Here is a 144179-nt window from a genome sequence, read left to right as displayed (position 1 = left end):
ATATTTCTCAGACAAACTTGAGGGGTAGCACAGGCTACCACTGGCTACTAGTTAGTTCCGCCACTGTCAAGTTCGTTGTAAGGATACACCAGATTCTTTTGGAGGAGAGAGATGCATGTTTGGAATCATCCATAAGTAACGGAACTTCATTGTGGATTGTATTCTCTTAGAGTTTTGAGTTATTGTTTTTCTATTGCCGGTTTTTTATTTATTTATTTATTTATTTATTTATGTGTGTGTGTTTGGATCCCGAGATCTTATTACTTTGAAGAAAATTAACATGAAGGTCGTTCGGCTTTTCAAGAATTATAATACCACGGGGTATTTTTTAAACAATTAATATAACAAGATATTTTCAAGAGTTTAATATCTTAATATATTTTCAAGAATTTAATACCGCAATGGATTTTTAAGACTTTAGTATTGTAAGGCATTTTCAAAAAATTAATTTTGTAACAATTAGTCAACATGGTCAGAATTGATTTCGCTGCTATCTCACAACTTTTTCATCCGATGACAATGGAACCATAAACCACAGCCAGGACAACTCCTTTAGGTGAGTAAGGAGGGATGAGCAGTCGCAGCCTCAATGGAACATGTATACAATGAAGAACATCTGTAGTAGGGAGAAAGCAACTGGATGGGCTCGGGTGGATCTCTTCTTTAAGTGCACACTCTGATCTCACATTTGCCGGTTTCTCTCATGTGTAACTAGGTTTAATCGCTCGAGCACCGTTGTAGGAATCAGTTCACTTAGTGTTGACCCAAACCTCCCGTAGTATCCGACTCGACAGTCTCTCTAACATCACCAATTTGCGAGAAAGAAAAAATAACAACTCGATCTATATACAATAAAACAGACCTATACAAATGAATATCAAACGCCGGGTGACCAAGATGTTGGGAAATTTGTTCAATAATTGAACCGGCCACCTATCTAAGATAGTTGCAACTGAAAATTTGCGTGCTTCTTCTTTTTTTTTTTTGTTTTTTTTAAACACATGAAAGTAATGTATTAACTATCGAAATTTTTTTTTAACAAGAAAACCCTTTGACTCAAAATTTGGTTCCCAAAGGTGTGTAAGTGGAACCGAAAGGGTAATGATATAATCCGAATGGCCTAAGTGTGAAAATGACCATGTGTGGAGCATAAAGATGTAATGTAAGCTCCTTTTCAAACTTGTGGTTTTTCGAAGATAATGAAAATGTCCAAATGTGGACTAAGAGACTCTCTAAAATTCTAGGAAAATCGCAAAAAAATATGGTGATGTAAAGAGATCGGATATGGATTCTACTCGGGGACAAGCACCAATGCTTCATCCTAACAGTTCAAACATGATCAAGTGTGATCCTCTCCGCGGTAGTGACCGCAATGCTAAGAACACCCATTGCTATAGTATATCCTACAGTTGTTAGTATTGTATGCATAATTCTTCATGAAACTACCTGGCCATGATCACTTACCCCTTTAAGCTACCAACATCTGTTCCCAAGTATGAAATCCCAAACTGCAGCTAGTGGTCCCGATTCGATGGGTGAGATAGCAACAAGATCCCGGACCAATAATGATACAATAACTGTGAACCTGTTCCATGGCAACCAAGAGAGGTGAGAATAAACAGACAACAAAAATGCATGAATGCTAATGCCTTAAGCTAAATGTTATGCAAAAATAAAAAGTGGAAAAGAAGAAAATAAAATCTTTTTGAAATTTTAAAAAAATAAAAAATGAATGTAAATTAACTTAAACTAATATGTTATGCAACCTAACTAAAAATGCATGAAAAAAGTAAAAAAAAAAAAAAAAAACAAGGGAAATGCCCCACCCCAAGCTTAAGAACAAGCATTATCCTCAATGCTTAAGGAAAGGGCGGAAAGGACCTAAATCGGAGGGTCGGGTAGAGCATAGGGGTTTGTAGAGGAGGAAAAATGGTGAAGAATGGCGGTGGTCTCGCGGGATTCCGACCGGTAGATCTCTGGGAAATCGAGTTTTTGTATGTAGCGCGGGCGGGGCGCGGGCCGCGTGTTGGCCGCGTCTAGTTTTCTCAAAATCCCACTGATTCTTCTGACCTTTCACGTGGGCCGCGGGTTGGCCGCATGGAGGCCGCGGGACCTGAAGCTTGAAAATGGCAAAAATCGGAAATTTACGCGGGCCGCGTGTAACCCGCATGATGGCCGCACAAAGTCTTACGCGGGCTACGTGGATTTTCCCGCGGGCCGCGTGACTTCCTGCACCTTAAAATTTTAAATTTCTCAAAAAACTTGATTTTTGGCCTAAATGATTCCCACGAAGTCCCGGTTTCAAAAACACAATAAAAGGTTTGGACCAAATGTGAGAATAAAGCTTAAAATTTTTCAAAAATGAACATTTTCAAAACAAAAAAAAAATTCAAAATCATTTTATTCTGTTTATAAAAGACGAAAGCACAATGCTTCCCAAAAATACTCTTCTTTAACGTCTTTGGCGAGACGCCTCCAAATTTCACTTTAACACTTTAGGGCGTCCAAATGGACGACATCTTGGACATTTGAATCAAAACCTTCAAAGAATGGCTTCAACCGATGTCCATTAACCTTTAAAACTTGCCCCGTGTCAACATTTTTTAATTTTCACATCTCTATTAGGACTCTTTTCTTGTATTTGACTTTCTTTTTACGGGAAAACCATACCGCACTTAGACCTTTGATAATAGCAAGCATCCAACCATATTCTTTATTGTACTTGTTTAGTAAGGTGACCAACTCTTCCATCTTTGACATGGTGGTCAAGTTGGTGACCGGTTGGGCGTCTTCATTCTTGACATATGTATCCTTTAAAGTGTCCGACATATTTATCATTCCCGACTCTTGTGGTTGGTCTACCACTGGAATTAGTTTCTTAATGGTAGTGGTGGGATCAAACTCTCTTTCGTTAACTCCCAACATGTCCTCTATAGTTTCATTGACATCTTTCTCAATTTCTTCTTCCACTTTGATAGCCTCTTCCACTTCTACTCCGTCTTCCTCTTCTCCACATAACACTCTTGGGCCATCAAAACTTTTCTCATCATTCAAAGGAATGGCACATGTGCTATGCCATGGCCTCTCTTCAGATTGTAATTTGTCTTGATATTCCATTATACTTACTGACTGAGCAATTTGTGTTATTTGTTGCTCTAAGATTTTGAGGCTAGCTTGTGTTGTTTCCTGGAAATTTTGGGTAGATGTGGCAATGCTCTTCACAATGTCCTCTAAGGACATGCTTGGCATTTCAGGTTGTTGAGGAGGTGAATGATATGGATGTTGGAACTGTGGAGGTTGTTGGTATTGGTCGTTACTCCAAGCTTGGTATGAGCTTTGGTATTGGTTGTATCCCCAAGCTTGGTTTTTGTCCCACCATTGATCATGTTGAGGTTGATCATAACTCCATTGGTTTGACCAGTAGTAGCTTCCCTTCTCTTGCACTTCTTCCCACTCTCCTTGTAAATATGGACACATGTCGGAATGATGTCCATTTTGGGCACAAAAATCACAAGGAAGAGGCGAGGATTGCACACTTTGGTCATTTTCAATCATCATAACTAACTGAGCTAGCTCAGAAAGTTTATCTTCAATGCTAGGAGTGTTCATTCACGAACCACACCTTTTTTCTTCAATTTTTGAGTTTTAAACTAGAGTACCTGCACAATGAGATCTAGGCGTAGAGAAACAAACTGATTAAATCAAAACCAATCCCCGGCAACGGCGCCAAAAATTTGGTGGTTTTCGAGGCCAACACAAATAATAACCCTAAGTATTACACACTAAAATAGTGTATAGTGGTAAAGGGATCGAATCCACGGAGATTGGTTCAATTTATAACTCTATGAAAAATCTCTTTGTAAAAATACTTGTAAAATGACAATAAAAATAAAATGGGGGGGGGGGGGGGGGGGGGTTTGGTGTTTTGAAATACTTGAAACAAACTAGAATTAACTGTGATTTAAATAGACAATTGCAACAAAAATAAGAATTTGATGTAAAATCAATAAGGGAAAGATGGTTGACTTAAAGTTTTCTCACTTTGACTTTTGATGAACATATCATTAGAATCCAATAGTAAAATACTTTGATTTAAATCCTTAATTTGTTTATAGTAATCCAAGGAGCTTGAGATTACCTAGACTTTTCTTAATTGTTGAAATGGCTAGAGAAGCTCATAACAATTTCCTTAGTCAAAGTCACTAATTCCAAATAGCATGTAATTAGTGAAAGTCAACTAGCATTAAGAACCAAAAAATCACCAAATCCAAGAGGAGTCAATTGCTTTCACCACCATGTTGGAGGAAATGTTTTTATGATTGTGTGAAGCAAAAACAACACAAAAATCACTTGTTGCTTGCTAATTTGAGGATCATTTACTTAATCAAGAAATTAGCCAACTAATCACCACAAACATATTTAAACTCATGAATAAAAACATACTAGTAGTGATAATATGATGAAACACAAAACATTTCCATAAAGATTCAAGAACAAGTTCATAGATTCTTCAACATCCAACAAAAGTTCAAAGGATTCAACAAAAAGTCAATCAAGATTTGTTTAGCCAAGCATGGCTAAACTCAAATGAACAAAGTTAGATAAGATTGTACCAAACATTTGACAAGATTCAAGAGGTGAAAAGAAGATGTTCTTCAAGTGTTCTTGGCCTCCAAAAGTGCTCCAAACTCCAGAGAGAAAAGCTCAAAATCGGACCTCCAAGATTATGCTAAAGAGGCACACCAACCTTCCCAATATAGAGCTCTAAGCAAAATCCCGAAATTGCCCTTGTCAGGAATCCACGCGGGCCGCGGGGAATCTTATGCGGGCCGCGGGTACTGACGGGAATTTTGGGCTTCTTCAAGTCTTGGGCCCCCACAGCTACTCCATTGGCCCAGTTCGAGTCCAATCAGCTTCTAGCCCATTTTTCTTCAATGTTTCTTCAATTTGAGCCCAATTTGTCATTCCACATCACTCAAAACTTCCGCACACTCCCAAATATTGATCTTGCATACTCAAGAATTCTCACGCATCTTTCAAATTTAAAGCTCAATTCTTCCAAGCCTTCAAGCAATTGACAAGTCCACCCCATGAATCACCTTCATAGCCATCAAGCACGAAATCTCCAATTCCCTTCAAGCCCAATCGCCTCCCAAGAGTGCCGCCCCGCTAGTTTCCAAGAAAAATCTGCAATAATGCTCAAGAAACTAGAAAGTACCCCGAAATGGTCATAAAAATAACAAAAAGGAAAATATGCATGGAAATTAACTAAAATGTGAATGAAATGTGCTAAAAAACTATAAAAAGAAGTAAATAAAATGAAGCTATCAAAATGAAACAAAACAAGTTTATGCATCTTTCATAAGTTAACCTTTTGGGTTCCATCAGTCAATGAGACAAATTAGCAACACATTATTAGCCGTGATAAAAAAGACTCAATTTGTTTCAATCTAGTGCTTTAAGGCATAATAAAATAAACCTTAGCACTTACCAATTTCCAGCAATAAGGATTACCCGAGTGAATTAAAACTTATTAACACTTGCAGATGAGATCGATTGTGAAAAAAAAAAAAAAACAATACGGAAACCCATTTGGATTCTTAGTCAAAAACGAATTGAGGAAAATCATAATTTTGAGGATAAATTGGATTAAGAACACATACTCGTGTGATCCTTTATCTAATCATCTTCGTCAGCAATGTCTTAGGAGTAACACCTTAGTAATCTAGTAATAGCACCAGGCCAACATAAAAAAATTTATATTTCTCAGACAAACTTGAGGGGTAGCACAGGCTACCACTGGCTACTAGTTAGTTCCGCCACCGTCAAGTTCGTTGTAAGGATACACCAGATTCTTTTGGAGGAGAGAGATGCATGTTTGGAATCATCCATAAGTAACGGAACTTCATTGTGGATTGTATTCTCTTAGAGTTTTGAGTTATTGTTTTTCTATTGCCGGTTTTTTATTTATTTATTTATTTGTGTGTGTGTGTTTGGATCCCGAGATCTTATTACTCTGAAGAAAATTAACATGAAGGTCGTTCGGATTTTCAAGAATTATAATACCACGGGGTATTTTTTAAACAATTAATACAACAAGATATTTTCAAGAGTTTAATATTGTAATATATTTTCAAGAATTTAATACCGCAATGGATTTTTAAGACTTTAGTATTGTAAGGCATTTTCAAAAAATTAATTTTGTAACAATTAATATTGTAAGACTTTAATACTATAAAGCATTTTCAAGACTTTAATACCAAAGAGTATTTTCAGGTATTTCAATATCATGAGGCATTTTGACCGTTAGTCAATAATTGGTCATAAGACAGTTATGCCGCACAAAATTCGATTTGAATTTTTTATTTTTCAATATCTCATCTCTAATTTGGATAAAGCTTTATCTCAGCAAGATACCAATTTTAATTTGCAAGTGTATGCTCGGGTATGTTATTGCTATGACATGAAGACCATTTTTGCACAAGCGGTTTGACATCATTACAATTGTATTTGATGTGTTGTGTTTAGAACAACTTAAAGGTGTTTTTGAGGTATTTACGTTGAGTTTAAAGGTTTGTATATGTTGGCATTTTGTTGATTTACTCTTTTACCATTTTTTTGGCTAAACCATTTGAGAGAATGCCATTTGAGAGAGTTTAGTCTTTAGAGGCTTTAGCAATGCTTATTTTCCGAATTATGTCTTTTAAAGTTTGAAGGTTATTTTTGCCGAAGATCAGATTCGTCTGAAAAGTAGTTTGTTGATAATGATCCTAAACCATATTTACCAGGATATTAAGTTAGCTATCTAATAAGAATGTTTCCTATTTGTTAGGTTTTAGAGTTTATTTAGGAATCTTTGTAAGACCATTATATAAAGTCATACAAACGTCTTATATTATTCATTCTAACATCTTATTTTCTTCCATCTCTCCTTAGAGATTTATTAGCCATGTAACCATTTAATCAGAGTGTCATTTTCATAGTGGTTTTTCCCGATTTAAGTTTTCCACTTTATATCATAGTGTTCGTTTGGTTGGTTTATTACGCTTTTCCGCATTAATATTTGATCATTTTATAACAAGTTGTATCAAAGCTCATTTATTTTATAAAACCAATAGTGATCGATCAAGTTCACATCTCGTATACCCATCTCATTAGTTATATAAAGCTGTCAAGCTTTAAATACCATTAACTTGGTGCTTGCAATAATCCTTACAAGCTTTTCTTTAGCTTAGACACTATATTCTCATTTCCGGATATCTAGAATTATTTAGTTTGTTCTATGTAGACATCTTCAATGTCTCTTTGTAAGAATGTTATCTTTATATCTAACTATTCCATATGCAAGTCCTATACAACCAAAATGCTCAACTAATCTCATTGTAGTCATAGTTACTACCGGAGAGAAGATTTGAAACATATCGTTTTGTTTTATTGGAATATCTTTAACCAACCAATATACCCTTGTATATTTTATTGTCGTCATGTTTATCCCTACCCTAAATTAATATTGCCCACTTGATTTGTAGTGCTTTATTCTTTGCTAGTAACTTTACCAAAGACCACATTTAATTGGTTCTTTCAAGTGAACTCGTCTCACGTCTCATCCTCTATAGCTTTCTTCCACTACAAGGAGTCTTTAATTCTCAATGACTTTGGACAAGGCTCTGCTCATGATTCTTGAACTATAGAAAATAGTCAGGTGATGGAAAGCGTCTAACTTGATTCTTGTTTCTCTAGTGGATCTTGTGACATTTGGAGTTTAAGAACTTGTTGTATTATTGTTCTCTGAAATACCACTAACCTTAGATTTCCTTTAGATTTCCTAGCTCCCATATGAGCTCCTTATTCACTTTTGATCTCTCTCCTATATCTGAAATAGGTATATGAAATGCAATGCATGTTTTATAACACATTAATTCAAACACAACACGGTAGATCCATGATTATCAAATCCATAATATAAAAACAATATATAAAGATGTTAACAAAGACTCGACCCACATAATATGCATCATAAATCTAATGAAAACATAAATATATTTTCCCCTCATCTCATACTATAGTCTTCAAATAGACACCAATACTATCAAGATAACCTCCAGCAAGGCCATATAATCCTGCAAAAGAACCATCATCAAATGATACCGTGAAATGCTCCCCTCTTGTATTACCATAAGGTCCATAGGTTTTTTTGTTTGTCCCAAATGATATCGACTTTATTACTCTGAATCCGTTTTTTGATGACCCAATTGTTCCGCTGATGGAATTTATTTCTTCATTATAATCAAATATTACCTGATTGGACAATGGAAAAAGTAACAAACAAGCGTATAACTTAGAAAATTATAGCAAAATGGAGAAATTTAGAAAATGAATAATAGATTACGTAGGATCAATACATAGAATGATGTAGTACGTTATTCATGATAAAACTAAGATTATACGTGTCATAAGACATAATGATATATCTGATATTTACAGATGCATATCTGACATTTGGCACAATGTTATGGTTGATAAAATACCATAACAGTCTTTCTAGACATGTATTTGTGATTTATATCTTGTTAATGTTTTTAGTTTTTACCAAAAGTTTATCACAATATGTAGTTTTTTAACCAGTTTCGTTTATTACCTTACAAACAGTGTAGTAAATGCTTATGAAGATAATCGTTTATTACCTTACAAACAGTGTAGTAAATGCTTATGAAGATCATATAACAGTCATGTTTTCTATATATGCATTTCCAAAAATCCAAATAATTTTTTTTAACGATTTCATATGTTAAGTTGTCTGTGTTATGAGATGTTTACCTCCGAAACTGTTTCATAAAGATTCCACTGAGGTACTTCAGTCGTTTTGGTGTGTGTTAAGCATCTATATTTTGTGGTGAATATGAGAAAGTTGATGCTATCGCCATGATTAATGGTTATTTTCTGTAAATGTTGATTGTTCTCCAGTTGTAGATCCCAGATGTTATGCGGCTCTCCAGGGAGAATTCTTCCCCATGTTCCAACCTTAACGACTTCCTCATTAGGTTTAACATATATACCAATATTGCTATCAATGTAATAACCAGAAAGGCCATAAAACCCAACTAACGAGCCTTTATCCCATGGTATAGAGAAAACGGTTTCTGTTGCTCGACCAAAAGGTCCATGCGTCCTTTTGTTGGTCTGAAAGGATAGTGATGAAATTATTGTAAAACCATCTCGAGAACCAATGGTCCCATTAACGCAATTTATATCCTCATCACTTTCCAGTATTACCTGATTAATATTAAGCCACCAAGCACAAAGATTATGTTACAAAAAGACATACATATTGATTTGTAGAATTAAGATCAACTTACCTCGGAAACTGTTTCTCCACCGGCCAAACCACCATACTTGTCGGAATCGTGCAAAACACCTTCAGATTCACTAGTGAACATAAGAGAGTTTATTCCATCACCATGGTCAATAGTTATCTTCACCAGGTTATGGCCTTTCTCAAGTTCAAAAGACCACTTATTTTGAGGATCTTCACTTCTTCGTATTCCCCAAGTTCCTACTCGGATAAATCCTTTGCTAAAATCCTAGCATCAAAGGAAATATATAATTATTCAAGGTCAAAGGTGGAAATAGAGAGTTAAAATAACATTAATTTGAGAGTCTTTCTTACGAAACTTACTTGAAGCTCCAATGCCTTCTCAAGGTTTTCAACAATCCAACCCATCGTTGGGCGTTCACTTCGATTTTCTCTCAAGCATTGATATGCAACCATTGAGAACAACTTTAATGAACCAACTTTCATTTGATTCATGAGATTGGGATCAATGATCTCGTCTAATCTGTTGTCTTCACAATACACTCGGGCCAGAGAAGAAAGAAACCTACGTTCATCTTGATATTTTTCAATAAGTGCCAACCTTCCACATAATATTTCAAATAGCACTACGCCAAACGAATACACGTCAGACTCCTTTGTTAGAATACCGGTTCTTACATATTGTGGATCAACATATCCGAAGGTGCCAACAGCATTAGTGACGAGAAAAGTGAACTCAACATTTGAAGGGCCTATTTTTGACAATCCAAAATCTGAGATTTTCGCTTCCCAATTCTCATTTAGGAGAATGTTTGAACTCTTTATATCGCGGTGAAGAACCCTATGTTGGGGTCCCACATCATCATGAAGGTAATTTAAACCGCGGGCTGCACCAAGGCTTATTTGGAGACGTTGTATCCAGGAGAGGTTGGAGTCACTTAGATATTTGTCAAGGCTTCCATGTTTTGCATACTCATAAACCAGGATATTTTCTCCACCCTCATCACAAAACCCAATAAGAGAGATGAGGTTTTTGTGTTTATAGCAGGAAAGCATCTGAATTTCCATCAAGAACTCTCGGTTCCCTTGTCCCATAGCACGGTCCAACCTCTTTACAGCAACAGTGATGAGCTGTCCAGAAAGGGTGATTTGGCCTTTGTAGACCTTCCCAAATCCACCTCGTCCAATAAAATTATTATTGTCAAAGTTATTGGTGGCCAACTTTATGTCGTCAAGTGAAATTTTTAAGTGTTGTACTCCTTCCATGAGAGTCATTATAGATGTACAACTAAAATGCAACTAAACTCTCTTGCACATGTCTGTCAATTGAATAATAAATGAGATCTTAAACACATGTTAAGCAAAATTGTTTGCAACCACTAATTATGTTTAAAATAGAGGCGGATAAAGTAACCACCAAATTTTATTAATTTCATAGCAGGCAGGTATATATATATATATATATATATATATATATATATATATATATATATATATATATATATATATATATATATATATATATATATATATAAACACACACACACCAATGTTCTAAATAACGTAAGACGTAACTTTGACGGCAATATCAAGCCTCAAGTTTTTACGAACCTTGGCGAGCCACATCGTTTGTAAGACATGACTTAAGGTGACAATTTTGTATATAATTAATATTTTTATATGTATTTTCGACTACTATTCATTTTATAAACATAAATGACTTAAGACGACATTTTGTTAAATGACTTGAAGCCATGGCATGCAATGGGAAAACCATGTCGAGCTTTTTAGAACCATATATGTATTTTCTATTGAACACTCACCTATATATATATATATATATATATATATATATATATATATATATATATATATATATATATATATATATATATATATATATATATATATGTGTGTGTGTGTGTGTGTGTGTGTGTGTGTGTTCAATATAAAATACATGATTATGACAACAAATGTTATTGAAATTAATGAAAACATGATATCACATCAATACAATTATTTTTAGAGTAATTATACGAACGGTTCGTGTTGTTTAGAATATTTACCCCTAATCCTTTATTAACCCTATATACTTTATTAAACCCAACCCCCACCACACATTTAAGACTCTACTTCTCTCTCTCTCTCTCTATAATTCTTCGTTAGAAACCACCACAATCCTTAGTAACCACCGCCGTCGTCAAAAACCACCATGGGCATCGTTAGAAACCACCGCCATCGCCACCACCATTTATGTTGGAAACCAACGATTGTGGTGGTTTCTGACGAAGAACGAGAGAGAGAGAGAGAATTAGGTTCAAATAAAAACTCTAAATAATATGAGAACAAAAGAACCAATATAAACCTTTAGATCATGAAAATTAGTGGCTGTGATTAAGAAAGCTAATTTTGGTTTTTCTTAAAAACTAAATAATTTTTATTTAATTAAATGGTAGGTGGAGGGCAATTCAGTAAAATTCCATGAGTTTTTTTTTTTTTTTTTTTTTTTTTTTTTTTTTTTTTTTTTTTTTTTGTGAAAATTTGTAGGCCTTATAAGAAATTAGGTAGTGAAAATTTGATAAAGATAACAATTGAAACTTTCTCCCTTTGTTCCCTTAACCTTCGGCGATTTTGATGAAACTGAAACATGCTTCATCTTGATACAAAGGGATCGTTCTTATTTTCCCTAGTGTGATTTCAATAGTTGAATCAATTCCACCTCTAGCACCCTAAAACCCACCTCTAAGCAATGTCTCTTCCTACCGTCCACTCCTTTCAAACAGTAGCCCTCATCTTTGGTGAATCATTCGGCAACCCCATGACAGAGAAGGAAAGTAATTGAAGGTTCAGATTCGTAAGTCACCCACCCCGCCGTCTTCCCCTATTTTACGCTTGATAAATATTCCGAGTCTCATGTTTTGTGTACACTACAAAGCCTCTATTCAAGTTAACTGGACCCAAAAGAAAGAATATGGGTGAGCGGGGAATTGATTGTATCTTTATCGAATATGTTGACCATTCCAAGGCTTATAGGTTCATAAAATGAAGCCTAATTATTCGGTGTCTGTTCACATCGTGATTGAATCGTGTGATGCGGTTTTTGATGAAATGTGGTTTTCATCAATTGTTCGGCCTAAGGATCTGATTCCTAGCACAAGTAAAGTGCCAAATCCAGGAAAACTGGATGATGTTGTTGAACCGGAAAAACAAGAGATCTAGAAAAGCAAAAGACGCCAAATAGCCAAAGGTCTTGGTTTTGACTTTCATGTATATTTAGTGGAAGGATCGAGAGATGAAATTGGCTCTTAGTATGCTTATTACCATAGCATATAAGATAATCCTAAGAAATTTTAATACGCTATGGAGTCTCAAGATGTCGTTTTTTTAAGGATGCAATTTATGATGAAATATCTTCAATTCTCGAGAATAACACTTGGGATGTTATCAGATTTGCCTCCAGATTCTAAACCACTTGGATGCAAATGGATATTGAGAAATTAAAAAAAAAAAAAAAAAGTTGACGGAACCATTGATAAGTTTAAATCTCGGTTAGTCATTCAAGGGTTTAGGTAAAAACATGGTATTGACTATTTTGGCACTTATGCTCTATTGACATAAACTTCTATCATTAGAGTGTTGATTGCCTTACCGGATATACAAAATCTGATCATTCATCATATGGATGTGAAAGAAACCTTCTTGAATGGTGAACTTAATGAAAAAGTTTACATGAAACAACCGGAAGGTTTTGTTATGCCCGGGAACGAGCATAAGGTCTGTAAACTTGTGAAATCTTTGTATGGGCGGAAACAAGCGCCTAAATAATGGCACAAAAGTTTGATGATGTGGTTTTATCAAGTGGGTGTGTATTAAACCAATATGATAAATCTATTTATAGTAAGTTCGATGCGACTAATCCGGGTGTCATTATTTGTTTGTATGTAGATGACATGTTGATCTTTCATACGAACCAAGATCAAATACATGACACAAAGAAATTGTTGGAATTTAAGTTTTCCATGAAGGGCATGGAGGAGGTTAATGTAATCCTTGGGATAAGGATCAAACAGACGAACAAAGGGATTGTTATGACACAATAACATTATATTGAGAAAATTCTCAATAAGTTTAACTTTGGTGATTGTTCTCCAATGAGTACTCATATGGATCCTAGTGTGAAATTGATGCTAATACCAGCAAGCCTATTTCATAATTGGAATACTTAAAGGCTATTGGGAGCTTGATGTATGCAATAACAAGCACCAGACCTGATATTGCATATGCAGTGAGAAGATTGAGTAGATAAACTAGTAATTCTAGTACTCAACATTGGCATGTGATTCCAAGAGTGTTTAAGTATCTCAAAGGAATTGATGATTATGGTTTATGTTACTTGGGATATTCTTCGGTCCTAGAAGGGTATTCAAATGAAATTTGGATTTCATACTTAGAGGATCATTCAAAAACAAGTGTTTGTGTATTCTTACTTGGGGGAGGAGCCATCTCTTGGATTTCCAATAAGCAAACTTGAATTATGATCTCTATAATGGAATCTGAATTTGTTGTGTTAGGTGTTGCTGGTAAAGAAGAAGAGTGTTGAGAATTTTTTATTCATGAAATTCCATTATGGCTAAAACCGATTGCAAATATTTCTATCCATTGTGATAGTGCTGCTACCTTGGATAATCCATATAACCAAGTGTATAATGGCAAGTCTAGACACTTGGATGTTAGACATAATATGATTAGAGAATTAATCATGAATGATGTAGTTTCGGTTTTATTTGTGAGAGTGCAATAGAACTTAATAGATCATTTGACTAAAAGTCTAGCAAGAGACTTATTGCACAAGTTTGTTATTGGGAGGAGTTTAAGGTCCATTTAATTCTATAATGATGAGACATTCAATTCCCTTCTAATACAATGTGGAAAGCTCACACTTATAGATTGGAACTCATAATGAATCATCTCAGATATGTGTTCGGTACTACAGTAAGTAAGGCAAAAGTTTAACTTCTTAATAATTCCTTTGAAAATGTGTTTTATAAGTACATGATATAAAGGAATTACCTATTTGATTGTGAAGTGTAGCTACGCTTCAAAACATTGTGGACATGGCCTTTATACATTCATGAGAGGATTAGGACACACAACTTAATAATAGTATCAGGTTATTTAAACTAGCTAAGAATTGTAAGCTTGTATGTATTTTATAAAGTATTCAAATGGGTTGGCGGGTTTAATCCTTAGGACACCTCGATTCTTGAATATTTGAAACGTGCAAACTAATAATATGAAAATTCAATCGATTCGACATTTTCATTTATATGCAAGTTTTGGTTTGTTAAATTGTTTTTGTGTAAGTCCATGGTTATACTAAAATGGGATGGGGGGGGGGGGGGGGATCAGAGTAAATTATGCAAGTAAAAATTTCGTTATATACTCCCTAACAGACAATGAAATCACACCGGAAGCATTAAAAGCAATTGAAACTTTCGAACAACCATTCGAAAAATTTTCTCATCATCTAGCTGAATTACCCGCTGATCTAAAGAAACAACTTTGTAAACACATCATGCATGCACCACGTCATAAATGCAGTCACTGTAAAGAAAATATAGAAGAAACACCATTCATGGAAGACTAACACAAGAATAAAAAAATATCTGCTTTTTCGGAGGCGGGAGGAATGACGTAAGCAATGACATAAAAAGCCATTATTGAAGACATTTGAATTATTTGTTATTTGTCGCTATATAATTATTGTGTGTATTTATAAGAAGAATATGGAATAATGTAGTGTCGGTAGGATGTAACATAAAGTATATAACCCTCCATAGTCTAGGGGGCTATATTGTAAATTATGTGTGTCGTTTTGCAATCAAACGATTGCAACCTAATTATGTAATCGGCTCTCTTGAGCCTATAAATAGGGTCTTCGCCCATATGAAATAAACAAGTTAAGTTTGAGTGTTAAAGACTTGAGTTGATCTCAAAGTTCTTCCTCTGTTGAAATAGTTTGTCTATTTCTGAATAGCAGAGTTCTATCCAAACATATCCAAGATAATTACCCAACATAAATCATACAATCCATCGTTAATCCATCTCAACGCATCATTCAGGTATAATCTTATCATAATATTCATCTTTCCGTAATGCTGTTAAATTTGGTATTAGAGCTAAGTAACGTTCATATTATTACTTTGCATATTAAATCTTTTGTTCATATGAATATATGCATAAGAAATATCATAAACATAATAATGAATATTCATCTTTTAAAAATATGATTCATATGCAAAATTCATCACCATTATTTAATCCACTTGAAACAATTGTCATAAGAAAGTCTAGTGCAATATACCAAAAAGTCAAATTCATAATGCATCTTTCACAAAAAGGTTTTCAACTCTCCATATTACAAATTTCATATAATCACCCCACTATATTAAAAACTTTATACATAACTTTGAAGAGCATTATCATTTTTTTTTTAAGATTTAATTATGAGTTTTGAAAGTTTACATAATAATAAACAAGAATTAAATTTTTTTCATAAAACACTAAAACAATCTAAAAAAATTCTTTTACATTTAAAAATAGACTCTAACATATCAATAATTAATTGTATATCTAATATTGAAGCAATACATATAATAGATAGTAGTATAAACTGGAAACAAAAACAAATAAAAAATCTTGAAGAAAAAATAACGAGATTAATATGTTAAATATGTCCCAAGAAATAGAAAATACACCAATCATTATTAATAACGAAGAAAATGAATCTGGATACACTTTTGATGCTCTAATTAATAAAAATAATATTAATAAAGATGGTATAAGAAAATCAAATTTTACACTATCTGAAAAACATAATTTTATATGTAACTCATTAAAAAATTTCTTTTCTAGAAAAAATATTATATATTATGGAAAATTTATAGTAGAAGAACCAATACCTATGGAATCAACTCAAGAAAATATTATTATACATATATTAAATAAACAATAAATTAGAAACAGACTATCTAATATTAAAGAAATAGATAGAACAAAAATCATTTATATTCATATATCAACTATTCAAATAATTCTAAAAAGTACTTATAGAGATTTAGACACACCAATAGAATTAGAAATTAGAGATGATCGTATAATTAATAATCAATAAAATATTATTGCAAAAGGAAAAGGAAATTTAATTGAAGGAAAAATAAAATTTGATATTAATATACAATTAGGATTAAGTCTAAAAGATAAAAATTTAAGTAATAGTATTACCGTACGATATAAATTATTAAGACAAAATTTTATGTTAAAAGGGAATCATCAATTTACTATTACATATCAAATAAATTATGTATTAACAAATTTTCATCATAGTATTACGTTTAAAACAGAAGATAGAATTTATATAGATAAATTATTTACCCATTTATTATCACTTGAATCACCAAATATGACTAATAATAGAATTTTTAATGAAACTAATTTTCAACCGATAATAACTACTCCGCTAATAAAAAGAAACTAAAAATTTATTTTCTAAAAACTAGTACTAATAAAAATTATTAATATGGAAACTTTACAAGAAAAAGTAGATACATTAACTAAATTATTCGCAGCACTAGAAATTCCATCCGAAATTCAAGAAAATAGCACAGAAATAGAAAATAATAACGATGCAGAAGTAATATATGATTTTTAATCCGATGGTGAAAATCCTTATTCAAATCCATATAAAGAATCGCAAAATAATTTTGGATTAAAACGAAAACAATCATATGTTGAAGATGATTATCAAAGTCAATATATTTATGGACCACCTTCGTTAGAAGAAAACTTTTTATATAGACAAGGAATGGTCCAAAATAAACAAAACAAATGGGAAAAAATACCTCCACAATACATACCTAAACTATTTACTTTTCCAACAAATTCAGATATTCTTTTTATTGATTGTGAGCAAAATCTCGAAGCAAAATTCAAGAATGGAGTAATAAAATAGGAATTCAAATTCAACTAACTGAAGAATTAAGAAATCTACATCCAAAAAAAATTTCTTAATTATATTATACATAAAACACAGGGCAATGCATATCGTTTTCTTTCATCTCTCGATGAAACAAAGACGATGATGATAGCAACCAATGACGTTATGGAAATATTTAAAAATGTATTAAATCGGCTTATTCAAGAATTCATAGGAAAACAAATAGAAGATAAAACATCTCAAGAAGCTTTTCAATTAGAATCATTATGACATCTAACTAACTTACGAATTTGTAACATGTGTTATTTAGACCCATTTATATGCGAATATTCTGAACATTATTAAAATCTAGATTTTATTAGAAAAAAGATAGCATTAGACATGTTTTACCAAAAATTACCATCATTAGTAAGTCAAAGTGTAATAAAAGATTTCCAAGAAGCATTACAACAAAATATAATTGCAGATACCTTAGGAGCAAGGATAAATATATTAAAAGCATGGATGCAGAAAAAATGTTTAGAACAAAAAACAATACAAGATGCAAGAATTGATTTATGCTGTGATACATTATCTAATAAAGTTAATCAATATGGTTGTAAAAATAATAAAAAACAAAAATATAAAAAGAAAATTTGGAAAAAACAAACTTATAAACCTAAATATAAACAACATTATAAACAAGGTGAAAGAAAATATTTTCGAGACAGAAAACAATATAAGAAAAAATGTCAATCTAACACAAATTACTGTCCATCTAATAAAAAAGATTGTAAATGTTGGATATGTCAAGAAGACGGACACAAAACCTATGAATGTCCAAAAAAGACTAAAAAAGAAAAAGAAACAAATTTATTAAAAATTGCATATGATCTCGGGTATGAACCTATAGAAGATTCAGGAATAGATTCAGATATAGATATTTATGCATATACAACTGGTACTGATTCTGATTCAGTCCTATGAAGAAAGCATTATTGGGTTTAGAACATGAGGGAAACCTCATATTTAACCTATCCAAAGTATACATTTCTAAAGCATATATTGGTATGAAAATACCATCCAAAGTAAACAATGATAAAGTATACAGTGATATGAAAATATCACCAAAGCATACATTGATATGAAAATTCTCATATCATCATTTAAAATATTATTAGCAAATAAATATCAGCAATCATTCAGGTATCCAAAAGGCGCAAATATTCATTCAGCAGAAATATTGAAATGGAAGCAATCATGAAGCAAGTCAAACACCAATTTAGACAAAAAGATGAGCAAGAAGCATCGTTAATCAGACAGCTTGAAGTAGTCAAACGTGAAAAAGAACAACTACAACAAACAATACAAATTCTATCATCTTATTCAGCACCTAAAGAAGAAGCAGCCATCAGCTTAACAATGAAGCAACCAAAAGAAGAAATTCAAGAAATATCATCCGATGAAAGTCAACCACAAATAGAACTCGAAATAGAAAAACAAACCATGACGCCAAACCAGGAGGAGTATCCACCACTACAAGCAGATCATAAAAATATAAAGAAATGGTATGTGATATTCAACGGAGAAAAAAAAGGAGTCTACGAAGATTGGGGAATCGCCAATTCGTATATTCTTGGAAAAAATTTCATTCATAAAAGCTACAAAACAAAAAACGAAGCAGAAGCCGCATACAATGAAGCATACAAAGCCGTAATAAGAGATAATGTCGAATGTTCGAAAACAGTCCTTCTTACACCACAAAAACATGTATCCATCCCAAAATCTCTTAATCAACTCCATGCTAAAATCGCCCTCGAAGCCATTCCGTCAACCAAAGAAAACGAAGCTATGAAAAAACCAACTACCCAAAATTTTGCTAAACTATGGGGAAGCCTCGTTTCATACAACGATGTCCATTCTTTAATGGGTTTCTACCCAGTAGCCAAGCGCCCAGGCCCCAAATCAGTTTTCAAGTTGTCTGATTCACGATGCTTCTTGCTCCTCTTTTTGTTTGAATTGGTGTTTGACTTGCTTCATGAGTGCTTCCATTTCAATATTTCTACTGAATGAATATTTGCACCTTTTGGGTACCTGAATGATTGCTGATTTTTGTTTGCTTTTAATATTTTAAATGATGATATGATAATTTTCATATCAATGTATGCTTTGGTGATATTTTCATATCAATATATATTTTATCATTGTTTACTTTGGATGGTATTTTCATACCAATATATGATTTAGAAATGTATACTTTGGATAGGTTAGATATGAGGTTTCCCTCATGTTCTAAACCCAATAATGCTTTCTTTATAGGACTGAATTAGAATCAGTATCAGTTGTATATGCATAAATATCTATATCTGAATCTATTCCTGAATCTTCTATAGGTTCATACCCGAGATCATATGCAATTTTTAATAAATTTGTTTCTTTTTCTTTTTTAGTCCTTTTTGGACATTCGTAGGCTTTGTATCCGTCTTCTTGACATATCCAACATTTACAATCTTTTTTATTAGATGGACAGTAATTTGTGTTAGATTGATATTTTTTCTTATATTGTTTTCTGTCTCGAAAATATTTTCTTTCACCTTGTTTATAATATTGTTTATATTTAGGTTTATAAGTTTGTTTTTTCCAAATTTTCTTTCTATATTTTTGTTTTTTATTATTTTTACAACCATATTGATTAACTTTATTAGATAATGTATCACAACATAAATCAATTCTTGCATCTTGTGTTGTTTTTTGTTCTAAACATTTTTTCTGCATCCATGCTTTTAATATATTTATCCTTACTCCTAAGGTATCTGCAATTTTATTTTGTTGTAATGCTTTTTGGAAATCTTTTATTACACTTTGAGTTACTAATGATGGTAATTTTTGGTAAAACATGTCTAATGCTATCTTTTTTTCTAGTAAAATCTAGATTATAATAATGTTCAGAATATTCGCATATAAATAGGTCTAAATAACACATGTTACAAATTCGTAAGTTAGTTAGATGTCATAATGATTCTAATTGAAAAGCTTCTTCTATTTGTTTTCCTATGAATTCTTGAATAAGTCGATTTAATACATTTTTAAATATTTCCATAACGTCAGTGGTTGCTATCATCATCGTCTCTGTTTCATCGAGAGATGAAAGGAAACGATATGCATTGCCCTGTGTTTTATGTATAATATAATTATGAAAAAAAATTTGGATGTAGATTTCTTAATTCTTTAGTTAGTTGAATTTGAATTCCTATTTTATTACTCCATTCTTGAATTTTTGCTTCGGGATTTTGCTCACAATCAATAAAAAGAATATCTGAATTTGTTGGAAAAGTAAATAGTTTAGGTATGTATTGTGGAGGTATTTCTTCCCATTTGTTTTGTTTATTTTTGATCATTCCTTGTCTATATAAAAAGTTTTCTTCTAACGAAGGTGGTCCATAAATATATTGACTTTGATAATCATCTTCAACATATGATTGTTTTCGTTTTAATCCAAAATTATTTTGCGATTCTTTATATGGATTTGAATAAGGATTTTCACCATCGGATGAAAAATCATATATTACTTCTGCATCGTTATTATTTTCTATATCTGTGTTATTTTCTTGAATTTCGGATGAAATTTCTAGTGCTGCGAATAATTTAGTTAATGTATCTACTTTTTCTTGTAAAGTTTCCATATTAATAATTTTTATTAGTACTAGTTTTTAGAAAATAAAATTTTAGTTTCTTTTTATTAGCGGAGTAGTTATTATCGGTTGAAAATTAGTTTCATTAAAAATTCTATTATTAGTCATATTTGGTGATTCAAGTGATAATAAATGGGTAAATAATTTATCTATATAAATTGTATCTTCTGTTTTAAACGTAAAACTATGATGAAAATTTGTTAATGCATAATTTATTTGATATGTAATAGTAAATGGATGATTCCCTTTTAACATAAAATTTTGTCTTAATAATTTATATCGTACGGTAATACTATTACTTAAATTTTTATCTTTTAGACTTAATCCTAGTTGTATATTAATATCAAATTTTATTTTTCCTTCAATTAAATTTCCTTTTCCTTTTGCAATAATACTTTCTTGATTATTAATTATACGATCATCTCTAATTTCTAATTCTATTGGTGTGTTTAAATCGCTAAAAGTACTTTTTAGAATTATTTGAATAGTTAATATATGAATATAATCAATTTTTGTTCTATTTATTTCTTTAATATTAGATAGTTTGTTTCTAATTTGTTGTTTATTTAATATAGGTATAATAATATTTCCTTGAGTTGATTCCATAGGTATTGGTTCTTCTCCTATAATTTTTCCATAATATATAATATTTTTTCTAGAAAAGAAATTTTTTAATGAGTTATATCTAAAATTATGTTTTTCAGATAGTGTAAAATTTGATTTTCTTATACCATCTTTATTAATATTATTTTTATTAATTAGAGCATCAAAAGTGTATCCAGATTTATTTTCTTCGTTATTAATAATGATTGGTGTATTTTCTATTTCTTGGTACATATTTAACAGATTAATCTCGTTATTTTTTCTTCAAGATTTTTTATTTGTTTTTATTTCCAATTTATACTATTATCTATTATATGTATTGCTTCAATATTAGATATACAATTAATTACTGATATGTTAGAGTCTATTTTTAAATCTAAAAGAAATTTTTTAGATTGTTTTAGTGTTTTATGAAAAAAAAATTAATTCTTGTTTATTATTATGTAAACTTTCAAAACTCATAATTAAATCTTAAAAAAATAATAATGTTCTTCAAAGTTATGTATAAAGTTTTTAATATAGTGGGGTGATTATATGAAATTTGTAATATGGAGAGTTGAAAACCTTTTTGTGAAAGATGCATTATGAATTTGACTTTTTGGTATATTGCACTAGACCTTCTTATGACAATTGTTTCAAGTGGATTAAATAATGGTGATGAATTTTGCATATGAATCATATTTTTAAAAGATGAATATTCATTATTATGTTTATGATATTTCTTATGCATATATTCATATGAACAAAAGATTTAATATGCAAAGTAATAATATGAACGTTACTTAGCTCTGATACCAAATTTAACAGCATTACGGAAAGATGAATATTATGATAAGATTATACCTGAATGATGCGTTGAGATGGATTAACGATGGATTGTATGATTTATGTTGGGTAATTATCTTGGATATGTTTGGATAGAACTCTGCTATTCAGAAATAGATAAACTATTTCAACAGAGGAAGAACGTTGAGATCAACTCAAGTCTTAAACACTTAAACTTAACTTGTTTATTTCATATGGGCGAAGGCCCTATTTATAGGCTCAAGAGAGCCAATTACATAATTGGGTTGCAATCGTTTGATTGCAAAACGACACACATAATTTACAATATAGCCCCCTAGACTATGGAAGGTTATATACTTCATGTTACATCCTACCGACACTACATTATTCCATACCATTTCAATGTGGAAGCGATTATAATTTTAATGTAAATATTGTGTCGGAAGAATTATTTGTATTTGTCGTTATTATTCGTCTGTAGAATGTGACGTAAATATTGTGTCGGTAGAATTAAAATAAAGTGTATAACCCTCAATAGTCTAGGGGGTTATATTGTAAATATGTATGTCATTTTGCAATCAAACGATTGCAACTCAATTATGTAACCGTCTCCCTTGAGCCTATAAATAGGGCCTTTGCCCGTATGAAATAAACAAGCGAAGTTTGAATGTCTAAGACTTGAGTTGAATCTCAAAGTTCTTCCTCTGTTGAAATAGTTATTTTATTTCTGAATAACAGAGTCCTATTCAAACATACCCAAGATTATCCATATAATCATTCTTATAATTTAAACAACCCATCCCGACGCATCATTCAGGTATAATCTTATCCTAACTTTCTCTATTAATTATGTTATGTTTTTAAAATTGGTATTAGAGCTAAGTTTCGTTCTTATCATTATGAATATTCATACATTCGTTCATAAGAAAAAAAATATTCATTGTGCATCGTTATAAATGCTATTACATTCATGCATATCATTTATCATAATTATCATAAAAATTATAATAGTCATAATAAACTCTACTATCATTATCCTTTTTAAAACTATAAATTTTCATCGTAACTTTAATCTAAAACATAGTTAAATTATTGTTTTTATAGAATTATAATCATGAGTTTTTGAAGTTTAAATATTAATAAACAAGAACTAAATTTTTTTCGTAAAACACTGAAACAGTCTAAGAAATTTCTTTTAGAATTAAAAACAGACTCTAAGATATTAATAATCAATTGCATATCTAATATTGAAGCAACACATATAATAGATAATAGTATAAATTGGAAACAAGAACAAATAAAAAATCTTGAAGATAAGATAACGAGATTAATTTGTTAAATATGTCTCAAAAAATAGAAAGATCACTAATAGTAACTACTTCGTTAGTAAAAAGAAACTAAAGATTTCATTTACAAAATAAACACAACTTATTAATATGGAAACTTTACAAGAAAAAAGTAGAAACATTAACTAAATTATTTGCAGCATTAGAAATTCTATCTGAAATTCGTGAAAATAATACAGAAATAGAAAATAACTCAGATAATAATGACGCAGAAGTAATATATGATTTTTCATCCGATGATGAAAATCTTTATTCAAATCCATATAGAAATTCACAAAATAATTTTGGATTAAAACGAAAACAATCATATGTTAAAGATGATTATCAAAGTTAATATATTTATGGACCACCTTCATTAGAAGAAAATTTTCTATATAGACAAGGAATGGTTAAAAATAAACAAAACAAATGAGAAAAAATACCTCCACAATACATACCCAAAATTATTTACTTTTCCAACAAATTCAGATATTCTTTTTATTGACTTTGATCAAAATCTCGAAGCAAAAATTCAAGAATGGAGTAATAAATGGGAGTACAAATTCAGTTAACTAAAGAATTAAGAAATTTACACCCAACACATTTTCTTAATTATATTATTCATAAAACACAAGATAATGCATATCGTTTTCTCTCATCTCTTGATGAAACCGAAACAACGATGATAGTTACTACTCATATCAATGTATGCTTTGGTGATATATTTATATCATTGTATACTTTATTATTGTATGCTTTTTGATGGTGTTTTCATTCCGCTGTGTGCTTTTTCAATGTATACTTCGGATGAGTTAGATATAAGGTTTCCCTTACGTTCTAATTCTAATAATACTTTCTCCATAGGTTAGTTATCTGCATCTGAATCAGAATCAGTTGTATATGCATAAATATCTATGTCTGAATCCATATCTAAATCTTCTATAGGTTCATATCCTAGATCATATGCAATTTTTAATAGATTTGTTTATTTTTTCATTTTTTTGTCTTTTTTGGGCATTCATAAGCTTCGTGTCCGTCTTTTTGACATATCCAACATTTACAATCTTTTTTATTCGATGAGCAATAATTTGTTTTAGATTGATATTTTTGTTTATATTGTTTTCTGTTTCGAAAATATTTTCTTTCTCCTTGTTTATATTTAGGTTTATAAGTTTGTTTTTTCTAGATTTTATTTTTATATCGTTGCCTTTTATTATCTTTACAACCATATTAATTAACTTTATTAAAAAGGGTTTCACAACATAAATCAATTTTTGCATCTTGTGTTGTTTTTTGTTCTAAACAACTTTTTTGCATCCATGCTTTTAGTATACTTATTCATGCTCGTAAAGTGTTTGCAATTTTATTTTGTTGTATGGCTTCTTGAAAGTCTTTTATTACACTTTGACTTACTAACGATGATAATTTTTGATAAAACATATCTAATGCTACCTTTTTTTTCGTGGAATCTAAATTATAATAATGTTCAGAATATTTGCATATAAATGGGTCTAGATAAAACATATTACAGATTCGTAGTTTTGTTAAATGTCATAACGATTCTAATTGAAAAGCTTCCTGTGATACTTTATCTTCAATTTGTTTTCCTATGAATTCCTGAATAAGACGACTTAATATATATATATATATATATATATATATATATATATATATATATATATATATATATATATATATATATATGGAAAAAGTGAATATACCCTTAAGGGTATATAAACTTAGGTACCCAAACTCACTATATATATATATATATATATATATATATATATATATATATATATATATATATATGTTTCCATAGCATCAGTAGTAGCTATCATCATTGTTTCGGTTTCATCAAGAGAGGAGAGAAAACGATATGCATTATCTTGTGTTTTATGAATGATATAATTAAGAAAATATGTTGGGTGTAAATTTTTTAATTCTTCAGTTAACTGAATTTGCACTCCCATTTTATTACTCCATTCTTGAATTTTTGCTTCGAGATTTTGATCACAGTCAATAAAAAGAATATATCTGAATTTGTTGGAAAAATAAATGATTTTGGGTATGTATTGTGGATGTATTTTTTCTCATTTGTTTTGTTTATTTTTAACCATTCATTGTCTATATAGAAAATTTTCTTCTAATGAAGGTGGTCCATAAATACATTGACTTTGATAATCATCTTCAACATATGATTGTTTTCGTTTTAATCCAAAATTTTTTTGTGAATTTCTATATGGATTTGAATACAGATTTTCATCATCGGATGAAAAATCATATATTACTTCTGCGTCATTATTATCTGAATTATTTTCTATTTCTGTATTATTTTCTTGAATTTCGGATGGAATTTCTAATATTGCAAATAATTTAGTTAATGCTTCTACTTTTTCTTGTAAAGTTTCCATACTAATAAGTTGTGTTTATTTTGTAAATGAAATTGTAGCACCTGGTTCCTGGTATGTAAATCGTATTTGAGTATTTTTTCCATTTTTAGCCTTGGACTCGGTGAGTCATAGGTCCGACTCGCCGAGTAAAGTCGGGACCCTAAATGAAATTGTAGCACCTGGACTCGGCGAGTCACCGCTGTTGGATGAAACCCTAAGTTTCAGGGGTTTGCACCCTATTTAAACTCTCATTCCGCCCCAATCTCACCCTCAGAGCTCTATACCTTGTTCAAGAGTTGGTTCTTTGTGAGTTTGAAGCATTTGGTGTGCTCTCATGAAGTTTTGGAGTGGGAAAAATAGTAGATCAAGAAGAAGAAGATGAGGTCAAGCATCTTTGAGCTATGTCAGTGTGTTCCCTAAGGGTATGACTCGGTTTTCCTAGGGATGTCAACGGGACCAAACGGGAGCGGGAATAGCTGCACCCGCTCCCGCCCCCGAAATCAATTGTTGCCCCCGCTCCCGGTCCCGCCCTCGGCTCCCCCGTTTACATAGCCCCCGGTCCCGCTCCCGGTTACCTCCATCACCCCCGGTCCCGCCCCCGTTCCCCCGGTTCCCCCGCTTAAAATTCATTTTTTTTGCTAAACGACTACTTTGTGTTAGGCTAAAAAGCTTGTTTTTAATAACTTTAAAAGTTTAAAACATAATCTTTTAGAAACTAAACAATTAAAAATTCAACATTACGAATTCAATATTACAAAACGACAATTCCATCAATCTTAAAAATATAAAATATGACAAATCCAATATTACAAATATAAAATACTTACATATCCAAAAATATATGATCAATTCACTACCTCTTCAATATCTATTAATTGAAAACGGGAAAGTGAAACCTAACCTACATTTAAATTAGAAAATCTATTTTGTATATGTATTTTATATTAAATATATATTTTTTACATAAATGTACAACCGGGGCCCCGCGGGAGTACGGGACGGGAATACCAACTCCCGCTCCCGGTCCCGAAAATAAGTGGGGTTTAATTTTGCCCCCGCTCCCGGTTTTTTTCAAAAATTTAGTCCCATACGGGATCAGGATCCCACAGGAGCGGGGTTCCACGGGGGTTTTTGACATCCCTAGATTTTCCCCTTGTTTTCATGCTTATAGTCCGTTATAGCTCCATTAAAGTCTTTCTTGAACCATTTCCAAGCTTGTGTATGTTTGGGGGTTCGTAATAAGCTGAGTAACCTCTAGATCTAGGCATGGTTGAGCTCCAGGAGCTCAGATCTACTGCCTTTATTGACCCATGTTGCATGAAGACCTTAGATTTGTGCATTTTGAACCCTAAAACCCTCATGGATGGATATTTACACGTAAAGTGGGAAACTTTACGTGTTATTCATGCTCTAGGAACCCAGATCTATGAATGGCATGCACTGGATTCGAGCAAAATCGCGTTTATGGCTCTTGCATGAAGCAGACTCGGCGAGTCGCTCATCTGACTCGGCGAGTCTAGTCGCGAGTCTCCGAGTTGTCCCCTTTTTCGTTGTGCCGAGTTGTGTAGTGAGTCCAGGGTGGACTCGGTGAGTTGGAAGCCAAAACTCACCCATAAGGGAACTCGGCGAGTCGATGCCCAGACTCGGCAAGTTCAAGGCAATCTTCTTAGAATCAAGAACAGACTCGGCGAGTTGTTCATACAACTCGGAGAGTCACAGTATAAATTTTTCATCGGATGAAGATGAACTCGTCGAGTTGTTCATACAACTCGACGAGTAGGATGAAGGACTTGAACATCAGTTTGGAAGGAGAACTCATCGAGTCAACGCCTAACTCGACGAGTAGAAACAGAATCCAGGTCAGTCGATTGGACAGGAACTCGGCGAGTTGGTGAGCCAACTTGGCGAGTCGGGTCAACTGAAAGTTGACTCTGACTTTGACTTAGGGCATGATCAGGGGTAAAATGGTCATTTTACCTAAAGGACAATTAACAGTATTTGACTAAGTGTTTGGTGGGAATTACAGCCGGAGGATTCCGGAGCAGCAGACAGACTATTCCCACACAAATCAGCAGCTACTACGACGTGAGTTACCTTCTAGTAGTGGTGGGTCTAAGGCCACAATGTCAGCCCACCAGTAGGAGTCGTATTTTAGATGATTGCTTTGTGATATCATCTAGGCTTGCTATTACGTGATATGTTATGTGCTAGTATGATATGTATATGCTAGTAGCTGTAGGGGAGATAGTCCCCAAGATCACCGGTCGACAGGGCCGAAGGGGTAGTCATACCCACTCATGCTAGATAGAATATGATTATGCAATACATGTTATGTGGTAGTGGTAGTAGAGGGGTGAATTAGTCCCCAATATCCGGTCGACAGGACCGAAGGGGAGGCCAGCACCCAGATATGCTAGGCAGTATCCGGTCGACAGCACAGAAGGGGAGGCCAGCACCCAGATATGCTAGGTAGTATCCGGTCAACAGGACCGAAGGGGAGGCCAGCACACAAATATTCTAGGCAGTATCCGGTTGAGAGGACCGAAGGGGAGGCCAGCACCCAGATATGCTAGGCAATATCCGGTCGAAAGGACCGAAGGGGTAGGTCGGGCACCCAGATATGCCTAACAATTTATGTATGTTATGTGATTATATGGTATGTGGTACAATGGGGGAACTCACTAAGTTTTGTGCTTACAGTTTACAGTTTTGGTTTCAGGTACCTCTTCATCGAAGGGGAAGGAGCTGGCGCGGTAGCGGCACATCATGCACACACACTGGTTTCCGCATCTATTAGATTTCTCTGGGATTTATACTTTGATATTTTAATTGGTTGTATGATTTGGATTTTAGACATGGTTTACGGTGTGATGTGGTTTGATCAAACAATGTTTTTAATTATTAACGTTTTCTAAAGTAATGTTTTAAAAATGAAATTTTTGGACATGAAAATTGGGTCGTTACAAGTTGGTATCAGAGCCCTGGTTTGAGGGATTCGGACACACCTTCGGGGGTGTTTGAACTCCAATCGAGGGATTAAAAGATTTTTGGAAAGAGAAAATGTTTTCTAAAAGGTTAAGTAAAGGGTTTTAGGAAAGAACAATGTGTGTGATGTGCGCGACCGGCCGAGCTCAAGTAAGTATTCCCCAATGTACCCATACAAGTTTATTTATGTTTATTAGTTTCTGTAGAACATCATGCTAGAATAGGACTAAGGATCTAGGAGTGATGCCTTATGTGCCTGATTTATGTGCTTCAGTATAAGAAAGAGTTGCGTGCTAGAGTTGAGTAGACAGCAGTAGGGTAGCCTGTTTAGGTTATTCTTGATAGTACGAGTTTAGCATTGTGTGCTAGTTCAGTTCTCTCTACGAGGATAGAGTTGCTTGAGATTGTTTTTCTTACGTCCAAATGTTGTTTGCTTTGTGTTATGTGGGATTTGAAGTGATGGGAGTTAACTGTTAGGTGAATACGTTAAAGTCACATGTGATCAGGGTTGAATAATATAAGAGTGCTGGATTTGACTCTATTGCGTAGCTCTTGTTTGAGTCTTAACCATTGTAGAGATGAGTCCCTTACTCGAAGGATTATCCGAGCCTCATCACATGTGATTGTATTCAGGTAATAGTTAATTGGCATCACCAAGAGGCCTTCAGCAGCTGAGGATTGGGTTGGGTGGAGTCAGAGGTTTCCTAGGGTAAGCCTAGGATAAAGAGTAGCAGTGATCAGCGGTAGGGGAAGGGACCTGGTTGAGTCGAGGCGGTCCTTGGGGAAGGTACGGATAGATGTGGAAGTTAGTATGGGCTCGTACTACTGAAAGCAGAGGATTCGTACCCGAACCGAGGAAGGCTAAGATAAGACCAGGGAACTTGTAGTGGGTGGCATCCCTCCAGGGGTATCAGTATCGCTAGTAGTTGTTATTTCTTTGTATTTCAGAATGGTGGTACTACACCCGAGGCCAGCAGTTGGCAGTTCAGGAGAGGGATCGGGTTCGGGATCAGGTTCCGAGCCAGTAGATGAGAGGCTGCGCGAGTTCATCGCGTCGGAGATCACCAGAGGTATCCTTGAGTCGACCCCCATTATCTTCGGGTCGATCAAGGAGGGGATATTGGAGATGATGGAGGATCGCCTCCAGGCATTCAGGAGTGACATGGCATCTGGCCAGTCGGGATCTTGCACACTGTCCTTCAAGAACTTTTAGGGCAGTGGTGCACCGGACTTTCATAGGGCGAAGGACCCCATAGCTACCAGATGATGGATTGCAGACATTGAGTCTGCACAGTTGACTAGTTTCTGCCCCGAGGGGTCAAAGGTGAGGTATGCAGCAGGGTGTTTACGAGACCGAGCTCGAGATTGGTGGGAGTTAGTGGGTGACTCTTTGGGAGCCTCAGATATCGAGGCTATGACCTGGTCGGACTTTGTGACCAGGTTCAGGGCAGAGTTTGCGCCGGCTGGCGAGCTTCAGCAGCTGGCCAAGGAGTTTTTGGACATGAGACAGATGACGGAGACCATGGCGGAGATCACCGCCAAGTTCCGGGAGAGGGCACTGTTGGTGCCCCAATATGCGGGCGATGAGGACATGAGGAGCACCCGCTATCATGACATGCTCCGGGCTGATAACCGGGAGCACGTTAGTTTTTCAGCTTGCCCCACCTTGGACTCCATGATTGCCAGGGCGAGAGAGAGGGAGATAGATTTGGAGCACATGCGGAAACGGAAGGCGGAGGAGGGACAGCCAGGAGGGGCTTCGGGGAAGAAGCCCAAGGGATCAGATATGGGGCCAAAAGGCCAACAGGGACGGGCCGCTGCAGGTTGGGATCATCAGGCTGCTACAAGTGCGGCAAGTCTGGGCACTTTAGCAGGGATTGCATTGCTCCGGTAGCAGTTATTCAGACGTCTGAGTTGCTGTGTTTCCACTGCAACCAGAGTGGCCACAAGAAGGCCAATTGCCCCGAGTTGATAGTTTCAGCGCTGGTAAAGGCGCCAGCTCCAGCGACCCTGCGGATCACAGATGGCCGGCAGGGCAAGGCAGAGGCTCCCGTGGTGACGAGTCGGGCATTTCAGTTGACCGCCGAGGAGGCACGCGCTGCACCCGATGTGGTGACGGGATCGTTCCATGGGAACGATATCCCAGTCCAGGTGTTGTTCGACTCAGGTGCTACTCGATCGTTTGTTTCCCTTGCGCTTAGCAAGAAGTTCACAGAGTCTTCGGGTATGTTGGATTGCCCTTTAGAGGTAGAGATTGTCGATGATCGATCTAAAGAGTTGGGCCACATGAACCATGGATCATAAAACCCATGGGTATGGATTATGGGTGATACCCATGACCCTTGGAATCCTACATATAAATAGGTTACTCCATAGCCAAAATCATCACTTCTTTTCTTAGAGAAATATGGAGGTGTTTTGGTGCATGGAATTCTCTCTCAAGAGCCACCTTTGTTCTAGGTGTGTTGTGATTCCATTTGAGGCATTTCATACTATTGGTGCTAAGCTCTTAAGGCCAAATACATCAAGACTTCAAGCCACATAAAAGGTATGTTTCCCTAACTAGTATATTATATGGTTTTTGTCAAATGCATGCTAGTTATAGGTTTAATGCCTTGGAAACCATTTGCATGTATAATTAGTGAAAACATAGATCCAAGGTATTTAGGGTTGCATGTACACTTAGGAGTGTTAGAATGCTCATAACCCAACAGTGGTATCAGAGCCATGGGTTGTTTTCTACTATATTTGATGCAAATGTATTTTTTTTCAAGTTGATGAAAAAAAAGAAAAAAAAAACATGAAGTTTGTCAAATTTTATGATAATTACTTGATTTTATGAAAAACTAATTATTTGTAAAATTTGAGTCACTTTACTACAAGAGTTGAACTAGGTCAATTTATTAAAAGATAGAATGATATAATTATTTTATTTTTTTTAAGTTTGATCTAAGTGGTTTTAAAGAGTTACAAATTTTGTCATAAAATTTTGGAACTCAAAAGTTTTTTTTAAAGTTATCATCTTAAGAGTTTTGAAACTTCCATAAGTTATGGATGTGAAATGTCTCATTTATTAACTCTTTAGGTTATGAACTCTAAGAGTCTTCAAAAAATAATTGTCAAAGTTTCAAGATTTGTATTAGTTTATATGATTATCTAATTTCTTGAAAATTATTGATGTGAATTATCTTTACTTATGAGTTTAATATAGATCATAGAAAAATTATTTGGTTATTGTGTTAATTGGAATATTTGATCTTAATGGTTTTTATGAACTCCATAACTTGTCCTCAAGTTATGGAAAGTGGAGAGTTTTTTTTTAAAGTGACATTAAGTCTCATAGGTTATGAAAATAGAAGAGTCTCTATTTTTAATGTCATCATTAAATGATTTAATGTCTTCCATAACTTGTCCTCAAGTTATGGAACTTGATTTTTTCTCATTAAACCTTAATTAAACTCATAAGTTATGAAAAATCAAAGAGTTTTGAAAGGTTTCAAAACTTGTCCTCAAGTTTTGGAATGTGTAAAGTTACCCCCCATGTATACTTTAATTCCAAACTAGACCTTAGAATTTTAAAAGTTAAAATTCAACCCTTATACTTTATAATATTATAAGTTAATAATATTTATATATATGTATAAGAGTAAAGTCAGTCTTACCGTTAGTAGGCCTCATTCACAAATCCGGTCTATAAGGGGGGTATAAGGTTACAGCCTATAAAATGGTAGTTTAATGGGTTTCCACTCTCACCCACCGCTTCCTTGACTGGTGGAGGGTCGTTAGCCGAACGGGTAGGACAAGGACTATAATTCTCCCTTCATTAAAAGTATTAATGATAAATACTAAGTAACTAAACCTTTTATAAATACCCAATCTTAGTTACTTAGGAAAATGTGAATAAGGTGCTAATCCATGAAATTACACTTTGCACTTTGTTTAAGTTGGTTAGTGGATTGTGTGTGGTTAACCGGCACACTAACTCGTATTTAACAAGGTAGGCAAAGGGTAACTTAATGTTTATCATAGTATCGATGGAGCGTGTGTGGTTAACCGGCACATCGATTGAGGGGTAAACACTTAAGGGTGCCAAGTAATTTGCATGGTTACTTCACACCTTGTTTTGTGATCCTCGGCATCCCAGTCACAAAATCTGAAGGGCACACTCGAGATTGAAACATGCCATTGAACAGTTCAATGAATCTCAAAAGATCTAGGAGTTTCAAAAACAATTAAAACCTAATAATACATTTCGTTTATCTTGGTGGAAATTGGTGAATCATCATTCACCTACCTTCAAATTGTTTTATAGCTTGGATTACGGCATACCTCTTCTAAGTTATAAAATAGTTTGTTGGGTCCTAGCCTTAATATTTCATATTGGGTGTCATATTAAGGACTTTAAGATCAACTATCTTGAATATCTCCCAAAACATGTCTGGTTTAGACATTTATGATCTTCCCAAATCTCTTGAAACAAGCTTTCCTAAATGAAGATGATGTTCCATGGAAATCATACTTCTTCCACCTCCTTCAATTCTCCCTACCCCACAAGTTCTTAAAAAGTTTAAGGTCACTCGAACCCTATTGGCAAGTGAAGGTCTAGGTGTGGTCACATCTTGGAGATGTAGTCACATATTGACAAGCCGGGAGAGTTGGGTGTCAAAGTCTTGAGAAAGTTGGTGGTTCAATCACTTTCTAAGTCACATAGTGAGTTCCTTTGGGACACCTATGAAACAGACTATGACATGACCCTTAATGATCTTATCTATTTGTTAAGATCAACTTCCTGAAACTTGATGGACATTGATAATAGTGACACAGGAAATACAGAAAAAAACATTCTCTTCCCAAGGAAAGGGATTGACCATAGTCAACTAGGTTGACCAAATGGTAAAGAGAAAAGGCTAAGTCTGTAATAGTCCCGTGTACCATTATCAAAGAGTCCATATGTTTATATTGCCAAAGGAAGGGTCATTAGTTGCGAAGCTGCCAAGTTTACCTAAGGATGTTAAAGTCAATAAGTTTGACTCTACTTCAGGTAAAGTCCACTATCTAACTCTGCTAAGTTTCTATTCTGAAATTCTTATTACATGATGTGACTAGGTCACATGTTAATGTTTTAAGAATCAAAGAAAAGTGAAGGAACTTAAAGAAAGAATATGCTGAATTTGATAGCATAGATGGATTTCTATTGCGCAGTTTCAAAATCGGATTCTTGAGCTAATTCTTAGGAGTTATGAGATGTTGCTTAGGAATAGATAACAACAAGGTTTTCATGTGGATTGTAAGGATAAGTTTTTCCGCATAGTTTTAAAATATAAGAAAATTTTTGATTTTAGTTATTTTAAAATATCCTTACAATGGCATTTGAGGAAAAATTGTTGCTTATATAATTCCATTAATAGCAAGAGTGGAAATATGAAATTGATTCCTTCATTTGTGGTAATGTCTAAATTTACCAAATAAGGAAAGATTCTCATCATCCAAAGTCTCAATTGGACCGGGACTTGGAATCATGCAAGTTGTATAGCATGATGAATGAGAACTTTCAAGTTTTGGAAAATTAAGACTAATTACTTGTTCACATGGATGTGTGAGTCAAGTAATGGACTAAGGGATCGAGTACATAGTCATGTGCACTGATTAAGTCCACCACAAAAGATGTAAGGCTATTCGTCATAGTTTACTAAAGCTCAGTAAATATGATTATACTGACAAGCTTAAGTGTAACTCTGAGACATTGGAAAAGGTTTCGATGCATAGCAGAGCGAATAAGAAGAATCAAATTAGACAGAAGGATAAAAGTTTCTCAAATCTGAAAAGATGGGAGAGTACTTTAATATCAGTTTTGTGATCATCTTAATGATTAACAAACCATATCAAAATTAGTTCTCTAAGGAAGTCTTAGTGCATTCTTATGACTAAGAAGAAGGGATCTTGAATTGTTGAAATGGTTAAATCAAGAAGATGAGTCATACTTCGTTCCAATACAAGTCTTAGAGTCATACTCCAAGATTATAATTTGAGTGACACGTCTTTAAGAAGGTTTAAAAACACTTATCAAATGTAAGAGTAAAAGTTTTCTACTCTTGTACATTTGAAATTGGTAAGTTGTGATGTTTTGGATAAAACAAAGACCAACTAAGGCCAATTGTGTGAAGTGTTTGTCTTGATTAGAATCCGCACGATCTCTTGGATGTTTGACAAGGGAGTCTTATAGGTCAAGAGGATAGTGGGAGTCTTAAAGGTCTTGAAAGTCTCAAGAACTAATCAAGAATGAAACCTAAAGTTCCTCACTAGCACACAACTTGAGGTTTATGACCTATCGTGTTGACATATTTTGTGCCCATTCCAGTTAAAGTTGGCTTTGCATATGAGTTCTTAGAGTTCTCAATGTGTTGCACAACAACTTGGAAGCAATGGCAGGCCCTTGAGCTGCCAGGTGGCAAGAAGTTAAGATTGAGTTCAGTCCATATGAGTTCGGATTTGTCATTATCCTTGTCTTATGACTATGGTTTTGACAATTCACGTGGATAAGAACACACACACCATTGAATCTAGGTTTCATAAGGTTTCTCTCCGATTCATGAAAATGATGGTGAGGAAACACTTTCACTAAGTAGATTTTAGATAGATAGCAATTGTGATATTTGCATTCTCAAAGTCGTTAGTGGAGCGTGTGTGGTTTACCGGCACACTAACCTGGACTTGTGAGAAGTGGAAAAAAGGTCTAACCATTATGATTACGGCATCCCTCTTCATAATTGTTTAGACACACAAGTGTGCTATCTAAGGGAAGGTGTATGATTTTGATAAAGTTCTATCAAAACAATCCAGTATCAGAAATCTGAACTTTGGTAAGAAAGTCAATAAAGTATTGATTTCTAGAAGTCCAACTGATTTCTGAGTACATGTCAAAGCTAGTGGGAGCATAAGTGTTATGCTAATAATCATCATGTTAGTGGGAGCATGATAATTATGATAAAGATTGCAAGTTAGCAATGTTAATTAAGGGAGAGGAAATTATACTTCATCTCAAATCTATAAGCTTAGATCGTGAGGTTTTAATCATTTAGTCAAGGATATATATATGAATTCATGTTGGAATGGCTCAACATAAGGAAATTCTTTATATGGGTCCATTATTTGCATTCTAAAATTCGATTATGATTACGGCATCCCTTTTATAATCTGAATTATGAGAACTTGGCAAATTGAAATGGAAATATTATGGCAACAGACTGGTTTAGTCTTTATGTGAGACATCATGAATTGTGTCCCATATGCTTCGGATATAGGATCGATTACATGTGCTATATTCATCCTTTCTAAAAATTTTCCAAATGCCTGGGGCATTAAGAAGAGAAAAGGTTTAGAACTGGATATGACTAAAAGAATTAAACAATTGTCGAGGACAATCTAAGGTTTACCAAAGATTGGTTGCTCAAGGACAGTTGGAAGTATTGTGATAATTCTGGAAGGACCATATTGACATAATCTATAAGGAGACAACTCTTGTTCAGAAGTGATAGTCAAAATGGAATCTGGAAATGTTTCAAAGTTAGAATTTTCAATCTGTTTAAGGTTAGGAAACTTAATGCAAGAAGGATGTTTCTAAGGAGCTGATCTCCTTTGGAATGCTCTGTAATGATTGTTGTCAAGTCTTTATGAATTTGTGCATAATCATTACAAGAGGATCAATGCATATAAGTTGGGAATCTAATAGATTTCAGTAAATGACATGAATTTGGAATTCTTGTATTTACAGTAAGGATTTGGGAGTGTGAAAAGAGAATCATTGAAGTTATGCTCAATGGATCTAGTTCACAAAATAAAGATCATAGACAAACATAGTATGCATACTTGGTTTATGGCATGACTAGTGTTTAGAAAACATAGTGTGCATGCTTGGAGCATGGGACAACTATTGTTTTAAATTCAAGAATAATGTTGATAGCTGAAACACTATACAATGAATAATGTGTAATCATATGGTAATAAATAAAAAGGAGTTTTATTTATGTTCATAGGTTTTGATACCATATTGGATTCAATTATTATTGTGTTTCACTTTGCATGTTTTGACTTCCCGAATAAGCTAGGTCATTCTTCTAGAATGACTAAGTTATTCAAACCATCCACAGTCGGTCATATGTTGGAAGTATATATGAATTAAGACTGTCATGGGTTGGCTTGTAGAGGTCTAAGGTATTGGACAAATGGCTACAACACTCATGAGTGCTCATAAGTTCTGAGTATTGGATTCAACCCGCGCTCATTGGAATCACTTCATGGATTTTATCACGAGTGATCATGAGACGATAATATCTTATATTCTTCAAACCTAGAGATATGTGTTGTTACTATGAGTTGGTTGTACATTGATTGCACGAAACCGCATTTGGTAACTCGGTGCTATAAAACGTGTCTTTGTGTATGATTCAACAAGTAGTAGAACAAGCCATATGAGTCGAAGTTTATCCATTCCTTTTACCTTCGGGATAAAAGCGATATCTGTGGGCCCCTCGATGATTTGATGATGACAAATGGAAGTGCTCGGCCGGGCCAAGATTGATTTGATTTGTTCAATTAGTCAGTTGTCATAAATCGGAAATCGGGAAACAACAAATGGACAGAGAGAATGATTATAATCCATGTCTCAGTCCATATGATATCTAGAATGGAGGAATATATGATCCCTTATCTAATGGACGCGTCATTGATTTGTTCAGAGTTCGACAGCGGCTTTAAGAGCTACGATTGCTAGTCGGGTTATGAAGTCGTACTTGCAATAATAGTTTTAGACTTATCCAAGTGGGAGACTATTGGATTAGATGTCTAAGCCCATAACTATTATTGGTATGTACTTGACCCGAGAGTAGCATGGTCCATTTGGGTTGCATATCATCAGGACAATTTGTTAGGATGGACTTTTGAGAGAAGGTTATTTATGGTTTATTAATATATTATAAGTTATAATATATTAATATGAAATCATATGTTTTAATTAGTATTGATCAAGAATTAATTTGGAATTAATTTAGTGGTCAAAAGAGACTAATTAAATCTATGGGGACTAATTGTGATAATTAGTTATATTTATATGTGTTGGGCTTATGATCCATGTTGGACCAATTTTATGTACGGATACATAAAGAGTTGGGCCACATGAACCATGGATCATAAAACCCATGGGTATGGATTATGGGTGATACCCATAACCCTTGGAATCCTACATATAAATAGGTTACTCCATAGCTAAAATCACCACTTCTTTTCTTAGAGAAATATGGAGGTGTTTTGGTGCATGGAATTCTCTCTCAAGAGCCACCTTTGTTCTAGGTGTGTTGTGATTCCATTTGAGGCATTTCATACTATTGGTGCTAAGCTCTTAAGGCCAAATACATCAAGACTTCAAGCCACATAAAAGGTATGTTTCCCTAACTAGTATATTATATGGTTTTTGTCAAATGCATGCTAGTTATAGGTTTAATGCCTTGGAAACCATTTGCATGTATAATTAGTGAAAACATAGACCCAAGGTATTTAGGGTTGTATGTGCACCATAGGATGTTGTATTATACCAAAACCCAACACGGTCGGTGCGAGCATCAGCAGTGTTCAGGGATTGTGTTTTGAGGTTATTTGAGGAGCGTTATCCAGTGGACTTGGTTCCCATTCCGTTGCGTAGGAACAAGGTGATTATAGGCATGGATTGGTTGAGCCCCAATGGGGCGGTGAAAGATTGCGCGCAGCAGCTAGTGCGAGTCAGGACCCCAGGTGGGGGAGAGTTAGTGATTCATGGCGATAGGCCACAGTGTGGACCCGCAGTATGTTCAGCAGCGAGGGCTAGACGCTACCTTCAGCAGGGATGCGCAGGATATGTCGCGTACGTGATGGATACCCGGGAGGCGGATAAGGCGACAGTGAGCGAGGTTCCGGTGGTGCGAGATTTCGCATATGTTTTCCCAGAGGAGCTTCCTGGGATACCTCCGAAGCGACAGGTGGAGTTTAGGATTAACCTCGTTCCTGGTGCGGCTACAATATCCAAGGCACCGTATCGGTTGACTCCTCCCGAGATGCAGGAGTTGTCTGCGCAGCTGCAGGAGCTGCTAGACAAGGGATTTATTCGTCCGAGTAGTTCACCCTGGGGAGCCCCGATTCTGTTCGTGAAAAAGACGTATGGGTCGCATCGGATGTGTATAGATTACCGGTAGCTGAACAAGGTAACGGTGAAGAACCGATACCCACTCCCGAGGATTGATGATCTCTTTGACCAGCTTCAGGGAGCGTCTTGGTTTTCCAAGATCGATTTGCGTTTGGGTTATCATCAGATGAGGTTCAGAGAGGAGGATGCGCAGAAGACCGTGTTTCGGACGCGTTATGGCCATTATGAGTTCGTGGTGATGTCGTTTGGGCTCACCAATGCTCCTGCCGCGTTCATGGACCTCATGAACCGCGTATGCAGACCGATGCTGGATCGGTCTGTGATAGTCTTTATCGATGACATCTTGGTTTATTCCAAGACGCAGGAAGAGCATGAGGAGCATTTGAGAGAGGTATTGGAGACCCTGAGGAGGGAGAGCTTGTATGCCAAGTTCTCCAAGTGTGAGTTTTGGTTACGCGAGGTGCAATTTCTCGGACACCTTGTCAACCAGAACGGGATTCTGGTCGATCCGGCCAAGGTCGAGGCCGCGATGAGATGGGAGGTTCCGAAGTCTCCATCTGAGATTCGGAGTTTCCTAGGATTGGCAGGCTATTATCGGAGGTTCATTCAGGATTTCTCCAAGATAGTTGTACCCCTGACACGGTTGACGAAGAAAGTCGTGGTCTTTATGTGGGAACCCGAGCAGCAGGCTACGTTTGAGACACTGAGACAGATATTGTGCGAGGCGCCGATCTTAGCCCTGCCAGAGGGCGTAGAGGATTTTGTGGTTTATTGTGACGCATCCATTTCAGGGTTGGGCGCGGTACTGATGCAAAGGGGGCATGTCATTGCCTATGCTTCGAGGCAGCTCAAGCCTCACGAGGCGAACTACCCGACGCATGATCTAGAATTGGGGGTGGTGGTTTTTGCCCTCAAGATTTGGCAGCATTACCTCTACGGGGTTCGATGTACAATCTACACGGACCACAAGTGTTTGAGGTACCTTATGGATCAGCCGAATCTGAACATGAGGCAGCATCAGTGGTTGGACGTGGTGAAGGATTATGATTGTGAGATCCTTTACCACCCGGGAAAGGCCAACGTGGTGGCCGATGCGCTTAGCCGCAAGGCGGCACCGATCAGGGATATTTGCATGAGGATGACCGTAGTGACTCCCCTGTTGGAGCAGATTCGGGAGGCTCAAGAGGAGGCTATCAAGGAGGAACATCAGAAGAGCGAGCGTGTGGTGGGTCAGGTTCCCTCCTTCGATTATGATGGCCGAGGACTATTGACACTACACCATAGAGTGTGGGTACCGTATCACAGAGGTGTGCGCCAGATTTTGATGGAGGAGGCGCACAAGTCCCGATTCTCTATTCATCCCGGGGCGATGAAGATGTATAGGGATCTTCGTCCGGATCATTGGTGGCCTTGCATGAAGAGGGATGTGACACGGTACGTCGAGCGGTGCTTGAACTGCAGGAAGGTCAAGGCCGAACATCAGAGACCGCATGGAAAGATGCAGCCGTTGGACATCCCGTTGTGGAAATGGGAAGATATCACAATGGATTTTATCACGAAGCTTCCCAGGACCACACGTGGAGTAGATTCGATTTGGGTCATCGTGGATCGATTGACCAAGAGTGCTCACTTTATTCCAATTCAGGAGAGTATATCGGCCGAGAAATTGGCCGACATCTATATCAGGGAGATCGTGGCGCGACACGGGGTGCTAGTATCGATTATCTCAGACAGGGATGTGCGTTTTACTTCCAAGTTTTGGAAGAGATTTCATGACGAGTTGGGCACTCATTTGCATTTTAGCACCGCCTTCCACCCGCAGACGGATGGTCAGAGCGAGCGGACCATCCAGACTTTGGAGGATATGTTGCGTGCATGTGTGTTAGATTTCGGTGGTAGCTGGGATACTTATCTTCCCTTGGTCGAGTTCTCATACAATAACAACTACCACGTGAGTATTGACCGACCCCCATTCGAGATGTTGTACGGACGGAGGTGCAGGACCCCGATATGCTGGGGTGAACTTGGCCAGAGGGTCATGGGGAGCACCGAGGTGGTGCTCAAGACGACAGAGAGGATCCAGCAGGTTCGGAGCAGGCTTCAGACTGCTCAGAGTCGGCTGAAAAGTTACGCCGACAAGCGTCGATCCGACTTGGAGTTCCAAGTCGGGGATATGGTTCTCCTGAAGGTGTCGCCTTGGAAAGGCGTCATTCGATTCAGGAAGCGGGGCAAGTTGGGCTCGAGATTTATCGGACCGTTCAGGGTTGTAGCCCGGGTGGGCAAGGTGGCGTATAGGCTAGATCTGCCTGTCGAGCTCAGCCAGATCCACAGCACTTTCCATGTTTCTCAGCTGCGGAAGTGCTTAGTGGATGATTCAGCAGTAGTGCCGTTAGAGGATATACAGGTTGATGACAGCCTGAATTACATTGAGCGCCCAGTCGCAATCCTCGACCGGAAGTCGAAGGATTTGAGGAACAAGAGGGTGGAGCTAGTGAAGGTGCAATGGCAGCACCGCAAGGGCTCGGAATGGACTTGGGAGCCGGTCGAAAAGATGATGGAGCATTACCCCGAGCTGTTTCAGGATCGAGCAACAGACTTCGAGGACGAAGTCTAAAATAAGTGGGGGAGATTTGTAGCACCTGGTTCCTGGTATGTAAATCTTATTTGAGTATTTTCCATTTTTAGCCTTGGACTCGGCAGTCATAGGTCCAACTCGCCGAGTAGAGCCGGGACTCAGGACACGTTTTAAGTTGGCGACAGGCGAGTCCGTATCCTGGACTCGGCGAGTCACCGTTGTTGGATGAAACCCTAAGTTTTAGGGGTTTGCACCCTATTTAAACTCTCGTTCCGCCCCAATCTCACCCCCATTCACCCTCAGAGCTCTATACCTTGTTCAAAAGTTGTTTCTTTGTGAGTTTGAAGCATTTGGTGTGCTCTCTTGAAGTTTTAGAGTGGGAAAAAGAGTAGATCAAGAAGAAAAAGAGCAGGTCAAGCATCTTTGAGCTATCTCAGTGTGTTCCCTAAGGTATGACTCGATTTTCCCCTTGTTTTCATGCTTATAGTCCCTTATAGCTCCATTAAAGTCTTTCTTGAACCATTTCCAAGCTTGTGTATGTTTGGGGGTTCGTAATAAGCTGAGTAACCTCTAGATCTAGGCATGGTGGAGCTCCAGGAGCTCAGATCTACTGCCTTTATGGACCCATATTGCATGAAGACCTTAGATCTACTCTTTTGGTGCATTTTGAACCCTAAAACCCTCATGGATGGATATTTACACGTAAAGTTGGAAACTTTACGTGTTATTCATGCTCTAGGAACCCAGATCTATGAATGGCATGGACTGGATTCGAGCAAAATCGCGTTTATGGCTCTTGCATGAAGCAGACTCGGCGAGTGTAGTCGCGAGTCTCCGAGTTGTCCCCTTTTTCGTTGTGCCGAGTTGTGTAGTGAGTCCAGGGTGGACTCGGTGAGTTGGAAGCCAAAACTCACCCATAAGGGAACTCGGCGAGTCGATGCCTAGACTCGGCAAGTTCAAGGCAATCTTCTTAGAATCAAGAACAGACTCGGCGAGTTGTTCATACAACTCGGCGAGTCACAGTATAAATTGTTCATCGGATGAAGATGAACTCGGCGAGTTGTTCATACAACTCGGCGAGTAGGATGAAGGACTTGAACATTAGTTTGGAAGGAGAACTCGTCGAGTCAACGCCTAACTCGACGAGTAGAAACAGAATCCAGGTCAGTCGATTGGATAGGAACTCGGCGAGTTGGCGAGCCAACTCGGCGAGTCGGGTCAACTGAAAGTTGACTCTGACTTTAACTTAGGGCATGATTAGGGGTAAAATGGTCATTTTACCCAAAGGGCAGTTAGCAGTATTTGACTAAGTGTTTGGTGGGAATTACAGCTGGAGGATTTTCGGAGCAGCAGCAGCAGCAGACAGACTATTCCCACACAGATCAGCAGCTTCCAATAGCGGTGGGTCTAAGGCCACAATGCCGACCCACCAGTAGGAGTCGTATGTTAGATGATTATCTTTGTGATATCATCTAGGCTTGCTATTACCTGATATGTTATGTGCTAGTATGATATGTATATGTTAGTAGTTGTAGGGGAGATAGTCCCCAAGATCACCGGTCGACAGGGCCGAAGGGGTAGTCATACCCACTCATGCTAGATAGAATATGATTATGAAATACATGTTATGTGGTAGTAGTGGTAGTAGAGGGGTGAAATAGTCCCCAGTATCCGGTCGACAAGACCGAAGGGGAGGCCAGCACCCAGATATGCTAGGCAGTATCCGGTCGACAGGACAGAAGGGGAGGCCAGCACCCAGATATGCTAGGTAGTACCCGGTCGACAGGACCGAAGGGAGGCCAACACCCAGATATGTTAGGCAGTATCCGGTCGAGAGGATTGAAGGGGAGGCCAGCACCCAGATATGCTAGGCAATATCCGATCGAAAGGACCGAAGGGGTAGGTCGGGCACACAGATATGCCTGACAATTTATGTATGTTATGTGATTATATGGTATGTGGTACAATGGGGGAACTCACTAAGCTTTGTGCTTACAGTTTACAGTTTTGGTTTCAGGTACCTCTTCATCGAAGGGAAAGGAGCTGGCGCGGTAGCGGCACATCATGCAAACACACTGGTTTCCGCATCTATTAGATTTCTCTAGGATTTATACTCTGATATTTTGATTGGTTGTATGATTTGCCTTTTAGACATGGTTTACGTTGTGATATGGTTTGATCAAACAATGTTTTTAATTATTAACGTTTTCTAAAGTAATGTTTTAAAAAACGAATTTTTTTAACGTGAAAATTGGATCGTTACAGAAATCTTTAGTTTCTTTTTACTAACGAAGTAGTTACTATTAGTGATCTTTCTATTTTTTGAGACATATTTAACAAATTAATCTCATTATCTTATCTTCAAGATTTTTTTTATTTGTTCTTGTTTCCAATTTATACTATTATCTATTATATGTATTGCTTCAATGTTAGATATGCAATTGATTATTGATATCTTAGAATCTATTTTTAATTCTAAAAGAAATTTCTTAGATTGTTTAGTGTTTTACGAAAAAAAAAATTAATTCTTGTTTATTAATATTTAAACTTGAAAAACTCATGATTATAATTCTATAAAAACAATAATTTAACTATGTTTTAGATTAAAGTTATGATAAAAAAATTTAGTTTTAAAAATGATAATGATAGTAGAGTTTATTATGACTATTATAATTTTTATGATAAATATGACAAATGATATACATGAATGTAATAACATTTATAATAATGCATAATGAATTTTTTTTTTCTTATCAACGAACGTATGAATATTCATAATGATAAGAACAAAACTTTGCTCTAATACCAATTTTAAAAACATAACGGAATTAATAGAAAAAATTAGGATATGATTATACCTGAATGATGCGTCGGGATGGGTTGTTTAAATTATAAGAATGATTATATAGATAATCTTGGGTATGTTTGGATAGGGCTCTGCTTTTTAGAAATAAAACAACTATTTCAACATAGGAAAAACTTTGAGATTCAACTTAAATCTTAAACACTCAAACTTCGCTTGTTTATTTCATACGGGCAAAGGCCCTATTGCTCAAGGGAGACGGTTACATAATTGAGTTGCAATCGTTTGATTGCAAATCGACATACATATTTACAGTATAACCCCCTAGACTATTGAGGGTTATACACTTGATTGCAACATACATATTTACAATATAACCCCCTAGACTATTGAGGGTTATACACTTTATGTTTTAAAAAGGGAATATATTTTAGTATTAATACAAGATCAGAAGTGCGGAGTGCACACTTATATTAGTCTATATTGATCCCGGTATGACTTCCCCTTGTGGGGATCCAATACCAAATGCATTAACATCAAATGTGGGGTTCTAATGTAATTATGTATGGTTTTCAACCCTAAATTGTCTTATCCAAATGCACTTAAGATCGAATGTGGAGATACATTGTTTTCTCTATTGTTTTTGAACCAGACGAATTTTACACACTAAATTCTCTCTAGTTCTTGATTGATATTATGTGCCTAGAAAATCGATGGATCTTTTAAGGACTATCCTAGGTGAGTTCGTAACCCAGAGTAGAGAAATATAGATTAGGAAAGCAAACTAACAAAATCCTTGAAGAATCCAATGATAATCATTATTTGTTTCTACCCTCTTTTCTAACACAGCAGTAGTTCCATTTTAAGCGCATCCACCGCTGACGTTGGTTCTTAAAGTTAAATTATAGGAATAAAATGGAAGAGGATATGTTAAGGGTTCATATTCGAGAAACGCTTTTCATGGATTCATATAACTTTAGTCCTCCCAAAGAGTTCACAGTAGATTTGTGAGTGAAAAACATTTTTCATGAATTTAAAACTTTAATCAGAACCATATTGGGTTACAGATTAAAAGTTATAGTCGTATAAAACTATCAAAAGCTTTTTGGAACCAAAACTCTAAAAGCATGTTGTGCTAATTTTAGAAGAATATCAGAACTATGGAAATTTCAAATATGATTTCATTTATAAAGGAAGTAGAGTAGACTTGATAAATCAATAAAAAAAAAAATAGCTAAAACCCAAAATATAGCGCTCAAAAACGCAAGGCTTAATACTTAAATTTCGGAAGTTGAGTTGCTCTAAGAAGTAAAAATCAATTTCCACAAAAAAAATAAAAACTAATTAAAAGCAGATCCCTTAATGAAATACATTCAGTAATTCACATCCATAACAAGAGTAGAACAGAAACCAAAACTAACCTGATCAGATTTGAAGCTTTTGAGGATGATTGGTGGTGATCCGAATTGATGAATGAAGATAAAAATGTAAAGAGCGGTAATGAAAAAAGAAAAAAAGTGATAGAAAATTGATAGGATTTACATGAAGCTGCAGGAGAGTAGTACAATAATTGAAGAGAAAGTAAGTGATAGAAATTTTCTATGATGCAGTCTTTAAAATAATTGCACCGAACCTTATATACAAAGTTTGTACTAAAGGATTCACATTCAGAACTGTTCTTTTTTTTAAATCTATCGGGAAAAAAAAAAACCGAACCAGTTATTTGAAAACCGGTTTTTATAAAACCGAACCGCTGGTAAGGGACCGATTTTTTTTATTAATTGAAAACCGGGTTTTTTGCTGGTTTTTTTGTCGGTTTTTTACTGGCTTTTCTAAAAACACCGAACCGAACCGGTTTTTAAACCGAAAAAAAAACAATTCTTTACAAAATTTCCAAAACCAAAACCTATAACCGGTTTTCTAAAAAAAAAAGGTTTTTTTTTAACCGGAACTGATTTAAAACGGGTGTTTGTGCACCTCTAGTCTGTACAATAATTGAACCACACCTACGTCGTCAAACACGCCCCAAAGCTCATCATGCATAGGTAAAACTCGAAACAATAATACATTATACGTTTACGTTAGTATTTACATATCTAAAAGCCTAATAAAACAAAGAAAACAAATTTTATATGCACAATTTTTTGAAAATTATATAATCAATAAATAATAAATAAATAAGCTTTATTAGATAGTCGTTCGGATACTTAAAATTAAACGAATTCTATCATGTTGCGCGTCAAATAAATTACATAGTTAAAAAATACTAAAAGACTATGTGTTATTCAAAATAATACATATATGTTTTACGCTTTGTACATTGGTGTGCAGAATTTTAATTTGAATTTCAATAAATTAGTTGTAATGTTGTTGAAATTCGAATTAGAAAATATACATTGTTATAAATAAACTAATTGTCAATAAGTGTGGAAAAATAATTTCTTTTACTATATAATATTTTTATTATTTTGAACCATATAAAAAAAAGGGAGAATTTCATATATGCCCCTCTTAAACCTCAAAATATCATATTTGCCCAGCTTAATTTCTTAATATCATATTTACCCTTCATAAACCTTCAAAATATCATATTTGCCCAAATCCTTTTTTATAATGTTTTTAATATTTTATAATCATTTTTTAAAACTTAAAATTACTATAATAATTAAAAAATTTAACAATATTATCCTTACGTCTATGATAATAGAATGTGAACTTCTAAATCGTTGAATGTCAGTCCTCTTGACAAACATAAATATTCATCTTCAATCATCTCTATGGAATCTATATTTTGATTGTTTAGTTTTTTTGTTGTAGATGAACGATATTTTAGATATTACCATTGATATTTGATGTTTAAAAAGTGCATATACGATATTTTGATATTTAAGAAGGGCATATATGATATTTTGATGTTTAAAAAGGACATATATGATATTTTCGAATTTTAGGAATGGTAAATATGATATTTATAAATTTTATGAAGGGTAAATATGATATTTAGAAATTAAGTTGGGTAAATATGATATTTTGATGTTTAAGAAAGGCATATATGAAATTCTCCCTAAAAAAAATTAGACATCTATTATAATGTTCAAAATTGAAAATTTGTAGTAGTTCTTTTTATTGAATGCAATTTATAAAATAAAATTCAAATTGTTATGACTTCAATATATATATATATATATATATATATATATATATATATATATATATATATATATATATATATATATATATATATATATATATATATATACTGAAAGGTTATTTGAAAAACAAAAAAACCCTAAAAAAACCCTAAAAATCATAAAAATGCATAAAAAAAAATACCTAGAGATCACAAAACTTTTTTTTGACATTTTTTAAGAAAAAATCGCTGAAAAAAATTTGTAAAAAAAACTTTTTTTTTTACAAAAAAATATATATATTATTTTTTTTTTCAGCGAATTTTTATAAAAAGCTGCGATTTTTTATAAAAAAATTCAAAAAAAAGTTTTGTGATCTCTAAGTATTTTTTTTATGCATTTTTATGATTTTTAGGTTTTTTTTTAGGGTTTTTTGTTTTCCATAAAACCTAAACCTATATATATATATATATATATATATATATATATATATATATATATATATATATATATATATATATATATATATATATATATATATATATATATCCTGAACAATTTTATTTCAATAATTTCTACATGTAGATTTTACATAAGTAATTTCATATGTTATTTTTTGTTTAGTATTATTTTAACTATTGTTATAGTTAAATAATTAGAAAAACTATAAGTTTAATCATTGTCATAATGCTAATACCATATTGGTTGGTATAATTATTTAAATTAAACCACGTATTTAACTGAATTGAAAGTCCTTCATAATATTACAACTTTTCAAAAGTTATTATGGTTAAATTATTATAACTGAATGGTTTTTTTAAAGTATAGTAATTAATTGATATTTATGGTATTTAATAAAATAAATCTAAATTAGTTAAATAAATTGTATTTTTAAATAGTTTGTTACAACATGTCATCAAACTATTTATCTATATTTATATATCTATCTATATTTATATATACTCACAAAAGAGACATTTTTACTTGTATCACATGTATTTGAAACTTTCATGACTTTTCAATTTTTTTTAATAATTATTATAAATTGGTTAATAATGTTAAATTAATGTAAAAATTAAATTCTAATCATAAATTAACTAAACTACAATATTAAAATATCATATTTTACTTTTATTTATAAAATTATGATTTTAACTTTTTACATATTATAATTAACCTCTTAGTTTAGATATATTGTCGTATGTGAGCAATTGTCATTCTAAAGTTACAACTTTTGTATAATTTTTTATTTTATGCAAAATAGTTAAATTATTAATTTCAAGATAATGTTAAACGGTTAACTTAAGTCAATTTCAATTAAACTTGAAAAAAAAAACGAGATACTATTTTATAAATAGTTAAAAGTTATAAATTATAGTGTTAAACCTAATTGTAATCCTATATTAACAAAAAAAAATCATGAAATTATTTATTTATAATCATTAACAGTTTTCAAATAAGCAGCTTAAAAATAGTTTACAATAAGAATAGTTGAAAGTAATATTATATAAAAAATTATAATATCTTTTAAAACAAAAAAATGTTTGTTGTTTTAAATAATTAAAATCAAAGAAATTAAAAATATTCATCAAATAATTTTTTAAATAGTTAAATTTCTGAAAACAAATTAAAATAATTAATAGCTTTTAAATAAGTTATTTTAAATAACTTACAACAACAATAGTTAAAAGTAACATTATATATACAAAAGTTATATTGTTACCTTTAAAAACAAAAATATTGTTTGATGTTTTAAATAAGTACAAAAATTATATAGTTAAATTATTAATTTAAATATAACTAGTAGGTGATTCAGGCTTCCCCAAAACCTTTTTTTTTAACAAAAATCGAACCAAACGTGTCAAGTTCAACAAAATCTAGAGGTCATTCATGTAAATTAAGCCATTTCCCTAAAAAAATCTTTAAGATATATAAAAAAACAAAAATGGACCAAAAATGTCAAATTCAACAAAACCTAAAGACCATTTATGTAAGTCAAGTCTCTCACAGGAAACACTACAAAAATTCTTTAATATGTATCAAAAAACAAAAATAGGCCAAAAAAGTCAGATTCAACAAAACCTAGGGACCCTTATGTGAGTGCATAGTTACTTTCAACTAACAGATAGATGTAATTATTTTAAATGTTTAAATGCTTTGTGCGTTGTTTTTGCTATGTTTTATATGTTCATACTATATGATATGATTGTTACTTGATCTAATCGTATGTCATACTCAAAATTTGATTGAGTAGTAATAGATTGTGTAAAAATAATAAATCAGAGGTTGCGATAGGGTTGTGTAGGATAATAGGTGTGATGGTTAGTAAGAGTTATGTGAATTAATAAGCAGTGGCTTGATCGTGTTTGTCTGAAGTACTATTGTAATGTCATGTTTGTCGTGTTTGTCCAAAATACTATTGTACTTCCGTGCTTACCCAATATACCATCATATCGTCGTTCCTAACTATCTAGGAAATATAGATGGTTGTGGATGAAGATCCCTAAGAATGATCCCTTGAGATCATCATAATAGGATTAGAAAGTAAGGATAACGGGAATAGGGTAATTGGGATATTTAAATGTTAAAGATTATATGATTAAAAGAATATAATATTATGTATTGAAAACCCTATGTGCTTACTAGGTTTTCCAACCTGACCCACTCATTTTATTTGAATTACAGGTAATTAAATAAAGATTCTTAGATAATGATGTATGTATTTGCTGAGAGATTTTAGGAGATGTAGATCATTAGTATATTCAGACATGGTAAGTCTCCATTAATGCTTATGTTTATTGTATCAGTTATGGCATCCCTAGCCTTAACAAATCAATGGAAACATTTCTTCGGAAATACTTTTACAAAACCAAACTCCGCGTTAATGAATAAACTATGTATGAAATAAGCATACATAAAGAGTTTTAAAATGACTGTAAAAATGGGGATGTCACAGTTGGTATCAAAGAATTAGTTTAAGCAAAGTAGGAATTTTAGGGAATTTCTAGACATAAACTTAGAATGCTAAGCAATGATTGTGAGGTGACTGTCTATTTTATTTTAGCTAGTTTACCTAAAATGACACAAGTACTATAATACTTTAGGAAAAATGCCTAAGTTGCTATTATGTGCTAAATGACTTATGTTATATCATAATTTAGGATACCTTCCTAGGATGCTATTACATGAATGGATTTATTGTATGTTTCCGACCGAATCTAAAAATTTTATGTGTTCAAATTTCTAATTGTATATATAATATATTAAGAACTGGCATATAATTTTAGGAGTGATAGGGAGGACGTATACGTCAAAACATAACTAAAACCTCCTTATCATAATAAACTCGCCTCTCGGTACCTTAAACGCCTGTTTCGGTAAATATAAAACATGACGATCACAAGGAACGGGAAAGTTGTCAATAACGAAAGAGGTCTAGCACCTCAGAACGTCGGAGCAGGAGTTGCTCTGCTCCCGATGGATGAAGTTCGATAAATGATGCAGAATATGATAGACCAACAAAGGCATGTGTTTATGGAACTCCTAATCCAAGGGATAGATAACACTACGGGTGGCACACCAGTGATCAACAAACTGATAGTCATTGAGTGAATTAACCATGGGTCGGTTCCTTCGCATGTAACAACGGTTCAAGAAGGAAATAATAATGATTTGGAAAGTTATCAAGGACCAGAGCAACCAAAGTTCCGAATGAATGTTGAACTCATAGGCCACTGCAAGTATAAGGACTTCATGACTTGCATGCCATCATCTTTCAATGGAAAGGAAGATCCAAATGGAGTTATACGTGTTAAATTGTTGTTGTGCTTTTTAGGAATAGAAACTTAAGAACTGCTAGACAAATTCCTAGTATAAGTATGAGAGCGTTTGGAATGTAGTATGGGCCCGTACTACCGGAAGCAGAGGATTTGTACTTGAATCAGGATGCATCACAATCTTATTAACGCATTAGTAGTCAAATTCATTTTGTTTGTTTCTGTCGTTACCATCATTTCGGTAATGACTAAGAAGATGAATGTTATCCGACCTTAGTGGTCATATCGAATCAAGTCCAACTAATATATGAAGTAAGTTCAATGTAGCATCCGACTTTGGATTAAAGGAAAGGATAATTGAATCAATAAATAATAGTATCGTGATCACCATCAAAATTAAGCAACCTGCAGCTAGAAGTGATACATGCTAGAATGTGATTATATCACATTAGAACATAAATGAATGTATCATCTATGGTTAAATCTGGCGCAAAGAGACATGAGTATAGACATTACAGTCTCCCCAGACCGCTTATAGGGTATGTTGGCCTTAGCACAAAGCAGGACCGCCTCAACCCAACCAACAAGCAAATAAACATGTGCACATAAATTATCATATACTGGCATATACAACCATCAAACATATTTATCTCACTGATCATCAATCATAGAAATCTATCATAACTAAAGCACCTACCTAGCAGGTTACTAACATACCAATCCCTCCGGATCATAAGAGTATAATATACTGTCAGTCCTGATTTCGATCTAACAGATCACAAAGCATAGCAACAATCCATAACCAGGATATCAACCTAATAGGTCATTACCCTAACACCATCATATATACCAGCATACCGACCTAACCGGGTCACTACAGCATAGCATATCACCATCCTAACTACTAGGATGTAAATCATAACATGCAATAATCCGAATACAATCCATAAAGGGCCGGCATTGGTGCCTTAGACCCTTTTGATATAGTGAGGATAACTCACCTTGCAGATGTCGACTCGGTAGATGAAATCCAACTCTTGGATCATTATCAAAAACTCCACCACCTATTACCATAATATAATCATACCCATAAGTTCCCAACCTTTCAAGGTACCCCCAATAGCCAACTAATCAAACCCTGGTCCAAGTCAAAGTCATCAGTCAAGGTTAACAGTCCATGTTGACCCTAACTCACCGAGTACCCTCGACTACTAGCCGAGTTCCTTGAAGTAATTGCCCACTCGCCGAGTCACGGAGTGACTCGTCGAGTTCATTCAGTTTACGATCGAACTTTAAGGCCACTCGTCGAGTTTCCTTCTTGCAACTCGACAGTTACACACGCATACATAAATTGGGGGAACCTCAACCGACTCGCCGAGTTGTTCATACAACTTGTCGAGTTCTATGGCAATCTTCATCCGACTCGCCGAGTTGTTCATCCAACTCGTCGGGTCCAGGCCTATCTTCATATGACTCGCCGAGTCGACCTTGTGACTCGCAGAGTTCCTTCAATCCTTCATCTATACAGATGCTTTTTAAGCCATGCAATGACTCCAGTTTACTGATCCGTCTTTCCAAGTCCTGATTATCACGTAAAGTTGCAAGCTTTACGAGAATACAAAGTGCTAATGGCCCAAATCAAGCTAGGGCTAGGGTTTAAGGCAAGAATGCTTCACAACCAATCCAAAGGTTGATCCTTTATTACTTCTTGGACCAAGATAAGTCTAGATCTGGAGCTACAACCACAGATCTGGACTCAATACCCAGAATGGATCATAAACATGCTAAAATGGCCCCAAATCTCATTCATGAATAGATCTAAATGCAATAGTTTCAAGGTATCAACTTGTTACCTTCAAACTGATGCCCACAGCAAAAGAATCGAATCCTCCAGCTCTTCTATGATCAAATCCTCCTAGCCTTCCTCTTACAATTGCTTCAAAACACACTTTCTAATTTCTTTCACTCACAAATGGGCTTCGGTCGTTTAGGGTTGCTTCTGGCCGTCAAGAGGTAGTAAGGGGGGAGGTGAGGACATAAGATCCTTTAAATAGGGCGCAAACCCTAAATATTAGGGTTTCTCTTTCCAGCACCAACTCATCGAGTCCAGCCGCCGACTCGTCGAGTTGGTCCCTTAATACATGCCCAACACCCGCTCTGAATCAACGAGTTAAGACACCTACTCATCGATTCTACTCCTTTATTTACACCTAGCACCCCTGAACTCCTGCTTTTGAACTTCGGATGTTACAATTCTCCCCCACTTAAATTAGGCTTCATCCTCGAAGCCTATTGTCACACCCGATTTTGGATAACACCCCTACACTGTAGACTTCGATATCCCCAACCAACCCAGATCTCTTCATACACTACCATCACGTACCTACTAAGGACAACTCCTTCTTGGATCTAGTCCCGTTCCATGCTGACAGGATGACACATCCTTCAGCTTCCGAGTAACTCTCATGAACAACCAGCTATATCACATAAACACTCATACCTGGCCCAATCAGCCTCGGGCTGGAGTACTAGGTATGCCTATGACAAGTCCAGTCATCCCTAGAATGGTATACCCTCACATCCTCATGCATGTTTGGCCCAATCAACCCTCGGGTTGGAATACCAAACACACCCGATCCAATTAATCATAGGGTTCGGTCATCCTCATGATGGAATACCCTAGATTGGAATACCACTACATACATATCCCATTCCTACAATCATACTTGGAATCCAAGGATATATCCTTGCATCTCCTTCAAACTCCTTTAATTCAACACAACCGAGTGCAACTCCCCTGAATCTTCAACAATACATCCAACACAATCTCTATGACCACAGCCTATAACTGGAATACCCTTACGTGGTCCTCAGCATAGGTCTGGATTGCCTTTGAGCCCACAGCATGAGTCTGGTATGCCCTTCCCGGCCCTTAGCTCAAGACTGGAATGCTCCTGATGACCAACGACACTATTGTTGTCACTTCAGTTGCCCAACACTTCAACCCTACAAATATCCACTTTCCTCCGCCACTCGAAGGGCCTAATCGACACTCATCTCATCAACGAACAACATAATGATACAAAAACTACTACCACTCATGAATCCCAAGTCATATACCTACTTCAACTCTTCCTGCTACCATGTGGCGTTTCTTAAGCGAAGTCGAAACCTTCTTGGTCCCAACTTGTCTGTCCACAACCCGAACATCGGACACCTCACCGATTACTGAACCAAAACACACACACAAACAGCAGTCCTATGCCCTGCCACCAACTCCTTCCAATATAATGAACGTTACACGACCCACGTCAGCTTCCCATCCTACCTGGTCTTTAGTGACTCATTTTCTCCTTACTTCAAACACGCTACGACTCTATCACGGATGAAACCAACCCAAGACACATCACGATAACTCAAACCATTATCAACATACCTAACACTATCGGTCAACCAGTACGGCACTCATATCTAACTCATATCACCTCTTCTGGTTGGAATACCAATCATGTCTAATCAATCCAACTATCATGTTGAAATTTTCAAGGTTTGTTGGCCTACCGCCTCAACCCTACCGCTCCCTTTGAGCCTCCGTTCCTACGACTTACAGTCGGCCCGTACTGGGTATCTTGGCCTACTGCATAGAGCAGGACCGCCTCAACCCTAGCCAAGTGCCATAGACGGTCAAGAGAAAGATCTAACCCGGTTCCCAGAACCTGAATGACAGGACATTCTAATCCCAAATCTTCCCAAAACGGTCGAATACCCATACAGACCCACTCTCAGTCCCCACTGGAGTATTACCCAATCCTAGAATATGAAACCTCGGAGACACCCCGAACTGATGAGATCACCAAGACCCCTTTAAGCTCTGTCCGACCACTAATAACAACTTCCGATCAACCAAAAATACACTGGAGTCTTCAGCATACTCCAGCAACATGTTCAATACTTGGGGATAGACCTTCTGATTGATATAGCATAGCAGCCTACTCGATACCCGAACATAGATCTACGAACATATACACAGTCTTCAGCATGATTGGACTGCCCTAGATGGCCTTCAGTCTGTCTGGACCGTTCTTCGAGCCTTCGGTCTAACTGCTACGCCCCACTGGCCTTCAGTCTATCCGGACTGTTCTAAACTATTGAGCATCTTCCTGCACCCCTTCCTGATGCGCTCTCTCTCATGCATCCTGTTCACACCCACTTGGGGCTTCGAACTCCGGATCTACTTTGTGGACTATGTCCCCATCCTAACCTTAGGCCTCATGTCGATTGTCCACCCTCTCGGAAATCTGTGGTCTTCTCCCTAACCCTCATGTCTACCACACACGCTAAATAACCCGCATTCCCATGCTGAATACACTACTGAGCCCTAGCAGCTAACAAAACCCTCAATCTATCAATCTAAAAACCCTCAAAGACGAGCACGTCTTTAACCAAATACTCGAACTGAACTCAATTCTTGACTAGAACCCCACCTGGTTCCCCAACTTCTTCTATCAATCACCCAGAAGACGTGTTTCTTATTTTGGGGAGTTTTACCGAACCCCTAATCAACACAACCCTCAAACCAAGCAGCCACTAGGGCCTCCATTTTCCCAGTTTCAAAACCTCCCCTACTTCCGCATCGCAGGGTAACACTCCCCCACTTAGATTCGAGTAAGCCTTCATAGTACATGAAAACTAGAGGATTCTCAATCCTTCTCACTTCCCAACGACCGGTCCGATGACGACCAACTCTTTCCCACTGGTGTTCCATTATTAGCCCATCTCGATGGATCACACACTTCCAAAAACTAGATGAAAACTTGATGAACCCAAGAGAAACCGTTACCCACTAATGCTTGAGCGACCCCCCCCCCCCCCCACTCATGTCCTGAAGGCTAAAAGATAAATGCTCCAACTAATACCTCAGCAACAAACCCCTTTTCCATTGGTGCTTTCGTCCGTCAATCATGAACGGTTGCTAAGTCCACTAAGTCCTGACAATGTTGAATAACCATCCTGTGAAATCCTATCGCAAACTTCCCATGTAATACCCCTATTTCCCAAAGGTGTTCTAATAAACTTCCCGCTCTCGGGCTCTAGAATCAGTCTCTTCAGGGTTCGCACCCTGACTCACTTACCAGTTCAAACGTCCATAGCTGAATCAACCTCTACCCTAAACCATGCTACAACTACTCCCAAGACATAATCTACAATTACAAGAGTACAATAGATCGAAAAATCAATCCTTACCGTCCGATGCAAGAGATCCAAGGCAAACCGGACTCCACACTTACATATGCCACGTCGACCCACCTGCGCTCACCACTGACCCCAAGCCGGAAGACAACATTCCCATAGGTCACAATCCTGCTCACTCCTTCGATCTCGAAAAACTGAGAGGGCACAATCCTTCCCCTACAAAACGACAATCCAATCCATCAACTAATCATTCCACTTCCAACTGCAAATCCCCAGCTGAACATCACCATCACTCCTTTTCGGTGTCCCTGCATCGCACATTCTGATCTCAAGCAAAACCCTCAAGCCTCAAATCTAGATACCCACTTGCTAGCCTCTCCCGCTCAACCCGCGGAAATATAACAAGTACAGATCATCCTCCTGATCCCATATAAATGCATCCATCTGCCCATTAGAATATGCACCAATAACACGTCTCGGTACTGGAAAGCTCAACCAACTCCTCTCCCATGCCGCCATTACAGAACATAAGGCCAGATCAAGCATTCTTAGGCTATAAGATCTTAATTATATACGGCTGTGATGCATACACAAGTAACTACAGTAATGATGCCAATCTCATATAAGTAAAACCTTAGGCTAACAGGCTTCATGTACTCAGGCAATTTTATCATGCAGTTCCTGAAGATCTCTAGCCTAGTACTAGCATGTTGTTCTAACATATCACAATATCAAATAACTGTATGGTATTTTGGGGTCTACTTACTGGCTTCGGCTGATCGTACACTTCGCATCCTCATTTACTTATTTTGAAAACCATTAAAAAAAATCACTCTGAAAATCTCTCCTTGATTTGAGATTGGATTCACATGAGTGTTCCTCCAATTCACTCAAACCAAGGCTCTGATACGAACTTGTAACACCCATAAAATTCGAGAAAATTTAAAACTTTTTAAATCATTTGAAATCATTCAATTAATACAATTTGTTTCCAAAATAGTTTATACATCAGAGTTCCCAGAAATCATAATCGTCAATCGAGGAAGTGTGCGGTCATGCCTTCTCCTACCCGTGACCATCCGCTGAACCTGAAACAATAAACTGAAACTGTAAGCCCGAGGGCTTAGTGACCTACCCCCACAATACCAATACCACACTGGTAATACCATATCAGTAACAGACAATCAACAACATGTATATTGGGCCATCGGCCGGACTGGACCGCCCTGCAGTCCTACAGTCTATCAGATCCTATCCTGAGCCGTCGGCATGACTGGACCGCCACATGGGCCTACAGTCTCCCCGGACCGCTCATAGGGTATGTTGGCCTTCAGCACAAAGCAAGACCGCCTCAACCCAACCAACAAGCAAATAAACATGTGCACATAACTTATCATATACTGGCATATACAACCATCAAACATATCTATCTCACTGATCATCAATCATAGAAATCTATTATAACTAAATCACCGACCTAGCAGATTACTAACATACCAATCCCTACGAATCATAAGAGCATAATATAATGTCAGTCAAGATTCCGATCTAACAAATCACAAAGCATAGAACCAATCTATAACCAGTATATCGACCTAACAGGTCACTACCCTAACATCATCCTATATACCAGGATACCGACCCAACCGGGTCACTACAGCATAGCATATCACCATCCTAACTACCAGGATGTAAATCAGTAAGCATAACATGTAATAATCCGAATACAATCCATAAAGGGCCGACATTGGTGCCTTAGACCCTGTTGATATAGTGAGGATAACTCACCTTGCAGATGTCGACTCGGTAGATGAACTCCAACTCTCGGATCATTATCAAAAACTCCACCACCTATTACCATAAATATAATCATACCCATAAGTTCCCAACCTTTCAAGGTACCCCAACAGCCAACTAATCAAACCCTTGTCCAAGTCAAAGTCATCAGTCAAGGTTAACAGTCCATGTTGACCCTAACTCACCGAGTACCCTCGACTACTAGCCGAGTTCCTTAAAGTAATTGCCCACTCGCCGAGTCACGGAGTGACTCATCGAGTTCATTCAGTTTATGATCGAACTCTAAGGCCACTCGTCAAGTTTCCTTCTTGCAAATCGATAGTTACACACGCATACATAAATTGGGGGAACCTCAACCGACTCGCCGAGTTGTTCATACAATTCGTCGAGTTCTATGGCAATCTTCATCGGACTCACTGAGTTGTTCATCCAACTTGTCGGGTCCAGGCCTATCTTCTTATGACTCGTCGAGTCGCCCTTGCGACTCGTCGAGTTCCTTCAGTCCTTCATCTATACATATGCTTTTTAAGCCATGTAATGACTCCAGTTTACAAATCCATCCTTCAAAGGCCTAATTCTTACATAAAGTTGCAAACTTTACATTAATACAAAGTGCTAATGGCCCAAATCAATCTAGGGCTAGGGTTTAAGGCAAGAATGCATCACAACCAATCCAAAGGCTGATACTTTATTACTTCTTGGACCAAGACAAGTCTAGATCTGGAGCTGCAACCACAGATGTGGACTCAATACCCGGAATGGATCCTAAACATGCTAAAATGGCCCCAAATCTCATTCATGAATAGATCTAAATGCAAACTGATGCCTACAACAAAAGAGTCGAATGCTCCAGCTCTTCTATGATCAAATCCTCCTAGCCTTCCTCTAACAATTGCTTCAAAACACACTTTCTAATTTCTTTCACTCACAAATGGGCCTGGGTCGTTTAGGGTTGCTTATGGCCGTCAAGAGGTAGTAAGGGGGCTGAGGTGAGGACATAAGATCCTTTAAATAGCACACAAACCCTAAATTTTAAGGTTTACTCTTTCCATCACCAACTCGCCGAGTCCAGCCGCCGACTTGTCGAGTTGGTCACTTAATACGTGCCCAACACCCGCTCCGACTCGATGAGTTAAGACACCTACTCCTCGAGTCTACTCCTTTATTTACACCTAGCACCCCTGAACTCCTGCTTTTGAACTTGGGATGTTACAAAATATCTTGTCTTATATTAAGTCTATTCTATAAGGAATAGGAGCCACCAATGGAGATCGAATTTAGAAGGAATAGCAGGTGCAGGATCAAGCATCATCAACAGTCAATACATCCAAGAGTTACGATTATTACTTAGGATGGAAAAGTAACGTGTGGATTCATTATACAATCCCTTTTTCTACTGATGATTTCAGGACGTAATCATCCTAAGGGGGGATAATTGTAACACCCGCAGATTCAGGTTAGACGCTTAAGGTACTATAAACAATAAAAATGATATTTTGATAAAAGGATATTTAGGATAAATAACCTTAACCAAATTTGTAGTATATGTGACAAAGTTTCTAAACATATAGAGAACGCCTAAATCTGACAACGTGAGAGAAAGTTATGATTTTTCAAAGTTTCAGCACATTAGTATACAACTTAGAAACTATATCTAAATTTAGTCGGTTATTAGGAAAAATAATTTAAACGAGAGTTGAAGATCTCGTCCATACCTATATGTCAATATAAAGTCAGTCAAGAGCAGATATCATATGAGAGAGTTATGATTTTTACACGGAATTAACAGTCTAGGTCTGTAAAAATATAACTTTAAATATAAAGTCAAAATTAGCCGACAGAGTCTAAATGAAATTTGTAGATCTCATCAATAGCTATGGGTAGGTATAAAACCCATCGAAAACAGAGCTCAAAGAAAGAATTGTGAATTTTTCAAGAAAACAGGAAAATCTGCCCGCAGTCCCGCGCCCAGATAGAGGGCCCGGTGCGTACTGACATACCATACATAATGTGACACGTGGCACCGGTAAATGATCAACATGTCACCCTAGCCGACAGCATGCACGGTGTGCAAGGTGTGTGTGTGTATATATATATATATATATATATATATATATATATATATATATATATATATATATATATATATATATATAGGAGGGCTCATGCAAAAAATGCAAAGAATTTGTCGAAACATGAAAACAAGGAAAACCTATGAGATTGTGTTATCTCAACCTTATGTTTTTGGACAAAAATTCATCCAAATTTTGAACTACATGATAATAATCGATGATACATGAGAAACTGTTTCATATTAGCAAAACATGTTTTTTGAAGTATGTTAAAACCACATTTAAATCTATATTACCATAACACCCTCTCATGTAAACTTATTATCCTTAATTTATTGCTAATAAATTTAATTTCTAAAGTACATATGTTTGGTTTTTATAAGATAAAATATGTTTTCACATTTTCGCAAAGTATTTATGTTTTCGCATGAACCTACTTGTGTGTGTGTGTGTCTATATATATATATATATATATATATATATATATATATATATATATATATAGCTGCGATTTCTTTCATTTTCTTCACACCTCTCCTTCATATTCTCTCTGAATCTCTTTCTAGTTTTTACTCCTGACTTCACGACCCTATCGGCGAAGCCATGTGGTTTCAGATAGCCAGTGAATAGAAGCCCCCATATCAGAGTTCTTCCCGCATAATCCCCGGTTTTCATCAAAATACTTTGTAAGTTGAGTTACACTTATTTTATTCAATCGTAACTTGTAATTATAGTCATACTCATTATTATGAATCTATAATTAAGATTTATCAATGATTCTAAGTCATTATACTAATTGATCTACTTACGAGGATGATATATAGGCTAGATTTAGTGAGGTGTTTAAAGTGGGCTTTCCAAACAGTACACTTTGTATACCAAACAAACCTTACTTCCAATATGATCCTACATGGTTATTCCTTACTTGATAGATATTGATGTAGATATTGGGATTGTTGAGGAATCGAGACTATTAATATGTAGTTCCCAGAATCATGAAACTAGCCTAAGACTTAGTACTTTATACGTTTAGGTCATTGAGAAGTATTGAGGCGAAGCGCTACCTCTAACTTTGAGTCACCTACTTCTATCATGTGAGTACATAGTTACTTTCAACTTATACATAGATGCAAGTATTTTAAATACTTAAATGCTATGTGCGTTGTTTTTGTTGTGTTTAATATATTCATACTATATGATATGATTGTTACTTGATCTAATCGTATGTCATACTTAATAATATGATTGGGTAGTAATAGGTTGTGTAAAAATAAAAATGAGAGGATGTGATAGGGCTGTGTAGGATAATAGTTGTGATAGGTTAGTATGAAGAGGATGTGATAGGGCTGTGTAGGATAATAGTTGTGATAGGTTAGTAAGAGCTGTGTGAATTAATAAGTCATGACTTGTAGTGCTTGTCGTGTTTGTCTAAAGTACTATTGTATTGTCATGCATGCCGTCTTTATCTAAAGTACTATTGCACTTTCATGCATACCCAAAATACCATCATATCGTCGTGACTAACCATCTAGGAAATATAGATGGTTGCGGACAAAGGTCCCTATAAATGATCCCTTGAGATCATAATAATAGGATTAGAAAGTAAGGATAACGGGGAATGGGGTAATTGGGATATTTAAATGTTGAAGATTATATGATTAAAAGAATATAATATTGTGGGTTGAAAACCCTATGTGCTCACCAGGTTTCCCAACCTAACCCACTCAGTTTATTTGAATCGTAGGTAATTAAATAAAGATTCTTGGATAATGATGTATGTATCTACTAAGAGATTCAAGGAGATGTAGATCATTAGTATATTGAGACATGGTAAGTCTCCTTATATGCTTGTGTTTCTTGTATCAGTTATGGCATCCCCAGCCTTAATAAATCAATGGAGACATTTCTTCAGAAATACTTTTACGGGATCAAATTTTGCATTAATGAATAAACTCTGTATTAAATAAGAATAAATAAAAAGTTTTAAATTTGCCGTAAAAATGGGGATGTCACAGATAGTTCCTGCAGGAATGAGATTGTGTGTGGTTAGAGAAGATGGAGAAAGGGTTCCATGAGTATAACAAGGTAAGATAGCTCTTTAAGAACTTAGAGATAATTCATGAGGGATTATAAGTAAGGAATCTGTGAGGGATTAAGATGCAGGGGTTATGTCTGGATGGTTGTTCCCGGTAGAACTAGAGGTATGTTGTCCCCCTTTATGATAGATGAACCTATCATATGTGATTGGACTGGTTGGGACTATATGAGAATAGAATGCTAAGGCACGAGAGGTTGAGGGTAGAGAAGTAAAAAGTAAGTATAGTATGAGAAAAGCATGTCAATAGTATGAGATTTGAGAAGAGCATGAAAAAGGTAAAGATAGAAAGAGAAATGAGTTTGAGAATAGGCAAAAAATAGAGTATTAGATGAGTACGAGAAAAGATGAGAAGACATGAGATGAGATAGAGCAAGTGTAGAAAAAAAAGTGATGAGAAAGAACGAGAATAGAGCAGAGTACAAGAAGAATAAAACAAAAGGATAGAGTATGTAAGGAAAAAAGAGTAGATTAATGTGAAAATAGATAGAATAAGTCACTAGAAACGTGGTATGATGTAATAGATATTTTTCATGTTTTTCACCAGAAATGTGGTAGCAATCATTCTATGTGAAAAGATAGTAGCATAAGGACTTAGACCAAAAGTAGCTTTTATTTCATTGTTGTTCATTTTTTGTTGAGATTAATGTAAACCTAAAACTAACCTAAGGATGTAAATTGTTTCGAGTTAGTAGAACTTCACATTTTGTAAGAAAAACTTTGATAGTTCCTTACATATATGTGTAGAAAATTCGGGTCGTTACACTTTCTCCTGTTCATCATCTTTTCATCCAATGTTTTCATATTCCTTCATCTAGTTTGCTAGTCAAGTAATCAGATCAACAACATAACAATAATCAATCCACATTTCCACCATATTTACCAACAAGATAGATTAATCAGAATATGTAATCATAACAGTATTCAATAACAAGATATGTAACTAGAAAATGTATACCACTAAAGTCTAAGAAAATAAAAAATGTATGTTATCAAAAAATGTAATCAGCAAAGGTTATCATCAAGATCGAACATCTACCATATGTATATATGTACGAAGCAGAAGCACACCAACATGATCAAATAAGTTAGGGTTTTATCGGAACAAAAAAGGGTTTTCCAAACCAAAATAAGAGATTGAATCAGTAACTTTCTTGCATGATCTTCAAATAAATAGTAAATAGGGCTAGAATCTTCAAATAAATAGTAAATAGGGCTAGATCAAAGCTCACCAAACTTTTTCGACAATTCCAAAAATGTCTCCCAGGATTTGCAAAGCGCCAAGATGTTCACTCCATAGCTGGTCTCTCACAATCACAAAGTCTCACACCATGACATACACACAGATGCAAGCAAGTGGTGGTAGTTTATTGTGTAGTTAACAAGCCACAAGAGTGTCTTGAAATAACCAAAGAAGCTTCAAGATTTGCTTTTGCTTGAGGAAGGTAACAATGAAGTAGGAAGTGGTCCAAATAAGGGCTTCATTATTATTGCGGGTGGAGTAACGATGACATGGAACATTGTCACATAAGTTTCCTCAACATATCACACTTCCACATAGGTTTGGTCACCTAGTAATCATTTCAAATCGACCAAAATGGCTTAATTGATGGTATATTACTCGAAAAAAAATAATGATCAAATCGAACAAATGATAAATTTTAATTGTGTTAGTGACATTTTCCTTAAAAAAATCACATCAATCCCAAATTTCTCAGATATAAAATACAGCAAAACAAAGTTTTACAAATATTCAATGATGATGTCTCAAACATGATCTCTATCCTTACACAACCAACTCATTAGTAGTAATTTTTTAGTGAAACTTAACCCCACCAACCCGAAAAGTAAATATGGTGAGAGACCCTCATGCCTTTTAAAAAAACAGACATAAAAGACCACACTATTTACACTATTGCCATGTGTCCCATGAGCAGCACTCTTCAATTTTAACTCAAAAACAAAAACCCCAAACAAATCCACCCCCAAAAATCAAACCCCACAAGAATCTCTATTGTCCAAACAACACCCATCGCCACCTGTCAAAAGTCAAAACAAACAATAAAAAAGAATTAATTTTAAAAACACAGCAACAAACTCTTTACTTTAAAATGTAACCACTTATAGCAAATTCATTCAAATACAAAGTTAGATCAAATCCGATATAGTTAAGCTTACTTATGGGTCCCACCAATATCAATTTATAGAACAAATGAATAAAATAGTATTTTAAAAAATATGAAAAAGCTCTATCTTACCCTATTTTTTTTATTTTTTTTTGTAGAGAAGAAAGGCGTGGGCATATATCTCCATCATGGTATTGTAGGAACACGGCCCTACTTGGTAAAAAAAATAAAAGAAAGAAAGAGAAAGAAAAAATGGATATCGCACAAGAGAAAGGAAGAAAAAGACGAAAATGCCCTTTATGTCATTTTAAGAGCCTGTTTCAGTTGGGCTAATGCTGCAGGATGCATTCTAGCCATGGCAGTGTTGAAGGCGTCCCCATGTAGACTAGCACATGTTTGGAGATTCTCCCTCACTGAATTCTCAAGTGACAACTGATTTATAGGGTCTGCAATTTTCATCTGCTAACATAACAAACAAACAATCAAAAAAAAAAAACATGCTTCATTTTTTGTAACTAAATTAAATTCATAAATACATATATGAAAAGAAAAGAGAATATAGATGTATTTACTTGTCTCCTCCTGAATTCTTTACTTGGGAATTGAGGTCTGCTAGAGCTCATACTATCACTGCTGCAATTTTACAAACAAAATGAAAATGATGATGAGAAGGGCATTTGCGTCTTTTGCAGAAACAACAGTTGTAAGTTGTAAGTTTGTAACCTGGATTCATCTTCAGCTGCGTCTTCACTTCCACCCAATATGACACTTGTACATACACTGCCAGTGAAAATGTATTCAGTTTTAAAAAAATAAAAAAATAAAAAAAAAAAAACAAATCCACAAGTTATGAGTTATGTAATAATATAAGTACCTTAGTATTTGATCTAATTTATCAAGTACTTGAGGCAACCTTAATGTTAGAATTATAGAAAGCGCAAATCCAAATGTCTTTTTCTGAATATAATTTACATTGTCAACCTGTAATAATGCAAAACAAACAACAGATTCAGTGGAAGATGCTTTCCCCTCGATTGTAATGGTATAAAAGTTAAGGGCAAAATGGTAATTTTTACGTCCATCAATTGAAATACAGGTGCAGAACTAACCTTGTCAAGCCATACATCAACAAGACATAAAAGAATATTCTCCCCAACAGGGAAACCAGCATTCTGAAGCAACATCAAAAGTGAAGGCTCTGATCCTAATTGCCCTACAAAATTTGTATTTGTCACCAAAATTCTTGCAAGAATAGCAGCTGAAGATGCCTTTACAGCTGTACTTGTAGGCACTCGATCATCTCCAGTTAAGCATATCACCATCATTTTCTAACAAATCATCCAAACAAATTTTATTTTTTATGAATTATAAATTATAATATTACACAAAACAAAAACAAATACCTGAAGGGTACTACTGATCAGCTGTGGCCCATCAGAAGGAGAACACTGTCAATACCAACACCTCTAACCATCAATCCAATGTCCAATCTTCTTTTCTTTTTTGTAATTTTTATATTTGTTATGAAATATAAAAACAAAAACTGTTGAATTAAAATATATATACCTGAATTAAAACATCAATGACAGGTAATATAGAAAGTAAGCCTTTATCATTCACATTTCCAACAACAAGATCGAAAAGCTTAGCAACACTTGAAGCATGCAAACTCAGAAATTCTGTCCCACCTAAAATTATGTATCCTTCGATGATAGATGCAGCAACCTAAAATAAAAAAATCATTCCAATATTGTAACTAATCACAAGCTTTTCTAAGGGCATTTACGTCTTTTATCTTTTTATATTGTAATTAATCATAACCTTTAAGTGATCAAAACTTCTTTCAAGTATATCCACTAGAGATGGGAAGTATGCCAGGAGTTGTGGGACCATTGAAGGGGCATTGGAAATTGTAGCTTCCCATAGCTTGAATGAATAATCAGTAATGTAATGTATCAAATTAGTTAACAGAAATAAAATGATTTTTTTTTAATTAAAGAGAAAAGTGAAATACCTGCATACTGTCTTCAAGAAGTTCATCTGGGCTATTAAGATTAAGTCCACTAACTAAAACAGGGAGTAGAACATTGTAGCACATAGGGGATTTGTACCCAAGTGCAACTACAAAGTTCTTCAGAGCATTTAGAAGCTGAATCTGTAGAAGGCTTTCACCAGAAGATTCCTCCCAAGACTTTAAATTTAAAAAGGAATTGTTTTCCAGTTAGACAAATTGATTCAACAATTTTACAATTTAAATGAAATGTTATGTAGTAATTGGATTAAATACCTTTTGAAAAAATTGAACCAATTCAAGGGCGTATGGGATGATGTCACCAACATAAGCAATCAACACAGAGATTGTGTTCAACACTTGAACCTGAAATGAGAAACAACAAAAAGTTAGAAATGTAATTTTTATATGATAAAAGATTATATAAAAAGTTATAAAGTTATAAGGAATGTTTACCTTGGAGTCAAACTCTTGAACATCCTCAATCAACTTAAAAGACAGTTTCCAACAAACTGGGAGGAGATCAGAAAATTCTTGCTGTGAAAAAGCAGCATCTTCAATATGGAAATATAATGAACGAGATGCTGCCAGCTGAAATATTAAAAAAAAAATGGAATCTTTTTATGATTAAAAAAAAAAAGCAATGGGCTTTATGGACTGAATTATATAACTTATATTTTATACCCTGACACATAAGTCTCTGTCCTGTAGCAACCTGATGAGAGCACAATAGACTGGTCGTTTGGTGTCATCTTTAATCTGCAAAAATAAATTACAAAAAGAAAATAATAAAATAAATAATATGACAAAGAATTACCAAATAAAACAGAAGTGAGTTTGTACTTAGTTATGTCTATATAAACGTAGTCATTTGCATGTAAAAAGAATATAAGCTTTCATTAGTTTTAAGTTATGTGTAAGGAATAATTTAAATCAACGAAACTGGAATTGTATTATTTAAAAATAAAATAAAAATTAAAAAAAAAAAAATCAAGAACACAATAACATTACCTCAGAAACCCATTGACCAAGAATAAGTGCAACTTTCCTATGTATAATCCGCATGTTGGGATGATCATTTGTGAGTTCCAATGATAAAGCATTGTCAAACCTACAAAAAAAATCTAGATAATAAGTGAAAAAAAAAAAACAAAGCATTTAATGGGAAAAAAGGAAACAAGGTCTTAGTATCATATAGATAACAGATATATAAAGTCTAGAAGGGTAAAAAAGTCACACCAATCCTTAAAGCTGAGATAATTAGACAGCTCATAATAAATATATGCAGCTGCACCATAAGCAGCATCTTTTAAAAGCAACCCTGAAGTCATATCAGTTACTGAAGGAGGACAACCACTCATTGCCTCTTGAAGAATTGAAACAACAACAGGTCCTAACAGCTGGAAGCAGAAAAAGAAATCAAAAACAGAAAATAAATAAATAAATAATAATTAAATTTAAACCTACTTGGCTATGATTGTGAAATAAAACAATGTATAAAGCTTCAGCACATGGCCTTAGTTTCTCAGACCAAAGAACTGCATCCTGTTCATGGTGGAAAGACTCAGGGTTTTGATGCCACTCCTCCAAATCATTTGATGTTAATACAAAGTACCTGATAAAGAAAACATGAAATAGCAATGTATTTTCATTGATAGAAGTAAATGAATGACAATAAAGATATGTTTGATTGGATAGAATGGAATGATGAAGGAAAAAGGAATGGAATGGAATGAGACATTCCATTCCATCATGCAAAACAAGCAGCTTTCTTTCATTCCAATGGAATTAAGTCAATGAATGAATGAACCATTCCATTCCTTCTCCAATTCCATCCTACAAAACAGTAAATAGGATAAATTTTCAACTACCTTCTTATCAATACATTACACAAGAGTACAACTCTTTCATTGGGCAAAAGAGACGAAAGTACCCCTGCAACAGCTCCAGAAATGTTTTTCTTTCTTTGCTCAAGGGTTACTACATTCTCATCTACCACACGTCCAGTCATGATTGGTTTGTATTCCTTGCATTCAAGAACAATTTTTGCCATTGACATGCATTGAATAAGAAACTGATCAAATGACATTATCTCTGGTTCAGGATCTGTTATTTTATTTAAACAGAAATCCATGACTAATGGGAGGACATTTTGGTCACCAAAAGAATACGGATGCCTTGTCTGAATTGCAATTAAAATCTTCATCACTTTCGTGCAAGCCCTTTTTATAAATTCAAAAAGTTTCAAATGGTGTTCCCCAAAAGATGAATCTGTGAAATAAGATTTATAGGATCAAAACTTATGGAATTTTGTTTCCCAAATGGAACTGGTGGGAGGGCATTTTGGTCAATAATGATATATTGATACTCACAGTATGGAAGGAGAGATTGGATTGCTTTTAACAGCAAAGGACAGACCTCCTTGACTGGCCGAACCTCCTACAAGAAACACAAGTTATTGTTATTGTTAAGTTAAATAAATTCCTAGAGGGAATATGTGAAAAGACGATAATACCCTTTGTACCTGTAAAGATTTTTCATCGCTTGGAAACCCTGAAACTATCAACTGACGGATTATCTTTGAGCACAGAAACCATCTTTCACATGTTAAATAAAGTTCATCTTGATGATTTTCAGAAGCATTTGAGTTTGTGATTTGAGTAAGGGAAGAGAAGCCATTTAGTATGGTCTTCATATCAGTTTGCCAAAGATGCCAGCTGTACTCAAAAAACTGGGATGTTATCTGTCAAAACAAAATTAATGTAAGATTACACATTAAAAGGTTGTATGAAGTTGTTAACTTTTCTTTTCCACAATTGATTTACCTCAGCAAAGTTCTTTTGATCTGATGCAAGACGTTTGGTGGATAACTCCTTTAATGTTCGGAAAAGAATCATAAAGATTCTGTGTGAAGTAAGAACATCTGATGATTGAAGTTGTTGAGCTAAAACAGAAAAGAGCTCCGGCCTGAAAGCAAGTAAATATGAAGTCAAATATTTATGGCTATAAAATCAATTTAATATAGTTAGAAAAGTGATTGTGGATCATATAGAAAGCATACCATTCTTTAGGATAGTCAATGCGAGCTATTTTGGAGATTAAAACAGCCAAGGTAAGAGAAATCTGTATTTTGGAGATTAAATGAGAATGCAGTGAAGAGATTTTAGTAGTCAGAATAAAATAAAGGGTTTGTAAGATTAGTTGAAAATATCCATAAAGGTGATCAAAGGTGATTCAACTAGATAAGTTGTTGAAAATAAGATGCAAACTGGTCGATGACAAATGTAGGTCCCACCTGATAGTTCTCCTCTCTCAAGTGAGACAACAACTTTTGCCTCAAATGTGACTTCTCCTCATTGGTAATACCCCTGAAATTATTTGTTCTACATTAAGATTTACAGCAGAAGTAATCCTCAGAGAAAACCAAGAATGTTGGTAAATAATGGAAAAGAGAAAATCATGTTGGTAAATCAAGAAAGTGACATATGCAAGCCATGTATTACTATCAAAGTATCAAACTATCAATGCCTACAATATACAATTTCATATTTTCATATGATCAATATCAATCACAAAACAATTTAGCTACAGCTAGATAAACTTACGATGAGTCACGCTTGTTTCTCCAGTACCGATTGATACTGTTCTTGAAATACAATGATGCCATTAAACGAACATCAGTCTGAGATGCCAAGTCCTTTGCAGTTATCACTTCCTGCAACATAAATTATATCATGAAGTGGCATATGTTTGAGCATTTGGATATTGTTAAGATATATTCAGCAGACATGTATGGAATGCATAAATTAATTTGTAACATATGATTGTTCTTAAATCTAGTTAGCATTTGGATTTTGATATGTACAAGTACAACTGCTATTCTAGACCACAGAATCTGTAATGCTCGCATTTCCTGATAACACTTCTGATAAGAAAGTTTCGAGAATCGAGAATGCTGATTAAACTTACAGAATGTAAACCATCAATGATATCTCAAACCCTAGAAATTAAAAAATAAATAAATAAAACATTCGTTTACCATACCATTAGACAAGAACAGAACCCCGGCATGTTCTCGGACTGCGCAAGCGTCGATTCAGCAGGCTTCCGCAAGGCTACATCGCCGCTAAGTGAATTGGAAAGCAGTGAATACATCGCAGGTAAGTCGGAGACTGAGAGTGCCATCCCAGCAGATTTTAGAGATTTCTAGATAAAAAGTAAACAGACAGAAGATGAATCCATTAGACGCGACAAAGATCAATGAACAAGATGCTCATTGGAGAAAAACCACTGGTGATTTTGAGGGACATAAATGATTACCTCTAGGGTTTATGTTGGATTTTAACAAACACGGAATCGATTTTGTTGGAACAATTGAGAATAATTTTGAGTGAATTGTTGCTGACAACTACGAGCAGCAAATTTTGGGGTTTGAGAGTGAGAGGGCGTATGAATAATGTGATGATATCTTTGTGTTTCTGGCCCTTCTCACCATTTGTAGAGGTTTTTGATTTTCTCTTCTTCTTTGAATCTAATGACATATCATTTATTTAAAAGGAAATATTAATTACGAAAAACAAAACATCAATAATTATGTTGTTTCTATCTAAAAATATATAACAATCAAGATATGACATGTTTCATTTGTGGCAGTATTTTCATTCAAATTTACCAATTACCAATAACCTAATCACGATTAGTGAAAAATATTTGAGGATTATTGATCCCTAGTTCGTAGTTTTTTCTTAGTTTTGTAATGTTATATGTTGCTTAAAACTATTAATTATCAATTAAATGTTTCTATTAAACTAAATATTCATGTAAAAGTTTTGTATGAAATTGGAAGGCAAGAAAAAGTTGTATGTTATAATTTTAAGTTTGTTTATTTTTGCATTGTTCTTATTCTTCCATTTATGTTATATGATAAGATTATTAAAGACCTAATATGCTAGATAATGTATACAAGTATCTTATATAGTTATTTTAATGGTAAAAATATATAAAAATATATATATTCACTAGAATATTATGAGGTAGTATATTACCCTCAAATCTTATTTTTCGGGACTTTTAACCAATCACACGTGTTTCAAAAATATAAATGTGGACTCACAAGAAAGCTTAATTTAATATAAAGCATGATGATAAACACTAGTAATCTCAATATACTCTTCGGGAACTTTATATGGATAGATTATTGGTCACCATTTAATAAACTTTCATAACGACCATCTTCTTTAAGCTCTATATTTTGTACTAAGGTTGGTCATACTTGAGATAAAATGAGAAGAACTTATTATTGACATCGTAGTCCGAAAAGTGGAGCTATCTCAATATGTTCAAAGCCTCGAAACAGGAAGGCTTTCGGAGTGAGAGGGAAATCGAGCTGTGAATCAGACGTATTGACCAGCTCAAAAGAAACTGATGGCTCCAACCAGTGAACGTTCTGATCATCGATTGCTCCCATCTGAATCTGTTCAAGATGTAACACCCGTAAAATTCAAGCCAATTTAAAACTTTTTGAAACATTTAAAACCATTAAGTTATTGCAATCTGTTTTCAAAATAGTTTAAACATCAGAGTATCCCCATAATCAATCATGAAAATACGAGGAGTTGTACGATCACGCTTTCGCCTTCCCGCAATCATCAGAAGTACCTGAAACATAATCAACAATTGTAAGCCCGAAGCTTAGTGAGTTTCCCCAAAATACCAACGTCATACAAATATAACCATATCAATCAAGCATATAAATAAAAATACAGCATGCATAATGAGCCATCAGTCTGACTGTACCAACTCCTGGTCCTCGGTCTATCTGGACCGCTCTCCGAGCCTTCGGCACGTCTGAACCGCCCTCTTCGGGGCCTTCAGCCTATCCAGACCGCTCGTTGGGCCTTCGGCCTGACTAGATTTGCCCAGCCCGAGCCTGCAGTCTACCCTGTCCGCCCAGGGTGTCTTGGCACTACTGCACACAGCAGGACCTGCCTCAACCCTTCCCCAAACCAATAACATGTGCACATACATATAACAAGTAAACATGCAGATCTAACAGATCACTAACATGGCAACCATCTTATAACTAGGATATCGATCTAATCGATCTCTAGCATAGCAACCATCCTAAACCAGGATGAAATCTAACATAGCAATAACATAGCAACCATCCTAAGTCAGGATGAAATCTAGCATAGTAATACCATAGCAACCATCCTAAGTCAGGATGTAAATCATAAAGGGTCAACCTTGGTGCCGTAGACCCTATTGATATAGTGAGGAGAACTCATTTGGCACTGCTGAAGTCCCGTCGATAAAACCCCAGCTGCTGGTTGACAGATTCCCGAATTGTCAACATCAAACAACACCAATTAATAATTGGGTTCCAAGCCCAAAGTCCAACTCACACACTAAAGGCTCAATAGTCAAGTAATGGGCCAAAACCCAACATATAGCCTAATTTTCCAAATTGGGCCCACACCCTCATATGGGCCTTACCCTAAACCCATCAATATATTCTAGTCCATATGATTATTCTTGGATGGCCCATTAATAGTCCAATTACCAAAGTCTAAAGGAAAGGCCCAACATAAAACTCAAGTGAAATTAGGGTTTCACATAAAATGACAATTAGGGTTGAGTGTTTCTCACTTAACCCATTAAAGACTTAATCCATTAAGTCCCTTACTTTACTAAATTAGTCTTATGATGTAATTGGGCTTAATACTTAATTCCATTCCATTGGCCCAAATGTGGGTTCCGATAAGTCCAAGCCCAAAATCCCAAAATTAGGGTTTTTCACATGAAATGATGATTAGGGTTAAGTGTTCCTACTTAACCCATTAAGAACTTAATCTACTAAGGACTTAATCCATTAAGTCCAATATTGCTTTCAGGTTAATTTTGCCAATGATTATTATTTAATATTTCAAGTTATTAAATAATCTCGTGTGTGTCCCAATTAATTCTCAAAATTAGGGTTTTATGCCATTAGGGTTTTCCAAACCCTAATTAAGGTTTCCTACCCAATCTTAGCCCATTAATCAATTGGTTGGGCTTTTAGGTCACTTTGGGCCTTATTGGGCCCATTAAGATTTTATTAGGTCGATTAGGGCTTTATTAGGCCCCATTAAGCCCACTAGACTTTCATTAAGCCCATTAGGGTTTCAACCATCCCAATGAATCAATACCATAATGCAAAGCACACCGCCACCCAACACGGCGGCCGGTTGCGGCAGCCACCACCTCACGACGGTGGTTTTTGACTTTCTTTCCATTATTCCGATACAAGTTACAATACAATTTACAATACCATCTACACAACACACACTGATATAACTACATACACGAATACACACACACCCACACAACCGCCTATGGCGGTAGGCGGTGGTTGGAGGTAGCAGTTCTCGCGAGTTCCGGCTAAAAGAACGCATACACCCCATCTGCTCACAAAATGACCCCAGCCACCCACCTGGTGGCGTGAGACGACAGTGGAGACCTAAAAGGCGGGTAGCAGCGATAACAAGGGTTGTCCCTCTTTACTCCCGACATCCCAACGTCGGTTTTCTTCTTCCTCAGCCACCACAGGAGCGGTGACAACTGGTGGCAGCGAATGAAATAGTGGAATGGTGGTCTTTAACCAATGGCGGTGGCGGCTTCATTCCTCTCAATTGTGCACAGCGGCGGTGCAACCAACCCGAAACAAAATGGAGATGAAGAAGGAACACGACAAGGAGGTGGCACTGGTGATCTTCGACGGCTCTCCCTCGGCTGCCCACGACGTCACCAGCAGCGGTTGTGACATTTGGAGAGTAAAGCAATGGCGGCAGTCGACTAGAGGTTGGAACATCGGAGAAACTCGGCGGAGGCTGCTGAGAACCGAAGTTAACGGTGGTCCGGCGGTTGGGAGGGGGAACGGGAGGTATAAGGAGGAAAGGTGACGGTTGCTTATGATGTAGGGTTAGGGTTCACCAGAATTATAAGTTTTATACCCCGAGTCCCATACAAGTCTATCCTATATTGACAAGATTAGCCCTTCCTTCCCCTAATTCTTTCAAAACTAACCCATAATTTACCTTTCTAACCCTTCCATTTATAATTCTTTTCAATTCAGGTCCGAACTTACACTTTAGCCCTTAACTCCATAAAATCCTTTCAATATAAGTCCAGAAATTACTCTTTAAACCTCAGTCATTCAAGATCCTTTCAAATTAAGTCCAATATCATTCTTTAACCCTCAAAACTAACATTCCAATAATTATTAATTAATTTTGGACTATAAAAATATACAACAATAATAAAATTACTTCCCGGGACTCCTGCTTTATTTATTAATTACTCCATTAAAAATTGGGATGTTACACAAGAGTCCATGGAGGAAATAATGACATCTGAGTTGTAAGAGTAACTTTCGCAACTCTCTCTTATGCTTCTTTGCTTCCAATTCTTTGCGAAGAATCAGAAGATCATCAAACACTTTGTCCCTTTTCTTCCTGACCAATTTTTCACCTTCTGAGAGAACTTCTTATCCATCATCATCATCAATCAAAATTTCTTTCCTTTTAGATCTTGAAGCTTCATTAACCTTCGAATTTATTTTCGGTTTTTCCTCATGCGGTTCACCAGTGGGCTTTTTAATATGGGGCTTACGTTGTTCTATCTCTTTAACTTATTATCCCTCTTGTTTTGGAAGAGCATCATCTGCCGAAACACCGTCAAGTCGGTTCAACATGGAAAAAACTAGCTTGAGCTTCTCATTTAGGTGTTGGCGAACCGAAATGGTAAGAATGGAATCTTGAGTTTCCACCATACGATACATATATTGATTAATTTCGGAAACACGGGTTTTGATGATATCTTTCTCAGACTCCAGATCATCTAATTGTTTATTGGCATAGTTGAGTTTGAGAGAGAGAACCTTAACCTTTTCAGTCTTCGTAACCAATTTGTCCATGATTGCATTTTCAGCAGCAAGATCTTTCTGAAGCTGCTCAATATGGACACAACGAAGGCATTCATCTCAGCATTGTCAACCTTGAGGTCGGAACGAATCTTGGAAAGAGCTTCTTTTTCTATCTTGAGAGTAGTTTCGAGACTCGTAATGACTTTGTTTGCCACTTTGATATTCTTATCATCTAAGCTTCAGAAATCAGCTATAAACTGTTGGACTTTAACATGTAGTTTTTCGACTTTTTCGGTCGTATCAGCAATGGTTTTCTCAGATTCTTTGATAGTCTTGGATGGGGTAGCAAGCACCTTCACATTCTATTTGGTCAGCATTTCCACAGTAGCCTTATGAGACTGTAACATGTACTCATAATTTGTGGAAGATTCGGTAGACTCCAAAATATTTTCCAACTTTTGATTCAAGGTTTTAAACTACCCATTTGTCAATGGGGCTTCGTCATCATCACTTGCCTGATAGACTGCAGATGGGGTAAAAACGAAAATTTGAACATCATCTTCATCATCTCCATATAGTACATCTGGATCATCTTCATGTAGAGGAGAAGCAGTGGAAGTGCTTGGACCAACAGTAACACTGAAATCATATGCCCCCATATTAGATACGTTGACAGTAGACATCGGAGTACTAAGAAATGTTGTTGTCACTGTTGAGTCGGTATAAAAGGGATTGGATAAAGGTACAAAAATTCGTGGTTGAGAAAATCCAACATAAAATTTTTGTAATTGAGCAATAATGATATGTGTGGTGGTTGTAATTGGAGATGAAGTGGTGGTTGGAGAAGGTGGATGTGACATCCCCATTTTCACAGCCAGAAAAAACCGATTTTGTTTATGCTTTATAAAAATCAGAGTACCTCTTTTAATAAAATGTTGCAGAATTTATTCCCAGTAAAACATGATAAATACGTTATCAAAGCATTTCCGAAGAAAAGTATTTTTATTCATTTTAAAACATTTGGGATGTCGTCGTCAATACAGAAACATAATCATAAACATAACTTACATTTATTATCACTAGTGATTTATATCTCCTTAATCTCTCAGTGTAATGTGACTTCATATCAACACTTGTGATATAAATAAACTGAGTGAGTCAGGTTGGGAAACCTGGTGAGTACATAAGGTTTTCAACCCACAATAATATAATTATTATATTTAAACATCAAACAATCAACCCAATTACTCATCCTCATTATCTTCTTTACTCTTAAGGATATACCTAAGAATTAGCTATTCCTTGTTCATTCATTCCTAAGGTTCATCCTAATCAATCGGCACGAAATCCATCGTTGCCATGGTTTACTCGACAAGCACTAAGTCGCATAGTCGCCATGGTTTAGGTACTAGGTCTCATAGTCGCTAGGGTTTCTACAACAAGCACTAAGTCACATAGTCGTCAGGGTTTAGAGTACACCGGGTGAACACATCGCTCACAACACCTACAGGTTGCAAGCCTGCTAGTGTTCCACTGGACTGTCTAGAACAGTTTGTGGTTGTCATCCATACTCTGCTAGATGACGGGGCCATCGTTTGGGTCATCGTGTAACAACCATAAAATTTGAGCCAAATTAAAACATTTAATTCATTCAAAACCATTAAGTTCATACATTTGTTTTCAAAATAGTTTAAACATCAGAGTATTTCCCCAGAACCGTATCACATAGTTCATAAAACATGAGGAGTGGTACGATCACGCCTTCGCCTTGCCACGATCTCCTGAAGCACCTGAAACAATAAACCACAACTGTAAGCCCAAAAGCTTAGTGAGTTACCCCCAAAATACCAACCACATATAACCATACTCATATCATATCACAATACAGAATAGCCATGCACATCGGGTCTACTGTGTCACAGGTCTGCCCACATCGGGCCTTCCGTCCACCTGGTCCACCCTCCGAGTTTGCAGTATGACTGGACCGCCCGCACCGGGCCTTCAGTCAATCTGGATCTATCCGAGCCTTCGGTATGCCTGGACCACCATACGGGCCTACAATCTATCCGGACCGCTCGTAAGGTATGTTGGCCTTCAGCACAAAGCAGGACCGCCTCAACCCAAACATCAAGCAAATAACCATGAGTACATATAACAGGTAATCACATAACAACCCATAGGAAAATAAATCGATCTAGTAGATCATAACGCATAGCATCATCCTATATACCAGGATATCGACCTAGACCAGATCACTAACATAATATTGTCCTAATTACCAGGATGCCGATCTAACAGATTAACAAGCACATCAATAGTACAAGTACAGATATCAAATATAATTATCTCACATATCATCGATCATAACAATTCTTCATGACCAAGGCATCGACCTAACTAGGTCATTGACATATCAACCCTAACAGATCATATTAGCATAACAACATACTGTCTATTCTGATACCAATCTAACAGACCATAACCACATATAGAATGCTGTAACCAAGATAAAAACTAAAAAGGTCGGCCTTGGTGCCTTAGACCCTATTGATATATTGAGGATAACTCACCTGCAATTGATGACTGAAAAGATAAGACCAAGCTACTCCGATCTCCGACACGATCGCCGCCACTAAACACTACCAAAGAACCAATTTCATAAATACCAATATCACCAAAGTACCCTTGGAAGTCAAACTGGTCAATCTCTTGGTCAGAGTCAAAGTCCTCACTCAAAGTCAACCTTCCTGGGTGACTCTACTCACCGAGTCACCCCGGCAACTCGCCGAGTTCCCATACCTAAAAAACTCTCATAACGCAACCTAGCTCGCCGAGTCTAATGACCTCTGAGTCCCATCCTGTCCGGCTCACTAAGTCGCCAACTGACTCACTTAATCCAAGGCTTTAACCAAAAAAGGTTGGGGTTCTGCGACCTGACTTGCTGAGTCCAAGAACAGACTCGTCGAGTCCAAGGAAATCTTCAATAGACTCGCCGAGTTGTTCTTCCAACTCGTCGAGTCCAAGCTCATCATCATACTCCTTGCCGAGTCACCCATGCGACTCGCCAAGTTACTACGCGACTCAAAGTCTGATTCTTAGCCCAACTCACCGAGTTATCTCCCAGACTCGCCGAATCCATTCGTGTATTCCCATAATCTCGAGTCACAGAGCTACACTTTTGCTCCAAACAATAGATCTGGGTTTCCAGAGTCCATTAGCAACATAAAGTTGCTACCTTTACATGCTTCTTGTCCCATAATGCCAAAAACCAAGCTAGAAAGGAACTTAACTCATAGGAAATGGCTTTTGCATAGCAACCAAAAGGGCTTTCTGCATTTTTGATCCAAATAGAGCTCAGATCTGGAGTTTCAACTCCAGATCTAACTTATGCACCAAGATCTTAACATATCATCCCCAAACAAACCCTAAACTTCCATGAAAAATGGATCTAGAAAGGAGAAAGCCAAGGATAACGATTCATTACCTCCAAAATGACCTACTACTAAAAAGTAAATTGAATCTTCACAAATCTCCTTGAACTAAGCTTCTTGATCTTCAAGATCTCTTAACAAAACACTTAACAATGCTCCAATTTACTTCCAATGGCTTTTCACTCATGATTCTAGGGCTTCTGGATCTCACAGGGGGCTAAGGGAGCTGAGGGGAGGACATTAAGTCCTTTAAATTGGGTGTAGCCCCGAAGATTAGGGTTTTTCCTTGTCTAACACTGATTCGTCGAGTCCAGCCGCTGACTCGGCGAGTCAAACCACATAACCACGTGCCCGACACCCGCTTTGACTCAACGAGTCCAGAGACCTACTCGCCGAGTCCCTTCTTTATTTTCACCTAGCACCCTTCAACTTCTTGTTTTCGAACTTGGGATATTACAACTCTACCCCACTTAAATTAGGCTTCGTCCTCGAAGCCTGCGGCAATACAAACTTACAGATGATACTCTCACAATGCATCCACTGATCTCCAACCGGTCCAAATTCCTTCAAACATTGCTATTGAATCCCTCAAATCTATCTCTTCCCTTGCAGGGTCCTGATCACTGCTTCAACCCGGCCACTGACTTCCTTTCTTTGATAACAACACTCATCAACTAAGTGCCACCAGAAGACACTACCTTACTTCCGCTTTACGCATTCATTGCCACCTGTGAAAACTGGATACCATTCTAAACCACTGAGTCTTGACCCAATATTATCCTGCTATCTCTCACCCATCTGATGCCACTTCTCTTGACTTGCACCGATGTACACTCATCTTGTTTCCTCCCTGGATCAAATCCCTTACCACGCTGAGATGATGGAACATTTCACAGTTTCCGAGCAACCTTCCTGAACACCCAGCTATAACGTTCATACACATCGTACCTGGACCAATCAGCCTCGGGTTGGAAAACCAGGCATGCCTGCGATGGTCCAGCCATCCCTAGGATGGAACACAACTACATCTATAGCTTATGACCACGACCATACTCGGAACCAAGGATCTTGTCCTTGCGTTACCCTCGAACCCTTTGTTTCGACACAACGGGGTGCAACCTACTCACATCTCCCTATTACGATCTCTAGGTCCTTGACCTCCGACTGTAATATCCTTATACAGTCCTCAGCACCGATCCAGACTACTCCCGAATCTATTAATCCTGTTGTCTCACCTTCCTCTATCTAAATCTCCAATCTGGAACCACTATCCTCCTCCACTTCCAAGGAGACTGAAAACATGCCTTCACATCATCCAACATTGCCACCACCTCAATGAGCATGCAACCCATATGTGCTTCTAATATCAGGCACAACCCAGTGCTTACTACTAATAACTGAAGCACTTTCGGTCATCCATTTATTCTACTGCCTTCCTTTCATAGGACCCACACTCCTTCCGAAGCTACATACCTTTCCCTTCCAGGAAGTCTACTCAACAACCCTTGCCACACCTGCAAGTGCCACTGTGCTAACTCTACTCCACACTATCCATGTAGAGCAACTGCTATTCTTGAACTCCCATATATTCTAAATCCGGTCACCTACTAACTAAGCCCACGCACGGCCTCCAGCCAACTCCATCGTCATGATCAGTACTTGGGGCCAAACCATATCAATTACCATTGCATGGCGATATATTCACTCATTTTCCTCATACTGATCCAATAGCACATACAGAGTCTTCAGCATGACTGGACCTCCTTTCCAGGCCTTCAGCCTATCTGGACCACTCTCAGAACCTTTAGCATGTCTAGACCGCCCTCCTGGGCCTTCAACCTATCTGGACCGTTCCCCGAGCCTTCGTCTTGACTGGTACGCCTTTCGGCCTTCAGTCTATCCGAACCGCTCAAAACTGTCGCTCGTCACCCTGGATCATCCTTCCTATAAATCTTTCTCATGCAGTCTGCTCTAGCCCTCTTGGGGTTCCGAACTCCAGTTTCGTTACCTGAATCCTTTCCATGGCCTAAACCCAAGCCTCACATCGACCAACTACCTTTCCTGAAACATGGTTTGTTCCTTGTCCCACTTGTCTATCACTTGCTCCAATCATGCCACACGTTTGGCTAACAACACTGCTGGATCCAATATTTTAATTACAACACCCATTCAGATCCACTTTCTGTCCCCAACTGGAGTATTACCCGATCCAAGAAGATGAAACCTCGGAGACACTCCGAACGAATGAGATCACCAGGATTCTTTGAACTCCGTCCGACCACTAATAATAACTTCCAATCAACCAAGATATACTAGAGTCCTCAGCCTACTCTAGCAACATGCTCAAAACGTGGAGCAAACCTATTGAGTGCTAAAGCGTAACAGCCTACTCAATACCCGAACATAGATTTGCAACATAAAAAGAGTCTTCAGCATGACTGGACCGCCCTATCAGGCCTTCAGTCGATCGTCCACCTTCTAAAAAATCTGAGGTCTGCTCCCTAGCCCGCGTATCCAGCGTACACGCTAAGTAACCCGCACTCCCGTGCTGAATGCACTACTGAGCCCTAGCATCTAACAAAACCCTCAACCCATCAATCCAAAACCCTCAGAGTCCATCAAAAAGTCATTTTTGATGTTGATCGTCTCTAAATTAACTAGCTCGGATCTACGGGCATTACAAACATGCTTCTAGGGACACTTAACTAGTGCAAAGATTCGGAATATTATATCTGCCCCATCATTTTGAATTGAGATGATGATGAATATATATATGTGTGTGTGTGTCTATATATATATATATATATATATATATATATATATATATATATATATATAAGCTTCTCAATACTAAAATATTTTTTATATTTTTAATTTTTTGAAAAGGACAAAATAGAAATAAAGAAAAAAAAAATTGTAATTTTGAATTTATGAAAAAGATAAAACAGAAATAAGGAAAATATTTTTGTATTCTGATTTTCTGAAAAAATATATAACAGAAATAAAGAAAATATATTTAAACTTTTGATTTTCTTAAAAGGAATAGAAAAACAATTTAGAAACACTAATGAACAATATCTTTTTAATCATTCCGAAGTTGAGAACTAGTCGGAAGACACTTAATATATGAAGTATACAGAGGCATTCTAAAACCCATATGAATAGTGCTTTCCGAATCATTCCGAAGCTCGAATCTGAACAGTAAAATCCAAATGATTCTGAATGCTTGGAAGTAAACAGTAAAATCCGATTATGAAAGGGATTTCGGAACCGAATCAGCTTCTATCATTCCTAGACCTTATAAAATACGATTGAATGTCGTTTCTAGTAAGGCCTTTGTGAAGATATTAGTCAATTTATTAGAGGTCTTACAAAATGTACTTCAACGTTTCCATTCTCAACGTGATCCTTGATAAAAATGATATATCGGTGCAATATGTTTTATTTTCGAGTGTTGCGCTGAATTATGACATATTCGAATTACACTTTCTGAATTGCAGTATAATGGAATCCTCTTCATATTTATCCCATAATCTCTAAGCTGACTTTGAATCCAAATAACTTGCGAAGTGCACGATGCAACAATGATATACTCTACTTCAGCAGTGGATAACGAGATGCATGTTTGCTTCTTAGATTGCCAACTGACTAGTTTGTCATCCAGAAACTGACATCCTCCTGTTGTACTTTTACGATCGAGACCACATCCACCAAGATCAACATTAGAGTATGCTTGCACAAAGAATCATGAGCTAGAAGGATACCAGCTTCTAAGATAGGAGGTTCTTTTCAGATATTGAAGAATATTCTTCATAGCAATCATATGTAGTTCACGTGGATTCGCCTTAAACTTGGCATAATAGCAAACAACAAACATTATATCTAAACGACTAGATGTTAGATACATTAAAGATCCAATCATTTGTCGATAAAGAATCATATCCACTACTGGCTTGTCCAAGGATGGTGTAAGCTTCGTTTTGAATGTCATTGGAACCTTGACCTTTGAATCTCCCACCATTTCGAATTTCGCAAGCAAAGACTTCGTGTACGCTTTCTAGTTGATGAATATACCCTCCAAACTCTGTCTAATATTTAAACAAATGAAAAAGTTAACAGGACCCATTGAGCTCATCTCAAATTTAGTTTACATCAGTTTTCGGAATTCAGTTGTTAATCTAGGATTAGTGGATCCAAAAATGATATCATCAACATAAATTTGAATTATCATCAGATGGCCACCATCTTTCTTACTAAAGAAGGTTGGTTCGACCAAGCCTTGTTTAAATTTGGATTGTTTTAAGAATTGAGTTAGAGTTTCATACCATGCACAAGGTGCTTGTTTTAGACCATACACAACCTTATCCAAAATGTAGCAATGATTTGGATATTTTGCATTTATGAAACCTAGTGGTTGTTCCACATAAACCGATTCTTCTAATTCACCATTCAGTAATGTACATTTCACGTCTATTTGATAGACTTCAAAAATTTTAGGAGATGCATAGGCAAGGAAAATCCAAATGGATTCTAGCATTGCAACTGGTGCAAATGTCTCTTCATAGTCTATGCCTTCCTCCTGGCAGTATCCCTTTACAAATAATCGAGCCTTGTTCTGAGTTACGTTGCCTTCTTTGTCAAGCTTATTCTGAAAGATCCATTTTAATACGACCACAGATGCATCCTTCGGAGTTGGAATCAATCTCCATACTTTGTTACACTCAAACTCATTAAGCTATTCCTGCATAGCTTCCACCAATCAGAATGATCAAGAGCAATCTTTACATTTTTAGGCTCAAACTCATTAATCTTATCGGTTGGTTCGTTAACACACTAATGGGATGTGTTTGGAAGTACCTTTATAATCGTCTAGCTATGTAGAAGAGGGATAATGTCAATTTCTCTATTAGGGAATAATTTAACTCTGCCCTTTAGAGGAATCAGCTTACAAAGTAAACCAAAATGTGTTTCTTGTCTCTTTCAACAATCAACATTGCACTTATAGCTTCTCTATTGGTAGAAAGGTTTACTATCAATGGCTTATCCACCCTCGGGTTAGCTAGCATCAAGAGAGTTTGCAAGTGCTTCTTTAACTTACAAAACTCCTCTTTGGCCTCCTTTGTCCATGCAATACCAGCTTTTCTAATATGATTTTTCATGGACCGGGAAAAGGGTAAAGATTGTTCTGTTGACTTAGCCAGGAACCTCCATAAGGCAGCTAGCTTGCCGTTTAAGCTTTGTACATCCTTTAATGACCTTGGTGTCTTCATGTTTATTACTGCTTGGAATTTATCCGGGTTGGCTTCGATTCCTGATGTGGTCATAATGTGACACAAGAACTTTCCTTTCTGGGCTCCGAATAAGCACTTCTTAAGGTTGAGGTTCATGTTCATTTTCCTCAATCTAGCCATAGTTTTTTCTACATCACCCAAGAAATCTTGATCCCCATACTCTTTATCACCATGTCATCTACATACACTTCCACATTCCTTCTGATTTGTTTTTCAAAAACTCAATCAACTAATCTCTTATACATTGACCTTACATTCCTTAACCCAAAAATTAATTTTGGTCCCTTTCAGTGTGGAAGGTCGTTTTATTTTCATATTCCTTCGCCATTTATACCTGGTGATAACCTTTATATGCATCCAGAAAGGATTTCCACTTATAATGTAACACCCTGTTTTCAAGTATAAGTTATGTGTTTTGCTATATTGTGGTTTTGGTATTTTTCTTGTCACCACGACGTGGTACAACTTATACCACGGTGTGATGGTCATTTAATTACCACGACGTGGTAAGAACTTCACCACAACGTGGTAGCGACTAGCGCTCAAACCCCTAGATCTCAAATATTGATCCCTATTTAAGGGATGTGATGGCTAGGGTTTCATCGACCCTCAGCCTCCGTTACCTCCAAGTGTAAAGAATCAAACCCTAGTTTGCTTTCAAGCATTTTGATCTCATTTGTCTTCTTGGTGGTCTTTGAAGTAAGAAGTGAGGTTTTCTAGTGCAAGGATTAAGCAATCAAGCCTATCACCACCACCTTGTGCATATTCTAGACTTTTGTAAGTCCCTAAATAATTATTGCTTAGTTCGTCCCTTCTAGATCTAGGTTTTGTGCATGTTTCTTCATGGTTGGGTTGGTTTGGATGGATGGCTTCAATAAAGTTGGCAACTTTATTGGTCATTGATATACCAAGAATGATTTATGCTCTAGAGCTGCACTTTGTCATAGTTTTGAGTTTCATGCATGGGGTTTTTACCCTATCTCTCCCATTTTGACCTAGTTTGAAGTATGAAATGCATTGTACATACATGTCCATAAATTTAGGGTTTTTATGATCCCTAAGGATGTTATGAAGCAACTTGGAAAGTATAAATAGTTGACTTAACAAATTAAGAGCTTGGCAAAGAGATGAATCTGCCAATGTCCCCACAGCATGGCAAGGGCCTTACCACAATGTGGTAAGCAAAACCATCGAGATCCTGATGAAGCTAGGCCACGAAGTTGACAATGGTCTTACCACAACATAGCAACGAGTTTCATTTGCTGTTGTTTCATTGTATAGCTGCCACGACATGGTCAGTGGTTGGCCACGACGTGGTAGCTGACCACTGGCCTTGACCGTTAATCATTGACTTTTGACCGGGTTGACGTTTGGTTAAATTGTTAGTTTAGTTGGTAGACTAAAGCTTGGACTTTTATGATTCATTAGGTGATGTGTAGCACTAGCTTTCTGACCTTGTGAGTTGTGGTTTAGTCTGCTTTGCTTAGCGAGGTGAGTCTTCTCACTATACTGTGTAGAATGATAGATCGTCTTTGTGAATCTTGCATGTATGTTAGGCGGGGCCCGTTATGTATGTTGAACGGGGCTCATATTGGTACATGGTATTTTGGAGAACACACTAGGTTTCATGCTTACGGTTTAAAGTTTACTGTTTCATGAACTTCTAGTAGCAACGGGAAAGAGTCGGCCTGATTGCATTGCATCCATCGATGGTTTCCGCATCTTATGATTTTAAGATTAATCTAATGTTCTTTTTATGAAAACTATAACTTCATGTTTTGGATATTTGGTTATATGATTGTCATGGAATGGTTTTAATTACTTTAAAAACAAAAAAAAGTCATGGTTTTTTTGAAATGTTATATATAACCTCCCAAGGATTCAATTTTTTGTTTTATCTCTAGCAATGGGTAGTTGTATTTCGGGAAAGACTTAATCAAATTCATGAATTCAACACACATAATCATCATTCCATTACTCTTTTTAACCAAGACATGATTTGCAATCCATTTAGGGAATTATGTGGCTCTTACAACCCCGACTTCTACCAGATCCTCTACTTCATTATTGACTATAATATGATTTCTATACAATGCTATAATACATGTCCTAAATTTGAAAGCTTCATATTCTTCCTTCTCTTGAATTTCGATCAAGAATTCTACATTATTTATTTCAATTTGTTTTTCCGGACCAGATGGTCTTTCCATGTATCCGTTTCTAGGTACCGTTTCTATTTGAGGTGTTCCTATAGGAGGATCTAAGGTCTGCATTCTTAGGATTGGCCTGACATCATTAATTGGATCTTTGTTGACCATTTGTTGTGTGATCCCACAGATGACGCCACGTGATGAATCTTAGTTTTATCCCGATTCTTTCGAGTAGGTCGAGCCTGATTTTTGAGTGAAGAACTGGAAATCCGAACTTGGAAGACAATAAAACCAATTAGAAGTTCTTCGGGGTCGACCCCGGATGAACAATCTGATGGTTAAGTTAGTATATGATCATGAATTGATTTTGTAGGATGAGTGTTTGAGATCAAATTAACGTACTTGTATCCTTCGTTTCGAGTTCCTTTTTATGCGCCTCTCATCGAGAATGATCATATTGCTTAGATGGGTTGGCTTTTCTCCAATCATCATTAATGTTCTGATGGCTGAAGGTACCAAAGCTTGTACTTAGGATGGGTCATTAGTCTCTTTTGATGGATTTTAAACATTATAGCTATTATTAACGATATACTACAAATGTTTACTATTGTAATTGAGGCGTCTAGGTTTGACCCTCGTACTCCCATTATTATGTGAAGTATTTCGCCGATGTCTAGATCAGCTCAATCATTATAATATTCATCGTGGGTAGGTGCGGCGTATCTTCACACAAGTCCGACCTTTTAGTCTCTTTATAGGTTCGACAAGGGATCTTATTTGACCAAGCATGTATATATCTCATTAGAGGGGCATAAAGAACATTATGTCCATCACTGTTGACAACGCTTCTTCAAACAACACGACCATTGAGTTTTTGAAAAGAAAATTGCCAAACATGTAGGAAGGTGGTAAGAATTTTCAAGTAAAGTGTATTGCACATATATTGAATCTTAGTGAGAGATTGTAATGTCCTGATTTTTAGAATAAATTTTCCATTTTTAATTTAGAGTAAACATCCTTTTTCATAAATTTATAATCAACTCAAAACCATTTGTTCACAAACCACAATCCAAAATCAGAGTTATAAAGGAAAGCATTGTTGAATCTCAAATCATAAAACTGTTGATATGTGTGTACAGTCACACCTTCTCCTTCCCACGTGATGGGTTTTGAGCATAACAAACAATCCCTATGTGTGCATGAAACCCTAATACGTTAGATCTATGTTTTCTCTATTATACATCCGAGCATTGAACACAAAACAATAAACCCTAGGAGGTAAGTATAACTTTTGATATTGAAAACCCAAGGGTTAGAATACATACATTTATTGTTATGTTGTAATAACAATGGATTTCTTGAAGATCTTGAACTTTGAGAGCAAGTGTCACAAGTGTAACACCTCTGATGGCTCACAAACACAATATGCAAGAGGATGAGAGGAGAGAGGATGAATATGCTTCAAGATTTCGGCTATCCTTAGGGTTTGATGGCATTGACGAAATCCACAAGGTTGAGGCGCTTTAAATAGTTGAGGTTTCTTAGATCCAAAATTAGGGTTTGCTGGAGGAAACCCTAATTTTCAGCTTAGGGCCTAAGCAACCCATGGACTCCCCATTCCTAAGGCCATGGATGAAAATTCTAGAGCCTCCCTAGAAGTTTTCGTCCATCCCTTCTAGGATGGTCCAAGAGCCCAAAACCACAACTATTAATTAATTGCTAAATACCCCTTGTACTTTTAATTAATTCATTTAATTTTAAAATTAATTCAAAATTAATTTCTAATTAAATGTTAATTAAATAACATAATTTCTAATTAATATATTATTTTCATAATACATTAATAAATCATTTTTCTATATTAATTTATTATTTCAAATAATAAATTCTTCCTCTTTCTCAATAGACCATCCTGTTTAGTTGCTAGTATGAAGGCAACCCAAAAGGATTGTGCTACGATAAATTCAAGTACATATCAATTATAATTATGAGCTTAAACACCTAATCTAATACCACGATCAAAGTACCTAAAAACATTTAATCCACAAATGTAAGAAAAAAAAACTTAGTGAGTTCTCCAAAATACCATTGTATACACAATACATGTAAGCATACAAACATTGGGCTTCAGCCCAAGGCTCGTCCGCCCTCTTTAGCCTTCTACATAAAGTTGGTCTGCCCCTGACCTTCAGCATAAAGTTAGTCTGCCCTGAGTATCTTGACCTTCACCACAAAGTTGTATCATCCTCAACTTGCCACAAGATATGTCGACATATATATAATAATAGACAATCAACAACAATCCATCAACACAAGTAGCTGTCTAAACTAGTCTACCTATCTAACAGCTTGCTAAAGCATAACACCATCCTAACACACCAGGATACATATTGTAGAGTAAAGTATGGCGAGAAAACTAATATATGCTAAACGGTAGAAGCTCAACAACAACCTCATCAACAAAACAACTAACACAAGCTACCTAATGCCGTATTGAGACAATCCTTAGCCAAATACTAAATTCTACCCAAGTTTGACCAAAAGTCAAATGGTAAAAAAGTCAACGACAAACACCGCTCTTGCCATTATCCAACCACGGGCCGATGACTCACGGCCAACACCTCAGTGGGCCTATATGCACATGAACATCATCCCACTGACATGCAGAAGCTAGTCACCATCCCTCCTAGCACTTAACAAACACAACACGGGCCATACAGTTCTATAACACGCAAACCCTTCCAAAGTTTAGACTGTTGGTGATCATCAGAGGTATTTACGAGAAGTGTTAGATACACTGCGCATGGAGAAACTTTACGCATTGATGAAAACCACGACGGTACAACAAAAGCTCTTCACGCTTTAGATCTTTAAGCATAATTTGAGGTAATCAACGACAATACATGTTAATACCTATAGTGGCCACATCAGTTGCAATGACATCTTTCGACTCATTAAATCGAGTTTGACTCATATCTTCAAAAGAACATAATTGTGTCACCGATCCACTTTTCAATGCTTGTTGTGACTCTATCTATCTCCACCACCATTTTCTCTTATCCGACAACCGACAACCGACAACCGCTTGTTTATCTATAACATCCGGCTTGGTTTGTTCTTAGTGTTGTGCAACGACATTCAAATTCTCTCCTTCATTTAGGTTAGTTTTGTATTTTGAAAAGTATATAAGTGAAAGTAGCTACAGAGTAAAGTAAAACCACTTTGGTATTTTTTTACATCATAACACATGGTTATAAATATTGGAAATATGTAATGGAGACTTCATTTTCCTATTTCTAAGATATTGTTTTGTCTGATTTGATTATTGTTTATAATTAGTAACAAAGAATTTATCCTACTCATTTGTCTTTATTTGTTTATTGAAATTCTTACGACATTGAACTTAATATTAATTGTATCATTGATACTTTTATCCGATAATTAATTTTTTGGCCTATTTATTTCGTCATCTCATTCAAGTTAGACATGTGTAACTTTGAATCATAGATTTGTCACTCCATATAAACAAAAGAGACAACAAATATATAGATTCATTTTTGCATAATTGTTCTTTAAAGTTTATTGTAATGACAAAAACATAAAAGACAAAAAAGGGCATATAATTGTCAAGGTACTTATGGATGGTAGCACATTAAGGATTTACAAGTAACCAAAGCTGATAAACTTGCCAACATAAAAATAACTGGTGTCAAAGTTTTCAAAACTAGGACTAAACCTGCATATTCATGTATACCATAGGGACCAAACTAAAATTTACTGGGAAACAATTTTTGGCACGAAGGGAGTTGATGAGTGATGAGGTCACGGACAGAAAATCCTGAATTTCTATTGGTCAATACTCGTGGCACCGTCTACAAACGCCACGTTTCCCTCCTCTTAAAAGCTCGGAACCCTCTCGATCCCTCTCCTTAACGAAGCTATAAGTTGTAACGCAAACACTCTCGATAACTCAAATAACAATTTTTTTTTGGTGGGATTTAGCGATCTTGATTCTCTTGTGAACGCAGAACATTCTTCTGGGGATTTGGATTCGATTGTCTTGAAAGAAAAAAACAATGAAGAACACCTGGACCATATCGATGATAGTCTTTACATGTTCTCTGTTGTTATACGCCTCCGTAGAGTCAAAATCTCTTGACCCATATAAGGTAATTATCCTATCCCCTCTCAATTTCTTTGTGTTTAATTAGGTTTTCCCCTTTTGATATATGTTTCCTGTTGTGTGCATATAAAGCAGCATCACCGTCTTGTTGTCGCAAGAAAGCGATGTTTTGGTAGGTTATTTGTGTTTGGATTCTAAGTTGCATTTTATAACTAAATACCGGATTGAAATGTGGTTTATGGTTTAGGTTTAGGTTTAGGTTTTATCATGATATGCCAATTTGGGTTGCGAATTTCTTCAATTGATCCAAATTTGGGGTTTTTACGGGGGCATGTATTCAGATTTAGCTACTAGTAAGTCAAATATTGCAATTGGGAGGGTAAACTTTTCTGATTTTACATCCCCCAAACCTTTTTGAACATGACACCCATATAGTTGGCACTGTTCTTCCTCTGAATTCATCCACCATAAATTTCAAATTACTTTATGTTAGAATAGTAAGATATTCGATATGAATCATGAATTTCTTACATCCAGATATGGGGTATTCTACTCGACAATTTCACATTATTGTTCCAAACTTGTTGACTGTTGATCATGCTAAATATGTTATCTGTTGGGAAGTAGATTTATACAATTAAGCGGTTTCTTGATCTTTGATTTAAATGACCAGGTACTAGGAGTAGAAAAGGATGCAAGTTCGAGGCAAATTCAAAAAGCTTTCCACAAGTATGTTTTTTTTTCTTGATATTTGATAATTGATAACACTACCCCTTTTATTATTTAGCTACACATCAATGATTCTACATACTAAAATTATCATTTTTCTTTTTTAGGCTCTCTCTTCAATATCACCCCGATAAGAACAAAAATAAAGGCGCTCAGGAAAAGTTTGAAGAAATAAATAACGGTATGGTGATCCCCCAAATAAATAAAAATAAAAAATATAGCAATGAAATTTACTTTTTTTACTTTTTTCATCAGCATATGAAATTTTATCCGATGAAGAAAAGAGAAAAAATTACGATATGTACGGTGACGCAAGGGGGAACCCGGGATTCGATGGCGGAGCCCACGGCGGCCATACCTACTTCCGAAGCGGCGGTGGGCCAGGACACGGCGGCGGGTTCACATTCTCACCGGATGAATGGCAGACAATGGGCGGTCAAAGCGGCGGGTCAAAATCATACTCGTTTTCGTTTGGCGGAAGTGGCGGCGATAGTCCATTTGGTTTCGATGTCGGCGACGTTTTTTCCAACTTCTTTGGTGGCGGAATGGGCGGTGGCATGGGTGGCGGTGGGAGTCAGTTTGGTGGATTTGGTGGTGGTGCTAGGAGTTCTCCTAAAAACATGGTTTCAATTAATTCTCAATTGTATAAAAAAGAGGTAATTGAAAAAGGAGTCACATGGCTCTTTTTATCTTATACCCCATCAATGAAGGGTACACAACACTTTGAATCAATCATAGAGGAAATTGGAAACTCACTCAAAGGGGCATTAGAGGTAATTTACTATTTTACTACAATCAAATCTTTTGCTTTAAACATTTTTTGAAAAAAAAAAAAAAGTTAAAAATTTCAACATGTGAAAATTTCTAGGTGGGAAGTGTGAATTGTGAAGTGGAATCATCTTTTTGTAAAGAACTCGGTGTTCGCCCTAAGAATAAACCACGTGTCTACATTTATTCATATAAATCAATAGAAATTGGTTCATTAATCGAGTACACTGGTGATGGAACCCTAAAAGACTTAAAATCATTTGTTCAAGATCACCTTCCGAAATTCTCAAAACGTGTCCCATTGACTGAATTCGAGACCAAATTCAACACAATTGAATCTTTACCAAAACTCATCCTTCTTTCTACTAAAAAAGACACTCCCGTTATATGGCGTGCACTTTCCGGAATGTTCCGGAAGCGTTTCATCTTCTATGACACACAAGTGAAAGATGTTTCTGATCCGTTGGTGGAAAAACTAGGAGTGGATAAACTTCCGGCTGTGATTGGTTTGTTATCGAATGGAGAGATGAAGGTTTTGAAAAGTGGGATTCATGTAAAAGATATGAAATCAACAATTAAGGAACTTGGTTTGTTGTTTGATGGATTTGAGAAGAAAAACAGGAAGTTAGGTTCAAATTCAGATAATGAAGGGATCCCATTGTTGAGGGCTACAAATTTTGATCTGATTTGTGGGGAAAAAACACCGGTTTGTGTTATTGGTGTTTTTAAATCGGGTAAAGGAAGGGAAAAGCTTCATAAGATACTCTCATCTGTAAGTTATCTTTGTTTTTTTGACTTTTTTCAAAAGGTCAAATTGCAATGAGTTAATATTTTTTTTTGTTGATGTGAATTTAGGTGTCACAGAAGTCGCTATTGAGGAGACAAAATGCAGCTTCGGGTCCAAGGGATTCGGTTTCTTATGCACTTTTGGATGCTTCAAATCAGTCGTCGTTTTTATATGCTTTTGATAAATCGGGGTTTAAATCAGTGGATATGTTATTGGTGGCGTATAAATCACGTAAGTCAAAGTTTTCAGCTTTTACAGGGGATGTGACTTTTGAGGAAGTGGAGAGATTTGTGGGTTCGGTTCTTAATGGGGATGTTCAGTTTAGTAAGACAAGGCAAAAACCTACACTTAAGTGAACATTTTTGGGTTTTCTTTTTTAATGATAGTTTTTGGAGAAAGAGTGTATAGGACATCGGGCATTTGGCCTATATATTGTAAATGTGAAATGTTATGGTTATGATTTGGGGATACCAAAAAGTCCCTTATAGGTACAAAATGAAATATAATGTTCCAAGTCATTATTTGTTTCACATGATTGGAAAAAGAAACAATAAACATTTTAGGGTGGTGTTTGTTTTCTTTCTGCAGCCTCTTCTGTCCGTGGCGCCGCGCAGACCACGCGTAGACAATTAAGGCTTCATAGATTGTTAGTTTTTTTGGATCTAAAAAAGTCTGCGTGTTCTTTTCTTGTGGCTGATGTGGATCAGAGTTTTTAAATATTTTCAAACATCTTCTAGTCATATATATATATATATATATATATATATATATATATATATATATATATATATATATATATATATATATATATATATATATATAAAGAGAGAGAGAGAGATTTATTTAAACTTTATCTATCATAAACAATTTGGAAAAAAAAAGTTACAATACTTAAAGAAAAGATTTGTGGATACAATCATGGCTTTTGTGATGAATTTATAAATAAAGATTTAATTGCAACAATGGTTGTTAGAACTTTTTATATAGATATAAAAAAATCGTAATAGTCTTATATTTTTTGTATCAAATTTTATAAAACATTATTTAATGTAAATATTATTCATTTCTTGAGATAAATATTTATGACCAATTTTTAATTGATTTAATTGAAAAGGTAAAATAAGAAATTTGAAAATTTCATTTAAAATCAAAATTTATTTCCATCCATTTTAAGTGTTAAATTATTTTATTCTTAATTACAATTTTTAGCTATGTCTTTACGATAAAAAATTATTGGTTTTTATCAAATATATACATTAGTTCATATCATTTTATTTTCGCTTTTTATATAATAATACATAAAAGTTGATTTACATTTGTTAATTATCTATAATAAAATCATAAAATTATAGAAAAAAGACAAAACTGCAAGAATGGTTCCTGAGGTATGTCAAAACTAGCAAGTTTGGTCTAAAATGGGTTTGACTCGTAAGTATGATCCAATAGTTTCGTTTTGTTGCGAGTTTGGTCTATTTTTCTATGAACTTTTTTATAATGACAGATTTGCCCTTTATTATTTTATTTTCCATTTTTTTTTTATTACAACAATTAAAAAACAAATAAAAATTAAAAAAAAGTAAAATACCCTCTCTCTCTCTCCACCGTATTCCCCCCACATTTTTTTCTTTTTAACCAAGAGTAGTTCATCTTCTTCATCTTTTCATTCTTAATCAAGATGGGTTTGTACATATCAGATTCCGGTGTTCTTGGATCTAATCTCCATGATTCCATCATCGCCTCTCAAAAACCCATAAAGCAATGATGAAAACCCAGGAAATCGACTTCATGAATGTTTTTGAAAATTTATGAAAAAACGAGGGGTGAGTTTCTGAAAATCGACTCCATAGGTGTTTCCAAGGTGGGTTTTTTTGGATATCTAATCCATGTCACCGCCGCTCATGGCCATCTTCAATGGATCTCCGTTTGATGGCCTTCATCACCTGCCTAGCAGCCCCGTGAAGATCTGGAAGAGCACCGTCATAGTTGTCCTTTTCCGATTATCCCTCTCACCATCGATCTGAAACCCTTGTCAGTGTTTCAAGACCCTTTACCACCACCTGAATCGATTTCTAATATGAAACCTAAACCTAAACTTGAATCACTTCATCGTCCCTAAAAATCATTGGCAAATCCGAAGACGAAATGACTGAGGACAAAACATATCAGAGATGGTGTATCGTTAGGGTTTTGTGTGTGCTTGTATTTAGGGTGTCAGCCGCCACCCTTCTAGTTTTTAGAGTTTCAGCCGTCGTTTAGGATTTCAGATGAATATCCTCATACCGAAGAAGAATATTTATCATCCTTAACCATCATCAAGATTTGAACATTTCTAGTTTTCTTATCGTCACCATTTCATGCTCATCAGATCTTGAAGACGGTGTCACCAAAGGAGAGACACGATGGACGACTCAACAGATCTTGAAAATGGAGAAGGATAGAATTTAGTGTTCAGATGACGATTTATACTCCACTCACATCCTAAATATGCAGATCTTTGTATCTTTATGTGTGTGTTTAGATTTGTGTATATTTGGGATTCCATTCTATACCACTAAACTCGAGCTCTTTCATGGTTACAAGTTTAGGATTTAGAAAATTTATACATAGGAAATTGGATTAAACTCTCAACAAAACGAAACTATTGGACCATCCTTGTAAGTCAAACCCATTTTAGACAAAAGTTGCTAGTTTTGATATACCAAGAATTCTTGTAAGTTAAAAAAAAAAAAACCGGTTTAATTAGATTTTAGTTTATTGTAGCAGTCTGCAGATGTTAAAAAAATTATTCTTCTTTCAGATTACAGACGTTTGATCCACCTCTTCTACTGTAGAGGTTTAAAGATATAGTCCGCAAACTGTAGACATTTTGTCTTAGAAAAAACAAATAATACCTAGGAGTTCATTGTCTAAAAGCAAATTGATAGATGATTTTTAGTTGCTTTATTATTGTTTAGTGTTTTAGGTACTTCACCATGAATAAACAAAGCTTTTATAGAAATAGTATGAAATCAACATTAGCGAAAAAAGGTATGTGGGTAAGAGAGGTTTTGAACTTGTTTAGTAGATTTTATATTATTGTTTAGTGTTTTAGGTACTTCACCATGAATAAACAAAGCTTTTATAGAAATAGTATGAAATCAACATTAGCGAAAAAAGGTATGTGGGTAAGAGAGGTTTTGAACTTGTTTAGTAGATTTTAGCTTTTAGGTTTTGAAAAACACTCGAATTAAAGAAAAACTTTTGTTCAAAAGTAGTTCTAATCCAAAAGTTACTTCAGACAACATTCTTGCTAAAATTGAATATCTCCTAATCAAAATTAATAAAATTATTGAGATGGTGTTATCTATTCAAGAGAGTTCTTTTCCTGTTTTGGTGGGAAAACTTGTAAATTTTGTTGATTTGACTTCAGTCTCGATCCAATGTAATGCACATAACTTGTTTATGTTATTTCATGTCTTTTCATGCGACTTTTCATTAGCATGATGACAATGGCATGCAAAAGTGTCATAATATTTAAACTTGAACTAAGCACATCATGCAAATCTTTCCTCATACATCTACCATAAGTAGGAAAAAAGAACTTTGAACAAGTTCAAGTACAAGTTTTAACACAAAACTTGGGGTAAGGAGATTACACTTTTGTAGGAGCATGCAACAAGCGACCATTTTGCAATAAATTTTCAGGAAAGGGTGATTTACAAATAGCAATATGTGATTTGAGGCGAGGAATGTTAGGGTGTGCGCTTCTACACCGGTTGCATCTCAACTCCATCGACATGAATTTCTCATCATCGTTTAATTTAGGTTTCCCCTCTTCCCTCACTTCTTCAATCACATCCACCGAATCCCGAAAAAATGAAGAATTGAATGAGTTCCAATGCTTCTTGTTCTTGAGATGTTTGGAGTCAAAATCTTGACTTATCACATGAAGGTGTAGTTGTCTCATTGAAGGCGCCTAAAACAAACAAACAAACAAACCACAATCGGAATCAAAATACACCTCATCTTTAAATAAATTGTAATAGAAAGAAATGAAAGCACCACATACCGAATGGTATCCAAGGCGAAATACCAATGATTCATTTTCCTTTAAAAATGTTTGAGCCCACTTCAAACCCACATCATGCATTGTTCTTAATATAGGAAGGTGTTCCTCACCTACATCTGAAAGACTCTCAAGACCTTTAACTCGAGTAACCACCAAAACATGCTTTTGTGCCTGTATTTTCAAGCTTTTTAGGGTTATTCTTGATCATGAGTTTGACAGTGTCTGTCCTAGCTAGCTTTTTGAGTTTGGAACAAGATGGTCCATCCAAAAAGCTAGCTAGGACAAAAAGTTACTTGGTTCTTGAATTGAGACTGACACCGGTCTCAATTCAAGTACCAAGTAACTTTTTGGGTGGGACAAAAAGCTGCAGCTTTTGTCCCACCTTTTTGGGACATCGGTCCCAATTCAAGTACAAAGTACCAGTCCAATGTAGATCAAACATAGTACAAATTCATCCTATTGTGTCTTAAGAGATAAAAAACAACCTTTGGGTAAACATCATTCAAAACCACAACATCATCCAATATTTCAATAACATCATTCCCATGTTTCTCAGGATTCATAGCGATTTTATAAAGTGCTTGAGCCCACGAACCCCAATCCTTATTCACCTTTCCACCCATCTCCTTTTCTTCGACAAAACCTTTAAATTTCTTGTTTTTCTCAGTGCCACAAACTTCATCATCCTCTCTCCTAACCTTCTCAACACCACTATTCAAAACACCATCAAAATGCTTACATAATTTCTCTTGATTTCTCACAATAGATTCAAAGTTTCCAAAAAGAGACACGTAAGCCTCCTTAAGAACTCTACATCCCTTTTGATAGTCATCTTTGAGGCAATTTGGTCTTTTTTGATTCATATTTGGCCCAAGAACATGTATGACATGTGTCACACCTTCTTTAGAAAACAAAGGAGATGTTGAAGGAAGAGGGATAGTGATTGCTTTTCCAGGGGTAAGAGATCCAGCTCGTTGTTTAGTTGCAGTATCTAAATCGGGTCCCGCAGCATCAAATATGGCAGCATTTACACCCCCACCACCAGGTTTTAGTCTCCTGCAAAAGACATAAATGCCCTCCTTATTTTCATTATTGAAAACAACCCTAGAAAACTTGTGAAAACTTACCAGTTTGCAGCATTAGCTATCACATTGCACTTTAAGCCTCCTGATTGAAGCTTTGTAATATCTCCCACAAAAGTAAAAAACTTTTTTGAGTCGATATTCTTCTTAGCAGCTTTAGTTTTCACCAAAGACAATATCTTTGATCCATGAGACAAATCCACCAAAACAAGCCTCCCATTTCCAATCTTGTTCACAAATTCCTCAACTGTCTCAACTATTATTTCAGAAGCCTTTTCAATATTAAATTGAAAATCTGACGTGGATATAGAAGGAAATGCCAAAGTTGGGACCCCATCATGGGTCCCACTCTCAAAGGGTATTTTTTTCTCCTTACCTTCATTAACAGGATGGTTTTCTTGAGTGGTATTATCATTTGATGTCCCAGGGGTAGTTTTGTCAGTTTTTTCAGTTTTGTCAGTTTTGTCAGATGCTAGTTTACTTGGAGCATCTACTCTTTTCAAGAACTTCATAATACCAACTTGGACTTTAGAATCTGTCTTTTTCTCTCCAAAACAGCCGGATGGAAGGGTATTTATGGAAGAAAGTGATCCATAAGTATCCATGGCAGATTGAACATCGTTTTCATTGTAACAAAATGTTATTCGTGTAAACCCTTCATTGATTTTGGGTGATTCTTTCTTTTGAAGCATACGATTGACCACAGCTGCAGCTCTTCCACCTTGTAAGTTTCCTTCATGTCCAGTTCGATTTATACATCGAGAGATACAAAGCTTTGCAGGAAGATCAAGAACAATGGCGTGTATGTCTACTTGATGAGAGTTTTTAAGGTTGACAAAATCTGCACGTTGTTCTTTATCAAGATTACACCTGTCGATTAGTATGTTTTTTCCTTGTTTTAACGAGGTGTTGGAGAGAGCTAGACATTGTGCTTTTGTTCCAGCTTTGCCATTCCCAATTGTGTCCTGTGTGAGATTACGTTTAGTGATGGAAATTGGTAGTTATGTGTAATGCCCTAAAATCAATGTGATACCAAAACAGTGTGCCAGATAATGAACATAAAATCAATGTGACATTTCATCGAACACTTGGAATGCGAGAGAGAAGGACCTGACAAACGCGGACCCAGGGTCGGGTAGAAACCCGCATAACGTGATCACAGAAGGTCGATTTGCCACTTCCAGGTGCGCCGACTAGTATTACCACTATGGGCTTTTTCTTATCTTCTTCTTCCCCTGTAAAACAAAACCCAAAAAGGATAGGAACATGGGTTTGACATAGAGATTCAAGAATTCACAAATGAAAAATTGTTACAAGAAACACAGCCCATAAAGAATAGGAACAACTATTTTGGCAAAAACTACAAGGATACCTTTAGATTTGATCATTTCATCGTCGATTTCCATAAGGCGTAAGCTAACTGATGGTCGCCGAATAGGTCGTTCTTGATAACTGGTTTGCTGTTCCCCGCCTTTTCGATGTCAAATAGGTGAATTGCAAAAAATAACCTCAATTCCTCAAGTAAGGACTTCCAATTTTGAATATGCTGTGAGACTGTGTTTGGCTTATCTTTTGACTTTATCTTTTTGACTGTGTTTGGCTTATCTTTTTCCCAAAAGTTATTTTTTGGCTTTGTTTTTTCCCAAAAGTTAAAAAAAGAGGTAACCTGACTTTTCCAAAAAGTTATTTCTTTTTATATCAAAATCCTAAAAGTAGCTTTTAAAATACTTTTACCAAACATCTTTTTCCTTCTATCTTTTTCAAAAAGTTCTTTTGTCTTTCAAAAAAACAAACCAAACACCCATCAGTATTTATCCTTTTGAGTCTTTGAAATGAATATATTTAAAGGGGAAGCTTTTTTTTTTACTTGTACCATTGAAGTTATGGTTCCTCTTCGTCATAACCCCTACGACCGTATCAATTTTTTTTTGCCGGTTTCTCTATTTTTAAATCGTATAATTAAGACCGACATGTCATATTAAGTGGAATTAGAGCACATTTCACCCCTTTCTCATTAAATTAGGGATCATAGACGTAATTGATACAAATCTTTCTCATTAAATTAGGGTTACAAAATTGAAGACAAGTATTGGATGCGATTGTTATTGTGAAGGAGATGACCTCTCATTCAACACCAACTAAGTATTTGACGGTTGATGTACATTATAATGGTTTTTCGCACCAAAACCGTTAGTGTACTTGAATGCTATTGTCGTTTCAACCCATGATGTCGATTTTGGTGCAATGGATCTTAAATAGGTTTTTTTGTTCCTTTAAAAGTTAACTAAAGATAGGTGTGACGGTGTAATTGATGGAATAGCACAACCTACCCATAACGTTGGATTCGTAAATCATTTAAAGATAACTTTTGATTTGGTAAGTTTTTTTTAATGATTCATCAATGTTTATGTTTATGTGTATATTTTATATTTTATGATATTTATGCAGAAAATGAAATTAGAACGTGCTCCACCCTATAGTGAATTGTTCTTGTCCATAGTGAATTGTTCCTGTATATACACACCCCATAGTGAATTGTTCTTGTCCATAGTGAATTGTTCATGTATATACACACGAAGAATCATGATAGAGTCACATTTACAATTGAAAAAGATAGACAAATTCATAAAATATTCATTTCAGTGCAATTAAAGTTTTATATTGTAGCTAGTCCTCCATGTCATTCATAACTTTGACATCTTTTAATTTAAATTATTATTATTATTTTGTAGGCAACCTATACAGAAAAACGGGAAGAGCCCGAAGCTCAAGGTGTTGAACTTGATGATGACAATGTTGTTGGTGGTCATGGAAAAAAACTGTATGAATTAGGCTCTCTTACAAAGACGGTTCCCATGACTAACGGGAAAACAAATGTATCTTACATTCCGAAAAAAAAAGATCAAATGGAAGAATTGAGGGAGCTTGTTGCTATACAAAAAAAAAAAAAAAAAAAAAAAAAAAAAAAAAAAAGCAAAATGAAGAGCTTAAGAGTCGAGCAGCTTGATAAACAACTAAAATTGACAATGACTCTTATTAATGCTTTTAGAGAACAACAAAACTAGTTAGTTATAAATTGTTGATATGTTTATTGCAAAATATTTATTTTAGAGTAGCTGCTTTCCATTTCTATGTAATAAATAATTATTGTTTTATTTAATGATATAAATGTTATTTGATTTTCTTCTTATTTTTGTTTTTTTATATATTACTACAAAATAATTTAGATTTAATTTCTAAATTAATTATTCATCAGTGTTTATGGAATCATTGCTACAGAAGCATGTCTACGTAATTTGCTATGGAATCTGCTAGAGAATATACACCGCATAATTTGCTAGGGATTCATCACCACGAAATTTGCTATCACCATAGAATTTGCTAGGGATTCACCACCATGGAATTTGCTAAGGATTCACCACCACGAAATTTGCTAAGGATTCATCACCACAAAATTTTCTAGGGATTCATCACCACAAAATTTGTTAAGGATTCATCACCACATATATTGTTAGGGATTCATCACCACAAATTTTGCTAGGGATTCATCACCACATAATTCGCAACGGAATACATGACAGAATACCATCTACAATGGATTTCATTTTGTTGCCACGTTTGCAAAAAAATGATTATTTCCCTCACAAACCCTCGCTACAGGGTTTTTTTTGGGATGGAAATCAGTCGTTGCAAATTTCATCGATATACATATTTTGCAACGAAATTTCAACTTTTTGCAATGGATTCCTTCTTAGCAAAATCACATTTTTCTTGTAGTGTCCCTAAAAAATGTAAACTTTATGGAAATGCATGTACTTTCCCAAATCTAGGTCCAAAGATGAAGTATGACCTAAAGTTCATCCAAAGTCCCCAAACCACAACCACATCCTATATCTATGAGATATAATGTTCTTGGGACTCAGAGAAATCATAAAGTTGCAAACTTTATCTCTTCTACCCATTCCAACTTCACTAATGAGGAAAAATATGGAATAAAATCTAGATCTAAGAAGCATACAAAAAATGTGAGAGTTTGAGGACTTGCAAGAAGTCCATAAAATTTGCACATAAGGATGATAAGGGATTTCTTGGAGAAACTAAGCACCGAAACTTCTTCTTCTTCCTTCAAAACCACCAAAAGCTTGCAAAATGAACTCAAGAGCTTCTAGAAGGGTAGAGTTTTGCCAAAAGGTTGTTTGGAGGGAATGGATGTTGGAAATGGAGCCCTAAATTCAAGATTAGGGGGCTTAAAAACGAAAGAAACCCTAAAAGATCATGGGCTTAGGTTGTAGCCATGGTCACGTCGTGACACTCTTCCGGATATGCATTCTTATATTTGCTCATCATGTTGTGACCTCCCTATGGTCATGTCGTGACACATGATTTTTCCCAAAAACCATGCATTTGACTCGTTTATGCCCTACACTGATCCATTATAGAAAACGGGTGTTACAACTATCCCCCACTTTAATTAGATTTTGTCCTCGAGATCATTCGTTACAGCATACTCTACTGCACTAACCGATCCCGATTGAACTACTTGAATCAAAACAAAATTGAGAATTTATTTCACATAGACGACCATCTTCCGATACAATTATCGAAACCTAATCTTAGCAGAAGTTACATGCCCTGTCAAAGGAACGAAACTTAACACACCACCTTTAACAAAGAGAAAGTCCAACTACTCTGCCCGAAATCTGAAAACCGCATACCATGCTTGTGTTTCGGTCATATGGAACCATTCACACCATACTCATAAAGAATCTAATCCGCAACCCGAACCGACTAAATCCCCCTCACACGATCGTACCCCAAGACTCTAACCAAGGGTCCGGCTGGCAAAGGTTATCCTAGTCCAACCATCATCATGGCTCCTATAATATACGTCACGCCTATGCATCCATCAGTCTAACTATAAAACCATACTCAGACTTGTCATACTTACCCCTAGTCCCTGACTAGAATCACCACCAAAACACGTAGAATGCCTACTCAGAACATACCGATCTTGGATTCCAACGAATTTCAATACTGAATTCCTGCCCAAAAGACTTCATATACATATTTGAATTTCTTTAAAGTTATCCTTAGCCCACTGCTCTCACAAGCATATCATTAGTGTAACAGCCCAATTTTCACGCCCAAAAATTTCATTTAAAATAAGTGGTTTGTAAAATATTTATAGAAAAACATCATCCGATCATATCATTTCATAAAATATATTACGTGTTTGAAAACCCAAAACAAGAAAATAATAATAATGTCATAGTACAATCCCAAAACATCTCATAATGCGGAAATCCAAAGTGTGTGTGTATGATGCGCCACTGGTGGGCCGGCATTGTGGCCTACTGGTGGGCCGGCATTGTGGCCTTAGACCCACCGCTACTAGAAGGTAACTCACCTTGAAAAGTAGCTGCTGAAAGCCTGCTTGCTAAGCGCCTGACTGCTAAATCGGTAATCCTCCAGCTATAAATCATAAACATAGATTAGCCACTCATTCACACCCTTAGGTCAGATGACTGACCCACCCTTGGTCCAAGGTCAACTCCTTGGTCAAAGTCAACTTCCAGTTGATTGGACTCGCTGAGTCATGGCACTGATTCACCGAGTCCTTCTCCCACTAATCTGGTCCTACTCTACAAGCCCCTCTTCCCACTCACTGAGTCACCCTTAACTCACTACTTGGGACGATAGAACCGGCTCGCGATCCGACTCACCGACTCTAAGAACAACTCATCGAATCCATACAAGCAGACCTCCCACTCGCTTCCAAATCCTCACCAGAGCATCCCTTATGAGGATTTGGGTTTCTGGGACTATTGCAACACGTTAGATTGCTAATTCTGCGTGTAAATACGAAGGGTTGGACCTTCAACATCTAAACCACTCTTACTCAGTAACTGTTCATCTGACTCGCCGAGTTTGAAGAACAACTCGTTGAGTACCAGGCAATCTTCATAGGACTCGTCGAGTTGTTCATCTAACTCGCCGAGTTCCACTTTGGGACTCGCGGTGTCCCTTGACCCATTTCCCATATAGACCAAATCTGAGACATGTAACGCTTCAAAACCATAGATTTATGTTCCTAGGGCATGCTTATCACGTGAAGTTGCAAACTTTACGTGCATGCATGGCCCTATAAGCTTCAAAAGGCAATTCCAAGCTCTTTATGAGGTCATACACTCAATGGGGACCTCAATCACTTCATCCACAGGAACTTTATGCTTCTAATATATCCACAAGGTCTAGATCTAAAGTCCTTTCGGATCATTAAGCACAAACACATTGATTTTGGTGTTTTAGGGCTTGAAAACCACCAATTTGGGACACAAATGGTATCTAATGAACTAGTGATCAAGGTATGAACTTTTCTACCTGAATGGAAGCCTCTCACAGTGTAGATTTCGGATCTACTCCCTTCCTTGCACTCTCCAACCTCCTCCTTCTTCTTCTAAGCTCCAAACTTCCTTCACCAAGTAAAAATCACTCACAAGAACAATATGGAGGCTAGGGTCTCTCACTACAACTCTCTGGAAGTGTTAGGGATAAGGGAGGCCGAGTTAGTGTGCTTAAATAGGGTGCCAACACTCGGGTTAGGTTTTTTTTGCCCAACAGGGCCTACTCGCCGAGTCGGGGAACCAACTCGTCGAGTCCAAGGCTTAGACTTCGCACCTCATCTCGCTCTTACTCAGTGAGTCGGTCCTTCAACTCGCCGAGTCCAAGGCGAAAATGCATGAATTTAGAATTCTTAATTACAATAAATACGTACCGGGAACCAGGTGCAACAAATCTCCCCCACTTATTTTGGACTTTGTCCTCGAAGTCTGCTGCTCGATCCTGAAATAGCTCGGGGTAGTGCTCCATCATCTCTTCCACCGGCTCCCAAGTCCACTCCGATCCTTTCCGGTGCTGCCATTGCATCTTTACGAGTTCCACCCTCTTGTTCCTCAAATCCTTCGACTTCCTGTCGAGGATTGCCACATGCCGCTCGATGTAATTCAGGCTGTCATCAACTTGAATATCCTCCAAAGGCACCACTTTCGAGTCGTCCGCCAAACATTTACGCAACTGAGAGATGTGGAAAGTGTTGTGGATCTTGCTGAGTTCGCCTGGCAGATCCAACCTATATGCCACCTTGCCCACCCAGGCTACAACCCTGAATGGCCCGATGTACCTTGGACCCAACTTGCCTCATTTTCTGAATCGGATGACGCCTTTCCATGGCGACACCTTCAGAAGAGCCATATCCCCGACTTAGAATTCCAAGTCTGAATGACGCTTGTCAGCATAACTTTTCTGCCGACTCTGTGCAGTCTGAAGCCTGCTCCGAACTTGTTGAATCTTTTCGATCGTCTTGAGCACTGCATCGGTGCTCCCCATGACCCTCTAGCCAACCTCACCCTAACATATCGGGGTCTGACACCTCCTTCTGTACAATATTTCGAAGGGAGGTCGATCAATACTCACGTGGTAGCTGTTGTTGTATAAGAACTCAGCTACAGGAAGATAGGTATCCCAGCTACCACCGAAGTCTAGCACACAGGCCCGCAACATATCCTCTAGAGTCTGGATGGTCCGCTCGCTCTGACCATCTGTCTGCGGGTGAAAGGCTGTGCTAAAATGTAGACGAGTGCCCAACTCGTCATGAAATTTCTTCCAAAACCTGGAAGTAAAACGCACATCCCTATCTAAAATCACATATACCGGCACCCCGTGTTGCGCCCCTATCTCCCTGATATAGATGTCAGCTAACTTTTCGGCCGATATGCTCTCCTGAATTGGAATAAAATGGACGCTCTTGGTCAATTGATCCACGATGAGCCATATCGAATCCACTCCTCGCGCGGTCTTGGGAAGCTTTGTGATAAAATCCATCGTAATATCTTTCCATTTCCACAACAGGATGTCCAACGGATGCATCTCTCCGTGCGGTCTCTGATGCTCAGCCTTGACCTTCCTGCAGGTCAAACACCACTCAATGTACCAAGCCACATCTCGCTTCATGCAGGGCCACCAATAGTCTAGACGAAGATCCCTATACATCTTCGTCGCTCCGGGATGAATAGAGAGCCGGGATTTGTGCGCCTCCTCCATCAGAACCTGACGCACACCACCATGATAAGGGACCCACACCCTACGGTGAAGAGTCAATAACCCTCGACTATCATAGTCGAAGCAGGAAACCTATCCCACAATCCACTCACTCTTCCGATGTTCCTCCTTCATGGCCTCCTGTTGAGCCTCCTGAATCTGCTCCAACAGCGGAGTCACTACTGTTATCCGTAGGTAGATATCTCGGATCGGTGCTGCCTTACAGCTAAGCGCGTCGGCCACCACATTGGCCTTCCCTGGGTGATAAAGGATCTCGTAATCGTAATCCTTTACCACGTCCAACCACCATCGCTGCCTCATGTTTAGATTCGGATGATTTATGAGGTACCTCAAACTCTTATGGTCCGTGTAAATGGTACAGCGAACCCCATAGAGGTAATGATGCCAAATCTTGAGGGAGAACACAACAGCCCCCCAGCTCCAAGTCATGCGTCGGGTAATTCTCCTCGTGAGGCTTTAGGTGCCTCGACGCGTAGGCGATGACATGCCCTCTCTGCATCAATACCGCGCCCAAACCTGAGATGGACGCATCGCAGTACACAACAAAATCCTCTATGCCCTCTGGTAGGGCTAAGATTGGCGCCTCGCACAATCTCTGTCTCGGTGTCTCGAATGCTACCTGCCGCTTAGGCCCCCAATGAAAGACCACGACCTTCCTTGTTAACCTGGTCAATGGTACGACTATCTTGGAGAAATCCTAGATGAATCTCCGATAATAGCCTGCTAAACCCAGGAAACTCCGAATCTCAGATGGAGACTTCAGAACCTCCCATCTCATTACGGCCTCTACCTTGGCCAGGTCTACTGAAATCCCGTCCTGGTTGACAAGGTGCCCAAGAAACTACACCTCGTGCAACCATAACTCACACTTGGAGAACTTAGCATATAAGCTCTCTCTCTTCAGGGTCTCCAACACCTCTCGGAGATCCCCCTCATGCTCCTCCTGCGTCTTGGAATAAACCAAGATGTCATCAATGAAAACTATCACAGACCGATCCAGCATCGGTCTGCACACACGGTTCATGAGGTCCATGAATGCGGCAGGGGCATTGGTGAGCCCAAACGGCATCACCACAAACTCATAATGGCCATAGCGTGTTCGAAACGCGGTCTTCTGTGCATCCCCCTCTCTGACCCTCATCTGATGATAACCTGAACGCAAATCGATCTTGGAGAACCAAGATGCTCCTTGCAACTGGTCAAAGAGATCATCAATCCTCGGGAGTGGGTAACGGTTCTTCACTGTTACCTTCTTCAGCTCCCGATAGTCTATACACATCCGATGCGACCCATTCTTCTTCTTCACAAACAAAATCGGGGCTCCACAGGGTGAACTGCTCGGCTTGATAAATCCCTTGTCTAGCAGCTCCTGTAGTTGCGTAGATAACTCCTGCATCTCAGGAGGAGCCAACCGATAGGGTGCCTTGGCTATGGGATCCGCACCAAGGACTAGGTCGATCCTGAACTCTACCTGACGCTCCGGAGGTATCCCAGGAAGCTCCTCAGGGAATACGTCCGCGAACTCTCGTACTACAGGCACCTCGTCGATCGTCGCTCTACCCGCCTCCCGGGTATCTGTAACATACGCGACATAACCTGTGCAACCCTGCTGGAGGTAGCGCCTTGCCCTCGCCGCCGAACATAAGGCTGGCCCTCGCTGTGGTATCTCGCCCTGAATCACCAACTCTCCCCCACTTGGGGATTTGACTCGCACTAGCTGCTGCGCGCAATCTATCACTGCCCTATTGGGGCTTAACCAATCCATACCGATAATAACCTTTTTCCCCTGCAAAGGTATGGGAACCAGATCCACCAGATAACACTCCTCAAAAAATCTCAATACACAATCTCGGAAAACCTCTGATGCTTGTACCGATTGATCATCGGCAATCTCCACCTCTAAAGGGCAATCCAACCTGCCCGAATCGAACAACACCTGAACTGGGATACCGTTCACATGGATCGATCCTAAGCAGAGCATATACATATAACATATCAACATTACAGCAGCATAACATAAAAGCATAAATAAGGAATCATACTAGTCACCACATCAATGCGGTGCGTGCCTCCTCGGTAGTCAACTGGAATGCCCGACTCCTCACAACTGGAGCCTCTGCCTTGCCCTGCCAGCCATCAGTGATCCGCAGGGTCGCTGGAGCTGGCGCCTTCACTGGCACCGATGCTGCTGTCAACTGGGGGCAATTGGCCTTCTTGTGGCCCCTCTGGTTGCATTGGAAGCACAACAAATCAAACGTCTGAATAACCGGTACAGGGGCAGTACAATCCCTGCTAAAATACCCCGTCTTACCGCACTTGTAGCAGCCCGATGATCCCAGTCTACATGCCCCCTCATGTGTCCTGCCGCATTTCCTGCAGCAACGCGGTCCTGACCGGCCTTTCGGCCTAGCATCTGATCCCTTGGGGTTCTTCCCCGAAGCCCCTGTAACCTGTCCCTCCTCTACCTTCCTCTTCCGAATATGCTCCAGATCAATCTCCCTTTCCCTAGCCCTGACAATCATGGAATCCAGGGTAGGGCAAGCTGAAAAACTAACATGCTCCCGGATGTCAGCTCGTAGCATGTCATGGTAGTGGGTCCGCCTTATATCCTCATCACCTGCATACTGGGGCACTAACAACGCCCTCTCCTAGAACTTAGCAGTGATCTCCGCCACGGTCTCCGTTGTCTGCCTCATATCTAAAAACTCCCTGGCCAGCTGCTGAATCTTGATAGTCGGTGCAAACTCTGCCCTAAATCTGGTCACAAAGTCCGACCAGGTCATAGCCTCGACAGCCGAGGCTCCCAATGAGTCACCGACAGACTCCCACCAATCTCTAGCTCTGTCTCTTAAACACCCTTCTGCGTATCTCACCTTCGACCCCTCGGGGCAGAAGCTAGTCAACTGTGCAGACTCGATGTCTGTAATCCACTGCCTGGCAGCTATGGGGTCCTTCGCCCCGTGAAAGTATGGCGCACCACTACCCCTGAAGTCCTTAAAGGACAGTGTGCGAGATCCTGACTGGCCAGATGCCATGTCGCTTCTGAATGCCCTAAGGTGATCCTCCATCAACTCAACTATCCCTTCCTTGATCGACCCGAAGATAATGGGAGTCGACTCAAGGATGCCCTTGGTGATCTATGATGCAATGAACTCACGTAGCCTTTCATCCCCTAGCTCGGAACCTGATCCCTCTTTTGAACTACCAACTACTGGCCTCGATCGCAGTACCACCATTTTGCAATATATAAATAATGACTGTTAGCAATACTGATACCTCTTAAGGAACCACATCCACTACAAGTTCCCTGGTCTTATCTTCGCCTTCCTCGGTTTGGGTACAGATCCTCTACTTTCAGTAGTATGAGCCCATACTACCTTCTACATCTATCCGTACCTTCTTCAAGGACTGCCTTGACTCCACCAGATCCATTTCTACCACTGCTGATCACCGTTATCTTTATCCTAGGCTTACCCTAAGAAAATCCCTAACTCCACTTAAACCAATCCTCAGCTGCTGAAGGCCTCCTTATAATTCCAGTTATCCATCACCTGAATACCATCACATGTGACGAGGCTCGAATAATCCTTCGAGTAAATTACTCGTCCCTACAACGGTTGGACTCAGACGAGAGCTGCGCAGTAGGGACAAATCCAGTACTCTGAGATTATTCAACCCTGATCACATGTGATGTGGCGTATTCACCTAATGGCTAACTCCCATCACTCAGAGTCCCACTAAGCACAGAGCAAGCAACATTCGGATAAGGGAAGCATACTCATGCAAACTACTCTCGTTAATCAAGAAACTGTACTAGCATACAATGTTGAACTCATACTATTAGGCATAACCTAAACAGGCTATTCTACTATTGTCTACTTAATTTCTAGCATGCAATTCACATCAGGCTGGAACACATAAAGCAGGCACGTAAGGCATCCTCCTAGATCCTTAGTCCTATTCTAGCATGTTGTTCTACTGAAACTGATAAACATAGTATAACATAGTATGGGTACTTTGGGGAATACTTACTTGAGCTCGGCCGGTCGCGCACATCACATACTTCGTTCTTTCTTAAAACTCTTTACTTAATCTTTTAAAAAACTTTTTTTTTAGAAATCCTTTGATCCCTTGATTTGAGTTCAGACACTCCCGAAGGTGTGTCCGAATCCCTCAAACCAGGGCTCTGATACCAACTTGTAACAACCCAATTTTCACGCCCAAAAATTTCATTTAAAATAAGTGTTTTGTAAAATATTTATAGCAAAACATCATCCGGTCATATCATTTCATAAAATATATTACATGTCTGAAAACCCAAAACAAGAAAATAATAATAATGTCAGAGTATAATCCCAGAACATCTCATAATGCGGAAATCCAAAGTGTGTGTGTATGATGTGACACTACCGCGCCGACTCTTTCCCCTTCGCTGAAGAGGTACCTGAAACCGAAACCGAAAATTGTAAGCATGAAGCTTAGTGAGTCCTCCATCGTACCACATACCATACAATCATATCACATACATACTGCCAAGCATTTTGGGGTGCCCGACCTACCCGGTACAACCATTCTGGGGTGCCGACCTACCCGTACGGCCATTCTGGGGTGCCGACCTACCCATCTCAAGCCATTTTGGGGTGCTGACTACCCTTCGGTCCTAACAACCGAACCTCGGGGACTATTTCACCCCCTACTAATACTATCACATATAACATAACATAAACATATTATCAGACATATTTTGGGGTGCCTGAACTACCCTTCGGTCATAACAACCGAACTCTTCTACTATCACATACAACATATCATGCTAGCATTTAACATATCAAGTAGTAACAAACCTATATGATATCACAAAGACAATCATCTATCATACGTCTCCTACTGGTGGGTCGGCATTGTGGCCTTAGACCCACCGTTACTGGAAGGTAACTCACATCGAAAAGTAGTTGCTGAAAGGTGTCTAATCCCAACATTGGTAACTAGACTCCTACTAAACAGCCCTCAAGCAATCGCCAGGGGGGGACCATAAGTACCAACTGTTGGAAAAGGTGTCTAATCCCATAACTATAATTGGTAAGTACTTAACCCGATAGTAACATGGTCCATTTGGGTTGTATTCATCAAATTAATATGTTCGGAAGGATATTTGAGTAAAAGGCTAATTATGATTTATCAATATATTATAAGTATAATATATTAATTGAGGAATCATATTATTTAAATAGTATTGATCAAGAATTAATTTAGTGATCAAAAGAGACTAATTAAATTGATACATATGGATTGGGCTAATGATCAATGATTGATTTGTTATGGGCTTATGGGTTAGTCCATGAAGTGGTTATCCAAATCAAATGGGTGGATCATAAGCTTATGTGTATGGATTAGAATTACACATGACCCTTGATATTCTACACACGCACACACACACACACATATATATATATATATGTATGTATTCATAAGCTAAAATCGGTTAGAGAGATACACACTTACCTCTTGTATTTTGAAGAGTAAGAACCAATTTTGGAGTCTTCATAACCTATCCATATTCATTCTAATTGTTCTTGGTGTTTTGTGATTCCATTTGAGGCATCACACTTAGGGTGCTAAGCTTTCTTGAGGCCAAGTCATTCAAGCTACTACACAAGGTAATACTCTAACTAGTTTTTATGATTCAAATATCCCCTTGCATGCTAGTTTAGGCTTCATGCTTTGGAAAATGTTTATTGCATGTATAATTAGAGAAAACTTAGATCCAAAGCATTAGGGTTGTATATGCACCATAAGAATGTCAGAGTGCATAAAATCCCAACACCAACATCCATCAAGTGATCTCCACTACCAACTAAGACTTCCGTCCAAAACAAAATTTTATCTTCCCATGATCCCAACAACTGGTCATTGAGTCTCCCGACCCCTAAAATGTTCTAACACCCAACCATGCCAAATACTAATAATCTGAGACCAAAGAGTCCCAAACATATGACTACCAGGTCCCACCCATAAAAAGTCATACCCTTACTACGTAATGTCCCGAAAATTTCAAAAAATTTAAACTTTTCAAAACGATCATTTTACTAATAAAATGTTTACACAAATAGTATTCTCAAACATTATTTGAAAATTAGAGTTTCCTAAAATCCAATTTTCTGTAAAAACTAAGGATGTGTACGTTCACACCTTCGCCTTGTCACTATGATCATCTGAAGAACCTGAAACCACAAACAAAACTGTAAGCACAAAGCTTAGTGAGTTTCCCCCAAAACACCACCACGCAAAACAAGCATAAACACAAATACTCATGCCTGACCCAATTAGCCTCGGGTTGGAATACCAGGCATGTCCACGATGGGTCCAATCATCTTCGGGATGGAATACCCTCGTATCATAAGCCTATTTGCCCAATCAGCCTCGAGCTGGAATGCCAATATGTCGGGTCCAATCAACCATCGGTTTGGAATACCCAGGATTTGTTGGTCTACCGCCTCAACCCTACCGCTCCTCTCGAGCCTCCATGCTTACGACTTACAGCCGACCCGCACCGGGTATCTTGGCCTACCGCACAAAGCAGGACCGCCTCAACCCAACCAAAAACAATATGTCAACATATAACAATCAAGATCAAGTAGGCACATAATACAGGCAAACAACAATTTTTTTTTTATTTAGCAATTTTTTTAACACTAATTTTTGTTAAAACCAATTTTTTTTATTAAAACCAATTTATTTTTTTAAAACCAATTTTTTTAATACCAATTTTTGCCACAACCCAACATTTGATAGTCATATTGGTTCACTTCTTGCTGATTATATTGGAATAATTTTATTCTTTCCATGAGGATTACTGGTCGGACATCATATTATTCTTCACGATGTTTGCACCACAATGGCGCCTGATCAACACAGTTGTTTCACATTCTTCGCTTTATGGGATTTTTATGACTTGTCGCTTTTGATCTACGGTTGACGAATCATGTATCTTGAGCATGTGGACTTTATTTCTTTTTGAAGACCACTTCGGGAGTTCCGACACTGCAGTTTTGGTATATCTGTATTATTATTCAGCACAACATAGATTTTTTCACGCATTACTTTGGTATTTGTTTGAGCAATTTTCAGCGACTGAATCAGCCAACTACATATGACCACAATGTATTTATTTTACTCTCATTTTCATGTTTTATCGAGACCCCTCATATATCTTGTGACATCCCCAAAATCTCGGCTAGAAAAGACCGATTTCATTTATGTTTTTTAAAATAATTTCAGAGTAAATCATTTTGATTTAAAAGAGTTTCGGAATTTGTTCCCAAAAACAAAATATGATAAGATAATATTTATCAAAGCATTTCATCAAGAGATGCATTTTCATTATATAATCAAAACTTAGGATGTCATGTTCCGATACAGATCATAAAGCATAAACGATAACATTACAAGTCATTCAACAAATATATACATATACAGACTTGTAAACAGAACAACTTGATGATTCATCCATCTTATGCCCTTGCGCCACTTCCTGTAATACAAATAAACTGAGTGGGTTAGGCTTGGGAACATGATGAGCATATAGGGTTTTCAACCCACAATAAATAATTATATTTAATTTCACCAACCAACAATAACCCGATTACCCATTCCCGTTATCCTCACTTTATGTCCTTAAAACAACATCTATCTCAAGGGACCTAATCTAGGATTTTCATCGGGACGGACATTACTGTTAAGGGGTTTCCTCAACAATAGATATCCTAAAGGCAACCATGAGGGGGATAGAGTACACTGGTGAATGCATCGTTCACAACACCTACAGGTTATGAACCTGCTAGCGTTCCACTGGACTGTCTAGAAAGAGTCTGTGGTCGTCATCCATACTCCGCTAGATGACTAGGTCAACATCAACAACATCGAGGCCTCTCATATGTTTATCACACATCAACTATCTACCCATGTTCTACCCAACATATTAGTAGATAAAAATATATATTTTTATACATAGTTTAAAACCAGTATAGCATGTTCAATCAATACATATTCCATATCACAGATGAGGCACACACACATAACACGTATTTCATAGAGAATAAATCAGATCTATGAGATAGAAAGTGAATATGCATTCACACATATAACAACAAAATATACACATAACACGTATTTTATATAAAATACTTCATAATTATGCGTTAGAAGAAAGTAACTACACACTCACTTGATCAGAAGATGATCGGACAACACTACGACTTACAGAAGTAGTATTCTTCGGTAGATCTGGAAGATCTTCACAAAAACCGGGCTCCTCACGGGCAGAGCTTCGGCTCGGGAATTTCACTTCTTGGGATCTTCGGGGCTTCGGGACTTGCTTCGGGGCTCGCGAATGATACTCGGGCTTCGGGATATTTCTTGCACGAAAAACGATGCAAAAACGCGAGAGAAAGGGAAGAAATGAGCAAAGAACTCGGCTGCCATCGACATCCTTTTATAGGGGGATGAAACCCGAATTACGCTGGGCGTAAATAGATTTATGATGGGCGTAATGGGGATAAGACCGCTGACTCCCCCCCCCCCCCCCCCCCCCCGGGATAATATCGGATATTTTTAATTAAATTTAAAATACTGAAATTATTAAATAAACTTCAAAAATTCATATCTTCCTCATACGAACTCCGTTTTTGACGTTCTTTATATACCCGCGTAGGTGAGACTACGCTCTACAACTTTCGTTTAGACTCTGTCGGCTAATTTAGAATTTATTTTTAGTAGGCCGGGACAGGAAAACTCCGTTATAAAATCATAACTTCTTCATCCGACGTCCGTTTTTGCCTATATTTTCATCGTTTCACTACAATTAATGAGATCTTCGGTTCTCATTTAGATTGTTTCGGCTAAAAACCGATCGGTCTTAAATCGAGTATTCGGGTTGCATACTGCTAAGTTGAAACTTAGAAAAATCATAACTTCCTCATACGAAGTCAGATTTGGGCGTTCTTTTTATACACGCTCTCGATTTAACGAACTCTGTGACTTTCGTTTAGATCACTAAGTCTAAGTATCGCTCTAACGTAAATTTCACTTTTTACGTCATTCAGCGTTGCCGGTTCTATCGCGAAACTTCGACAGATCATAACTTCTTCGTTATAACTCGGATTTCGGCATTCTTTATATATTCGGAAACCTCATTTCAACTACTACAACATTATCCATAGATATAGAGCTTATCTAACATTTCATTTTGATGCTTATTTTTATTCTTAATTCAATTAAGTCACCAGTTAAGCACAAAACACATAATACTCAAATAATACACTTCTATTATTTCAAAACGGGTTACAAAGGTTAACCTAGACTATTATATCAACATTAATGACAAGCCAAAAACACAGGCGTTACATATCTAGGGAGAGCTTGCATAGCTTTTGGTATCCGACACTCTCCATCCCGATGATTTGTTAATTTTTGATATCCGGTCGTTGATTATCAAAAATAAGGATAGAATATGTTATCATCCGGATATGTTTTATGATTGTTTGAGTTTGGATTTTTGAAGACTTATGAAGATGATGATTTATTTAGTGATGCGATGTGACACTGATTTTTGGTCGTCACGGATCAAATTTTTGGCATTAGTAGATGTTTCCTGGTTCCAGATTATTTATTATTCAAACTCCACAACATGATGATTCTTTTGTGCTTGCATCCGGTTCAGATCTATGATTTCTCGAGTTTCGATTTGTGATATTTTTAAGATGAACACTATTTTGGCGATGTGACGTGACACTTATTTTTGATCTTCCGATAAAATTTTTGGCATTGCTAGACCATGTCTTTGGACTCACATTATTTATTATTCGGACTTCACTTTTGGATGCTTCACATTTTTAGTAGGTTATTCTTTTGAAGAATTTTGGGTGTATTATGATTCGAGAACTAGAGATGTGAAGTGTTTTCTGATTGGATCTTCTACTTGATCATGGGGCTTATGATTAGTTTGAAGATTTGGATCTTATTTTTTTGCTTCATTGGTGGTGCTTTGAAGTCGAAGTCCTTTACTGTTTATAGATTCATGGCCGACATCAGAGATCACAGACGCTTCAGAGTTTTAGAGATATTTCAGCATCTGTTTCTCATTATGTTTCATTTTATTACCACACTTGCTAGTCGGTTACTATATTTTAGCCTTTTATCACTTATTTGTATCCCTCATCATTTGCGAGCATTTAGGGAGAGAATGTTGGAGCATGTAAATGCTCTATAAATAATGAGTGATAAGTTAGGTTAATTTTTTCCCTTTATTGTATTGTTGGTTTCTCTCTTACTATATATAGAGAGTTGGTCATTATAAGAGTAAGAGTGCACTCACAATGTAGTTTCTAGAGAGAGAAAGGATGGTGGGATCTCCCCCACCAAGGGAGAGTTATCTCTCTCAACCATGTTCTTGTATTGTAATATTATTTCTCTCTTTCTAGTGATTATGGAACTAATCATCTTATGTTGTTCATTTATATTATTATGATCGTCAAATCTCGAGATATTATTATTTCGCATCCACTAAATGGGTTTCAATAGAAATGAATAAGATATATACGAGCGACAACACTTGGCGAAGCTCGAGCCTCCTCGGCCTATAACTGAAATGCTTAGCTCCTTACCACTAGATTTTCCACCCTGCCCTCTTGGTCATCAGTAATCCTCGGTGTAGCTGGAGCATGTGCTCTTACTGATCCACTCGTCAATCTCAGTCAATCATCATTCTTACGGTCCACCTGGTTGCACTGAAAACAAATTGCACTTGATCCTTGAGGACAATCCTTGATGAAATGACCAGTCTACCCGTAACTGAAGCAACCCACTCCCTTCTCACGACAACTCCCCTCGTGAGACCTCCCATATGTGGCACATCGACCCCGCCCCTTATGGCCCATCGATCACAATTCAAAAGTCCTAGGTCTCTTCACCTGGCCCAACTGTCTGTCCTTGATCTGGCTTGGCCTTCGTCCGAAGCTCCAACTCAATCTCCTGTTCCCGGACTCTAGCAATCATGTCCTTCAAAGTCTTGCAAGACATGCTATCAAACTCTTGAATGTTATCCCTAATCATGTCGTGGTACCTTGTATTCTTCATCTTCTCATTTGCAGTATACTATGGGGCCATTAAGGCCCTCTCCTTAAATTTGGCGGTGATCTCCACCACAGTCTTCGTCGTCTGGAGAAGGTCCTTAATCTCCCTTGCCAACTACTATACCTCAATATCAATTGCGAACTTAGTTTTGAATCTCGTCACAAAATAAGTCCAATACATGGCCGCCATGACCCCAACTCCCAAAAAGCAACCAACCTCCTCCCTCCAGTTGTAGACTTCATCCCTAAGAAGGCAAGATGCAAATCCCACCTTAGATCCCTCAGGGAAGAAACTCGTTTGTTGAGCATTCTCCATGTTAGAAATCCACTGTCTACTAGCAATAAAATCCTTCTTCCCGAAGAACTCTAGGCTCCACAAGCCTTAAAATCATGAGAAGAGAGAGTCCTTGCCTCGATCTGACTAGTCGCAACTCTATACGAAAGGTCCCAAGCCGCTCATCCAGCAGCTCCATGATCCCATCCTTGACGGTACCAAACATCACAAGAGTCGCATCCAAAAAAACCACGAGAAATCTCAGACGTAACAATGTCGCGTATCCTCTCATCAATCGGCTCAACACCAAAGCTTGAACTTGAACCAAAAACTAATCCATAACCTCCTTCTCGAGTGCTCACCACCATACTCAAATACAAACATACAAATGATCAGGATGTTCTCGAGGGAACTCTTACACCATAAGCTCCTTAGGATCTCCGTGATTTTCCTTGATTCGAGTACGGGTCTTGTGCTTTCAGTAGTATATGCCCAATACTACCTTTCACTACTATTCATACTTTCCTTAAGAACCATCCCGAATCCTCTAAGTCACTTCACCAAATCTACTCTTACAAACCCTATGCTAAACAACACACATATCCCCACTATAGTACTCCCTAGGCTCTCCTAGGAATCCTCAGCTCACTGGCCTATGCGATACTAGGAACTCCTATCAAAACTTTCGGTTGCCTTATGCATGCAAATTGTACACAGTACGGGATCAGATAGGCGGTTGAATAAATGATTCTACCCTAAGCCCACAACAAAACAAGGAACATGAAATAAGGCTAAATCTATAACATCCCAAAAATATGACCCAATTTTTTTTGTTTTAACATTAACTAAAAAACATAATATCGAATATCATATAATCAAACCATGTGTCGTGTATCTTAAAAAGTCATAACAATGTATCAAATCAAAACTGATATCATGAACATGTGGAAAATATCAGAGTATAAGTCCCAGGGTAAAATTGTGGTGTGTGCCATGCCGTCATCCCGAGCCCTTCACCGTTGAAGTACTTGAAACCAAACTGAAACTGTAAGCACAAAGCTTAATGAGCTCCCCCAAACTACCACATACCATACAATAACATAATAAGCACATATTGGGCCTTGCCCACTGCATCAGACCTGAGTCCGGAACTAGCTAGGGCCTCGCCCTATGCATTGGACCGAACTCCGGATCTGCATCGGACCGAAGTCCGGAACTAACCCGGGGCCTTGCCCCCTGCATCGGACCAAGTCCGGAACTGCCTCAGACCGAAGTCCGTAACTAACCAGGGCCTTTCCCTCTACATCGTTCCGGAACTGATTGTACATAACATATCATAAGCATAACATATAATATGAACACATATACTGCATATTACATCTGTCCGTAGTCCGGAACACATAACACATAATCCTGCTTGAGTCACGAAGACATTAAACATACTAACTACTGCATCAGACTGAAGTCCGGAACGGCTACCTAAACGGGGCGACATTGTGGCGTTAGACCCATTCCTACTGGAAAGAAACTCACCTCGTACGACTGACTACTGAAATGCTGATTGAGAACTGTTTGACTGCTGCTGTGGTAGCTCACCGACTACAATTCCTATAAAAACACTTAATCAAACACTGATAACTAATCTTAGGGTAAAATGACTATTTTACCCTCTGGTCAAGGTCAATGTCCTCGTCAAAGTCAACTTCCAGTTGACTTGACTCGCCGAGTTAGGCCGTCAACTCGTCGAGTCCCTATCCTTCCTTCTATTCCCCCACCCGACTCTACTCGTCGAGTTTGGAAAAGACTCAACGAGTTCTCCTTCTACATTAATATCGAGTCGACCTTCAACTGACTCACCGAGTTGTATGAACAACTCATCGAGTTCCCCTTCAACAGAAGAACACACCCAGTCTATAACTCTCCGAGTCATATGAACAACTCGTCGAGTCTGTCTACTTCCAGATCCAAGTCTTAACTCACTAGTCCTTACTCTACTCACTACACAGGCTCGCTACTACTGAATCGGGAATCTAAGACTCGCGAACCGACTCGTTGAGTCAGAAGAACGACTCGCCGAGTCCTTTGTATGTAGATTCCATACAGTCGATTCTAATCAACTTTAGTGCATCCAATTTATAGATCTAAGCTTCTCGGACTACTTGAACACATAAAGTTGCTAACTTTACGTGTATCTAAGATGCAATGAGGCAATAACACTCATACTTTGCTATTATGGGGGGTTACTTGACTAAAACAAAGCCATGGCTGCCAAAAGGTTCTCTCCTTGAGCTTCTGGAGCTCAAGAGAGGTTAGATCTAAGATATGACTCGATCACAATGCTTTATCACAAAGGATTTGGGGTTTTTGAGCTTAAAACCAATAATTTGGGGACAAACTAGATCTATTAGCACAATAATCAAGATGGAAGCTTCATTACTAGAAGGGATGGCCAAAGAGGAGTGTATTCTGGATCTACTTCTTCTTCCTTGAGTTCTTCTACCTTCTCCTTCTTCTCCTTGCTCCAAAATGCACCAAAGGTTCCTTCACAAGGCAAAGATCACTCACACACACTTTAAGGAGGCTAGGGTTTCGGGAATAAGTCTCTGGGAAGTGGAGGAGGCTGGTTTGGGGCTATAATGACGTTTAAATAGGGTGTAAACCCTTGAAATTAGGTTTTCATCCAGACTGGCAGACCCGCCGAGTCCGAGAATATGGACTCATCGAGTCGCCAACTTAAACCGCGTGCAAATCCCGTCTCAACTCGACGAGTAGGGCTACTGACTCGTCGAGTACCCCTTAAGAAATGAAAATTACTTTATTTAAATCACATACCAGAAATGGGGCGTCACAAAATCAATCATTTAAGGCTATATGATCCTAATTTTATACAATTTTTAAACATACACTTAGCAATTAACTCTGCCAATATAGGTTCCAAGTAATACTTAACATTCCAATTCCTCTTAGGCTACAAGGCATCACCTAATTTAGGCAATTCTATCATGAGATTCTTGAAGGTATCCTTAGCCCTACTCTATCATGCAATTCATATAATAACATACTAAACATAATACTCATGTATGTGTATTTTGGGATTCACTTACTTGAGCTCGGCTGATTGCACGTATCACACCCCTTTCTTTGCAAAAACCTTTTAAGAAAACTTATTTTCTTTTAGAAAGTTTATCAATTCCTCAGTTTGAGTTCAGAAACACCCAAAAGTGTGTCCGAATCCCTTCAACTAAGGCTCTGATACCAACCTGTAATGTCCCAAAAATAGTCATATAAATTTTCCTTTTAAACCCTCAATTGCATTCAACCATTTGTTCCAATACAATCAGAGTAAATTGTATCTTCCAAACATCATAGTAAAACAAATATAATCAGTGTAGAAAAGCCATCATGAGATGCTATGCAGTCGATCCGGGCCCTTCCCTTTTGAAACTGGAAGTACCTGAAAATGTTTAAACCACAAACCGTAAGCATGAAGATTAGTAAGTTCCCCAAAATACCACATACCATACAACGGGCCCAACCTAACATACAATGGGCCCACCTAGTATTCTAACATGCCCAACCCAACATCTCAACGGGCCCATCCCTGCATACTAACAAGCCCAACCTAACATGCAAATGGGCCCAAACTAGCATACAAACGGGCCCAAACCAACATGAAATAGGGCCATCCCGGCATGCAACGGGCCCGACCCCGTATACCAGTGTAAGAGTCACAAAGAAAACTAGCACCCTACATAGTATAGTGAGAAGACTCAACTGTCTCACGTATTCAGATAACCCACAACTAACTGTCACGCAGTCGGTGCTACAGCACACCTATTGAATCAGATAAGGTCCACCCTTAGTCTATACTCTACAAATAGCACTTTGACCAAAAGTCAATCCAAGTGAAAAAGTCAACTGTCGAAGTCAACTTCTAAGAGCCATAACATCGAGACCTCCTATTGTTTACATCGTGACATGATAAGGACAAAATAGTCGCGTATCCCCTAACCGTCACGTCGTGATAGCTAAGACGTTACGTCATGAAAACTAGGTTTCAACGGCTTAATGGATTAAGATATTTTCTATCCAATCCACGAGCTCCAAATCTCAGATCTGATTCTTCCCAAAGTCTTGATGGATAAAGTTTCCAACTTTATCCATTAAGACATCCCATCCATCAAGACATCCCAATTAGCCAAGATCTCTAAACCTAGGTCCTTAATGGTAACTTAAGGCCTAGAGTAAACGATTAAGCACTTAATCCTTAAAGTATCAAATCCAAAACTTCCAGAAGGGGTGTAGGGACCCTAATGATCCCTAAGAATATAAACTTTATGGACATGCATGCCCTATTCATGTCCTTTCCCAAATCTAGGTCCAAAGATGAAATATGACCTTAAGTTCATGCAAGGTCCCCAAACCACAACCACATCCTAGATCTATCAGATATAATATTCTTGAGACTCTGAAAAAATCATAATGTTGCAAAATTAATCTCTTCTACCCATTCCAACTTCACTAATGAGGCAAATATGGCATAAAATCTAAATCCAAGAAGCATACAACAAAAAGATGAGAGTTTGAGGACTTACAACAAGTCTAGACAGCTACATACACGGATGATAAGGGATTACTTAGAGAAACTAAGCACCAAAATTTATTCTTCTTCCTTCAAAACCACCAAAAGCTTGCAAAATGAGCTCAAGAGCTTCAAGAGGTCTATGGTTTGGCCAATTGGTTGTTTGGAGGTGATGGAGGCTGGAAATGAAACTTTAAATTCGTGATTAAGAGACTTAAATACGAAGGAAACCCTAAAAGATTATGAGTTTGGACTGCAACAATAGTCACATCATGACACTCTTTCAGATACGCGTTCTCATATCGTGACACATGATTTTTCCCCAAAAACCATGTCTTTGACTCATTTATGCCCTAGATTGATCTATTCCGGAAAACGGGTGTTACATGAATGATGGAGGATAATGGTTGGATAAGAACAATGGTTCCCAATAATCAAGTAAACAAAAGATTTAAGTAAATAATAAAAAAATAAATAAATTAAAAAAATATTCAATAAGGGAAATATAGTGTTTTTATGTCTGTGAGAGACCTAATGCGCAACAAAAATAAATTCTAAGAATCATCCGAGTTAAAAAAAGAAGTATGGAACCGAAATACAAATTACCTCAAACCACATAGATTATTCGTATAATTTACTATAGAATAAAATAAGAAATGAATCTTGATACTAAGAAGATGACACACATACCTTTTTAGGTTTACGATCTTTAAAAAAAACGATCTGTAAGAGCATACGTCTAAGCATCTACGTGCTGTCTGCGCGACTCAAACATAAAGGTCAAAAAAATGTTTTTGAAAAAATGATCGATCTTAATTGGTAAAAAAAACTTTTTAGTTTAAACCAAAAATCATGAAAATTAAAAGTTTTGTTGAAATTAACCTATTACAACAAAATGTCTCATTTGTATAGGATTGGAGTTAATTGCCCAAAAACTTTTTTCCACTGTAGTTCAAATAAGTTAATGGATCCCGTATTCAAGTACACAACAATATTAATAAGTGCGTTGAAAATACTTTCAATGTGATGTGTAACCAATGTAATAACGTCATGCTCTTCCTAAATATTAAATAAAAAGTTACAAACAAATAAATTTATAATCACAGTTTCTCTTTCATATTTGAGCTATTACATCAACCATCGTATTGTCAATACAAATAAATAATAATTATAAGAACTAAGAAAGAAAAAACCTTTCTTCCTCTTTTATGAGCTAGTTGTTTTGTTGCATTTTTAGAGTTCGTATTCATTTGTTTTTCAAACATCTTTACTTCCAACAAATTGCTTCCCTTTGATATTTTAACAATAGGACTAAATAATCCTATTTTACCAATCATTATAGAATATTAAAACTAATAATGTTCAATAAAAAATTCAAATTTATCTTATTGAATATGTTATTGCACTTAATTAGTATAAGCCTTTTGCTACATTACGCTTTAAATCAATTATAGCATGTCTATATGTAGCAAAATTATTAAAATAATAAAATTTGTTTTACATCTTAATCCACCCTACCTAGAAACGTGCTGTTTTAAGTTTACTTTGAGCCTAAAACTTGACGCTCATTAGTCATTATTGTGATTTTTAAACAAAACCGGAGGCATGGATTGCGTCCACGGTTTTCTCAAATAAACTCTGAAAATACATTGCAGCCCCCCAACTTCCATTAATTGACAATAATATCAAACATGATAAAATTAACCACAAAATAGTCAAATTGTACATTTTTATTTGAACATATTTAGGTGATTTTTATTTAACTTAATAACCTTAATGAAAAAAATAAATTAACTTAATTTATTTTCTTAAACCTTTTTTCCTTATTCATTTTTTATCCACATGAAGCAAGAACATGGTGTAGCATGAAAAGCAGAAGTAAAAGTGGGTAAAAATAGAAACAAATCGAGATCATAGGGACCTTTTATGTAACAACCTTACCTCCATAGCCAGCAAGAGCAAATTCTATCTCTCGGAAAACAGCAAATTCTATCTCTCGGGCAAACATCACCATCACCATCACCACCCCTCGTTTCACCTCCGGGCGCCGCGGGAAAGCGTCCAAGAGTACTACTGTTGAAGGAATCGAAAAGAAGTCCATCGAATCATTATCATTATTTAACTCGATGTGCCTTGTATGAAAAAACAACCAAAGCTCTTTCGTTTCTTTCAATGGCGATTTAAACGAAGCAACTGAGATTCTCTCTTCCTCCATTTCAACTTCTGGGTATTTACTCAACTTAACTCCATCTTTTCTCAATTTCATCTCTCTATTCTTTTGTGGGCTTTTGACTATTCGAGCTAACTTCAAGCACGAAACATCGATTGATCGGTAACTATCTATGTTTTTTTATTGTTACTGTTGCTCGATTTGAAAATTTACTTGTATTTGATTTTGAGGAAGAATGGTTTATTGCATTTGCATTCGATCGATTCCGGTTTGACCTGGGATGAAACGATGTGTTGACTAAATCATTAAATTTGATTTTGTTCGTCATTTTATTTGTCCATTCCATGAGGGGATGAAAAAGTAGAATCAGATTCCTTTCTTACATGGCAAACAAACAAGATCTTTCACTATTTCATAATGCTCCATTCCATTCAAATGCAGGAACTACTTGATTTGTGGAACATAATCATCTAAATGCTCTTGTTCTATCATCTCGATTAAAAGAAAAAAAACCCAAACTTTCGGCTTCAAATATGTCGATCATAACAAAGTTGAGATGCATCACTGTGGATGTTACTGGCACTTTAATGGCTTACAAGGGAGAGCTTGGTGACTACTATTGTATGGCTGCTAAATCTGTAGGGCTTCCATGTCCAGATTACAAAAGGGTTCATGATGGATTTAAAATCGCATACACAGAAATGGCAAAAAAATATCCATGTTTTGGACATGCTGAGAAAATGCCCAACATTGTATGGTGGAAAACATGTGTGAAAAATTCATTTATCAAGGTATGAATATATGATAATATCATATGATTAACCTTTTATGAACTTTTTAATCACTTCTTTGATTCATCTGTTAGACATGACATGACAAAACTGGTTGTGCTTTTGGTTTGTTGTGGAATGGGAATTGGGAGTAAATGACCATTTTACCCTTTTGTATGGAATGTTTGTTTAGGCAGGATATGATTTCGATGAAGAGACATTTGAGAAAGTATTCAGGCGTATATACTCCACCTTTGGTTCTGCTGCACCTTACACAGTATTCCCTGATTCTCAACCGTTTTTAAGATGGATTCGTTCACAAGGTGTGACAGTTGGAATTGTTAGCAATGCAGAATACAGGTATCCAGATGTAATTCTTCCAGCTCTAGGCTTACATGAGGTTAGTTGTTTTGTTTTCTTTTGAAATATAGCTTTTAACATAGTCAATTCCATCATATTTTGGTCAATGTAGAAAGATTAGAAGCAAAAACCATGAAATTTGAATGAATTTTAGGGTTCTAGTACTGTGACTTGGTCATGTTTTTAGGATTGAATACAAAAAATAGCAACTTGCTTTCATTTGTTTGTTACATATAGTATTCTACTTTCATATGATCTTATTACAACGTTGTACTTTAGTTAATCTTTCCAAATATAGCAATGATATCCAAAAAAGAAAGCGATTTTCACTGCTATAACTAGGAAGATTTTTCAAAGTACAATTACTTATTAAGGAAAAAAACTAGAAGTACAATGCTATATTTTGGTAGATTTTTTAAAGTCGATTGCCTTCAAAAGTAAAATATTGTAATAGAAATGAAAATATATAAAAAATCACTTCTTTTTCCCGAAAGTGAAAATGTGGTCATGATAAATGATATTTAAAAAGTTAAAAAGCATGTTTTCCTTGACTTTTTGTATTAAGTCGTGTCTGTATTAATTCAAAAAGAAACACTCACATATAGGTTACATTTTAATGTGTTAACAAAACGACGTGATACAATAAAATAGTTTTGTTGGCGTTTGGAACTCAGGGATCCGAATGGGATTTCGGTGTATTTTCGGGCCTTGAGGGCATTGAAAAACCGGACCCGAAACTATACAAAATTGCTTTAGAAAGGGCGGGAAATATAGCACCCGAAGAAGCTTTGCACATTGGAGATAGCATGCGAAAAGACTATTTACCTGCTAAGAGTATTGGGATGCATGCATTGTTGTTGGACCGCTTTAAAACTCCGGATGCCTTGGACTGGAAGAAATCCGGTGCCACTGTGTTGCCGGACCTTGTGGCAGCACGAGAGTGGTTGGCTTCTCACCGTATTTGACTTCTTTATATTGATTGTATTTACTAGTGAGGGAGATGATTGGTGTTCTATGAAAAAGGCAATAGTTGATATTCTTGGTAGTTAAGTTTAAATGTACTTTGTTTGTACTAATGTGTTTTATTTGAATTACATAGAGCCTTTTTAGTAATTTTTACTTGAGTCATTTATCGAATTCTTAATCGATATGCAAGATCAATAGTAGCAAAGAACAAAATATTTTAACAAGTGATAGTAGTGATAGTGACTGAGTTTTTTTTTTTTTTTGCCAATCATGCCAAGTGAAGGGTTTTCTAAAATAATTTACATGTGATATGGATTAAAGGTTTGTTTGGTGAACTTAGTGATGACTTGAATGTGGACATTGTTAACTATGACAATCAAACTACATATTTTCTCCATGATCGTGCAAAGCACGTTAATGTATGTTATCGTTTTTTTTTTTTTTTTTTTTTTTTTGAGGAATTATTGCTAAAAGAGTTTTCAAGGTGACCATAATTTCTATCCATGACAATTTGGGGAATAAGATGACAAAAGTTATTCATACGAGTAAATTTTGACTTGTTTACAAGTTTAATCGGTATCCACTGTTCATACTTCAAGTAGTTGGTAGTTCAAACTTCAAGTAGTTGGTAGGTATTGAGTAAAGGAGACTAGATATAATCATTTTACTTTTGGAGAGGTCAATATGTGTTTCCTAGTTGATTGATGCATTGATGGAGTTTTGTTATGCTTTTGGGTAATGATTTTTTGTTTTGAAAACAAAGTGTAGAGATTTGTTAAGTAATGGTCGCACAAAAGTCAAGATCTTATAACTCAATGTATTTGAATCTGTATGACCGTACGGTGTAATAGAAACACAAAAAGATAAAAGAAATGATAAAATGATATTTTTAAATGGACTAGGGAGTAGTGTAATTTTTTAAACCATAAGGATGTATCTTGTTAAGTTTTTAAAAATTGGACTAAAAGTACAAATCTGACCAAACCATAAACATCAAAATTGTAATTTACTCTTCAAAAACTATATATCAGTTAAAATAACTATTTTTGTTCCGTAAGAGTCATAACTTAATTTTTAGAAACCATGGTTCATCCATTTTATTTTCTCTTATATTTACCCCATATTTTTTATTGACATATTTACTCCACATTTAATTCCCAAATACTTAGCCCACATACTTATATGGGAACTGATTCGTACACAACAATTTGTGCTTTAAAGTGTTGTATTGTACAACTCTATAATGTATTAATTGTTGTGTATAGCAAAAAACTGTTGTGTACGAATCACTTCCCTACTTATATTTCTCTTATTTTTCTTCATATTTTATACATTAATTATTATCACTCACGGCTCTAGGTATCTCTAATGCCCAAGTTTATTTTTCCGTGTTAGGTTTTAAATGTAAATCAAATCAAACACACTAATATTCGTTCTCTATTAATTATTGTTAATGTTAATTCTCGACGAGTGATTCCTTTTAATATAAGGTGTTACTCTACATCATAAAATCATTTGAAGATTTGGATCGGTTGAAACTTCACTTTGAGCTCGTTTTACAAACTCTGCTATCTCAGACAAATGTTTATTGTCCTTTACTCATTTGATATATATATATATATATATATATATATATATATATATATATATATATATATATATATATATATATATATATAGAAACCATTGATAAGAAAACCAAAATGGTAGCATGATCTGGACTGGGACTTGATGAAATCATCCATCGTATATAATTTATTTAGATATATTTATTTGTAATAACATGATATAGCATATGATATGATGATGAGTACATGGCTATCATTTTCAGACTATGACACACAAAGTAGCTAGCAATAGCATAACATAGTAATGGGCGGCAACCTTTGAATAGACATGATAACCTCAAAGGGTTATATGTTCCTTATTTCATAGTACATACTTATTTCAAAGGTTATTTGGTTCTTATTTCAAACTCTCAAGCTTTCAAATAGACACCAATGCAATCAAGATAATAGCCAGCAAGCCCGTAAAATCCAACAAAAGAACCAACATCCCATGGTACAGGGAAAGGCGTCCCTCTTACATTACCAAAAGGTCCATGAGTTTTCTTGTTTGTGATGAATGATATTGATGATATTACAGGTAAGTCAGGAACACTTCCCCTTGATAATGCACTTGTTCCACTGATGCCAATTATTTCCTCGCCATCTTCAAATATTACCTGACCATGAATGACAAATTATACATATCAAAGATAACTAAGGATACTAAGATACATATATGTTATATCAATCATTATAAAGAAACTTGAAGATTAAATACTTATGAATTATTTACCTCAGACACTTTCTCTCCACCGTTCCAACCACCATACATTGGAGTAGTATGTGTTGAGTCTCCACATTGTGTGGTGAACATGAGAGAGTATATAAGATCACCATGATCAATGGTTATCTTCTTCAGAAGATGTTTTTTCTCAAGTTGGAACGACCAAACATTTTGTGGAGTTCCAGGTTCATTTTTCCCCCATGTTCCAACCTGCATGATTTCCTCATCGGCTTTTAGATACACACCAATGGCATCAATATAATAGCCAGCAAGCCCATAAAACCCAACTAACGAGCCTTTGTGCCATGGTAAAGAAAACACATCTTCAGTTGCATGGCCGAAAGGTCCATGTGTCCTCTTGTTTGTCTTAAAAGATAGAGACGAAATTACTTGAAAACCACTTTTACTACCAACGGATCCACCAATCTCAACAATTTCCTCATCTTCGTCAAAAAGTACCTGATTAATCAATCCACCAAGAATATTAATTAATAAAAAAGATGGCTACATCTTAATTGATTAGTGGAGTTAAGAGATCAACTCACCTCGGCAACCGTGTCTCCACCATTCCAACCACCAAACTTGTCAGAATTATGCAAAGCATCTCTATATTTAGTTGTGAACATGAGAGAGTATATTACATCACCATGGTCAACAATTATCTTCACCAATTTATGATCTTTCTCAAGTTCAAAAGACCATACATTCTGAGGATCTCCACTTTGTCTTCCCCATTTTCCGACTCGAATAAATCCTGCTACTTTGCTAGTTTCTACTCCAGCCATGAGAGACACAGTAAGTATAAAATAACTTAAATGAAACAAGAAAGCGTGTCTCTCAAGTGAATGACCAATGGCTCCTTATATACATGCTAACCGTAACTATTTTGAATCGTTAATTTAGATGGAAATAAAAAGCATGAAGCAAAACCATGTTTTCCTCAAGTTCACTGTTTAAAAAAAGTTGGTGGTTAATTCATATCAAAATTAGATGATAAAGTTTAATTGTCCTTGCATTTTTCATGAAAAAAAAATATTTCATAACTTCAATGATTGCTCACAAATAAAAAAACAAGAGTGCGAGACATACTAGAATTTTCGAGTAATTGTTGATCTCTTGTGGGATTAAGTTCTTGTAAATACACAAATAATCAAATCCACAAATAATATTGAGAATTATATGTCATTTAATCGCGAATAATAAATTCAATTATTAAATAATTACCAAGTTTTTTTCTGGAAATCAGTTTGAGTTTGATCCTTCTGGACCGGATCGATCAGATCTCATTGTAAGAAAGGTAGAATGAAAATTGTCTTGTTGTCGGACGAATTAATAACGAGACAAAAAATTAAAACCAACCTGATGTGATGTTCGCTGATCTTTGGATCTGTTGAAAAAAAATCTCATTTCCTTAAAGGTTTTTATGTCACTTTAGGTTGTAAGCTTCAAAGTAAAATCACAAGATTTAAGGCGTATAATCGTTCGTTCCAACAACTATGGAAGAAACGATAAACACGGTTGATTACTCGAAGGAGAGAAAGGAGAACGGAGAGAGATCGAATGATCTGGGTTAAAAAATACAACACAAGAAGAGTTGTATTTATAGTTGCAGAAATAATAGAAGCCAGCCTAAAAAGCAGTTGTATTGATAGCAAAATTAATGTGATTAGTACTTGTGGTTTCTAAAAAATGGCAACCTAAGGACAACGTTGAAAGATGGTACACGTCCTTGTGGTTTTAAAATCTTGCAAGGTTGGTCCTTTTGGTTAACACCATTAGAATTTCTTGTTAAGTCTTATGTAAAAAGACTTTTGTGCCTTTATACTTAAATTATTAAAAGACAAAACTTCACAAATGGTGTTGTGGTTTTCCGAAAAATGGTACTTTTAGGATATCTTTGGAAATAGTTACATTGATGGTTCTTGTAGTTTCAAAATCAAGCACACTGATGTACTATTTAATAGTTGTTGTTGAGGAAAGTGCTATTTGAGAAAGTTTTTGAAAAGCTTGTGACTGAGAATGAAAACATGTTGTTTGATTGTACATCTAACTGAGCTGAATGATGAAAAATGACCATATTACCATACTGTTCGATACTGCGATGGATGAAGTTGCTAAATAATTATAAAAACTTACAAATTGTCATACAAAATCAAAATTAAAAATAATCATTTAAAAATACAAATAAAATTGTCATACAAAGTAAGTTAACATAAATCAATTAAAATCGAAATAGAATGTCGATTAGGTTGTTTTTAGTTTATTGTTTTTCAAGTTGATATTATGTTGTTATTCTTTCTAGCAATTTTAGTTATTTTTTTTATAACTTGTTTAATTTTTGACTTTGTTTATGTCCGATAGTGGTGTAGAGACCCATTTTTATAATGAACGGTGAGTGCGGAGTAAGATATCTCGAGATTAATCGTGTTTTTGGAAGTATGAACACGAAGAACATATTATGAGTTGATGAAAAAGACTAAGAACAAGAGAGAATAATAATATTAATGAAACATGAATAACATGGTGGGAGAGAAACTCTCCCTGGGTGGGAGAACCCACCACTTTCTCTCCCTAGATTACATTGTGAGAAGTAAAGTAATCTCTAAGAAAGTAAAGTGAGCTAGCTAAAGTAAGAAATGACCAACTCTCCCTTTATATAGGAGGAAGAGATAAATACACCAACAATACTAATAAAGGAAAATACAACCTAACTATCACTCATTATTTGTGGTGCATTTCCATGCACCAACATTCTCTCCCTAAATGCTTACAAATGATGAGATATATGATAAGTGATACAAGGCTATAATACAGTAATCCGACTAGCAAGTGTGGTAATAAAATGAAATCAAGTGCTGAAATGTCTCTGAAACTCTGAAGTGTCTGTGAAGTTTGAAACTGGCCATGAATCTCTAACAATGAAGGTCTTCGGCCTCAAAGCACAACCAATGCAGTAGAAAAAATAAGATCCAAATCTTCAAACCAATCATAATCACCGGAAGAAGAAGGTCACCATGAGTAAGTAGAAGATCCAATAAAAGAAACACTTCGGCTTCAAGAAGTCTGAAAAACATCTCGAGTTCTCGAATCATAATACACCAAAAATTCTTCAAAGAATAACCTGCTAAAAATGTGAAGCATTTGTAAAATGAAATCCGGATAAAAATAATGTGAGTCTAAAAACATGGTCTAGCAATGCCAAAAATTTGATCCAAGGACCAAAAATAAGTGCCACGTCGCATTGCCAAAATAATATTCGTCTTCAACATATCACAAATCCAAACTCGTGAAACCATAAGAACCGAGTCAGATGTGAACACAAAATCATCCCGTGGTAGAGTTCGAATAATAAATAATTGAATTAGAAAACATCGATTAATGCTAAAAATTTGATCCGTGAAGACCAAAAAGAAGTGCCACATCGCATCACTAAATAAATAATCGTCTTCAAAAGTCTTCAAAAATCCAAACTCAAACAATCATAATAACCAAATCCGGATGATATTCTCTCCCTATTTTTGATAACCAATGACCGTATATCAAAAATCAACAAATCATCGGATGGAGAGTGTCGGATACCAAGAGCTAATAGAGAAGCTCTCCTTAGATGTATGAAGGGTCTCGATAAGAAATGAGACAGAGTAAAAGAGATACTCTTGCGGTCATGAGGAGGCGGGTGACATAGTTGCTAAAGTTGTGCTGAGAATAATCTGTTGTGCCAAATATATATATATATATATATATATATATATATATATATATATATATATATATATATATATATATATATATATATATATATATATATCCAAGTATCCAAACTGCGGTGCCGGAACACTTGAAGTGGCCTTTAATAAAGAGTAAAGTCCACATGCTCAAGATACATGATTCGTCAACCAAAAATCATAAGCAACAAGTCATAAATCCCATAATGTGAAGAATGCGAAACAACTTTGTTGATCAATCGCCGTTGCGGTGCAAGCATCACAAAAATAATATGAAGTCCGACTGCGGTAGGAATATTCTTCCAATAATAACCGGCCTGAAATGAATCAATGTGACAATCCATGAGTAGGTGGTGGCAAAAATTGGTGTTAAAAATAATAATTGGTTTTAATAAAAATTGGTTATAATAAAAAAATTGCTAAATAAAAAAATTGGTGTTAAAAAAAAAATTGGCAAAAAAAAAAATTGGCTAAAAAAAATAATTGAAGTAAAAAAAATAATGTAGAAAAAAACTGAATAATAAAAAAAATAAAGTAAAAAAAAGAGGTTTAAAAAAAAGAAGGGAAAAAGGAGGGGAGGGGAAGAAAAAAAGGAGGGAAGGAGGGGGAGGAGGAGGAGGAGGAGGGCTAAAGGAAGAAGGGGGGGAGGGGGGGAGGTCTGGGCGAAGAAGGAGGAGGGGAGGGAGGAAATCCGAAGGCAGAAGGGTTGCGGGTCTAGGGAAGTTGCGGATGAGAAAGGGTGGCGTGTCAGGGGAGATGGCTTCGGATGGAGCTTGGTTGTGGATGCACTGATTTAGTTGCGGGCGCACGGAAGGCGTGACTGCGGATGCGAGGTAACAACTAAGCTGCGGTAAGAAGAAGGTGATTGTGAATGGTGCTGACTGAGGTGCGAGGACTTCGGTCCGAGGCTGCGGTCTGAGAGAAATCCGCAAGGGGGGACTTCGGTAAGCAGACTGCGGTCAACAGGCTATGAGGGAAGGCTTCGGATCCTCAGCCAGGAAGAAGGGAAGGCTACGGTCCTAGGCCTGAGAGGGGTTGCGGACCAATGTCTGAGAGGGGTTGCGGGGAGGCTTCTTAGGAGGCTCCGGTAGAAAGTTTTTGGCTGCGGTTCTGGGCTCCGAGAAGGGCTGAATAGGTGACGAAAATGCTATTTTTTCATGAAAAATGGTACCGCAAAGGCCATTTATTTATATTTGATTCAGGGGAATATTTTTTAACGCATTTTAAGTCAACAAGTGGGTATTGGGAAGACAAAAAGAAGAGTGTGCAGGTGGGTTTTAGGGACAAAAGGTGATGAGATTGGACAACGCTATATGGTTTTTGTCTTTTTGATGGAGCAAATAGTGGAGTACTCTTTACACAAAAGAGTAACAAGGACAAGATGCTTTATGCCAACACTTAAACACGTCCATATACACTAATTTGAAGATTCACATCAACAAGTAAAAGGTAGAATGTATGAATATCATACCTTTTTGATGATCATAATAAACATGCTGTAGAAAAAAAATCTTCTAGAAAAAGTACTTTCCTCCATTATCTTCAAGAATAATAAGCCCATAATTTTTGTGTCTCATTTCCAAGGCATAAATAAAATGCCTGGAGCACATCTTCAACTTTTTGGAGACCACAAAATTAATTTATCCTCCCATTTTTCTTCATTTCTTCAACAACAAAAAAATAATAACTTTTAAGAACATCTTTTTTCCAGCAATAAATAGAACGAGCAGCAGCAACATTTTATTTTTACTAAGATAGAACTAAGAATGAACTCATAAAAAAAATTCCGGTAAGAAGCCCATTTTTTTTTCTTGCAAAAACATGGAAAAATCACAAGATAATCACCGAATGGGAGTCGTTCCCTTGAACTAATCGTGAGATCTTCAAGGTACGACTCTGATACCAATTGTAGAGACCCATTTTTTATAACAAACAATGAGTGCGGAAGTAAGATATCTCGAGATTAATCGTGTTTTTGGAAGTATGAACACAAAGAACATATTATGAGTTCATGAAAAAGACTAAGAACAAGAGAGAATAATAATATTAATGAAACATGAAGAACATGGTGGGAGAGAAACTCTCCCTCGGTGGGAGAACCCACCACTTTCTCTCTCTAGATTACATTGTGAGAAGTAAAGTAATCTCTAAGAAAAGTAAAGTGAGCTAGCTAAAGTAAATAATATCCAACTCTCCTTTTATATAGGAGGGAGAGATAAACACCAACAATACAAATAAAGGGAAAATACAACATAACTATCACTCATTATTTGTGGAGCATTTCCATGCACCAACAAGTGGTGAGATAAATGAATTATTTTAAAAATAAATTAGGATGATGGTGGTGTATTCCAAAAAAAAAAAGAATCATTCCAATAACAATGAATTAAAAATATTAACTAAAAGAAATTAATAATCCAATAAAATCATAATTATTAATATATAAACATTATAAATTATAAATAATATTTATTAATATATAATAATTCAATAAAAAACAATTAATCCATAAAAAAGGTAATTAAAAAAATAATTATTTAAAAGAAATTAATAATCTAATAAAATAATATTTATTAATACATAAATACTATATATTAAAAATAAAATTTATTGATATATAATAATCCAGTAAAAAAGTAATAATACAATAAAAAAGAAATTTAGAAAAATTATTTAAAAGACATTAATAATTTGAGAAAAAAAATATACGAGGTTTGGGACACAATTGTCTTTCCACCCCATTCATCACGAAAAATATGATTTTGCGGCTTTTTAGGAAACACATATCTTACCGGAAAAGACCAATTTTTTTTATTTATTAGGGAGTCATATTTGTGAATATATTTCTTACTTTAATGTGAGGTTAAAGCCTTAATATATATATATATATATATATATATATATATATATATATATATATATATATATATATATATATATATATATATATATATATATATATATATATAACATTACATAAAAGAGAAACTAGACAAAATGAGTACTTTCAGCACTAAGGAAACCTTATTCTATGTATGTACATAAGATTAAATGGGCCGGTTGGTTCTGACACTCCCCCTTAAGTTGAAACATTGATGTTAATCATGTTCACTTTGTTACAAATATAAGTGATTCGATTCCCAAGTAGCGCTTTGGTTAATACATCAACGAGCAGACTTCTGTTTCTAATGTGAGGTGTGGTGGTGGTTTCATCTTCAACCTTCTCACGAGTAAAGTGGCAATCTACTTCAATCCGGTGCCACTGTGTTGCCGGACCTTGTGGTGGCACGAGAGTGGTTGACTTCTCACCATATTTGACTTCTTTATATTGATTGGATTTACTAGTGAGGGAGATGATTGGTGTTGTATGAAAAAGGCAATAGTTGATATTCTTGGTAGTTATGTTTAAATGTACTTTGTTTGTACTATTGTGTTTTGTTTGAATGACATAGAGCCTTTTTAGTAATTCTTAATTGAGTCATTTATCGAATTCTAAATCGATATGCAATATCAAAAATAGCAAAGAATTTTTTTTTTTAACAAGTAATAGTGACCGAAAAGTATTTTTTTGCCAATCATGCAAAGTGAAGGGTTTTCTAAAATAATTTACATGTGATAGGGAATTAAAGGTTTGTTTGGTGAACTTACCGATGACTTGAATGTGGACATTGTTAACTACGACAATCAAACTATAAATTTTCTTTCGACATGAAATGTTCCATGATCGTGCAAAGCACGTTGATGTATGTTATCATTTTTTTGTGAGGAATTATTGCTAAAGGAGTTTTCAAGGTGAGCATAATTGCTATCCATGACAATCTGGGGAATAAGATGACAAAAGTTATTCCTACGAGTAAATTTTGATTTGTTTACAAGTTTAGTCGGTATCCGCTATTCAAACTTCAAGTAGTTGGTAGGCATTCAGTAAAGGAGACTAGAATAATCATTTTACTTTTGAAGAGGTCAATATGTGTTTCCTAGTTGATTGATGCATTGATGAAGTTTTGTTATGCTTTTGGGCAATGATTATTTATTTTGAAAACAAAGTGTAGAGATTTGTTAAGTAGTGGTCCGCACAAAACTCAAGATCTTATAATTCAATGTATTTGAATCTGTATGACCGTACGATGTAATAGAAACACAAAAAGATAAAAGAAAGGGTAAAATGGTCTTTTTAAATTGACCAGAGATTAGTGTAATTTTTTTAAACCATAGATATGCATCTTGTCAAATTTTAAAAAATTTGAATAAACTTACGAATCTGACCTAACTATAGGCACCAAAATTGCAATATACTCTTCAAAAAGTGTATACAAGTTAAAACAACTATTTTATTTTTTGTTTCATAAGAGAGTCATAGCTTAATTCTTAGAAACCATGGTTGGTCCATTTTATTTTCTCTCATATTTACCCTACATTTTTTTATTGACATATTTACTCCACATTTAATTCCCCAATACTTAGCACACGTACTTATATTTATTCTTTTTTTTCTTTGCATTGTATACATTATTTATTATCACTCGCACCAAAGGTTTGAAATAACGTACGACGTGATTTGGCGGCAATGTCAAGCCTCAAGTTTTTCCGAGCCTTGGCGAGTCACGTCGGTTGTAATGCGTGACTTAAGGCAGCAATTTTGTATATAATTAATATTTTTATATGTATTTTCAAGTATTATTCTATTTTATACACATATATTAATTAAAACGACATTTTGGTAAAACTTAACGACAGATACAAGCCTTGGAGCCATGACGCCTAGAACCATAACGAGCTTTTTAGAACCTTGCTCATGGCTCTCGGTGGTCTCTAATGCCCATGTTTTTTTTCCTTGTTAGGTTTTACACGTAAATCTCAATGTGTTTGTCACTAATGTTAGTTCTTTATTAATTATTGTAAATGTTAATTCCCATTATATACTAGTGATTGATTTTAATATAAGGTGTTACTCTACATAATAAAATCATTTGAATATCTGGATTGGTTGGGACTTCACTTTGAGCTCGTTTTACAAACTCTGCTATCTGAGACAAATGTTTATTGTCCTTTACTCATTTGATATATATATATATATATATATATATATATATATATATATATATATATATATATATATATATATATATATATAGAAACCATTGATAAGAAAACCAAAATGGTAGCATGATCTGGACTGGGACTTGATGAAACATCCATCGTATATAATTTATTTAGATATATTTATTTATAATAACATGATATAGCATATGATATGATGATGAGTACACGGCTATCATTTTCAGACTATGACACACAAAGTAGCTAGCAATAGCATCACATAGTAATGGGCGGCAACCTTTGAATAGACATGATAACCTCAAAGGGTTATATGTTCCTTATTTCATAGTACGTACTTATTTCAAAGGTTATTTGATTCTTATTTCAAACTCTCAAGCTTTCAAATAGACACCAATGCAATCGAGATAATAGCCAGCAAGCCCGTAAAATCCAACAAAAGAACCAACATCCCATGGTACAGGGAAAGGCGTCCCTCTTACATTACCAAAAGGTCCATGAGTTTTCTTGTTTGTGATGAATGATATTGATGATATTACAGGTAAGTCAGGAACACTTCCCCTTGATAATGCACTTGTTCCACTGATGCCAGTTATTTCCTCGCCAGCTTCAAATATTACCTGACCATGAATGACAAATTATACATATCAAAGATAACTAAGGATACTAAGATACATATATGTTATATCAATCATTATAAAGAAACTTGAAGATTAAATACTTATGAATTATTTACCTCAGACACTTTCTCTCCACCGTTCCAACCACCATACATTGGAGTAGTATGTGTTGAGTCTCCACATTGTGTGGTGAACATGAGAGAGTATATAAGATCACCATGATCAATGGTTATCTTCTTCAGAAGATGTTTTTTCTCAAGTTGGAACGACCAAACATTTTGTGGAGTTCCAGGTTCATTTTTCCCCCATGTTCCAACCTGCATGATTTCCTCATCGGCTTTTAGATACACACCAATGGCATCAATATAATAGCCAGCAAGCCCATAAAACCCAACTAACGAGCCTTTGTGCCATGGTAAAGAAAACACATCTTCAGTTGCATGGCCGAAAGGTCCATGTGTCCTCTTGTTTGTCTTAAAAGATAGAGACGAAATTACTTGAAAACCACTTTTACTACCAACGGATCCACCAACCTCAACAATTTCCTCATCTTCGTCAAAGAGTACCTGATTAATCAATCCACCAAGAATATTGATTAATAAAAAAGATGGCTACATCTTAATTGATTAGTGGAGTTAAGAGATCAACTCACCTCGGCAACCGTGTCTCCACCATTCCAACCACCAAACTTGTCAGAATTATGCAAAGCATCTCTAAATTTAGTTGTGAACATGAGAGAGTATATTACATCACCATGGTCAACGGTTATCTTCACCAATTTATGATCTTTCTCAAGTTCAAAAGACCATACATTCTGAGGATCTCCACTTTGTCTTCCCCATTTTCCGACTCGAATAAATCCTGCTACTTTGCTAGTTTCTACTCCAGCCATGAGAGACACAGTAAGTATAAAATAACTTAAATGAAACAAGAAAGCGTGTCTCTCAAATGAATGACCAATGGCTCCTTATATACGTGCTAACCGTAACTATTTTGAATCGTTAATTTAGATGGAAATAAAAAGCATGAAGCAAAACCATGTTTTCCTCAAGTTCACTGTTTAAAAAAAGTTGGTGGTTAATTCATATCAAAATTAGATGATAAAGTTTAATTGTCCTTGCATTTTTCATGAAAAAAAAATATTTCATAACTTCAATGATTGCTCACAAATAAAAAAACAAGAGTGCGAGACATACTAGAATTTTCGAGTAATTGTTGATCTCTTGTGGGATTAAGTTCTTGTAAATACACAAATAATCAAATCCACAAATAATATTGAGAATTATATGTCATTTAATCGCGAATAATAAATTCAATTATTAAATAATTACTAAGTTTTTTCTGGAAATCAGTTTGAGTTTGATCCTACCGGACCGGATCGATCAGATCTCATTGTAAGAAAGTTAGAATGAAAATTGTCCTGTTGTCGGGCGAATTGAACACGAGACGAAAAATTAAAACAAAAAGAACTGGAATTTTGCTGTTGCAAAATCGAAGGAGAGAAAGGAGAACAGAGATCGAATGATCTTGGTTAAAGAATACAAAACAAGAGGAGTTGTATTTACTGTTGCAGAAATCCTACAAACCAACCTAAAAACTGTTGTATTTATAGAAAAAATAACGTGATTAGTACTTGTGGTTTCAAAAAAATGGCAACCTAAGGACAACGTTGAAAGATGATACACTACTGCTCCTTGTGGTTTTAAAATCTTGCAAGGTTGGTCCTTCTGGTTGACACTATTGCTCCTTATGGTTTAAAATCTTGCAAGTTTGATCCTTTTGGTTAACACTGTTAGAATTTTTGTTAAGTCTTATGTAAAAAGACTTTTGTGGCTGTGTACCAAAATTCTTAAAAGACAAAATTTCACAAATGGACCCTGTGGTTTTCCAATTTTTGTTCGTTCCAACAACTATGGAAGAACCGATAAATGCAAAGTTTCTTACTCAGAAACCAGAAGAACTGGAATTTTGTTGTTGCAAAATCGAAGGAGAGAGAGAGAGGGGAGAGAGAGAGAGAGAGAGAAAAAGAGAGAGAGAGATCGACGACCTGGGTAAAACATACCGCACAAAATGAGTTGTAATTATAGTTGCAAAAATCTTAGAAGACTGCAAAAAATAAATATAGTTGTAGTTATAGCTAAAAATAATATGATTAGTACCTGTGGTTTCTAAAAAATGGCAACCTAAGGACAATGTTCAAAGGTGCTACGCTACAACACTGGTCCTTGTGGTTTGAAAAACTTGTAAGGTTGGTCTGTTTGGTTAACCCCGTTAGAAATTCTCTCTAAGAATTTTGTAAAAATACTTTTGTGTCTTTGTACCAAAATTTTTAAAAGACAAAATTTCACAAATGATCCTGTGGTTTTTCGAAAAGTGGCACTTTTTGGATATCTTTGGAAATAGTTACCTTGATGGCTCTTATGGTTTCAAAATCAAGCATGAGCTCCTATTTGATAGTCACTGTTTGGGAATGTTTTTTGACTGGAAAAGAATCCATGTTTTGTGATCGTACATCTAACTGACTATTGAATGATGAAAAATAACCATATTACCTTATTATTCTATACTGTGATGGATGAAGTTGCTAAATAATTATAAAAACATTCAAATTGTCATACAAAATCAAAATTACACATTAATCATTTCAAAATACATATAAAATTATCATACAAAGTAATTTAACATAAATCAAGTAAAATACAAATATAATATCGGTTAGCTTGTTTTTAGTTTATCGTTTTTCAAGTTGATGTTCCATTGTTATTCTTTCTAGTCATTTTTTTTATAACTCGTGTGATTCTTGACATGGTTTATTTCCAATAGTGGTGGGCTGGATGGGATTTTTTTTAAATAAATTATGATGATGGTGATGTTGTCTAAAAAAAGAATTATTCCAATAAAAATGAAATAAAAAAATTAAATAAAAGAAATTAATAACCCAATAAATTAATATTTATTAATATATATAAATATTATATATTATAAATAATATTTGTAAATATATAATAATCTAATAAAAAAAGAATTAATCTAGAAAAAGGAAATTAGAAATTAATAATCCAATAAAACAATACTTATTAATATATAAATATTATATATTAAAAATAATATTTATTGATATATAATAATCCAGTAAAAAAGTAATAATCCAACAAAAATAAATTAAAAAAATATTTAAAAGATGTTAATAATCCAAGAAAAAAAGTGATGAGGTTTGAGGCATAATTGTCTTTCCGACCATTCAACCAGAAAGATATGGTTTTACGACTTCCTGGGAAAGGCATATCTTTCTGGTTCATTCAGTAATAAATACCCGTTTGGACCTAAAAGGATGTCTATCAAACCAGACCTTAGTTCTTTTAGCTAACTCTATTAGAAGTAAGGGTTAAGTACTTGGTAAATAGCCTATTACCTTTCTACTTATTGTTATCTCTCAAACGCCCAGCGTACGAGGGTTACGAGGGGCGTAAGATGGTCTGGGCAAACCCTAATTTTTAGGGTTTGTGCCCTATTTAACCCTTATTAACTCACCTCCTAGACATTTTAGACCAACCCCCACCTTTTGAAAACCCTAAATCATCCCTTTGCCTTGTGTAGGGTGCTGTTGTGCTCTTGTTTTGATCATTTAAGGGTTTTGTGCATCTTGAAGTGGTAGAAGAAGAACGTTGAAGACTCGTCCTTTGGCAAAGAGCTTTGAGATCCAACTTTATCATCTCCATTTTATGGAATCTAAGGTATAAAGTTCAAATCTTGTCATCTCATTTCACCGATCTATTTCCTTGGCTTGTATTTGGTTGGTTTGTGAGCTAAGGTGATTTTTGGAGCTTATCCTTGTAGATCTAGGCATATTAAGGGCTTCTTAAGCATAAAGGTGCAAACTTTATGGTGATTTTAGTCTCATGCATGTGTTAAGTCATTTGTTAAGCCCTTTTGAGCTCTAGTGCCCCATTAAGCCATGCATACACACAAAGTTGGCAACTTTACGTGATAAACCAATTTAGGGAAGCCATATCTAGGTTTTGGGTCAATGTCTTAACCGATTAAGTGCTGAATAAGGATGGTTGGCAAAGGTGAGGAGTTCGCTAGGCGTATAAATGGGTACGCCATGCGTACAAGCCTCCATGTGGGTAAGCTTAGCGTACAAGCTGAGTACGCCTCGCATACTCAACAGTTAGGCTTCAGAAGTTTTGGGCTCATTGTGTCGGTCCATGATTGGACTATGGATGATTAAGGCCTTATTAACCCATAATAATGATTTTTTGGGCTAAGGATGTTTTATTGGACTTTGGTTGAATGCCCATAAAGGGGTTTTGGGACCAATTGTCTATATTTGGGCCTTGGATGATTATTTTGGAATTTGGATATTTTGGACATTTTGATTGGGCCTTGGCCTTGGGCCAAGTTAGGGTCAAGGTAAAAAGGAATTTTACGCCAAGTTTGAACTCTTAGTGTGAGTCGGGATCCAAATATTAATTGGATGTTATTTTGTTATAGCGCGAGGAATTTAGCGGGCCAGTAGCTAGAGATTTTTTGTGAGATTCAACAGTGTGAGGTGAGTTTCCTCACCATGTTTAGCGGGTCTTAGGCACTAGTTCCAGCCCATGATCAGTTATGCTAGGATACTGGATGTAACACCGTAAAAATTAAGACAATTTTTCGCATTTTAAAACACATTCATTAATAAAATCTCATTGTATCATATCATTGTTCACCAAACATTTCCCAAGATCAAATCATAAATAACTCCGCGGGTGTGTGTACAGATCATGTTGGCGCCTTCCCGCGATCATCACTGGTACCTAAAACACATAACACATAACACTGTAAGCATAAAGATTAGTGAGTTCCCCAAAATACCACACATAACACATACTAGCCACTCGAGGCTATAACTCTGTGGGCCCTTGGGCCCTAACTCTGTGGACCGTCTGGTCCTAGCTCTGTGAACCTTTTGGTTGTAACTATGATGTACTCTGATATTCACATGACATAAATCACATAGGAATAATGCAGTGCAACACATCACATAAATAGCAAACAATAACTCTATCACATAAGTCTAATTACCACTCAAGGTAAAGTATAGTGAAAAGACTCACCTCAGATGTCTCGGTAAATCCGTGACTCGGTAGCAGTATAGTCTAGCCTTCGCGTAATCACATAAAGTAAAATACGCTCATTAAAATCGAAATAGAATGTCGATTAGGTTGTTTTTAGTTTATTGTTTTTCAAGTTGATATTATGTTGTTATTCTTTCTAGCAATTTTAGTTATTTTTTTTATAACTTGTTTAATTTTTGACTTTGTTTATGTCCGATAGTGGTGTAGAGACCCATTTTTATAATGAACGGTGAGTGCGGAAGTAAGATATCTCGAGATTAATCGTGTTTTTGGAAGTATGAACACGAAGAACATATTATGAGTTGATGAAAAAGACTAAGAACAAGAGAGAATAATAATATTAATGAAACATGAAGAACATGGTGGGAGAGAAACTCTCCCTGGGTGGGAGAACCCACCACTTTCTCTCCCTAGATTACATTGTGATAAGTAAAGTAATCTCTAAGAAAGTAAAGTGAGCTAGCTAAAGTAAGAAATGACCAACTCTCCTTTTATATAGGAGGGAGAGATAAATACACCAACAATACTAATAAAGGAAAATACAACCTAACTATCACTCATTATTTGTGGTGCATTTCCATGCACCAACATTCTCTCCCTAAATGCTTACAAATGATGAGAGATATAATAAGTGATACAAGGCTATAATACAGTAATCCGACTAGCAAGTGTGGTAATAAAATGAAATCAAGTGCTGAAATGTCTCTGAAACTCTGAAGTGTCTGTGAAGTTTGAAACTGGCCATGAATCTCTAACAATGAAGGTCTTCGGCCTCAAAGCACAACCAATGCAGCAGAAAAAATAAGATCCAAATCTTCAAACCAAT

General features: G+C 36.3%; 9 protein-coding genes across 15 annotated transcripts; 3 read left to right on the top strand and 6 right to left on the bottom strand.

Annotated features, from left to right (window-relative positions):
- Nucleotides 1–7939: 7939 nt before the first annotated feature.
- Nucleotides 7940–46215, bottom strand: LOC145012552 (serine/threonine-protein kinase PBS1-like). The gene is made up of 5 exons (XM_078971350.1): nt 46043–46215; nt 9677–10632; nt 9357–9581; nt 8818–9273; nt 7940–8298 (listed from the first exon to the last, which is right to left on the bottom strand). The coding sequence occupies exons 2-5, from the start codon at nt 10586–10588 to the stop codon at nt 8056–8058; spliced, it is 1836 nt and encodes a 611-aa protein (XP_078827476.1). The 5' UTR covers nt 10589–10632; nt 46043–46215; the 3' UTR covers nt 7940–8055.
- On the top strand, nt 15274–19455 carry LOC145011949 (uncharacterized). The gene is made up of 2 exons (XM_078970695.1): nt 15274–15435; nt 18495–19455. The coding sequence occupies exon 2, from the start codon at nt 18537–18539 to the stop codon at nt 19359–19361; it is 825 nt and encodes a 274-aa protein (XP_078826821.1). The 5' UTR covers nt 15274–15435; nt 18495–18536; the 3' UTR covers nt 19362–19455.
- Nucleotides 46216–64381: 18166 nt separating the features above from the next.
- On the bottom strand, nt 64382–71335 carry LOC145009218 (ARM repeat superfamily protein). 4 transcript variants are annotated; one of them, XM_078967908.1, is made up of 25 exons: nt 71140–71335; nt 70864–71025; nt 70425–70534; nt 70115–70187; nt 69881–69942; nt 69645–69786; nt 69344–69562; nt 69192–69258; nt 68691–69090; nt 68287–68434; nt 68059–68219; nt 67831–67930; nt 67504–67578; nt 67276–67410; nt 67096–67185; nt 66823–66999; nt 66630–66734; nt 66375–66533; nt 66212–66256; nt 65918–66136; nt 65683–65789; nt 65532–65588; nt 65381–65441; nt 64941–65270; nt 64382–64721 (listed from the first exon to the last, which is right to left on the bottom strand). In XM_078967908.1, exons 2-24 carry the CDS (start codon nt 71002–71004, stop codon nt 65106–65108), a joined length of 3018 nt encoding a protein of 1005 aa, XP_078824034.1. In that variant the 5' UTR covers nt 71005–71025; nt 71140–71335; the 3' UTR covers nt 64382–64721; nt 64941–65105. The 4 variants fall into 4 exon arrangements, with proteins under 4 accessions (XP_078824034.1, XP_078824035.1, XP_078824036.1 ...); XM_078967909.1 differs by having other exon boundaries at nt 64941–65267; XM_078967910.1 differs by having other exon boundaries at nt 65381–65438.
- A 12757-nt stretch (nt 71336–84092) lies between these two features.
- On the bottom strand, nt 84093–84563 carry LOC145010110 (putative mitochondrial protein AtMg00860). The gene has a single exon (XM_078968691.1). The coding sequence runs from the start codon at nt 84561–84563 to the stop codon at nt 84093–84095; it is 471 nt and encodes a 156-aa protein (XP_078824817.1).
- Nucleotides 84564–90469: 5906 nt separating this feature from the next.
- ATERDJ3A (DNAJ heat shock N-terminal domain-containing protein) lies at nt 90470–93530 on the top strand. 2 transcript variants are annotated; one of them, XM_078971213.1, is made up of 7 exons: nt 90471–90762; nt 90852–90888; nt 91390–91445; nt 91553–91626; nt 91701–92218; nt 92314–92985; nt 93069–93530. In XM_078971213.1, exons 5-7 carry the CDS (start codon nt 91745–91747, stop codon nt 93354–93356), a joined length of 1434 nt encoding a protein of 477 aa, XP_078827339.1. In that variant the 5' UTR covers nt 90471–90762; nt 90852–90888; nt 91390–91445; nt 91553–91626; nt 91701–91744; the 3' UTR covers nt 93357–93530. The 2 variants fall into 2 exon arrangements, with proteins under 2 accessions (XP_078827338.1, XP_078827339.1); XM_078971212.1 differs by lacking the exon at nt 90852–90888 and having other exon boundaries at nt 90470–90762.
- Nucleotides 93531–96507: 2977 nt separating this feature from the next.
- On the bottom strand, nt 96508–99662 carry APTX (APRATAXIN-like protein). The gene is made up of 6 exons (XM_078970093.1): nt 99503–99662; nt 99241–99365; nt 98176–99095; nt 97534–98104; nt 97049–97219; nt 96508–96955 (listed from the first exon to the last, which is right to left on the bottom strand). Exons 1-6 carry the CDS (start codon nt 99534–99536, stop codon nt 96632–96634), a joined length of 2145 nt encoding a protein of 714 aa, XP_078826219.1. The 5' UTR covers nt 99537–99662; the 3' UTR covers nt 96508–96631.
- A 24560-nt stretch (nt 99663–124222) lies between these two features.
- On the top strand, nt 124223–126646 carry LOC145012481 (Haloacid dehalogenase-like hydrolase (HAD) superfamily protein). Of its 2 annotated transcripts, none has more exons than XM_078971284.1 (4): nt 124223–124565; nt 124845–125194; nt 125367–125573; nt 126208–126646. In XM_078971284.1, exons 2-4 carry the CDS (start codon nt 124937–124939, stop codon nt 126496–126498), a joined length of 756 nt encoding a protein of 251 aa, XP_078827410.1. In that variant the 5' UTR covers nt 124223–124565; nt 124845–124936; the 3' UTR covers nt 126499–126646. The 2 variants fall into 2 exon arrangements, with proteins under 2 accessions (XP_078827410.1, XP_078827409.1); XM_078971283.1 differs by having other exon boundaries at nt 124224–124460.
- Nucleotides 126647–128227: 1581 nt separating this feature from the next.
- Nucleotides 128228–130384, bottom strand: LOC145008042 (mannose/glucose-specific lectin-like). 2 transcript variants are annotated; one of them, XM_078966656.1, is made up of 4 exons: nt 130190–130384; nt 129376–129602; nt 128840–129289; nt 128228–128723 (listed from the first exon to the last, which is right to left on the bottom strand). In XM_078966656.1, the coding sequence occupies exons 2-4, from the start codon at nt 129454–129456 to the stop codon at nt 128478–128480; spliced, it is 777 nt and encodes a 258-aa protein (XP_078822782.1). In that variant the 5' UTR covers nt 129457–129602; nt 130190–130384; the 3' UTR covers nt 128228–128477. The 2 variants fall into 2 exon arrangements, with proteins under 2 accessions (XP_078822782.1, XP_078822781.1); XM_078966655.1 differs by lacking the exon at nt 130190–130384 and having other exon boundaries at nt 129376–129680.
- Nucleotides 130385–137738: 7354 nt separating this feature from the next.
- Nucleotides 137739–139188, bottom strand: LOC145007965 (mannose/glucose-specific lectin-like). Its single transcript, XM_078966575.1, has 3 exons — nt 138886–139188; nt 138350–138799; nt 137739–138233 (listed from the first exon to the last, which is right to left on the bottom strand). The coding sequence occupies exons 1-3, from the start codon at nt 139123–139125 to the stop codon at nt 137988–137990; spliced, it is 936 nt and encodes a 311-aa protein (XP_078822701.1). The 5' UTR covers nt 139126–139188; the 3' UTR covers nt 137739–137987.
- Nucleotides 139189–144179: the final 4991 nt, after the last annotated feature.

The sequence above is a fragment of the Lactuca saligna genome, chromosome 8, assembly GCF_052625555.1.
Source record: "Lactuca saligna cultivar CGN05327 chromosome 8, ASM5262555v1, whole genome shotgun sequence".
Classification (NCBI taxonomy): Eukaryota; Viridiplantae; Streptophyta; class Magnoliopsida; order Asterales; family Asteraceae; genus Lactuca; species Lactuca saligna.
Note: the sequence above shows the minus strand (reverse complement) of the source record. Positions and strands in the feature narration are given on the sequence as shown.

Bases quoted from the DNA above. Each gene is read 5' to 3' on its own strand.
- LOC145012552 (XM_078971350.1), bottom strand. From the start codon at position 10,588: ATGACTCTCATGGAAGGAGTACAACACTTAAAAATTTCACTTGACGAC. The intron at 9,274-9,356 runs GTAAGTTGATCT...AATATTAATCAG, and splicing joins GTGGAGAAACAGTTTCCGAG to GTAATACTGGAAAGTGATGA. The intron at 8,299-8,817 runs GTAAACATCTCA...TTGTCCAATCAG, and splicing joins TTTATGAAACAGTTTCGGAG to GTAATATTTGATTATAATGA.
- LOC145011949 (XM_078970695.1), top strand. From the start codon at position 18,537: ATGGAAGCAATCATGAAGCAAGTCAAACACCAATTTAGACAAAAAGAT.
- LOC145009218 (XM_078967908.1), bottom strand. From the start codon at position 71,004: ATGGCACTCTCAGTCTCCGACTTACCTGCGATGTATTCACTGCTTTCC. The intron at 66,257-66,374 runs GTATATATATTT...TGGTATTGACAG, and splicing joins TCATTGATGTTTTAATTCAG to TGTTCTCCTTCTGATGGGCC. The intron at 65,589-65,682 runs GTACTTATATTA...TTTCACTGGCAG, and splicing joins AAATTAGATCAAATACTAAG to TGTATGTACAAGTGTCATAT.
- LOC145010110 (XM_078968691.1), bottom strand. From the start codon at position 84,563: ATGGCTAGATTGAGGAAAATGAACATGAACCTCAACCTTAAGAAGTGC.
- ATERDJ3A (XM_078971212.1), top strand. From the start codon at position 90,670: ATGAAGAACACCTGGACCATATCGATGATAGTCTTTACATGTTCTCTG. The intron at 90,763-91,389 runs GTAATTATCCTA...TTAAATGACCAG, and splicing joins AATCTCTTGACCCATATAAG to GTACTAGGAGTAGAAAAGGA. The intron at 91,627-91,700 runs GTATGGTGATCC...TTTTTTCATCAG, and splicing joins GTTTGAAGAAATAAATAACG to CATATGAAATTTTATCCGAT.
- APTX (XM_078970093.1), bottom strand. From the start codon at position 99,536: ATGGAAATCGACGATGAAATGATCAAATCTAAAG. The intron at 98,105-98,175 runs GTAAGTTTTCAC...TGTCTTTTGCAG, and splicing joins ATAGCTAATGCTGCAAACTG to GAGACTAAAACCTGGTGGTG. The intron at 97,220-97,533 runs GTTGTTTTTTAT...TTGAAAATACAG, and splicing joins TGAATGATGTTTACCCAAAG to GCACAAAAGCATGTTTTGGT.
- LOC145012481 (XM_078971284.1), top strand. From the start codon at position 124,937: ATGTCGATCATAACAAAGTTGAGATGCATCACTGTGGATGTTACTGGC. The intron at 125,195-125,366 runs GTATGAATATAT...ATGTTTGTTTAG, and splicing joins TGAAAAATTCATTTATCAAG to GCAGGATATGATTTCGATGA. The intron at 125,574-126,207 runs GTTAGTTGTTTT...TTTGGAACTCAG, and splicing joins CAGCTCTAGGCTTACATGAG to GGATCCGAATGGGATTTCGG.
- LOC145008042 (XM_078966655.1), bottom strand. From the start codon at position 129,615: ATGGCTGGAGTAGAAACTAGCAAAGTAGCAGGATTTATTCGAGTCGGA. The intron at 129,290-129,375 runs GTGAGTTGATCT...TTGATTAATCAG, and splicing joins GTGGAGACACGGTTGCCGAG to GTACTTTTTGACGAAGATGA. The intron at 128,724-128,839 runs GTAAATAATTCA...ATTCATGGTCAG, and splicing joins GTGGAGAGAAAGTGTCTGAG to GTAATATTTGAAGATGGCGA.
- LOC145007965 (XM_078966575.1), bottom strand. From the start codon at position 139,125: ATGGCTGGAGTAGAAACTAGCAAAGTAGCAGGATTTATTCGAGTCGGA. The intron at 138,800-138,885 runs GTGAGTTGATCT...TTGATTAATCAG, and splicing joins GTGGAGACACGGTTGCCGAG to GTACTCTTTGACGAAGATGA. The intron at 138,234-138,349 runs GTAAATAATTCA...ATTCATGGTCAG, and splicing joins GTGGAGAGAAAGTGTCTGAG to GTAATATTTGAAGCTGGCGA.